The sequence below is a fragment of the Cibotium barometz genome, chromosome 55 (assembly GCF_041138505.1).
Source record: "Cibotium barometz isolate CiBa-2024 chromosome 55, ASM4113850v1, whole genome shotgun sequence".
Lineage (NCBI taxonomy): Eukaryota > Viridiplantae > Streptophyta > Polypodiopsida > Cyatheales > Cibotiaceae > Cibotium > Cibotium barometz.
Window position 1 is genome coordinate 19,292,091 of NC_141100.1, and position 120,804 is coordinate 19,412,894.

General features: G+C 43.3%; 2 protein-coding genes and 1 pseudogene across 3 annotated transcripts; all 3 read right to left on the bottom strand.

Annotated features, from left to right (window-relative positions):
* Window positions 1-33,729: 33,729 nt before the first annotated feature.
* Window positions 33,730-88,447, bottom strand: LOC147607472 (uncharacterized). Of its 2 annotated transcripts, XR_015264744.1 has the most exons (3): window positions 87,928-88,447; window positions 34,753-34,814; window positions 33,730-34,406 (listed from the first exon to the last, which is right to left on the bottom strand). XR_015264744.1 is itself a non-coding variant. In XM_086790653.1 (2 exons), exons 1-2 carry the CDS (start codon window positions 88,022-88,024, stop codon window positions 34,201-34,203), a joined length of 303 nt encoding a protein of 100 aa, XP_086646779.1. In that variant the 5' UTR covers window positions 88,025-88,447; the 3' UTR covers window positions 33,730-34,200. The 2 variants fall into 2 exon arrangements, 1 of the variants encoding a protein (XP_086646779.1); XM_086790653.1 differs by lacking the exon at window positions 34,753-34,814.
* LOC147607473 (uncharacterized) lies at window positions 51,307-82,605 on the bottom strand (annotated as a pseudogene).
* A 699-nt stretch (window positions 88,448-89,146) lies between the features above and the next one.
* Window positions 89,147-90,169, bottom strand: LOC147607474 (uncharacterized). Its single transcript, XM_086790900.1, has 2 exons — window positions 89,986-90,169; window positions 89,147-89,893 (listed from the first exon to the last, which is right to left on the bottom strand). Exons 1-2 carry the CDS (start codon window positions 90,142-90,144, stop codon window positions 89,240-89,242), a joined length of 813 nt encoding a protein of 270 aa, XP_086647026.1. The 5' UTR covers window positions 90,145-90,169; the 3' UTR covers window positions 89,147-89,239.
* Between the last annotated feature and the right edge of the window lie 30,635 nt (window positions 90,170-120,804).

Consider the following 120,804-nt stretch of genomic DNA (forward strand, 5'->3'; position numbering starts at 1 on the left):
ATCACCTATTTTCCTAGGAATCACCTATTTTCTTAGAGGTGTCTGTCCAAGTGTGGAAAGCTTAAGTTATTTTGCCCTAGGTATAAAAGTGAACTCTTCTAAGAATTAGGGGCTTTTTGGTCATTTCTCAAAAGAGCTCTCCACTTTAGCTCTCCTCTACTCTAAGCCTAGCTTCAAGCTTCCATTGTAATCTATCTCATGATTAATGAAGTGGGCTATGGCTTCTCTGTTCTCATCTCTTCCTCTATTAATGCTAAGTAAACTTGTTGCTTCATTGCTTATGGGTGCTTAAGTAGTTGAAGTGTGTATGTTTACTTGTTGATTAATGTTAGCAAAGCTCTTGATTCTAACAATGTGTGGTGAATGTTTGAATTTGTGGGTTGGCAATGGGGATTATGAAAGCATTGAATAGCATTGTAGAATGATTAAGGGATTGCTTGCTTGCCTATGTGCATTGTAACATTCTCTCTTTGCTTGGATTAAGAGTAGGCTTAACTTGTTTGGCTTAAGCTTTGTGGGTTAATGAGTTTGCATATTGCATTTGTGGGCAACCATTAGTGAAATGTGTAAGCATATATGTGAGTTTGCATTAGGCAATCATAAGCTCATGATCACAAAAGAGATCGACTATGTGGAGCTAGCGGACGGGAGTACAACGGATTGAAGAGTACATGAGTACGTGAAGAGGACGGAAAAAGTGGATGAAGGCTAGAGAAGCCTAGGGGCATAATAAATTTTCAATGTAATTAAGCCTAGGTTGAGCTAAAGCTTCATTTAAGAATTGGGTTGTCCGCCCATGTGTGAAGAGGACATTTGTAAAGAACCCTAAGTATAAAGGACAATAGGTCTAGGGTTCATGCATCTTTTTGGCTTATTTTCTTTGTGAGAGCCTTGGTGAGCAAGGAGCACATCTCTCCATTCTCCCTAGAGCACAAGCTCTCGATTGCTTGCATCTTCTCTATGATGCGATGTAGGATGGAGCTTGCTCTTTTCTCTCTATATTCTCCTATGTATCTACATTAATTTCAGCATTAATTCATTATTACAATGGTTTGGGCTGATTTTTGTGTTTGTTTATGAGACTAATCACTTGTTTTGTTGCTTGTCAATGCATGCTTTCATGGTTGAGTGTTTGTTACAATTGATTTGCTATTTTGTCAAGACTAGAGTAGGATTAAGGGATTAAGTGGTGAATCTTGAATTAAGCATTCCCATATGTGCAAGCAAGGATCGGAGCTAATTCATTAGGTGCATGTTTTGATAAGATTAAGTGCTGATTTGTGACTGTTTTGTGTGATTAATGTTGTCGCATTAGTAGTCAAAACGTGGCCGAATTAGTGCAAGATCTAGTTGATGATTGCATGCTTGTGGTTAGTAGCTAAACTATGATGATTAATGGTGAGATTTGAGAGAAGATTAGCTATATTTTTAGCTATAGGTTGAGAGAGGATTGAATGTATGTGCATGATTGCTTGCATACTTGTCTTGAGAGGTAGCTTGAAGCTCCAATGCGATTGACACCGCATTGATTCCTGCGTGAGCTAGCCGGGTAGAGTGCTCTTCGAATTGACAATCCGTTTGACGCTTGTGTGCATGTGTGTCTGTGAGTGATTGTGAGATCGGAGCACCCACTAGTGCTATGGCAGCCGAACAATGGCGCTGTTGCCGGGGAGCATAGACCTAAGCTAGTGAGCTTTGCTTTATTCGATAAGTGCAAGAGCTCTAGCAAGAAGGCCAAAAGATCATAGATCTATTCATTTTCAGCATTAGCACTAGTTAGATTAGATTCTAGATTAGTGTTAATTAGGAGTTAAGAAGTAGAAGGACTAGTGAATGATTAGAAGGTTAATGGTGGCTGTTTTTATGAGTGACGAAGGAGAGTTGTAGGTCTCCAAAACCCTACTCCAATCCGTTATTGCTGTGAGTATATCCCGCCATTAGTTAGCTTAGATTAGCATTAAATTAGCTTAGTTTAATCTTGTTTATTTGCAGTTTTTTGTGCATTAGTTAATAGAGAAAGTTAGTTTAAGAGTAGAGAAATTAATAGACTAGTTTAGAGCATAGATTAGGAAGAATTAGTTATGTTTTAATTTTTGCACATTTTGATTAATTAGTGAATGATTAGAGTAGATTAATTTAGTGATAAGTTAGAGAATATTTAGTCTAAGCATTAGCATTATTAGTGGCTAAACTAGGGACTGTTTTGTAGTTAGTAGTAGCTAGACTAGTTAACTAGTTAGCTAGTAATGGAGTAGATAAGATTAGAGATTAGTAAAGTAGTTAGTAAACTTTGTTAGTTAGATATTACAGGCTAAGATTAGCTAGTCAGAGTTGAGATTAGCATTAGTATTAGTTAGTAAGAACTAGTGAAAGAGTTAGCATAAGAACTAGCTAGAGAAGTAGACTAGTTTAAGCATAGATTTGCATTAGGTTAATTAGGATTAAAATTTACTAATCTTCTTATGTTAATGCAGCTGCAGGTATGGCAATTAGTGAGCTATAAGCTTGCTTCTCATTTACATTATTGCATTTAATATAAGTTGATTGGGTAGCTTAGATAAGGCTAATTGCATGAGTGAAACACGGCCTCCGTTGGAAGCATTTGTGCATAGCTTGGCTGTTTTTGGGGACCTCGAGACTTTCCGGCTTAAGTGCTGATCTCCCGGGTGTCGCTTGCGAACCCCTTGCTCACACGGTGCCGACGACGCGACCGCACGTGCGTGAACTCAAAAATTGGACCTGCAATTCAGGCGGTCATTATTGCTCAGCTGGCTTAGCCGCTTCAGAAGCACAATCAGTGCTGCATGTGCTGTCAACTCATCAAAATTTGTGGACTTTCAGACTGTCGATATGCCTGGGCCCATATCGACAATTGACTGTCGATATGCCAAACAGAGAACAGAGCTGTGTTTGATCTGAGATACATGGTTTTTACAGGGTGCCAAAAGGTCTTTTATACCTTATATGAAAAGGGCATAGCCCAATTGTGCTCAAAACTCCTTAAAAGGCCGTGGATTTTATATTTCCACTAGCTTGACTAGCAAAGGTCAAGGCATTTGTTCAAGGTATACCCAAGGGTTTCCATCTCTTGAGGGAGCCTTATTCAAATACCTATACAGGGGCATCATAAGTTTTCTAAGCATATCTAAAAAAGGAACAAAGTTGAGCATAACCAATTCCACTTCAAGACATCTAAAAACACACTAAAACACTCAAGCGCATCAAGGAGTAAAGCATTGTCTTACTTGTTCCAAGCTTGTTTTGGTCCAAGCTTGACCCAAACCCTGTTTGAGCTGTAGAAGTTAATTTTTAGTGTTTTTTAGTGCAAATTGACCCTATAGAAAGCTTGAGGCTTGGGGCATAATTTCATTAAATTTTCAAAAGTGGGTACCCTGCCAAGGGTTTACCTACCATCAACCTCATCAAAACTAAGCTAGGAAAGGGGCATTTCACAAGGGCCTATTTGGGGAATCTCTTGGAGTGTGCTATACTCCTAGAGCACCTCATAAGAACCTTACATAGCATAAAGACTTAAAATCTCAACCATATGTTTGACGAAAAGAATCTCATTTGCATTAACCATTGAAGATCAATTCATATCTCAAACCTTTGCAAGGGTTTGGTCCTTGAGCCAGAAAATCCAATGCTTTAAGGTACCAACTAGAGCACATAAAGACAAAAGACGAGTGCATTGGAGAGGATCCTTTTTAATAAAATTGAAGCAAAAAGCTTGATCAAAACATTTTTTTAAAAGGAATCCAACCAAGCACCATTGTCAAACCTCAAAAGAGAGAGCATTTGAATGATGCATTGCACTTAAACGTTGAAAGAAATCATTGCATTCAAGCGGGTAGAAACCTTCATTGCAAAAAGGAAGGATAACTAGGGAGAAATCTCTATTCCCTTATGCACCTTAGGTCAGGATGATCTATAGCTTTTGGAACAACATTGCCGTCGAGAGTTTCTACTCAAGGAAGCGGTACAAGAGCAGCTGTTAACTTCGATCCGATAATAGAATATTATCTTTCATCAGACACGGACAGTAGTGCAACATTAACGGATAGCATGGCATCCTATTCCATGGGTGAACCAAGGAAAAGACCAGGAGTGCATTTTGAAGCACCCACATTTGATATACGACCCATTTATGTGAGGAATAATAGTATGGGAGCAGAACTATATGTAGATCCTTCAAATCATTTAGTCGTAAAGCTTGAAAATGCACTGCAACTGCCAGAACCCTTTGTAATGGTCACTTTTCAAGGGGATCGGTACGTGAGTGCTAGAGGGACCATGTTTTTAATTACGCCGGCATACGAGACCATGAGCTGTCTAGGTATTGTGTCTCATGCAAGGGCTTACTGTGAACCTCCACGAGAAGCATTCGCTGCGGCACGACCAAGTAGGGCAAGGGGAACAAGGAGTGAAGCCTACCAACCAACAGCTCCACCAATGTCAATGCCGATGCCAATGCCAATGCAGGAACCAGAGGTAAGTTCCAAACCTACACCTATAAATGTATCATTGGTACCAGTTGCACAAATCATGATTGATCAAGAGCACATTGTGTTGTATAGAAACAGTTGTATAGAAATAGTATGGGTGTGTTTTATTGCACAATTTTCTCGCCTACACAGTTCTATCCATTTGAAAATGTAATAAATGTGTACCATGATGAAAATGGAAATCCAATTACATTAGAGGATGATCACAGAAACAAATTTAGCATTGTGCACAAGAAAGACTTGGAAACACTCACTTGGGAAGGCATGCCTGTGCAGTTGCATTGTGAAATGGCATCATCAGCACACTCTAAGGAAAGGCAACCATCAAGACCAACTAGAACATCTCCACCTAGACATAGAACTCCTCCTATGATGACATCAGATGAACCATTAGAAGAACACTTTTCAAGGGTACATCTAGGGGATGCAACTAGACCAAGAGAAGAGCCTGGGGGGTTCAACAATGCCTACACCTCTAGTAAGGGAACCTAGAACAGAGCGAACAAGGGGTAGAAGAGATGAAGCAAGTAAGGCATTAAGGCCATCAACACTCCAAAAATTCTGTAGGAAGTTTGATGGGATGGGAGATCCGTATGACCACGTTGCACAATATAGACAACTTTTGTTTGCAGAAGGAGTCACGGATGTGCATACGATGGTTCAAGCATTTGGGTTGACAATGGAAGGACAAGCTTTGGCTTGGTTCCAAACATTAAAAACAAGTGTTTTGTATGATTTTGAGGTGTTAGTAACGCGCTTCATAGAAGCTTATTCAAAAATCAGGATCAAACATAACACGGTGACCCTAATCTTAGACTTCAAACAGAAAGAAAATGAGACTGTAAGGGAAAGTATAGATTGATTGAGGAAGTACATTGTCAGGTGTCTTGTCAAAGAGATGCCTAGTCAAGAGCAATTGATCTCATGCTTCCTTGAGGGATTGCGGGATAGGCAGCTATACATGCATCTATTTGGGAAGGGGCATGTGGACTTTGATGAATGTTGCTATGATGCACAAAAGTTTGATGACAGCTGTGACTTGTTGCACACAAATCGCTCATCATCATCTTCTGTAATATCTAGTGATACGGGTAAAAATGTAGATGCTAACTCTCTTGTCGATGCAATGATTAGAAAAATGAAACAAGAAACAAGAAATCAACCACCCTACAGACAATACCCAATGCAGTAGTAGGCATGTGGAACATGTGCAGGAAATCATCCAACGGAGAGGTGTCCAATGACCAACCCTCTAAAGTGGTGTGATACTTGCCGAAGAATGACCAACCATGAATCTAAGGATTGTTATTATAGGCCAAGAGAGGAAAATGAGGGCAGTGCGGGGCAGCCTTCAAGGGCAAATCTTGCCATTGCGGATAGAGCAAGGCCAGTGCTTGGAACACAGCCTCCTCTACCGAGAACTTCTAATGTGCGTTACGTTGAAGTAGAGGAAAGGGATGCACCTTCTCAAGAATTAGTTCTTGCAAGACCATATTTTGAGAGTGAAGTCTTGGTGGAAGATTATGCCTATAGTGAGGATAATGCACAACCTCTCATGTTGATGGGAGCGGGACGTGGGCGCTCTTTTGATGCTTATGCAAAAAGAGGACCACCACCCAGTGGACAAGTAGGGCCATGATATAGATGCCAAGGTGATCATTGGGTCATAGATTATCCCATGGATCAAGCTGAATGGGGAATGAATAGGGAGGCTCCATGGCCAAGAGTTCCTAGACATTGTGGGGGCTGCGGGTTAGATCATTTAGCCAAAGATTGCCCATTGAAACCTGGTGCAGGAGGAGTGCCACCAAAAACCTCGTTGAATTTAGTGGTAGTAGTTGGAAACTCTTTGGAGTCGAAAACTATTTCACTAAAGGTAGTGACACGGGCTCAAGCTAAGAAGAAAGGAATAGATGAACCGGAGCCTATTGAAACCAAGAGAAAAACTAGAAAAAGGGGCAAACGACAAAGTGTAAAAATTGGATCCAACACAAGTGCATCAATGGAAGAAAACAATGACAAGTCTCCTCAGGAGAACAAGGAAGTATCCAAGACAAGCTCTGGAGGCTCAGTTCTCATGGAAAAAGTCAACAAAAACCTTGAGGCACTACTGAAAGCCTTTGAAGGGAGAATCAAGCCTGATACGGTACTGCCAAAGAATCTACAAGAATATCCTAATCCAATTCAAGAAAAGGAGCGTCTTGCAGACCATTCTAGGTTGATCCATGACACACAAACGCTCGTTGAAGGACCTCCCAGACCAATCATACGACCAAAGCCGCTTATCCCAACCTTAGATCCAATTGATGAGAATGTCTCTATGAGATTTGAATCAGAAGGGGTCGTAGTGCAGGATAGTGAGCTGGAAATAGAGCCTCAAATTGAAAAAAACTTAGAGGGGTTAGATAACCAAGAACTATGGGATGAAGTAAGGGCAAACAAATAGCAGAGGGATAGCTTCTCCAAGAAGTCCGCCCCAATGTCGTTTGTAGGATCTTCAATTTCTGTGATTGAGAGCACTGACAGGGAGCAAAGCTTGGAAAGCTTTGAACAATCTGACCATCCTGCGAGCATCTCAAGAACCCTTGCTACTCTACCATCCTACATAGGAAATCGAGAGGATACTTCAGAGATAGTGCCAATACCAGTTTTATCAGGCATAAGGAAGTCAGGGCCTAATAATGTTACAGTGCAAGAGCTATTGAAGAGCCCCATGACACTTACATTGACGTTGGAAGAAGTGTTGCACTTCAAACCAAAGCTATGGGCACAAATTCAAGAAAGCTTTGGACTTCAAGGAAAAGCAAAGAGCTGGGTTGCACAAACAAGAGAGGTCGAATCTACTATGGTTCCACAAGAATTGTGTAAGCTCAGCCAATATGTGAGAGGTGAGAGCGATAAAGGGAATACCATGCTTCAAATGGTGGTCAATGATGTCAAAACAATGGCAATCCTTGATACCGGAGCGGGGTGAGTATAGTCACAAAAGAAGTTTGGGAAAAGTGGGGAAAACAAGCACTGTTGAAAATGCGCATGGGTTTGCAATTGGCGAATGGAGAAATCCAATATCCGATGGGGTTGCTAGAGGGGTTACATGTGACCATCTGTGGCATTCAATTTGAGCATACCTTTGCCATTGTAGACTTCAAACAAGAAACAAACTATGAAGTGATTCTGGGTAGACCATTTATGCAACAACTGCTTGTGGTTCAATTGGGGTTATAATTGCCTCTATTTGTGCCATAACGGGAGTATTGTAAGGGTTAACCTAGATGAACATTCATATAGGGATGTGACAAAAACCCCAGTTGAAGATTTTGAATCAACAACCTACGATCCAGCTCACCGAAACATGAGTGATACCACGAGTGAAGAATGAGCTTGGTTATGTGAGTTGTTTGAGAAAACTTCTTTTCAAGAGGAGATGGAGCATACAAATAGGTTGAAAGCAGAAGATGAGTATATACCGCACCCATTCTTAGAGATTGAAATTGATGAGCATAGATGGATGCAAGTGCTTGCAACAATTGATGTGAGTGCCATGTCAAGGGGGACAAAGTTTTGCGATGAGTTTGGATACGAGTATGTACCTGTGCATATGATTCAAGTCAAAACAAACTCAGAAGCCGAATTGGAACCTCTTAATTGGGTAAAAGATGAGATAACATTGACAGACATTTCATAGGCTAGCGACGGAGGTTACATAAATGAAAGTGAGGAAAACATGAGCGAGTCTGATGGGGAAGATGACATAGTTTCTGAAGCGGAATTAGAGAAAATTTGAGAGCTTTTGAGCCATAGAAATGAGTGTATGAGAATTCCAAAAGACTCAAAATCCAGATTGAAACATAGAGGAGAGCGAAGAGCAAAACAGTCGAGATCTCGAGGGATTAAACGCCAACCACCTCAACTCAAGGGAAAGAATGATTATCTATGAACTGTAGGTGCCATAGACTGTGTCAAGGGCTATAATGAGTGGAAAACAAGTTTTGGCCTAACACAAGAGTTGAAAGACAAAAAAAATGAGGGCAAACGTGAGATTTGGACAAAGCCTAAGAAGGCAAGGTCCATAGCCAGAAAGATTGATGAAGCAAGGGAGCGAGTCAAGGGTGATGATGAATCGCAAATGACTAAGCTCAAAACGAAGTCATACTATGATGAATGCAAGAAGACGTTGCGTAAGTCATGGGATTCGATTTCGAAAACAGAGAGCGAGGATGATAACGAGGGAATCAGTGTACCTTCTAACTTTAAGAAGTACACTATTCAAGATTGCACAATATCGGTACAACAACCCAAACGAGAGAAACCTACTCAACCAAGGGAATCATATGATGGCCCGGAAGATGCAAAGAAAGTTGATTTGGCTCTTCCAGGGGAGGATCCTCATCCGGTATTCATAGCGACAAATCTTGAGCCAAAAGAGGAGGAGTTGCTACTCAGTACTCTTAAGGCTTATAGAGATGTATTTGCTTGGAGCTATAAGGACCTCAAGGGAGTCGATCCTGAGATTTGCAAGCATACAATTCCTATGCGGGATGATGCAAAACCAAGGAAACTCCGGTCATACACCTATAATGATACGTTCTCTCAAAAAATCAAGGAGGAAATTGATAAACTTATGGATGCTGAGTTCATATATGAGATAGAGCATACCAAATGGGTATCGCCGATCGTGGCAGTTCCAAAAAAGAATGGAAAACTCAGGGTATGTGTCAATCTAAAGCAAGTGAATGCGGGAACAATAAGGGATAACTATCCGTTACTAATTACAGACCATGTCATTGAACGTGTGGTAGGCAAAGCTGCATACAATTTTCTCAATGGATTCTCAGGATACAACCAAGTATCCATAGATCCTAAAGATCAGCATAAAACAGCTTTTGCTACAGAATGGGGAATCTTTGCATACCGTGTCATGCCATTTGGACTGACCAATGCTGCCGCCCTTTCAACGACTGATGTCACATGCTTTCAAGGAGTATCTTCAAGATTTCTTAGAAATTTTCATGGATGATCTGTGCATTCACTTAGTGGATCGCTTAGATCATATTGAGCATTTAGAAAGACCTTTGAGAAATGTCGAGTGTATCGCATTTGCCTTAATCCGAAAAAATGCAAATTCATGGTTAGGCATGGCAAAATACTTGGGCATATTGTCTCAAAGAATGGAATCTCTACTGATATGGATAAGATCAAGATGATTGTCGACTTGCCTTGACCAGTAAATGCCAAGGGAGTTCAATGCTTTATGGGACACTGTAGATATTATCAAAGATTTATCTTCATGTACGCCTCTATAGCAAAACCCCTATATGCCTTATTGGTAGTTTTTGAATGGACAGATGAATGTGAAGCATCATTCCATAAGCTAAAGGATGCTTTGATAACAGCTCCTATATTGTGAGCCCATGTGCATATCAATGCCTCCAATTTTGCAATTGGTTGCATACTTACCAACCAGGGGAGCACAAGATGGACTTTCCAATTTCCTATGCTAGTCGACAACTAAATTCACCCAAGAAAAATTATACAACCACGGAACGTGAAGGCCTTACGATGGTCTATGCGGTCAAGAAGTTTCGTCTCTCTTGGCAAACAAATTTATTTTCTTTGTGGATCATCAAGCATTGCTTTATTTGGTTAATAAGCCTTGCTCCACAGGACGCATTGTACGGTGGTTTGTGATTCTTCTTGAGTTTGATTTTATGGTAGCTGTTTAGAAGGGATCAACACATGTTCGAGCAGATCATGTCTCTTGGATTACTAGTGGTGAGATGCCTATAGGAGTGAACGATGATTTTCCAGATGCTGCGCTATTCCAAGTGGAAATGGTGCCAAAATGGAGTGAGGCTGTGGTTCATTTTTTGACCACCGCTCAAGTCTCTGAACTGGATGGTACAACTGAAGAGCAAGCAAACTTTATTTCCGCATGTTCTCGTTTCCAATTGGTTGCAGGACAACTTTATTACCTTGGAAAAGATGGAGTTCTACGATTAGTTGTTTGTCCTGAAGATTATCATAAGATCTTAGCTCAAGCTCACATATCAACCTCTGGATATCAATGGATCAAAGAAATTGACGGTTCAACGTGTGCTTTGGGAAGGATTTTGGTGGCCTACTCTTCACGAGGATGCTGCCACATACCTAAACAATTGCAAATTTTGTTGGTTGATTAAACCAATGCAGAATGTAACTTTGTATCATATTCAGAAAACACCAAAATGGGCTAAGCATATAGTTAACTACCTCACTAACTCTACGATTAAGGATGATATGCCAAGGCATAGACGTAAAGCGTTGGAAGTTGAGAGTAAGGAATATGAGCTCATTGGCAACCAACTATATAAACGAGGACGAGATGGCAGGTTCCTAATAAACTCGAGAATATGCCAATGCGACCTATTCTAAGCACAAGAGCATTCAGCAAATGGGGCATTGATGTTGTGGGTCAAATCAAACCACCTGCCAAATCAACGCATGCACAATATATAATTGTTGCTACAGACTACTTGACAAAATGGGTTGAAGCCAAGGCAACCGTTAGAAATGATGCTAGGACCACAGCTAAGTTCTTATATGAGTATGTGTTTACACGCTATGGCCTACCCATTGAGATTGTGAGTGACCAAGGGGTGCACTTTGTGAATGATGTAATTGCGCATCTGCTCGATGAGTTTATGGTTGTTCATAGAACATCTGCCCCCTATCATCGACAAGCAAATGGCCAAGCGAAAAGCACAAACAAGACTCTATGCACAGCTTTAACGAAGATAGTAGAAGGAAACCGAATAGATTGGGAGCAAAAACTTCATAGTGTGTTATGGGCATACAGATGTGCCTATAAGACTGTGATTGATACAACACCATTCAATCTCGTCTTTGGCTTGGATGCCATTTTACCGATTGAGTTTTTGATTCCTACGCTTCGAGTTGCACAAACTTTAGAATGGATGGGACATGAGCTGTTGGATCGAGTGGATGAACTAGAGAAGCTGGATGAGACCAGATTGAGAGCGGTTGTAGGCATGTATGCAGAAAAAAGAAGACAAAAACGCTAGCATGACCACAACCTACAAACAAAAGAATTTTACAAGGGAACATAGGTTCTAGTTTACACACTGAAACAACACAAACGTAAACTAAAACTCAAGGGTCTAGGACCATTTGTCATCAATGAGATATCGCCAAGTGGAACAGTTAGATTGGAAACCTTAGATGGGGAACCAATGGCCAATTTCATTAATGGAAGTCGTTTTAAGGGTGTACCATGACCCATTAACTACTGATATGTTGGAAAGGATGCATGTAGCTAAGAACAAGAAGCAGGCATATGAGCAAATGAAGCGCGAGGCGCAACAAGAGGCTTGTGAGCGTGCTGCACGACATCGTCAAAGAAGGCTATACATCAATAAGATCCATTCTAACATTCATCATACAAAACCGCTAACACCAATGCTAACATAGAAAACCCTAATAACTTGCACATGGCATTATTTTACTTAGGGGCAGATACAAATGTGCTACCACTCTCAGTGTTCAATCGCCTTAAGAATAAAACAAAGATGGCAACACAAGATGCCTTGTACAGTTTCCAAAATGTTCCCATTCAAAGTCATGGTGTTGTAGATATTGTCATTCACATTGGGGGAGTGTCGACGCAAGTTCAATTCCAAGTTGTGTATTGTGACGATGATGAGCAGCTGATTCTTGGAAAACCATGGATTTATGAGCATCAATGCATGCTAATTGCAAGTTTGTGCATTAGCTTCATCACCATTGGGGCAAATACGTTCAATTTGCCTATGGCCAAGGATGATAAGTCAAACCCAAATCAGCTAAAACCAACCACAAACACACAAGTCAACCTCGGAACAACCATGGGAAAAAATAGGGCAAGAATCTTTTTCTAAAATTTAAAGCTAAGCAAGGTGTTCAAAGGCAAATTCTACACCAGCGATGGGTTCCCAAATCTACTTTAAAAGCTCAAGGCTTTTAAAATGGGAATACCCACATCTGGATACCAAAAAGCGCAGCCATCCACGCTATCCAGCAAAAAGCCAAAATCTAACTCCAAAATCCATTTGAACCATGCACTACAAAAGCCCAAAGATCAACAAACAAGGCTGAAATAGAAGTGGGTACCAAAGCGCACAATGCCGTCACCGACCATTTCGACCAAATACAAACAGGTGTGGCTTCCAAAAGCTATGGCTTTTGAACCAAAACAAGAAGTGCCTATTCTCAAGGAGAAGCCAGCAACAAAACCACATTCAGCTCTAGTGCCCAAGAGTTTCAATCGAGCGTTAGTGGATTCAAGGCCAACAATCAAGGAGTGATCCCAACTGCTACATCAATTGTTTATCCACACGCTATCACAACAAGCAGTTGTACAATTCATTGATCTCCACAGTCAAGGCTTAATTCCCTTCCCTAGTTATGAAAATGTACAAGCACAAGCACAAGTTCACATTCATTTGGACTGTACAAATCATAACACGGGCACAAATATCCCTTGCAGCTAATTAACTATTTTATAAGCCAAAGTATGCTTTTCCCTTGCACAAAAACAATGACACAAGACAGTTATGGCCATCATCCCTAGAAACTCTCTGGATCTGGGGGTGGACTATCTACTCAAGATGAGTATCCAACTCAAATGGGGAGATACTTTAGCTTATCAGATGGTGCTCATGAGCGTCTTACTTAAAGTTGCATCTCTTTGATGACATCCACTGCTAGATCATGTTGTCTAAAAACAGAGCCACCTCAATCTTGATTCAATTACTTGTTTGGCTTTGTAATATTAATCCCTCCCCTATAAATACCACTTTTAAGTTGCATTTATATATTTTTGTGTTTTTCTTTTTATGCTTGAACTTGGAGAGTTGAGCTATGTACCTGGAAACTTAGTTAGGGCCTGTGCAGGAATGATGGGCATGTGTCAAAGTCTATTAATTTATGGTGATGGAGACGGAGATTCCAAGTCCATTAGATAGGCTTGTCCTCATCAGCAAAAACCACCTATCCAAATGGTGTTTGACACTAATCTACATAGGTACCCAAGGCATCAAGCACAACATGTTTCAATGCATAGACTTTCATTCCTATAGATGCCACATTACATGGCATTGCATTAGCCACGTGATGATTAGATGCCCATGCACATTCAAGACACCTTGATAAAAAACAATGTTAAACAACGATTTTATCAATTGTGAATTGTTTTTTTTTGTAGGAACAACAGGCGGAAAGAACTTCATCGTCAGAAACCCTTCTTAGAGTATTGAAAGCTTTAGGAGCATTCCAATGCTTCTTTTGCTACAATTCCTCTTTGAAGAACCCTTCAAACTCTGTCATGCACAACATATTGAATCATTGCACATCTTTTTAATTGCATATAGGGTGTTCCACTACAAGAACACATGCACTAGGCAACTTATGATTTTCTTACCTAGGCACAAGCACGACTACTTTAAGCTACACTTGTACATACACAATAAGAACTCAACATTGAGCGCACTTTTTTCCCACAGGGTTTTTTCCTCTCAATTAATCTGGCGTCAGCACCAATCTTTTGCTTTTATCTTTTCTTTTCAATCAGATCAATAACAAAGAGCAAGCCTCATCAACTGCATAACAGTACCAAGAAGTCAACCAAGTTCTGTCCCAGCACTCAAAGACCAACAATATTGTTCTAGAGATGCAACTTCACCAACAAAAGGATTTGATTCACTGCTTAACACATGAAGACAAGCCAAAGACAACATAAGCTCTACACAACAAAAGCAAAGGCGTTGTCTCAAGAGCGACAACAATTAGATCTGGGGGGGTTTGGTCATGAGACCAAGCGGATCACAAAAGAGACTATGTGGAGTTAGCGCACGGGACTACAACGGATTGAAGAGTACATGAGTACGTGAAGAGGACGGAAAAAGTGGATGAAGGCTAGAGAAGCCTAGGGGCATAATAAATTTTCAATGTAATTAAGCCTAGGTTGAGCTAAAGCTTCATTTAAGAATTGGGTTGTCCGCCCATGTGTGAAGAGGACATTTGTAAAGAACCCTAAGTATAAAGGACAATAGGTCTAGGGTCCATGCATCTTTTTGGCTTATTTTCTTTGTGAGAGCCTTGGTGAGCAAGGAGCACATCTCTACATTGCATCTTCTCTATGATGCAATGTAGGATGGAGCTTGCTCTTTTCTCTCTATATTCTCCTATGTATCTCCATTAATTTCAGCATTAATTCATTATTACAATGGTTTGGGCTGATTTTAGTGTTTGTTTATGAGACTAATCACTTGTTTTGTTGCTTGTCAATGCATGCTTTCATGGTTGAGTGTTTGTTACAATTGATTTGCTATTTTGTCAAGATTAGATCTGGATTAAGTGGTGAATCTTGTGTTAAACATTCCCATATGTGCAAGCAAGGATTGAAGCTTCATTAGGTGCATGTTTTGATAAGATTAAGTGCTGATTTGTGATTGCTTTGTGTGATTAATGTTGGCGCATTAGTAGTCAAAACGTGGCTGAATTAGTGCAAGATCTAGTATGATTGCATGCTTGTGGTTAGTAGCTAAACTATGATGATTAATGGTGAGATTTGAGAGAATATTAGCTATGTTTTTAGCTATAGGTTGAGAGAGGATTGAATGTGTGTGCATGATTGCTTGCATACTTGTCTTGAGAGGTAGCTTGAAGCTCCAATGCGATTGACACTGCATTGATTCCTCCGTGAGCTAGCCGGGTAGAGTGCTCTTTGGATTGACAATCCGTTTGACGCTTGTGTGCATGTGTGTGTGTGAGTGATCGTGAGATCGGAGCACCCACTAGTGCTATGGTGGCCAAACATTGCTATCATTTGTTAACTTTGCATTTGATTAAGGAAATATTAGAGTTAAGAAGAGTGAGTGGGTTAGCTTCTTCATAGCTAAACCCATTTGATTAGGGTGATTGAGTTAGTGGATGAGTTACCATTAGGCAACCCCAATGCTAAGCTAGAGATTCCCTTGCATTGACAATGCAAGGTACCCTCCATGAGCTAGCCGGGTTAAGCTCTCCGCATTGACCTCTTCTTCTTTCATATAAGGAGAGAGTTGAGTGGAAGCCGCTATGCAAAGGTGACCCCATTCAATGGCGCCATTGTCGGGGAGCGCCGACCTAAGCTAGTGAGTCTCAGAGGCTTGCTAAGGGATTTAGAAAGCTCCATTGGTTGCAAAACTTTTGGATTAGGGAGTTGGCTTGGGTGGGTGATCCCAAGGCCAAAGTAAATTAGATTTATTTTTTGTTTTTGTTTAACATTAAGTTTGGAGTTGTGGGTTCTCCAAAACCCTCACCCTTCTATTGTGGTTGAGTGTCTCCCGCAAGCGGTTGAGTGTCTCCCGCATTGATAGCTCAAAGCTATCCATGGCTTAGATTCAAGTAGATTATTTCAAGCTTTATTATCTTTGTTATCAGGATGTTTTTATTAGATTAGTTTGCATTCATAGTACATTACACATTGCATGAAAAGCATTTTGAAAATAAGAAAAAGAGCAAGCATTTGATTTACTAGTAGCTTCATTGCTAGTTGAATCAAAGGGCTTGATGACTAGTTAGCATTGCATTGTGTTATTGCATTTTTAGTGAATGGTTAAGTGTAGCATTAGTTGCATAGCACATAGAAGCACAAAACATAATTAGCATTTAGAAGTAGTGGTAGTGCGTGAAGGCATTAGCTCAAGTTTGGAGCAAAAGATGTTTTGGTTAAGTTCATCTTAGGACTTTCAAGTGGGACAATCTTTTCCCGTTCTCAACACTTCCTTGTTGCCCATATCGGGTAACATTTGGCTTTGGCTATGATGATCCTAAAGGCAATATGGCAAGCGTAAAGAGACGGTAGAGATAACCCTTGTGAGCTTTAAGTTTTGAGCTTCCAGAGCGCTTTCTGTGACAAAACTAACCTAATAGGGCCTTCAAGTGATACCACTGCATTTCAAGCACCAGTAGGACAATATACAGGACCTGCACTACTCTGGCAAACCACTATCTCCTCTCTATTTACACCATCGACTAGGTCCAGTCGATGGAGTGACCCTGCTGCATGAGAAAATTCCATTTTGAAATTTTGACTTGAGGCAGGTGTGGGGCAACTGCTACGCTACCTGCTGCATGAAAAATAGTTGAAAAAAGCTTGTCGATGGTGTGCCTATTGATGGAGTAATTGGAGGGCAGAATTTGAACTGTACAAGGCCTGTAGGGTGTCTAGAGCAGGGCCAGGGTGCTAAACACTGTGTTGGATTGCAAGTGTGCAGGAAGCAGACAAAGGTCTTAAGTTGAAAACGCTAAGATATTTGGTTTTTTCAGAAACTGTCACGAGGTTGGACAAACATTTCCGACTTTAGGACCACTCTATTTACTGCTTGTGACATTTGGATCCCTTTTCTTGTGGGAAGCTTTGGCATTTGCCTAAGCCCTATGGCCCATGGGACTGAGATGTGTTGCAAATTCGCATTTGAAAGTTGTCGTCAATCGAGTTTTCTTAAACTTGTCGAGGCCTGCAGATGGCTTTAAACTGCATTTGGCACTATGCTTCATACTCTAGAGCCTAGCTTGAGTACATACATCCTTGAGCATAGCTCGGATTGTTTTTTAGCTTTGCCATTGCGCGCTCTCACTCTTGAATAGCACCGAGTTGTGATCGCATTGGGCCTACAGCGTTGTTATGCTGCCAAAATTTTGGTAGCATATGATGTTGAATGCTTAAACTCAAGGGGATAAGGTTAAAAACAACTTGAGAAGAAACCAAAGACTATGGTGTAAAGAAAAGACCACATAACGCATTGCAACCTTGCATCCTTGACTCATAAAAACATTAAAAAAAATAAAAATATAAAAAGTGATAAAAAGACTCAAACAATCATTCAAGTTGAACAAAATCAAAGCCACAAATTGCAAACAACTTGAACCAAGCAAAGCTAAACGCCATAAACAAGTGCAAAAAGAGCACTGTTAGAAGAAGCAAAAACAAACTTAAAAGACCGTTCCAAGGGTGCATGAACCATATGCATCTACGGTCTGGCACAATTCTCCAAACCAATCTATAGCATGCCTCCTTGGAGTGCAGGGTTAGATAGCCCCAGCGTAGCGGGAGCGCCGTCAACACCACCTATGCCAGGAGTGGATTGGACCAAGCAACCTGAGGCGGACAGAGAGGAGGTAAATTCTCATTTCCTGCTGCAAATCCAGATCTGTGTGAAGTTGAACTATATAAAATGCATGTGAAAAAGATTGCCAATGATAGTGAGTTTGTAGCATTGTATGCAACCCAAAAAGGAACAATGTTTAAAACAATGATGGCATATGGTTTTCCATATCTAAATGAACAAGAGTTGCATGTCTATGGGGATGAGGGGACAACGTCCTTGGACATTAGGGATGCATTGGGAAATAAGTATTATAAGGTTGAGGGAGAGGCTTTGCAAGTCTTCACCAGAATGGGGATACCACTATTTCCTTCATGACCTTACGCACCCACGGTAGACCGTAGACCAGCCATAGCTACGGTAGGACCAGATGATTCAGGTTTCCATGCACCCACTCTAAGATTTGGGGAGACATCAGTACCAACCCATGGTAAACCATACAAAAGTATGAACCTTGGGATCAGAGATTCTCCTTGGATGCCAAAACCAAAAGAATCTTCACATGAGGACGGAGTCAAGTCACGAAGGGGAGAAACCGGGGTAGGAATGACAAGAGAGGAGCCAGCCATATCAAAGGGAAAGGGGAAAGTTCCAGAACCTAGAACTAGGGGAAAAAGAGATGAGTCGGGGGCTAAAAACATTCGATACAAGAGTTCTGTAAAAAGTTTGATGGGACAGGAGACCCGTATGAGCATGTGGCTCTATTCAACCAGTTAATTTATGCTGAGGGGGTAACGGACGTGCACACTAAGGTGCATGGATTTGGGTTGACACTGAGCGGAAGTGCCCTCTCTTGGTTTCAAACGCTAAAACCAATGGTGCTATATGACTTTGACATCCTTGTCAAAAGATTCATTGAAGCACATACCAAGATAGGCATTAAGCATAACACAGTAACCCTTATCCTAAACTTAAAACAAGGGGAAAAAGAGACGGTGTGTCAAAGCATAGATAGAATGAAACAATACATTACTAGATGCCCTGAGTTTGAATTATCAAAACAAGAACGTCTTGTCTCTTGTTTTCTTGAGGGATTAGTTGACAAGGATCTCTATACATTGCTGTTTGCGCAAGACCATAAGGATTTTGAGCTTTGTTGTTTTGAATCCCAATACTTAGATGATGACAACTGCAAGGGAAAGGGAAGATCTTTTGTGGAGGAACAGAGATCGGATTCCTCAAGCAATGCTTGCAGAAATGAAGAAGTGTTCTTGCATATGATAGCAGATAGGATTGTCCATTTTCTTAAGCAAGACAATTGGGTAAATCAACCATATCGCCCATACCAACCAACGCCACCATTGAGGGACACCCCTCAGGGAGCTCTCAAATGGTGTGAACCTTGTAGAAGATGGGGCAATCATAGCACAAATGAGTGCTACAGTAGGCAAAGATACATGAGAGAGATAGGAGCAGCGATTCTAGGAGACTTTAAACCTCCTAATGCTCAACCTGCTTCAGGCACGAGTGAAATGGCTAGGCCTGTGTTGGGTGCTCAATCAGCTTCACTGGGAACCACACCTTTCCACTTTGTGAGGGAAGTAGAAGATTTAGGACCATCCATGGAATTGGTACCCTCGGGTCCATACTACGAAGAGAATCTTTAATCTATGCAACTAGCTATATCACAATTGATGGTGACGGTGGACAATTGACGGGGACTTGGCAATAGTTCAAATCCCTGCACAAGCATTGTATTTGCTAACAAATGGAGGTTACCGGCAGAGCAGGGTGGGTTGGGTATGCAAAGAGATTGACGAGCCCAGAATTAGATGCTCCAGTAGGGCCGTGCTATGAGTGTAACGGTCCACATCTAGTCAAAGACTGTCAAGTGCAAAGAAAGGAATTTGGCAGCGAACGCAAATGGTTTCCAAGCTTGGCCTTGCATACTTAGGTATTGCGGAGGCTATGGCAATGACCACTTAGCTAAAGATTGTCCAAATAAGCCGGCTAAATCAAAAACTTCATTTGGATATGTTGAAGTGATTCCTTCACCTTCAACTTCAAAAATGGAAAGCGATAAGTTATCCTTGAGAATGATTTCACTAAGTCCAGCTCATGGTGATCAAAAGCAACCGCTATTGACATCTATAGAAGGAGCTAGTTCTCAACAGGGTAACCCGCAAGAGCAAACTAAACAAAAGCGGTGGAAACATTGCAAAAGTAAGGTTAAAGTGAAAAGCAAAAGCCAAAAAAAGGAAAGTTCTAGTGGATTTGAGTAGTCTAATTCAGGCTCATGGGAATCCATCATTCTGGAAACACTAGATGGGACACGAAGGTGCAAACACCTGCAGACAAGAGACATAGTAAACCAAAAATAGCGCTTGAGACTGAGCAAAAAGACAAAACAAAGGAACCTTTGAGGGTAGTGATGCGTGCTCAAGCAAGAAAAGCATAGGTAAATGCAGAAGAACAGGATTGTTCAAAGGCAAAACAAAAACCCCAGGAGGAAGGCAAACAAGCATGGGAAAGCTCAAATGAGAGATCAGAGGAGTCCTTGCGTGACACACTAGTAGGGGAACAACAAGCACGAGAAGCTGTCACAAAACAAGTTGATCAAACCTCAACTTCAAGAGACACGGATTTGGGAGGTTTAGTGTTGGTAGAAAAGGTCAATGAAACCTTGGAGAGTATTCTCAAGGCTTATGAAAAGTGTCTTACCATTGATGTGACCATACCACCTAAATTGAAGGAATACCCAAGTCCGATCCAGGAGAAGATCAATTTGGTGAAACACCAAGGGCTCATTTGAGACACACAAACAATGTTGGAAGGACCTCCATCCTATTCAATAGAGAAACGTCCAATGCATGTCCCAAATCTAGAGATGATTTTGGACGCTTCAAAACGGGAAACAGAGAGTGACTTGGGAGAGGGAAAACTAGGGGAGCCAAGGATAGAAACCATTCCACCTCTGCAAGAAGACACCGTGAAAGAACTCTAGGAGGAGGTGCATAATCTCAAGGATCAAGAAGAGGGTTCGTTGAACTCAACTCCTTTTTAAGTAATCCATCTCACAAAGTCTATCGACTTGGATCAATTGCCAACGCCAAGGGAAATGATGAGTGATGATGTGGATGTTTGTAGTCAGGCTAATACTTTAGCTACTCTACCTTCATACATAGGAAAGACTGAAGTTGGTTCGGGAATTGTGCCTCTTCCTCTTTTGAAACACATCACTCCTAAGGCTAGGGGCACTTTGAGTCTGCGAGCTATCTTGTCAGCTCTAGTAACAACAACGTTGCCCTTGATGGACTTTCAAAAAGTAAAACCTGAATTGTGGGCACAAGTTTCCAAAATGTTGAGGGATAAGGGATATTGGGGAAATGGGGATTTTAACCTTGCACAACAAGACGTACCAGTGCCAGAACAATCAATACCCAAGGTCTCATTAAACAAGCTGAACAACTTTGGCAAGTACATAGCCGATAAGGGAAATTCAATGCTACCTGTTTGAGTGGATAACGTAAACACTTTAGCAATCTTGGATACTGGAGTGGGGATTTGCATTGCTACCAAAACCATTTGGATAAAATGGGGTAAACTATCTTTGAGAAAAACTCAAATGGAGTTACAATTAGCAGACGGTAATATAGAACAACCCTTAGGTATGTTGGAGAACATGCTTGTACAGTCATGTGGGGTAAAGTATGAGCATACGTTTGCGATCATTGACTTTGGTCGTGATCCAAATTATGACATCATACTAGGAAGACCTTTCATGTGTTAGATGCAAGTTATCCAAGATTGAGGATTTGATTATCTCTATCCAAGGCATGACGACGTTACTACGAGGGTTTACTTGATCGACTACACCTATCGTGATGTGATTAAAACCCCACTAGATGATTTTGATTCCTTCTCTTCCAAATTAGCTCCAAATGAGGCAAGTTCAAGCTGTTATTTGGAAAACGCTTAAATATTCCAGAACCCTACTGAATCGACTCTAGCTGAAAATAGATATCTGACGGACAGAACTCTCCAAGAGGAAATCTACACTCCACATCCTTTTTCCCTGAACATCTTATGGATGATCATGAATGGATACATGTTCTAGCAGCCTTGGATACTTGTACAATTTGCAATGGACTGCAATTTTGTGACAATGATGACCAAGATATAGTTCCTATCCAAATGGTGAATTTGAGGCATTATGTGCCAGACCATGAGGAAGTCAATTTGGTTAGGGAATGTATATCCATCACAAATCTAAGTTCAAGTGAGGACAGCAGCCATTCGCGGATTTGTGATGAATTGGGGTATGTGATAGATGAGTCTTCTTTGGAAGAAGACAATGAGATTGTGCTTGAAACGGAGCAAGAAAAGGTGAGAATTCTCCTAAGGGGACGAGAAGCAATAGAGTTGGGGGTTACACCCCCAGCACTCCATAGCATTCTAAGGAAACAATGAGAGGATCGTAAAAAGAAACAAGCAAAATCAAAAGGAAGGAAACACATGCATGTGTTCTCAAACAAAACGGAGTTTCTGCTTAATGTAGAGGCCAAAGATTGCATCAAGGCACATAAAAAATGGAAGGCCACTCTGCACTCCATTCACACGAAAGAGGCACCAAACCACAGACTCAGGGGTCTATAGGACCTTCACACATGTCACAAATTGAGCGAAAAAAGGCCTTCAAGGATTGCAAACGCATGCTAAATCAATTTCTAAAGTCTTGGAGTGATTCAAGCAGTAGCCTCAGTTTTGACGAGGGTGATGCTATAAGTGTACCTTCAAACTTCAAATGCTATACGATTGAGAATCGCAATATCAAGATACAGACCCCTCAACGAGTTAAGCTGCAACAATTTGGAGAGTTGTATGATGGGCGGCCAGAGGATGGGAAGCTAGTTAACCTAGCGGGTGAGGGTGAAAACCCAAAGCCTGTTTACATTGCAACTGACTTGTTGCCAGAAGAAGAGGAACTTCTTGTCAAAACCCTCAAGCAATATAAGGACATCTTTGCATGGACTTATAAAGACCTCAAGGGAGTAGATCCAACGATCTACCAACACACAATACCTATGAAAGGATGCCAAACTGAGGAAACAATGTCCGTACACTTACAATGAGAATTTTGTAAGAAGATCAAGGAGGAAACTACTTGACGCTAAATTCATTTACAAAATTGAGCACACGGAATGGGTATCCCCTATTGTGGTGGTCCCAAAAAAGAATGAAGACCATATTAGAAAATATGGAAAAAGTTTCGCATTATGGGAATTTCAAAATTGGTGCATTTCATGTAATATGGGAATTTTTCATATATTTTGGGAATCTCTCTCTCTCTCTCTCTCTCTCTCTCTCTCTCTCTCTCTCACACACACACACACACACACACATTAATGTATGCGCAAACAAGAATCTTTCAAAGAGATAGATAGTTCTTTTAAAAAGGCGGTGTTTATAAACACCATTAATAAAGAAAGGAAAAACCAAATTGGAATTTTTATGATTTTTTGGTATTGCATGGATCCTCATGGGGTTGCAGATCCTCTAGCTACATGCAACCCTTTCTGAGCTTTCTTAGCTTCCCTCGTTGTTGGTATCCTTATTCTTGTATATGGTCCTGGCTTTTTAGGTCTCCATGACCAAACAATTACATCAACATCTTCCCAAACACGAGGATCTGCTTTATTCTCCATCCAAAAGCCTTTCCAACAATCAGCATATAGACCTCTGCATCTGTCAAGCCACTTCTTCTTGCACATGGTGCCCAATATTGTATCATTAATCTTTTGTAGTTGTGCGATTTGCTATCCATGTCAATGTCTGACATAACCATCGCAAGCCAAATGGGATACACATCTTGATCTGAAGGGAGTAGAAGAATAAAGTCTCCTTTATGGACATCTACAAATGGGTTGAATTCTTCCCTTGGTTTCTCTCTTTGAGGCGGCCCACAAAAATGATCATTGAATTCTTCATACCCTAGAAATCTTTCAGTATCTAATTGGGTATTCACAGAATCAGCAAAGCTAGGACCTTGAGTTTTGGGCCAAAAATTCCTGTACAATCCCACCTGTGGGAGGATCGGTTTATCAAACTCTTGTAGTATGCCATTCCAATAGTCTATCACAGGTTTGTAATATCGTGGAACAAAAGATCCATTTCCAATGTTCTGCCAAAATTTAATGTAAGCCTTTATTCCTGTGATCACCTCCTCATGGCTCTTCACATATTCTGCCATTGCTAATATAGGAGGATCATCAATTGGTAACATTGGCTTGCCATCATGATCCTTCTTCCAAAGCATAATACCATCGCTGGGCCTCCAATTTGGTGTGGCAACATGTCCTTTGTATTACATTACTGGTGTGTCCCCATTCATGAAGAAGTGAAATTGAAGTGGCCGCCGTGAATGGCCAGTGAGTGCATCCTGTCCATCACAAAGATAGCCATCACAATACTGCTTGAAGTCAGGAACTCGTGTAAGTAAGAAAGATGTTGGAGAAGAGGTTGAGCTAGTCCTCTGTGTATCCATCAAATGCGGCAAAGTGAAGGTCTGGCCAACTCTTAATCTTTCTGAGAACCTTCTAAACATAGCATCTATGTCTTCATGTGTATGTCCAACCATCAAAAAGCCTAATTGAATAGTTTTGAAAACGCCCTTTGCAACCAAAAGAGATAAGTAAGCAAAAAGATATCTATTCTTGTTTTCACTTGGACAGTTATCAAGTTGTAGAAGCAAATTCTCTGCTGGTAGTTTTTGAAAACTACCTTGAACACCCCCCAACATACTGCCAGCTGAAGAACTCGTTGTTGCATTTGTTTTGCTGACCAAGAAGCTCTTTATTATCACTGAGGTAATGATAATCTAAAGCTTCCCTTGAGCTCAACACTTGAAGAAGTGAAACACTACTCCTTGATGCTGCATCTGATGCTAGATCACCAAGAGGATGATTTTCCATACGCTCCAGGTTACATAAACATAGTGCAATTGATCCAATAGTGAGATTAGGATCAGATGGCCACAATCCATTCACAAAGTGACCATAATACCCTTCTCCATGTCCATGCATGATCATCCCTATTAATGCAACTTGGAGTTGCCAAGCCGAATCTATATCTTTTGGCATAATGCGTAGTCGAGGAATTGCTGTCTTCTTTTGATCCATCTTATCATGAATCATACACAAGTATTTGTCTGGTTGTAGCTCTGAAAATGCTCGCCATGCATAATACATGTTTCTACAACTTTGTTGCTGGCACATGTGGATCTTTATTTCCTCCCTTATCTTGGCCCTTTCCTAGACTTGGCTTTGCTGCCAATCTCGCTTAGTGAGCTACATAAGCTGCATTTAGAGAATTCACTAGTCTTAGTTAATGCCACATGTGGGTACTCTTGATTCCAAATCCTTGAAAATGAGGATTTAGACAACTTCTTTTCATATCCCATTTGATCAAGGGTTGAATTGATCTCATCCAATATGTCCACTTGCTTATATGTCTCCGGTATTTTTAGTTGAGTCTCTCTTGACCCATCTAGCATTGTTCTACTTTTATTAGGCATTCACTCGAAGTTAATATTGACAAAATCTTCAAGCAGAGCTGTAGCCATGCCAGTATGCTCTAAGGCTCTTTTAACTTTTCCTGTATTTCCATGCACATGTTGACGTACACCAGCTTCAAACTTCTCCCTATAGCGATTAAAGGATGTCTTAGGGATTCCATGAATTTCATACCATGCTCTGCAACACACAACTATCCCTTCAAGTTTGAATTCATAGTTTATCTTTTGAGTATTTGCATCCATTATCCAAGAGACTGAGAGCACATCATATACATAGTTTGTTCGAGTCTCTTGGGACTGTCCCCAATATTCTCAACGTATATGCAACACCTTGCTACGTTTTGCAAGCTGACAACATTTATTCTTACAACAATCAATTGAGGATACCCTCTGCACTAATTCCATAGACATGTAAAGAAGTGATGCTGGTGGTTGTTTTGTCTTTGGAATTCTATTGATGAAAGTGTAGTCTCTTTGTTATAGTTGGTCAACACTAGTATGGTTTTCATTGGCATCATGCACATCATCAGAATTCACATAGCGCTGTAATGGAGTTTGGTCTAGCAATGTCACTTGCATTATAGGCCACTTAATCAAACTGATACAATCTACCTCAAAGCTATCTTGAGTTAACGTGTTTTCTTGTGACCTTTGGACAACAACACCAACACAATCTTCCCCAAGCTCCTCAAAATTTACATAGTTATTTGGCATGACATATAAGACAACACCCTTATACATGATTTGGGTTTTCTCCTTGTTCCACAAAATCACATCTTTGCTCTTCCAAGACTCTAGTTTTGAGGTCAGATTCTAGAGATGTAATTGGTATAGCATCTATGATTGGAGGCTCTGTTGAACCTATGTCTCTTGTCCTATCTTCCATTTCTTGGCCTTTAACAGGCATTAGCATCACCTTAGGCAGAGATGACATATGTTTTATGACGTGAGTCTTTCAGATAGTGGATTTGACCATGTTTTCAAAGACTTGGAAGGTAGAGAGGATGGAAAAGAAAATTCTTTTTGTGGTGTTAGAGCGAAGTAATTTGGTCAAAACACTTGGAACCAAATGAGTCTAGATCACTAGAACCACAATTAGAAGGTAGATACATTTGTCCTTTTAAAATTTTTCGCATCATATTCTATCAACCGAGCCTTATAAAAGAGAAGTCAATAAAAATTAACTTGATCCGCAACATAAAATTTGTTCATTGTCAAAGGCCAATGTTTTATGCATTGAGTGGAATTTTCTTGTAAGTTTTTATTTCCTTATTGTTACCTATATGTCTCTTTTACACCATGAAATGTTTTGTTTCTTAAGTGCAAGGCCTTGATCTACAAGAGTTAAATGACTTACCCATTAAGATGGGGTACACAAGAGAAGGTTCAACTACATGTACTGAAAATGTGACCACATCAACAACGGCTGGTGAACGGCTCGCAATGTATACATGTGATAAAGGTTAGTGATTAATCTCAAAAAATAACAATTTAGCTAGTTTATTGTTCTATTGTATATTCTCTTTCTATTGACAATAGGTCAGGATGGTCATGGGACCATCCTTCTATGATGGACCTCTTATGCTACTCTCTTGGATATTTTGTGAAAAGCCACTATTATAGGGAAGGTCTTGGGAGCACGCCCTTAGGACAATTCTTACAATGCATATTCATGCAAGGTTCTAGGATCAAACATTGTTAAACAATGTTTGAGATGCATTTGGTCATGCTCAAATTGTGAGTTTATTGTTGTAAAATTAAGTGTCCTAACATGTCATTTAAACAACGCATCATAGCATATCTTGATGGACCAAGCAGATCAAAATAATTCAAGCATAGTTTTTGGACCAAAATTCCAAGAAGGGTAGTCTTAAGACCTATCATTGATGTGTATCCCTTAAATAAACAAGCTAGCAAGTCTTAATGAACAGGCATGGTCTTGGGACCAAGCTTTGAAAAAATAATTAAAATTTTAAGGCTCCTTCTATGAATGTTTGTTATGCTAACAAGTTAGAGCTTTCAAATAGGATACAATGGTCCAAGGACCGTGCTTGGTCCAAGAAAGTCATTAAAACTTAGGAATATGAAGACTTTTTGTAGTTTTAATTTTTATAAAAGAAAAGAAATACCTGAAAGATCTACATATTTATTTTTGGTGGATACTTGAGTATTTTAGATATCTATAGAACCGTCCTTGAAAAAGTTAAAACTAGTCATTGTCCAATGTTTTTTTGGCTCCTAGACAAAATCAAAGCTTTCATTGAATAAGTATTGTTTGTGAGTCCATGCATGGTTGTGTCATTTCTCTATAGGACAGAAGCAAACATGGCCATTTCTCATAACTTTTTTTAGAAAGTTTCTAAGTATTTCTAGGTCAACAAAGATTGCAAGCATGGTCCTCGGACCATGCTTTAAGCACCATACTAGAACAAAGTTTTTCTAGATATGCTTCATTATTGTATTTTCATTTGATTCATAAGTTGAAATACTAGCTCCTAGATCAAAACTTATTGTTAGTTTTCAACATGTTGGTGAAGCATTGTGAATATTTTATTTTCCCAGAAGTTTGCAATATGGAGATGATTGAGGATGTGGCGAAGAACAAGTGTACCACAGAAGTCCCAGAAGATATTATTGTAGATGGGGATAGTAGTTGTACAAACCAACCTGCATCTACAAGATCAATGTTGATCGTGATATTGGAATATTAATGGATTGTTGTTGAAGCATGGCTTCCAACCATCCCCCTTGCATACATCAACTATGTATGCTGAAAATAAGTACTTAATTTTGCGTCCTGGATGCATAAGATTCCTACAAGCTCTTGTTAAAAAATTTAATGTTGGGATTTGGTCAAATGCAATGGATTACAACTTGGAACAAATGGTGACTTGCTTACTAAAGAAAGCAGGAGTAGTTCTTCCCTTTTTTGTCATATGGGGGCAAGAAGGATGTTATACGTATGGCAAGAAGAGATTGTTTAGGCCAGACAATCCAGGCGTGGAGGCAATGTTTAAGCCCTTAGCAAAATTATCTAAATGCTTTGGCTGTGATCCAAGAAGAACGGTGCTAATTGATGACTCTTCTTATAAATGCAGTGTTACTCCCGCCAATAATTGCATCTTTCCACATACATTTGATGTAGACATAAAGGATGATGATGTACTCATGGGACATCTATTACCTTATTTGATGCACCTTGATGATGTTGATGATGTACGCATGATCATTGAGTATGATCGTTTCGATCAACCTCTAGTGATTGAAGGCCATCCTCTTTTTACTCTTGTTGGTGATGCTGTTGACTATTGGAAAGAAGAAAATGAGAAATGGTCACAACAAACTTTCAACATAGGAAAAATTTTAGTGGCAAAAAAGGTAGAAGATATCATTGCCACAATTCTACAGAAAAGAGCATCAACAACAAGAAGTCTAAAGAATGTAGTTTTTGGTCCTTTGGAAGGGAAAGCTTCGATTCAAGAAATTTTGAGGATCAAAGGTCCACATGTACCAAGCATGAAACTTGTACAATTAATTGATCTTGTCAAGAAATTAGGATGTAAGGGAGCTAAGTTGAAGGCCCCTTCTGCAAGGGCATTTATAAACAAGCTTCTGAATGAGCATGGGCTTCTCCATTTTAGAAAGTAAACCAAGGTACTATTTCTTTTTATAGTTTCTATGCATCATTTTATATGGAAATCAAGTGTTCTAAATCAAACATTAATATTTTTTGATGCAGTTTGTGTGCAGATCTTGAGAAACTTACAGGAAAGAAGTTTTCTTGTGGACATGTGAAGCATCTACAGTATCATTTCAGATGATAATATACTATTTGAAGAATAGATATATCAAGATAGTACTATGGATTTATGAAATATGTCAAGAAAGTCCTTCTATGGCTCTTTTTTGTACTTGAAGAATCATCACAAATCATAGCCATTATAGAGAACACGTCTTGTAACTTTCTCTGTACTTAATGAAATACACTTTTTTTTAACATTTTGTGCTATTGTTCAAATGGGTTGTTTCCAAGTGCATCCTACTCTAAGGAGACTTGAAGAGCTTTCAATGATTTGTTTCCAAGTGCATCCTACTCCTAGGAGACTTGAAGAAATTTTGACATTTGGTTTTAAAAAACAAATTGATTCCAAGTGCATCCTATTCTTAGGAGACTTTAATAATGATGCTTTCTTTTTTTTATATAATGGCTTGATTCCAAGTCATCCTACTTAAAGAAGACTTGTAAAAGATTTTTTATTTTTGTGCTTTTATAAATCTTAAGTCCTAGATATTTGTACACATTGGTGCATGCCATTAACACTTTTAGAATTGTGCATAATCTTGTGATTGTGTACATTAAGGGTTTAGTTTGTAGTAAAATCTTCCATTACATCATATAACTAAACTCTTAAGGGAGTTTATGATAATTATATGTGAAAATTTTCCAATAAAGTTAGAGAGGGTAGCATGTTTTATTTGATAAATTAACATGAGAGAGACTCCATGGACACAATGACTAATCATTTTCTAAGTACATTATTGAGAATTTCTTATTTTTTTGTGTATGGCATAGTACAGCTCGAAAACAAGTGAATTGTGCAAGTCATGTGCCATTTGTGTCTACAAATTTTTATTTTTATTTGTTGGTGCTCCTTGTTTAAGATTATCTAATTTGATTGCATCATATTGACTTTGGTCTCTTTTGTATACCAAGCATATGTGTCTTTTCTTACAATGCAATTGTGAGAAGCTTTAGTAACTCAAAAAGATCAACATAAATGGTCTCATCAATGGTCTAGCACAAACATTGATACTTAAAGGCTATCACAATCCTACCTATCTTGCTTATGTATAGAGCCCAATGCCTAAGTACTACAAATTGATTAATAATCATGTTCAACTTAGCTGATACATTATTCTATTCAAGCAAAAATATAGAGGATTTTTTAATTACATGAAGGCTATGATATCTGGCTCCTTCAATGATTAGACCAATCACATTTTTATTCATTCATGTTGCACAAAGTATAAACTTTACTGCAATGAAGTCATATAGAGGCTCCTAATAAAAGAAATAGGTAGAGAGGATGGTTCATGATGTGTATAGCAAGTACCCTACTCTATTTAAGCCAGTGTGGCACTAAACAGGTAGTTTTTTCTAGTGTCTCAATACTATGATGTGTAGCCTCCTTAATGTTTAAAGGAATCAAAATCTACTCATTTCTGTAGACCACATATAAAATTTAGTGCATTAAAACAACTTGTAGAACCTTATAGTAGAATGGTAGGATGGCAAGAATGGTCCCATGACCATCCTCGTGATTGCCACAATCTAAGAAAGAGTTTCATTAATAGCCTCAAGCTTCAAAATCTGGTTCCTTTTAAAATATGTACATTTTTCTTATTCCTTAATGTCATAAAATTTAGAGCTTCATAATATGGAAGTGTCATACAAGGCCTATTAGTATAACAAAATGATGGACGAAATGATTCCATGACCATTGTATTCATCTTTTATTCAACACGATAACGATGATTAAACTTGCTTTGGACACATTATTCATCCAAATTGGACCAACCTGGAAATGGGATAATTTCCACTTTATCTAATATGCTCTTAATGGTAAACTTTGCGTGTGTGTGAACTCAAAGCAAGTGAATGCAATTACGGTACGGGATAATTACCCTCTACCTATCATCAACCATGTGTTGGAACGTGTAGTGGGTAAGGAGGCCTACAATTTTCTCGACGGATTTTTGGGATACAAACAAGTCTCGATAGCTCTTCAAGACCAGCACAAAACAACCTTTACAAAGGAATGGGGCATATTCTCTTATCGTGTCATGCCATTTGGTTTGACCAATGCACCGGCAACATTCCAGTGCTTAATGGCACATGCGTTTAAGGCTTACCTAAGGGATTTCTTGGAAATTTTCATGGATGACCTTTGCGTGCATTTGAAGGTTAGACAAAACCATGTGGATCATCTTATCAAAATATTTGAGCAATGTAGGATTTACCAAATCTATTTAAATCTCGAGAAGTGCAAGTTTATGGTTCGCCAAGGCAAGATTCTAGGGCACATTGTGTCTAGGAATGGCATTTCTACGGATTTAGATAACATCAAGGTTATTGTTGATCTACCACGACCAGTAAATCATAAAGGGGTGCAAGTTTCTATGGGCCATTGTGGCTATTATTGGCGTTTCATTTACATGTACACAACCATTGCACGACCTTTATATGCACTATTGGTAGTTTTCAACTGGACAAAAGAGTGCGACATCTCTTTCAAAAAGTTAAAGAAAGCTTTAGTGAGTGCACCAATTCTTAAAGCTCCTGATTGGAACATCCCATTCCATGTTCATATAGATGCGTCGAGCTTTGCGATAGGGTGTATATTGGCTCAGCCAGGTGAGCATAACATGGGTTTCCATATCTCCTATGCAAGCAGACAACTAAACATAGCTGAGAAACATTACACTACCATGGAGCGTGAAGGACTGAATATGGTGTATGCAGTCAAGAAGTTTTGCCACTATTTGTTGGCAAACCATTTTGTATTTTTTGTCGATCACCAAGCCCTCCTCCACCTCATAAATAAACCGTGCAGTACTGGAAGAATTGTCATATGGTTTGTCATTCTTTTAGAGTTTGACTTCACGGTGGCTGTCAAGAAGGGTTTGACGCACAAACGTGCAGATCACATGAGTAGAATTCCAAATGGAGAAGAACCTACAGGGCGTTATGATGATCTCCCTGACGCTACTCTATTTCATATAGAGTCTATGCCAAAATGGAGTCAAAAGATTGTGGAATTCTTATCCACCACCTCATTCAGTGGATTAATTTAGGACTTGCACATTCAAGAAAAGTTCTTGGAAGAGTGTAGTCACTTTCAGCTAATCTCGCGACAGCTGTATCACTTAATGGATGATGGAGTCTTGCGCCTTGTACCTCATTCAGATGAGTATCCTAGGATAGTACAAGAGGCTCATGTGAGTTTCACTGGCCAGCATAGATCAGGGCAAGGCACCATTACTCATACTGTGCAGTGGATGTTGGTGGCCATCAATAAATTTTCATGTCGCTACTTTTGTTACAAAGGTATGCAATACATGTCAAGTTCAACCACTATATTTGCATGCTACTCTTTACAAGGTCACGCCAACAGCTGACATTGTAGCATGCCTTGAGTCAGGCAAAGTCAATAAGGATATTCCCTTGCATAGGCAAAAACAATTACTGGCTGACTCTCAAGACTATCCAATAGTGGGAGAACAACTTTACCGAAAAGGTGTTGATGGACAGCTACTACGACTGTGTGTGGGAGACAAGGAATACATACCTATTCTTCATCAAGCACACTTGGGAGTAGGCAGTGGTCATTTTAGCGCTCGAACAATGGCTAAGAACATAATGCGGTCAAGAATGTGGTGGCCGACACTCTTCCATGATGCTGAAGCATTGCGATGAGTGTCAACGATCCAAGGTACCTAACATGTTTGATCGCATGCCTCTTAGACCAATGATAAGCACCCGTGCCTTTGCAAAATGGGGCTTAGACTTTGTTGGGCCAATTAAACCACCTGCCAAGGGCACACACGCTGAATACATCCCCGTCGCCATAGATTATCTCACTAAATGGGTTGAAGCTAAGGCAACGATGAAGAATGATGCTCGTACCACGGCAAAATTCTTATATGAAAACATCTTCACCTGTTATGGACTACCTATTGAGCTTGTCAGTGATCAGGGCACGCATTTAATCAATAAAGTGATTGAATATCTCCTACAAGAATTCATGGTCATTCATCATAAATCTGCTCTATATCATCCCCAAGCCAATGGCCAAGCTGAGAGCACAAATAAGGTGTTATGTATGGCTTTAACAAAGGTTGTAGAAGGGTCACATAGCAATTGGGAACTTAAGCTGAACAGTGTCTTATGAGCATATCGTACGGCTTACAAAATTGCCATAAATTGCACACCATACGAGCTTGTTTTTGGCGTGAATGCAATTCTACCAATTGATTTCTTAATCCCTACTTTACGTGTTGCAAAGTCCTTGGAATGGACAGGTCATTAATTGTCAGATAGAGTAGAGGAACTAGAAAGACTTGGAGAACATCGCCGCACGGCTGTAATGGGCATTTATGCAAAAAAAAGAAGCCAAAAACAATGGCACAATTCCAATGTACGCAAGAGAGAGTTCCAAAAAGGTGATTTAGTTTTGGTGTATACTCTTAAGAAGCATAAGCGCAAATTGAAAATGCAAGGCTTAGGCCCTTATGTCATCAATGAGATCACTTCAGGCGGAGTTGTTTGCTTAGAAACTTTGGATGGTGAACCCATGGCTAACTTCATTAATGATAGTTGTTTAAAGCGTTTTCATGAACCACTAACTGATGAAATTCTCAAGAAAATGCATGCAACTAAGACCAAGAAATTAGCGCTGGGCACCATGAAGAAAGAAGCTCAAGAGGAGGCACAACAACGAGTGGCAAAAGCTAAAGCCCGGCGTCTTTAGATTTCCGCAGTGGGCATGAGCAACAAGGAAGATGCCGACAACAAGGAAGATGCCGACTATGTCCAGCCAATGCTCTTACAAATTGGCATAGCCAATTCAAACCACACATGCAAAGCACTTTTGGATTCAGCCGCTGATGTGAACGTCAAGGCGGAACATATTTTCAAGGCATTTGTCAAACAGTCACAACCATTCAGCTGAACATCATTGCAAACCAATCTATCAACTGCACCGGCATGGTTACTGTCTCCATATTGGTGGGTGCACACAAAGAAGACTATCTGTTTTATGTCACAGACGACAAGGCCATCACACATGACATTGTACTTGGGCGTGCATGGATGCACAAACATAGGAGATGTGGGAGGCACGCTTTATCAGTCTTGATTTTGATACAAAGCAAATCAACCTTCCACCAGCAATTGAAGTGACGGCCATACCTGCCAAACCATGTACGCATTCGGCTACTACCACACAACCACCACTATAACCGCAACAGAAAGGAGATATGCCGCACAATGCAAACACTCAACGGCGACATCTCCCAAGAAAACAGTTGCAGGCACAGCATCTCCATGGTAACGGCAACTACATTTGGGTGCCAAAATCCAATACAGAGCCAGTCTAGGCACGTTCGTTCCAACAGGATTCCAAGCACATGAAAGCAGGCGCCCTGCACAAATGATGGTTACCAAAAAAATTGCTGCAGGAACAACACTTCTATCAAGGAAATAACTTCATTTGGGTGCCAAAAGTGATACAACGCCTGCATATGCCACGGCGGGATTCAAGTCAAAACTCGGCTACCCAAATACCTCTGCAACAGACTAGAGCACAATTGGAACCCGACTCAAGTGTCCTACCAATTTCAACACACAACCAAGGGCGAATAGCAGCGGACACAATCAAGCACACCCAAAAGGTCAAAGGCAAACAAACAACAAATGTGCCTTTTTCACAAGTTGAATTGAACCAAATACGCTAGAACATCATCAATCTACCGTCAAGCTCAAGTTTACCTTTGTGCCCGGGTTTGCAAATGCAAGCTCCATCCCTCAACATTCGACAACGGGCTCAACTACTGCAATGCAAACTCTTTGGTCAAAGCTCTTTGCCAATAGAAAGTCAAGTTGCTGTTTGCTAACACAAATAGCATACAAGTCTAGAGTCAAGCGTTTCGGGCCAAAACGTGCTCAAATATCAGTCCCACAGCTTCATGGGGTGTACTTCTGACAACAGTTGTTGCGACCAAGGCCTGATGTCAAAGCCCTAGTGGAGTGTAAGAGTAGGGCAAAGGACAATAATGGAAGCAGGATGTTTATATTGCAATTCAAGGTAACAAATGTGGCAAATCCATACAAATACAACCGACGGAGCAACCAAACAAGGCAAAATTGACAGGTTCCAGCAGTAGTATCGCACAAAATCAGCCATAACTCAAAATCAAAAATCATTTTTGAGATTCTACAAAAGCAAAAGTGTTTAAAATGTTGCTGAGCTACTCTGTCCAAGACCCATTTTTCTTTGGTTACTCCATCGACAGGGCACCCTGTCGATGGAGTGCAATAACTGAAGCATAAAAATTCATATTGAAAATGTGAGCTTGTCAGCATCAAGGGCTTCATGCACACCCAAAATCAGCTAAAAATACCCTATTAATGGGACCCCTGTCGATGGAGTAACGTGGGTAAAAAACAGTGATTTATTGCTACACTAGGTCAAAGAGGCAAAGTGAGCTCAAGCATTCAAGCAAGGAGTGTGCATCTACATCTTACCGCGCCAAACCATCGCTCACACTGCTCTTCACACGTACGGTGGGGGATTTTCATTGCCGGGCATCTGCCCCATGGACTAGGGTTACCACAAGTACAGTGCCGGGACTTGGTCCCAGAGGCTTGTGCATTGCACACCTCATTCTTTGGGGATAGAGAGCGGATTGGCACTCCCTCACATTCCCGACTAGCGCCATAGCAGCGAAGCTCTGCCAAAATTTCTGCAAAAATCACACACTTAGGTTTTGGGCGCTATGGGCAAGAAACGGAAAGACTGCAAGGAGGAGAAGCAGGAAAAAGCTAAACGCAAACAGCTTCCTACACCACCGGAAGCCAAAACAAATGAGAGCAGTGATGAGGCTCCAGCACCAGCAGCAGTTGTGTTCACACTTGACCACTACTCAGCAGACTGCTTTGTGGATGCTGCCCTGATGATTGCAAAACAGGCTTGTGTGGCCAGGGGCACTTTCAGGGATGCAAGGGGAAGAGAGGTACTAATGCCTATACCCATGCAAAGTTTTTTCAACCTCCACACCATTGACCCCAATGCCCCACACATATGGAGTAGTCTATGCTTGAAAGGGTACTTTGCGCTTCCAGCATGGTGACCTGACCTGCAAAGGGCATGGGAAGCACTAAGTACACTCGGACCTAATTTTGAGTGCCAGGTGACCAACTTCATTGGAGAAGAGACTACAATCAGGCTTACTTGGGGGCTGGTAAGAGAAGCATTGCACCTGCAGTTGTTTGATGTGAGCTTCAATGACAAGGCACACAAAGATGTAGATAGGGAACAGTGTTTAGACGCAATGGAGCCGCGATGGGACCAACTCAATTGCCAAGCAATCTGGCTACCCTTGCAACTCCACATGCAGCACCTGCACATTTCCAACCCTCACAGGTGGTCTGTGCCAGAGAAAGTAATTGCGGTTGAATACACCCTGAAGCAAACAACAAAGCCCGAATCCCAAAAAAGACTGTGTGAGCACCTTCCTGCACAAGTTAATGAGGGCGAGCCAAAGCACCTGCAGTCGTTTGATGTGAGCTTCAATGACAAGGCACACAAAGATGCAGATAGGGAACAGTGTTTAGATGCAATGGAGCCGCGATGGGACCAGCTCAATTGCCAAGCAATGCAGCTACCCTTGCAACTCCACATGCAGCACCTGCACATTTCCACCCTCATAGGTGGTCTATGCCAGAGAAAGCAATTGCAATTGAATGCACCCTAAAGCAAACAACAAATCCAGAATCCCAAAAAAGACTATGTGAGCAAACAACAAAGCCCGAATCCCAAAAAGACTATGTGAGCACCTTCCTGCACAAGTTAATGAGGGCCAGCCAAAGCAGCATTACAAAGGGTGAAAGCAAGGCTACGCGCAAGACAAGGCCTTATTTGGGTGTAGTACTTCCACTCACTAGAATAGTGTATCATGCCTTGGGCAGGGAGCAATTGCTCCTCGATCCTTGGGAGAAGCCTGAAGATGCAACCATTGGAAGCAAGACTGCGCCAGGGTCTTGGCCAGTCCAAAAGACCAAGAAGCCTGCAACGCCAAAGAAAGCAAGCATCTACAAGGGGAGACCTACAACAAGAATTGAGATGGCTTGACCTAAAGACAAACCCACTGAAGAGCCAACATAGCAAATTGAGGAGGAGACAGAGGAAGAAATGCTCTTGAAAGCATTGAATTTAAGCCAGTCTCAAGTTGGTACATCATCTCTTCCTACGTCATCAGCATTGAACAAAGATGAAGATGCTCAACTAAGGGAGGCCCTTCGCAGAAGCTTATACAAGACCCACATCAGCCAAGAAGGGCAAGCGGAGAGATTCTTTTCCACTATTGAAGGGGTCGTGTATTCTGAAAAGGATATGGCTACGGTACATCAAGTCCTGATCAATTTAAGCCAAGATCCTGAAGCCATACTAAGCTTACACAAAGCGTTGGCTTTACTGTGCAAAGAACGAGACAAATACATAGAAGAAAAGGAAGCTCAGGAAGCAGAAAAAGAAAGGAAAAGGAAGGCGGACAAATTGGAACGAGCAAAGAAAGATAAGGGAAAGGGAAAGATGGATGAGGGAACACAATCCACTGAAAGAACCCGAAGCCCACAACCACCAAGCCCAAGACCACCATCTCCATTACCAACCCCTCCTGTACCAAGCCAGCCCCAAAGTTTGCTTGCCAGTACTCAAATTCAAGTAAAGATTCTTTCTTGGAACAATAAGATAAAGGAGCAGCTCGGCAAATGGCTTAGCACCGAGGAAAGGGCAAAGTTTGAAGACGACAAGCTAAAGGACCAACAGCAAGCTTTGCAAGCTCAACAACACAATGAAGACCTATCCACAGCCTTAGTAAGACTGCAGGGAGTCCAAAGAGCGGTATCAAAATGCTATCCGCCAAAACATTGAAGAAATTCCAAGAAGGGCGGCTCAACTGCAAGGGCTCAGAGACACCATCCACAGCCAGGCAAATTTGTTGGCCTATCAATGCAAAGAGTACAAGATGTGGATGGAAGTCATTCACAAAATGGGCTTAGAGTACAAAAAGGTGAGCAATGAAAAATGATCACTAGATGAGTTAAACAAGGATCTGCAAGCCCAAAATGAAGAAAAGGACAAGGCCCTTGCTAAAAGCAAAGCGCAAATGAGAGAATATCAGGGCATGAACAAGCAATTGGCGGAGTTCCTTCGCCAGGCCACCAAAAGAGCAACTGCGGCTGAAGAACAAGCACGAGTCCAAGTGGCTCACCTGCATTCAAAGAGTGGCTCCACCAGAATCCTTACGTTGGGCTCGGACATTCTAGACTCTGCCCTTCAGTAAGAATTAAACGCCGTCCGACCTCAACTTCAAGAAGAGAGAGCCAAAAATGCCACATTAATGGAAATAAGGGAGGCAAAGATGAAAGAGATCAATGAGCTGAAGAGGTAACTGGAAGAGCTCAGAAGCGGTCAAAGACCAACTACCCCGCCTCAAGGTTCCCCACCTAAGGACCTATCTCCAGTTTGGGATACGCAGATAGAATAAGAATCACAGCCTCCATTGCAAGGAGAAACAAGTGCAGCCCCCGTTGCAACAGCCATTCAAAGGACCTACACTCCTATACAAGATTATCAGTGGTTGATTACTAAAGAATGTTTTTCAAATTTGGAGGAGAGAGCCAGAAAGATGTACTTGTACAAGCGGGAGATGTATGAGCTCAGGAGGTTAATACCACAAGAGCATTTCCCCAAGGACATCTTGGAAATGGACAAGGCTCGGATAAGAGCAAAGATAGAGAAGGATTGGGTAGATTATGAGTACTTGTACCCTAAAGAGACAAGAGGAGGATACAACAAGCCCGCATCCATGCACGACAAGTCACTTTGGGAGAATCAACCGGCATGGAGAGAAAAGTGGATCAAAAAGCGGCGCAATGCTTTGAAGATTTATTATGATTCTCCCAGGGACATGAGGGTGGACCCCACTTATTGCCCAATAGAACGCAGGTACGCGTGGCCAGAATTTGAGAAGAAGCTTCAATGCAATCCAAACCTCCTCAATTTTTTGAAAGTGGCCAGCCCTACAAGCTATCTGGAAATCAATGACGAATGGATGGCTGAACTCTACGAGACAGTCATCAACTATTATGAGGAGGTGCCGAACTTCACAATTGTAATGTTCTGTAAATTCTTAAGGCTTCTTCATACATTGCTAACATGCTTTCAGATGGAAAAGAAGATTGATCCTTACTACTACAAGTACAACCTGGGTGATCAAGAGCTGGCATGGAACCTCAATCAGTTTCCATTGCCACAACAAGTACATGGGTTATACAAAAGAGTCAGATTCCTCAGGAGCTCATACATAATAGCCTTTGAAGAAATGATGACTACAGGCTTCCTGGAGGACTATATTTCAAGCTGCTTTGGGCCGAATGCAAGGATCGATGACACCTTTGTGCAAAGACGTCTATTAGATGTGGAGCTCACCTATTTACCACCTGACATCACCAATCCTAAAGAATTGAAGAAGTAGCATGACATGTTTACAATTCTCCAGTGGAAGAATGCCCCAACTAGACATGAACGCACAACATTGGATACTCTCCTCCAACGCATAGATACATTGGAGAGTAACATGATATGCACAATACGGGGAAGGAAGATTCCAAGAGGACAACAAAGGCATCCCCAAAGAGGAGATTGGCAAGGGGGATAGCCAGGAGCACCGCAAAGATAGGAACCAACACCTAGTCTACCTAGAGAACGCCAATGTACGCCCATGAGGGATGAACCAATCTATGATAGGACAAGCTCTCTGGGGACGACTGCTGCAGCAGGGTTTCCAATCATACCTCCACGCCAAAGTCAACCCACCTAGACGTCCAAGGATGAAAAGAAAAATGCCCTCTAGTGAAGCTGGAACTTCAAGGTCACATTCACAGCACCAAGAGCCTCCTCCACAAACTTGAACATCAACATGTCTGAGGGCGGACATGAATTAGACAGGGGGGATTGTTTCGGCATATGGTGAAACAAGCAAACAAGGCAGCAAAAGACAAAGCAGAAGAGGTCAAAGAGGAAAAGCAAGAGTGAAAGAAGCAAGTGCACGAGTGGCACTGCGATGGATGCGGGAGCGGAAAAATACTAAATTTTTAATAATTTTAGCTTGTGATTAAAAATCCCGCCAAAGTGCAATGTAATATGTGTCAAGACAAAAAATGGGCTCGTGAAGAGTTCCACATTGTATATTTTCTAGCCTATTTTCTGAGGAATTACCTATTTTCTTAGAGGTGTCCGCCCAAGTGTGGAAAGCTTAAGTTATTTTGCCCTAGGTATAAAAGTGAACTCTTCTAAGAATTAGGGGCTTTTTGGTCATTTCTCAAAAGAGCTCTCCACTTTAGCTCTCCTCTACTCTAAGCCTAGCTTCAACCTTCCATAGCTTAAGCTCCCATTGTAATCTATCTCATGATTAATGAAGTGGGCTATGGCTTCTCTGTTCTCATCTCTTCCTCTATTAATACTAAGTAAACTTGTTGTCAACTCCGTCACATATGGATATGCTAGCTCTGGGGTACTGGTGGCCACTGTCCCCGCATCCATGTGTGACCAACATCAACATGCATATCTCACATATGTCTTGGGTCCATGTTAGAAGCATCATCATGCTCTGACATACAAGCATCAGTCTCTGACATCAGCATCTCAAGAAATGATTGTACCACCGATGCATCATCGGCACCCAAATCAGCCATCTCTGCCATCACACATGATGACTCGCCTTGTGCATCCATAGAGTCAACTTGCTCTACATGTCCATCAATGAACATATCATGCACTGACTCCACATGCTCAACCACTGTCGTAGCATCCTATAGCTCATCGGCAAATGAGACTTGTCTACTCACATGCCTAAATGGCTACATCAACCTCAAAGATACAACACCATCTCTAACATGATCCACTAACAAAGGGTATATATCACCATCGGCGACACCTCTAGCAACAACTAGACAACCTTGATGTATCTGAAAGCAACTGGCTCCAAGAGATACATGGCATCTGCTACGTATCAACTGACCATAAGAGATCAAACTATGTCTTAAATCCGGCACATAACGCACATGATGAAGCATAAGTGATGCACCACTCTCAAATGACAAGCATACATCTCCTGCACCAAGTATCTCATGTGATGAATCATCAGCAAGATGCACACAACCAAGTCTCCCACTAGAAACGCTCATGAACCACTCACGATGTGACATGACATGGAAGGTAGCATCCGCATCTAGTAACCACTGTGAAGACAATGTGCAACCACTGATACTTGAATACAACATAGAGGTAAATGTGACATCACCATCACACACATAACTCACCTCTCTAAGAGCTATCTGCATCACGCATATATCTCCTCGGTTGCCTCATACACCTGAAGCAATGTCGTCTAATGTACCCTCTGTGACCACAATGCCAACAATGCAAGTATCGACAAGAACGAGACCGCCGTCTCTCATGAGTCATCATCATAGACTGAGAACCATCACACATATCAACTGCCATAAGTGAATGCCAAACTGAGAGATCAACTCGACCACTATCTGTCATCAACATTTAATTTTGATGTAATTTAAGCTTTTCCAAGACCTTTCTTCTCTCTAAAAAGTGGCTATTCTAGAGAGAGAAAGTACATGAAAGCATATGTAAAGGATAATAGGACATGGATGGAAATGTATTCATGGCAAATTAAGTGCCAATATATGAATCTCATTTCATTATGTTTTATCAAGGTCTTTCCCGTCTCTTAAAGGGATGAATACTAGAGAGAGAAAGCATAAGAAAGCACATGTCCGGTGGACAAGGAGGCATGCAAGTAAGTGCATTCATGGTCAAGGAAGTGCCAAAAGGTGAATGCCACTTCAAAAGTGCATAGGAAATTCTTCCTAGAACTCAACAGGATTTTACGGGGCTCAAACGGGCACCCGATGGACCTAGAACGGCAATGTATGGCTTACGGTAGAGAGAATGGGGGTGTACATGGGCAAGGGGGGCAGAAGATTTAGGTTATAAAGCCTTCCCCTATTCCAAAGGACCCTTTGAACACATTCAAAGTCCCAAAAATGGGCACCCACACTCCTTAACCCCAAATCTCTCCCCATAATCCTTTTAGTCAAAACTGTTATTTCCACAGAGGGTGGAAAAGTAGGCTTTACTAAAATGGTCAAAACTCGCACAAATCAACTCGGATTTCAGAGATTTTTTTATGGGCAAGAGGTCTTTTCAAGCTCTACAACTTTCTAGAGGTCGTCGGGCTATAATTCATATGATAGAGGGGTCATCTGAGAGAAAAAATAGAGGCTATCCTGTTTAGACAGCTTAAGCTAATATCCCTTAAGTATTAAGCTATGGAGCTTTCTCTACTCATGTTCCTTATAACTGATGATTCTCCCTCTGCAGCATATGATCCCTCTTCTTGTCCACTGAAAAGACCTCTTATCTTCTTTAGCTTACCTGCAGAAGATTTAATTTTAACAAGTTTAAAAGGATTAGCCACAGGGCTCTCCATGTCCATTGTACAGAAAGCATCTGGCTTGACAGGATCTTCTATAACAAAAGCACTTGGTGTTTTGTACTGTGCATAATCCTCTGTCTCCTCTAATTGACTCTGCAGTTTAGACTTCTCTGCTACCAGCTGCATCACCTCTAACAGCTCCCTTGAGAGTCTGGTATGGCTTGAAAACAAATTGACCAATCCTCTCTCTGATCTCTTTCATACCACAAAACCCTATTGAACCATTTCTGACTCGATCCTCTGAACATCTGCTTCAGAGACTAACACTCCACCTACTGTCAATTCCTCTTGCTCACTGAGCACTTGCTGTTTCATCTGCTCCAAAGGCCCCAGTTTGTTATGCAACATCTTATTTTCTGCTTCTAGCTCTGCTAGCTTCCCTGAAAGTCTCTGCATCTCTGAATCAACACTGGACTTCAAAGATGTAGTCCATCCTTCAAATAATTTCAGAGATAACCTGTTCCTCACTGACTGACTAGTTTGCTCAGAGATTTCTTTAGTTGTGGAAACCTTCAAATCAACCATCATTGCATTCAGAACTTTGACTTGACTCTGCAAGCTCTCCACCTCCTGAGTCTTCTCTGCAAGCAACACTTTGGCTTGCTCATTAGCCCTCTGAGCCTGTTCTGCAGCATAGGCTCTACTCTGATACTCTCTGAGCATAGAGACTAGCTCCATACAGAACTTCCCCAAAGACACAATGGTTTCTCCCACATTCTCTGCAGACACAACCCATGACTGCTCTGAACCAGACTTGGCTCCCAAAGAAGACACTTTCGAAGACATTCCCTCCATCTTGAATAAGCCATGAGTCTTACTTGCTTCTGCTCCCTGTTCCCTTTCTAGCAATTGCATCCTTTTCCCTAACTTAAGGTTACAGAGAGTCAGAGCTTGCCCCAACGCAGAGACCTTTGTCCCTAAAAATGGCTCATCCTCCTCATCCATTCCTAATTGCAATACAGCAGTTGTAGCCTCCTCCATAGTGTAGCCTGATTCCAAAAGAAGTCCCACTGTTTTCCTCTCCTCCTCGGTCAACTGTCTGTCCCCATACTTCCTCTTCAGAGTCAAAGCAGTTGTATGTTGAAGAGGGTTGAAGTCCAAAGGCTTTGCAGGGATAGCTGTCTGACAAGAATCATAGTCAAATAAAGCCTTAAGGAAAGGCCCAAGCTTACTCTTGGTCACAGCCCTTCTCTTATCCTTCTCTGCCACTTCAATCATAATCCACTGATGCACCATAGTGCCCCAATCCACATCAGCCCCTGCCTCTGCGGCAGCCAAAGGAGTGTAGGACTCTTTTGACATATAATCAATCTTCTCGAGCAGGAGCACACGCTCCATAAACCATCTCAACTGCTGCTTCCTGACTGGCTCCACTGCCTTCAACTAGAAGTAATGCCTAGACCCCACAGGGCTTCCAAATTCCTTCTGCATGTCTTCATCAGAAACAATACTCAAGGCTTCCATATCTGAGTGAAAAGGTAGATTAAATACCTGCGAAATCAGAGCTGGGGTTATCTTCGTTCCTCCCTTCAACACACCTTCTGTCTTCCTTAACAATGCCAACTGTGTGGGAGCATAAATATTATCCTGCCACTCTGCCCACTCCAGTTGTGCATATTCCATCAACCCGATTGCCTTCAGCCATTTAACATTTGCATTGTTCTCCAAATCCATACTGTACTTGAAGGGTGAGAAATAATCCATCAGGCTACCCACAGCTAGAGAAATATCCTTTGTCGAAGCCGCCTCCTGTTGCTCAAACCCTTCAAAATCCGAGCTCAGAGTTTGTTCCACCTCTTTAATTGGTACCGAGTGTTCTCGCAATGACCTCCTGCCTATTGTGCTCTCCCCTTTTGGTTGGCTTTGCTGCACTATCTGCTTGCCCTTCACCATAGCTAACCTCTGCCTAATGGTATTCAGAGCTACAAGGTCTGTCCTGTTGGTTGAATCACGGCGCATTGTTGGAAATAAGTGCACACTAGGTGTACTATTTCTCTAGTCTAGTTTCAGTTGAGTCTTTATGTCTTGAGTCTAGTGCCATGTGGCACCTCTATAATTGTCCCATAAGTCAGTCTACTCTATCTTGTACTTCTCACCTATATATTGAGGGTGTCACATCAATGAAAGTATCAATCTTGTGTCTTGTCTACACTCATCTCAAGGTAACTCTTTGTCTTTCATTTGTGTTCTTGTTTCATTTCTAGTCTGCTCTTGCTTTCATATTTTCTACATGGTATCAGAGCAGGTTTATCCTGGCTCCCCTCATCTTTGCCCCTGTTTCCTGTGAGCGACTGCCCCTCTTCTTGCTGCAGTCACTTGGTTCAGAACAGGCCGCCGCCTTTGCTGTTGGCCGCCGCTTAGCTGGGTGCTGCCCCTGCTCTTGGTAGTCGACCTGCTGCTGTAGCAGCCCAACAACTAGCTTCTGTCCTCTAGTATTGCACATGCAGCTCGTCGTATCAGTAAGCAACCCGCCGGCCTGAATTTTCTATCCGCCCACTTTCTTGCTGTCCACCCTGTTCAGGCTCATACAGCCCGCTGTACTGTTGCTGCTCTCTTGGCTGCCTTCTTCATCGACTCAAGGGTGCGCATCATCTAGAAGCAGCTGCAGATCGACTTTCCTCCTAACGAGCTATTTGCTGCATTCAGTTCTGCCATCGCTTCCTCTTGAAGAGTCTACAAGGTACTGTGCATTGTCTCCTTCAGTTTGCTGGTCAGTCCTTTTCTTATCCTCATATCTGCAAACTGCTAGTTCCTCATGCTTCGATGGGCTGTCACATGCTATGGCCTTGACAAGTGGTGAGAGAGCCGGCTTCTAAAAACAATTTGGATCTCTTCTTTCATTCATTTCTGCAATCTTGTAAGGGAATAGACACTGCCCTTGCATTTCAGCAAGAGGTAAGACCTTCCCACATGGCCTCTTCTACTCATTCTCTCATGTCTATCGACAAATTCAATGGGTCCAACTTTCATACTTGGCAAATCAAAATCAAGTGCCATCTTATGAAAGAAAGTCTTTGGGACGTTGTTCACCATGCTGCTCCCGAAGATTCCGACATTGAGCAAGTTATCACTTATGCTCCCACTGCCAAGAATGACAAAGCCTATGCTATCATCTTGCTCGGTCTTGGAGATGATTACATTCATCACATCTCCGACATACAGTCTGCTTCTCGAGCATGGATCACTTTGGATACCCTTTTTGGACCCCGCTCTAAAAACTCTAAGATTGCACTTATGATCTCATTCTTTGATCTATATATGCAGGAGGGAGCTACTATAGCCTCTCATGTCAATTATTTTCGCAGTCTTATGGTTTAGCTTGCATCAGTGAAGTCCCCCATCTCCGAAGATATTGCTATTGCGGTGCTTCTCAAAAGCTTACTTGACACTTATGCTACTCTTGTCACTACCTTCAAGTATCACAATAATCCTACTCTTGAAGGTATCATCAATGCTCTCCAAGAAGAGGAAAGAACAAAACAACAAAAGGTAATTGACACTGCATTTTTAGCAAAGAAAGGAGGTTCTAAGGTAAGAAAGCCTTGCACCCATTGTGGAAAAACTAATCATATGGAGAAGGACTGCTTCAAGGCTCATCCATGCACCATTTGCGGCCGTGATAATCACCGGGAGAAGGACTGCTACTCTAAAACCTCTACATCAGCCCCTGCATCTACCTCAGCCCATGTTGCTGCAGCATCTTCATCAGCAGATCTTGCTGTTCATTCTTCCAATGATGAGGAGTGGGCTTTCTGATTACTTCACCTTTCTTGTCTACCACTTTGACCACCGATGATGTAGGTCAAGGGGTTCTAGTGTCTTACTCATTATGCTTTCTGACCTCTCTCTTGTCCCTACCCAAGAGGCAGAGATTGCCCTTGAGGAGGGGATGTCTTCAAGGTCCATCTGTTTGTCTACAGGAGGTCTACAGTTAGTCTTCTGTCTATCTAGTCTTGTCTGTCTGTCTGTCTATTTGTCTATCAATCTGACCGTGTCTTGTTTTAGATCCATCTTGTCCCTATCCTTGTGAACCCATATGAGGATATCACTTGAGGAGGGGTGTCTCAGGATCTTTGTCTGTCATGTCTTCTGTCTTGTCTCTCAGTCTATCAGTCTTTATGTCTGTCTTCTAGTCTTGTCCATCTTGTCTTCTAGCTTGTCTCTCAATCCTTGTCTAATCTCTTTGTCTTGGTCTTATCTTTTGTCATGTCATAGTCTTGTCTTTTTGTCTTCCTCCTAGTGTCCACTTAAGGAGGGTGTTGGAAATAAGTGCACACTAGGTGTACTATTTCTCTAGTCTAGTTTCAGTTGAGTCTTTATGTCTTGAGTCTAGTGCCATGTGGCACCTCTATAATTGTCCCATAAGTCAGTCTACTCTATCTTGTACTTCTCACCTATATATTGAGGGTGTCACATCAATGAAAGTATCAATCTTGTGTCTTGTCTACAGCCGCCAATCCTTCTCAGAGGAGAATCTCTAGCTCCTTGCTACGACAATTGCATCTCTAGAGGCCTCCACTCTGAGGTGCAAGATTGTTGGTAGCCGCCCGACACGTGGACAACTCAAAGATCTTCTACAAGCTAGCCTCCTTGGAGTGCTTGAAAAGATCACAGACATTCATCCTTTGGGACGCAGCTACTACCAGGTTGAGTTTGACTCACTAGCAGCGTCAAATAGAGTCATCTCAAGGTAACTCTTTGTCTTTCATTTGTGTTCTTGTTTCATTTCTAGTCTGCTCTTGCTTTCATATTTTCCACACGCATATGGGTAGGCTCCAAACACATGCCACACCTCGGCTGAGCAGGAGGAAGGTGAGGAGAGCAAAAAGAAGGGGAATGGGGCACACAGCAGGAAGGTGGTGGTTTGAGAAACGCACACCTCTGAAATGCAGACGTCTCCCTGCGAATTCTCCTCTCTCTTTCACTTCTTGATCGTACGGGGTGAGATCATGCCTGCTGTCCCTTCGACGTTGAAGCTTTATACCCCTTACCATGCATAGCGTCGGCCATGACTGCAAATAATGTCGGGCAATCGGCCAAATCCCCTTGATTGACAGCTGACCCGTGCGACATATTCCTCCAACCGTTTAAATTCAAATAACTAAGTGGACTCTGATCCATACAAAAGCTCTATATTTCCACCGCTCTCTAATCTTTTAACTTGCTCTGATCTGACAATGTGCTCTGAACCATAGGGGGAGTCCCTACAAATGGCTTAAGTCGAAACATAGGATGTCTAATCCTAGAATATGGTAGGAAGTCCTCTTTTAGCATTCTCCATAAAAATAAGATATGTATTATAATTCTCAATTTTTTCTAAAAGAGTAAAAGCTTGTAAATGAAAATATGATAGTAGTTCCTCTTTTATGCTTAAAATCAAACTCTGAATTTAAATCATAATTTTAACCATAATTATAAACATAACTATGATTATCCCACTAGATTTAGCCCTTTGGTACTAATGTTCCAAATATGTCTGAAAGCATAAAGGTACCCTGGCCCAAATCCTTTTCAATTTTGTAGGGCCCAATGTACCTAAGTTTTAGCTTTCTTGGGTGGAGTCCTAGCTTGTAATTGTACAGCATAACCCAATCTCCCACTTTTAAAACCTTAAACTTGATGTTCCTATTTACCCAAGCTTGCCTTCTATTTTGAATAACCTCTGAAACATAAGCACTCATTGCCTTGTCCTCCTCTAATTGGTTCAGATGGTGCTGCCTGTAAATCAGAGATTCTCTGAGTGGTAGTCTTTGGTCAGCAGTAACTCTCAAACTAGGCACTACAAACTCCATAGGTACTACTGCTTCTAACCCATAAACAAGCCTGAAAGGAGTCATCCCAGTTGTTACCTTAAAGGCTGTCCTAAAAGACCATAGGGCTGAATCCAATTTCATATCCCAGTCAGATTTATAGTCCTGAACAATCTTCTTGATGATTTTAACCAAGATTTTGTTTGAACTCTCAGCTTGACCATTTGCCTGAGGGTGATAAGGAGTGGACTTTTTATGCAAAATCATGTGGGTTTGAGTGAGCTCTCTGATAACCTCATTCAGAAAATGTGTTCCCTGATCACTTACAAGCTCAATGGGACACCCAAATCTTGTCATGATGTTGCTGTACAAAAACTTGGCTACACTAGCTACTTTGTTATCTCTCAGAGCTACTGCCTCCACCCATTTTGTGCAGTAGTCTGTGGCCACCAAAATGCAGCTCTTCCCCCTTCTGCTCTTTGGCTTGATTGGACCCACAAAGTCCAATTCCCATTTCTGAAATGGGTCCAAGGGTAATACAGGGTGATTTGACATCCTATCCTTAGAATTAAAATCCTGACTGTAATATCTTCTTGCCTGTAATCTCCCCTGAAAAATGGCCTCCAGACAACCCTGCACGTGCTTCTTGTAGTATTGCTGTTTGCTCAAAATCAAGAACAAACCTTCTGATTATCTGATCTATACCCTTCCTATACAATGCTCCAGCAATGACTAGGAATGGCTTGCTCTTCAACACAAATTTTCTTTTCTGGTCCACACATCTCCTCTCGCAACAACCCATCTGTTAAAAACAAAAGCATTTGATCATAAAAGGAGTCAGAGCTCCAGCTCTGAATTGCCAACAGGTCAGAGTCAGGTAATTGATCATTAACCCCTGCAACATTTTCTCCATTTTCAAGCCTACTCAAATAATCAGCCACAGCATGCTGATTTCCTGGAGTGTGTACAATGACAAAATCAAATTCTTGCAATAACAACATCCATCTTGCTAACCTTCCTGTCGACTGAGGCTTCTTCACAAGGAACAACAATGCTTGATGATCAACATGGAAAAAGACTTTATTAGCCAACAAATAATGCCTGAATTTTTGTAAAGCAAAAACCATGCCCAAAGCTTCCCTCTCTGTTACTGAATAGTTCTTCTCAGCTGAGGTTAGCATCCTACTAGCATAATAGACAGGTCTGAACCAATTGATCTTTGCTTGCATAAGAACAGCTCCTACTGCAATGTCTGAAGCATCCACAAAAACGTGGAATGGCAAAGACCAATCAGGTGGCTGCAAAATTGGAGCTACCACCATCATCTTCTTCAAAATCTGAAATGCCTTCTCCTGGGCCTCTGACCACCTAAAATCTATTCCCTTCTTGGTCAAATGTGACAAAGGTGCACATACATCTGACAAATATCTCAAATGCCTACTCTGCCACTTGATTTGGCCCACAAACCTAGATGTTTCTTTCAGATTTACTGGGCTCTTTGACTTTATAATACTCTAAATTTTCCTTGGATCCACCTATATACCTTCCTCTGAAAGCTCTCAAAGCATTTTCTCAAGTGATCCAAGCGCGTCTCCTTTGATCCAAACACACTAAAATCATCCATGAACACCCTCATAAAAGTAGACAAATAGGGTTCAAACACTTTATTTGCCACATCTGAAAAAGCTGGTGGTCCATTCTTTAATCCAAAACTCATCACTGTGTACACAAATGCTCCCTACTCTGTAATGAAGGCTGTTTTGTACTCATCATCAGGGCATCTTAATTTGATTATACCCTGAAAACCCATCCAAAAAGCTATACATTTGATGTCCTGCAACAGAATCCAGCATGGTATCTGCAAAAGGCAATGGAAAAGGATCTGTAATGGTGGCTGCATTGAGCTTCCTATAATCCACATAAACTCTGATTTTTCCATTCTTCTTTGGAACAACTACAATTGGTGATAGCCATGTTGCTTCATGCACAGGTTTGATAAACCCCACTTGGAGCAATTTATCAATCTCATCCTTAACTTGCTTTGCATAGTTAGGATTCATTCTATACCTCTGTTGAATAACAGGCTTGGCATCTTGCTTCAAATTGATCCTATGAGAATAAAATGCACGATCAATCCCCTTCATGTTTGAGTAGATTATCTTTAAACTCTCCTTCCACATGTACACTAACTTTGACAATCTTGGAATCATCCTCTGTTCCCGAATTCCACTCATTCAAATCATCCTCCAGAACTCTAGCTGACTTCTTCATACTATTCTCATACCTTTGCTCTGCTATGGCAATAGCTTGGTCAGTTGGTAAACCATCCTGTATCTCCTCTGACTGTGATTGCTCTCTTTCCTGCAAAACTCTGAACTGCTCCTTAGTCATCTCAGTGCCTGTCTGAATATCCTGTGATTGCTCATCTATCACAACCTCTGCAGTCAATGCAATCAACGCATTCGAAGAGATGGCATCCCGCAGCGAAAGTGCTCCACACTTGGCATACATGTCAACCTTGCACAGAGAGAGAGACAGAGATGACCATGGTCGGCTTGCCTTCAGAAAACAGCGCAGAGCTCCCCACTTGGCATACATGTACTTTCTCCAACTGCACAGGTTGCTTGGCAGTAGCTGCTGCAGATCAAGCATCGTTTCCCAGCCTCTGAACCAAATGATGGAGCTGCTGCAGATCACGCCTCAACCAAAACATGGAGCTCTCGGTTTGCACAACAACCCGCAACCTCCTGTGTCCAAGCGCACTGCTGCCGCGTGCGAAATACAGAGAGAGAGAGAGAGAGAGAGAGAGAGAGAGAGAGGGACGCGGCGGCCTGACCTGAACCCCATGGGCTTGCGTACCTGGCATGAACCCCTACCCAAAACAGGGATGAAATAGAGAGAGAGAGAGAGAGAGAGAGAGAGAGAGAGAGAGAGAGAGAGAGAGAGAGAGAGAGAGAGAGAGAGAGAGAGACAAGACCGTTCATAATTTCAAATTTTCACTCTCTCGCATTAACTCCCTCCAAGAGCGACACGTGGCATCCACCAAAACAGGCTACGCATCCGGTGAAAACAGCCCACGGCTTCCTGGCCATGCCCCTGGAAGGGTGTCGAAAGCCTCTACTTTCAAAAGTAGGCCACTTGGCATACATGTCCACCAAAGCATTGCCAAGAACAACATCTTTCTTCAAGAGCCCATAACTAACAATATCATCGTGAATTTGTTTTCCCAGACCAACTTCTTGCACGATGCCACATGCCTTCAAAACGCAAGCATAGGTGAATGCATTTGGGAAAAAACACTGGCTCTACATCCGATGAAAACAGCCCAGAGCTTCCTGGCCCTGCCCCTGTTGGGCATATCCGGCAATCAATGCAGCCCAAGAGATGGCATCCCACACTGGAAGGGTGTCGAAAACCTGACGTGCTTTCGAAAGTGCACCACACTTGGCATACATGTCCACCAAAGCATTGCCAAGCATGATGTTTTTCTTCAAAAGCCCCTCACTAACAATGTCATCGTGAATTTGTGATCCCAAGCCAACTTCTTACACAATGCCACGTGCCTTCAAAGCTCAAGCATAGGTGACTGCATTTGGGGAGAAACCCTGGCTTTGCATCCGATGAAAACAGCCCAGAGCTTCCTGGCCCTGCCCCTGTTGGGCATATCCGGCAATCAATGCAGCCCAAGAGATGGCATCCCACAAGAAGGGTGTCGAAAACCTAACGTGCTTTCGAAAGTGCACCACACTTGGCATACACGTCCACCAAAGCATTGCCAAGCATGACGTTTTTCTTCAAAAGCTCCTAACTAACAATGTCATCGTGAATTTGTGATCCCAGGCCAATTTATTGCACAATGCCACATGCCTTCAAAGCGCAAGCATAGGTGACTGCATTTGGGGAGAAACCCTGGCTCTGCATCAGATGAAAACAGCCCAGGGCTTCCTGGCCGTGCCCCTGTTGGGCATATCCGGCAATCAATGCAGCCCAAGAGATGGCATCCCGCACTGGAAGGGTGTCGAAAACCTGACGTGCTTTCGAAAGTGCACCCCACTTGGCATACATTTCCACCAAAGCATTGCCAAGCATGACGTTCTCCTTCAAAAGCCCCTGACTAACAATGTCATCGTAAATTTGTGATCCCAAGCCAACTTCTTGCACAATGCCACATGCCTTCAAAGCGCAAGCTGTCACAAACAACTATATTCTAGGGACATGCGGATGCATGTCAGGCCTAGAAACATGCGGATGCATGTATGTATTATACCTGGGCATGTGTATGGATCATATGAGTGGATGCATATGAGTCCAAGGATATGGCAAGACATTTGTGGATCTTCGGGCGGTGCCCGTGTGGATTCCGGCCATGCACACATGGTGTGTTATGATGGCAGGCAGAATATTTTCAAATACAAGAATGATGATAGGTGGTTAATGTCACAAACCCCTATATTCTAGGGACGTGCGGATGCGTGTCAGGCCTAGAAACATGCGGATGCATGTATGTATTATACCTGGGCATGTGTATGGATCATATGAGTGGATGCATATGAGTCCAAGGAAATGGCAGGACATTTGTGGACCTTCGGGCGGGTGCCCGGGGGACTAGGGCCTTTGACACACTTGTTGATACCATCGATGCATATTAAAACATTTAAACATGGCCACAGCCTTAACACATATCCATCATCACTTTGCATAAAACATAAAAGCTGGACAAAACATCCACAAATGCTGAAAATGGAGCTTGCACACGTGACACCGCATAGAGGCCAGAATGGGGCGACCCCCCCCTTGGAGTATTTTATTACCCAAGGAGAATAATATCATGTACAAGCTTTGAGGGCCTTACTCTCCCCACAGGAGATGCTGGATTATCCCTATACAAATGCCATAACACAGCCCAACACAAGGCTACCAAGCCGGAACATAGGCTGTAGAAATGCCGAGCCAACAATATAATCCATATACCTCCGTGTGGGTACTGATTCTTTCCCAAAACCACGGGTCTTCATGCAATAGAGTTGGTACAGCAAGTACAACTCTCCATTCAGCCGGTACAGTAGGTACAATGGCTAGTACAGTCGGTACAGTGGCTGGAACAATAGGTACGATGGCTGGTACAGCATGTACAACAAGTACAAAAGCTGGTATAGCCGGTACAATGGGTGGTACAACAAGTACAGAAACTGGTACAGCCAGTACAAGGGCTGGTACAGCAGGTATAGTGGCTGGTACAGCTGGTACGGTGGCTAGTACAGCAAGTATAGTAAGTACAAAAGTTGGTACAGCTGATACAATGGGTGGTATAGCAAGTACAGAAGCTGGTACAGCCAGTACAAGGGTTGGTACAGCAGGTACAACAAGTACAAATGCTGGTACAACAAGTACAATGGCTAGAAATCATAATAAATGATTAAATACCCTTGCCTTCATGTATTTCTTCGCGACGATGGAAGCCTCCAAAACAGTCCCCAACAGCCGGTATTCTTCATGGGCAGCCTTCAAGTGAGAGAGAAAGAGAGTAACCATCATTAGGGCAACCTGTAACGGTGGTAGAGGCTAGTGTGGAGCAAGAGAGCCTCTATTAATGAAGAGAGAGGGCTCCAATTTATAGATTTGGGCCTCCCATGAACTAAAATGGCAAGAGAAGGCTACAATGACAAGTGGAGAGCCACACAATAGCTGAAGTGACAAGTGTGAGGCCACTTGTCTCACTTTGATCCTTTTTCTAACAAGTGTCAAGCCACTTGTCTCACTTTGGTCCACTTTGTTGCCACATGTCCCAATCTAAGAGATCGGTCCTTCCATAATCTTTACCTCTAAAAATATCCCAATTGGTTGACATTCTGTCATAGGCACTTTGCCAACTCTTGGTATCTGCTCAATTCCAGATGTAATGACGCGAGCAGAATTTCCATTAGAGTCGGGCCAAAAATAGCAACTCTCCTAAATTTTGGGAGTGTGGTCCTTTGTATTCTAGGATAATCCCCCATTCCCAAAGCTTGTACTTTCCAAATATTTAAACATCCTGGAGTCCACCAGACCCCTTTCAGACTAGGAAATGTCTAGGCTAGTGACATCCTCCCCAGCTTCTTAAAAGCTGTCCGCAACTTTAAGCTTCAAGCCATATATGCAAGATATAATCATGTCCCATCGATTGGGCGAGACGAGACAGTCTCAAAAATCCAATATAACTGAAGAATCCATGTCCCAAAGAAATGGGCGAGATTAAATAACTCTCCATAATACCAATATCAAAATCATGTCCCAAGATAAATGGGTGAGACAAAAACAGCCCCATAAGTCCAGATATCATAATCATGTCCCAAGATAAATGAGCGAGACAAATTAGTCCCATAAGTCCAGATATCATAATCCATGTCCCAAGTAAATGGGCGAGACAAAACAGTCCCATAAGTCCAGATATCATAATCCATGTCCCAAGTAAATGGGCGAGACAAAATAAGTCTCCTGCCAACAAGACATCGGTCCACATGACCCTTGGCATAGACATAAGTCCCGTCATGTCCACTTTACCGTGTTGGTACTCTGACCACACACCTTGGATGAGAGGTGGGCTTAAGTAAGATAAAACAATCACTCGCAGGCATAGATAACCTGGTGTTCCATAAGCATTTCTGCTACACATAGTTTATAGGCATTTCGGCCCACCAATAGTTTGTAGGCATTTCGGCCACCAATTCACACTACCCTCTCAAGTGCCCATGTTCCCTTCCATCTGCTCTCTATTGTTCCACCCACACATGGTAGAAACAATCTTCAAGAGAGCACGTAGGACAAGAGAACACTACACAGGGTATGTTGTGCTTGTCACTACCCTTTGAAGTGCCCATATTCCCTTCCATCTGCTCTCTATTGTTCCACCCTCACATGGTAGAAACAATCTTCAAGAGAGCACGTAGGACAAGAGAACACTACACAAGGTAAGTGAACCATGAGTTCCATAAGTCCAATGCATCCCAAATAAAGGGAGCCAAAAAGAATAATCCATAAACCACCTATCATCATTCTTGTACTTGAAAATATTCCGCCTGCCATCATAACAAACCATGTGTGCATGGCCGGAATCCACACGGGCACCACCCGAAGGTCCACAAATGTCCTGCCATATCCTTGGACTCATATGCATCCACTGATATGATCCATACACATGCCCAGGTATAATACATACATGCATCCGCATGTTTCTAGGCCTGACACGCATCCGCATGTCCCTAGAATATAGGGGTTTGTGACATTAACCACCTATCATCATTCTTGTATTTGAAAATATTCTGCCTGCCATCATAACACACCATGTGTGCATGGCCGGAATCCACACGGGCACCGCCCGAAGGTCCACAAATGTCCTGCCATATCCTTGGACTCATATGCATCCACTCATATGATCCATACACATGCCCAGGTATAATATATACATGCATCCGCATGTCTCTAGAATATAGGAGTTTGTGACACAAGCATAGGTGACTGCATCAGATGAAAACAGCCCAGGGCTTCCTGGCCGTGCCCCTGTTGGGCATATCCAGCAATCAGTCATCGTTTCCCAGCCTCTAAACCAAATGATGGAGATACTGCAGATCACGCCTCAACCAAAACATGGAGTTCTCGGTCTGCACAACAACCCGCGACCTCCTGTGTTCAAGCATACTGCTGGCGCGCGCGAAATACACAGAGAGAGAGAGAGAGAGGAACACGGCGGCCTGACCTGAACCCCGTGGGCCTGCGTACCTGGCATGAACCCCTACCGAAAACAAGGGCGAAATACAAAGAGAGAGAGAGAGAGAGAGAGAAGACCATTCAGAATTTCAAATTTTCTCTCTCTCGCATTAACTCCCTCTAGGAGCCCTCAAATGGCGACACGTGGCATCCACCAAAACAGGCTCCGCATCCGGTGACATTAGCCCAGGGCTTCATGGCCAAGCCCCTAGAAGGGTGTCGAAAGCCTGTGCTTTCAAAAGTAGGCCACTTGGCATACATGTCCACCAGAGCATTGCCAAGCACAACATCTTTCTTCAAGAGCCCGTGACTAACAATGTCATCGTGAATTTGTTTTCCCAGGCCAACTTCTTGCACGATGCCACATGCCTTCAAAACGCAAGCATAGGTGAATGCATTTGGGGAGAAACACTGGCTCTGCATCCCGATGAAAACAGCCCAGAGCTTCCTGGCCCTGCCCCTATTGGGCATATCCGGCAATCAATGCAGCCCAAGAGATGGCATCCCCCACTGGAAGGGTGTCGTTAACCTGACGTGCTTTCGAAAGTGCACCACACTTGGCATACATGTCCACCAAAGCATTGCCAAGCATGACGTTTTTCTTCAAAAGCCCCTGACTAACAATGTCATCGTGAATTTGTGATCCCAAGCCAACTTCTTGCACAATGCCACTGTCACCAATTGGCCGACCATTTGGTCCATCTCCAGATTTTGTGTCTCCTTCACTTGAGGCCAGGTCGGTGTCTCATGTGAAGAGGCCAGTATTTTGCTGACATGGACTGGAGCAAGACTGGTGCCACCCGTGTGTTAGCAGGATGGTGTCGTATGGACGGGAGCCAGACTAGTGCCACCCGTGTATGACCTGGACTGTGTTCGTGTCATGTGCACAGTGGGTATCTACCGTGTGCTATACGCATGCAAGACTAGTTTCGAGGCTTGGGGAAGCTTGGAACTAGGCAGGCTGATTGACGAGCTGAGTTAGGGAAATACTAACGGGTGGGTACCCAAGTATGGACGGGCGGGCGGCCAAGTGTGGACGCCCGATGATCGGCCATGAGCCTATAAAAGGGTGGCCAAGGTTAGTTATTGTATATAGAGAGTCTCGCAAGTTTGTGAGAGCTCTATGGTCTTGGAGCCTGGATCTAGTGCAGACGTGCACCTGCTTTATGCAGCCAAGGCCGGCAGCAATCTCGAGGCCCGCGAGGGCAGCTTCGTGGCGGTATGGGACGTCGCGAGGAGGAGATTGGTCGGTACGTCAACCTAGTTAGCTCAGCTCGTGGCTCGGTGGGGACAGCCAAGACTGTGGGCTCGCCCACGGCTGTCATGGTTGGGAGGTGAGTTAGGCCTGCACCCCCTTGCTTGTTTGTTGTTCGTTTGTTTGCAGGATTCGAGTTTCGAACCAAGATCGATCACGAGGGGATCCGTGGGGATTTGACAGTGGTATCAGAGCATACCTCGTGAACAAGCAAGTCGGTAGGTAGAGAAGATGAGGTCGAAGAACGGTATGTGTTAAAAAACTTGCTGTTTTTTTCTGTGCATACTGTAGTTTTCAGATTTGGTATGTGTTTTTTCTCATCAAAGAAGCCCATGTTGATGGGAGATGGTAGTGTAATAGGGTTGATTGCTTTTGCAAAGAAGAGGCATGTTTGTTGTGCAGTTGTATAACCTGTAGGGAGAGAAACAGAAAAAAAATAACGCATGTTGCTTTTCGTTGTTTTTTGGGCGCATGAGAGAGAGAGCGAGAGAAGAGCTGGCGAGTGGGTTTGCTGGCCGAGATTTGTTGACGTGGCAGGCGGGCTGGTACGTTGCAGGCAGGCGCATGGGTCTAAGTGGCCAGGCGGCGCCCATGACCAGGCGGGCAGGCTAACGCAGCAAGCCCAGGCGGCGCCCAGACCTACGCCAGGCGGCCAGGCTAGCGCAGCCAGCCCAGGCGGCACCTAGGCCAAGCAGGCAGCGCCCACGCCAGCCCAGGTCTACGCAAGAGTTCCAGCCAGGCAAGCGGCCGTAGGCGGCCCAGTGCAGGTAGCGGCTGGCATAGGCGCATCCTGCCGTGAAGGCGCCGGCAGCCCATCAGCTAGATGTCAGCATCCGCCGGCGGACAAGCATGCGCCGGCAGCTTCAGTCGCTTGCAACCAGCCGGCGGGTTAATTCTGGAGGAGAAGGAAAAAAAAAAAACAAGGAAAGCTTACGTTTACGTTTTTAGCTTTCGTTTTTTTAAGAGTTTAAATTTTTTTTAAGTTTAAAAGACCCTCCTCCAAAGTTTAAAGGTGTTTATTTTTTTTTAAAGAAAAAAGAATATATATATCCATATATATATATATATATATATATTTCAAAAAAAAACACAAAAGCTAAAGCAAAAGCTAAGCCTAGCTTTTGGAGATTTTTGGCTTTTGGGAAACCTTTATTAACCCCCTCACGTGGGCTTTTTGCCACACATCTCTCGAGTTCTCAAGTTCTCAAGTTTTCAAGCTCTCAAGCTCTCGAGTTCACTCGCACTTTCATTGTGCAAAGATCGAATTTTCTCTCCACGTACCCTCTTCACGATGTCGACCCAAGAATCAGAGTTGGAGCCCCTCGTGGAACGCGAAGGCTTGCCGGCTACGGAAGGCACTGATGCCGATCTTTTTGACGAGTTTGTGTCAAAATCAGATTTCCAAGAGTTCAAAGTAGCTCTCGAAGCTTCTTCGACGGAACGTCAGGCACAAATCGCAGCCCAGATGCAGGCTTTGCAGAACTCCATCGCTCTATTGACCACTACCCTCTCTACTTTCTCGGGAATGGATACCTTGGCTTCAGCTTTAGGCTCCAATATTACTCCGGAACCGTTCGGGGGCGAGCAAAAGCAGAGAACCAAGGAGATCGTGGACACTTGGCTACATAAGTGGCAAGTTCACTTTCAGTTTCATCCATACGATGATGGAAAGAAGATACAGTTAGCAGCAGGTTTCCTGTCCGGCAAAGCTTTGCTTTGGTGGAAGGAACTGAACCCAAAGCCAACGACTTGGGCACAATTTGAAGATATTTTCAAGAAAGAATTCCTCAAGAAAGAGGATGATTATGATGTTGTTGCCCGGTTTTCAGCTTTGACCATGACGACCTCACTTATGAGGTCTACCTCCAGAAGTTTCGTGACTTGCAGATGAAAGCTACAAAGATGGATCCCACTACTCTTTTGGGGTTTTTCGTAGCTGGTTTACCAGACTCGTACCGATTACAGGTTAAAAATAACAAATGTAAAACTTTGGACGAGGCCATTCATTCAGCTCGTATCTATGATGATACGATGGTCTCTTCCAAGTCGAAACCCGTTACCGAGCAGGGGAACAAACATAAAAGAAAGTTCTCCGCACCTATGGCTAACACGAATGAAGGCAAGTCTTCAGACCAACCTTCGAAGAATACAAGTTCGACACCAGCGAAGAAGAAACGACTCCTTAGGGCTTTGAAGCTCAAGAAGGAAGGACGTTGTTTTATCTGCGAAGAAAAAGGACACATGCGTAATGAGTGCCCAAAGCAAAAGGGTACCAAGTCAAACGCAGGACCCAAGCCAAAGGCAGCTAACCAGTTGTCTTTGACAGGTACGTCAATTACTGTACTTTCTCGCCCTAGTACTTGTTCTGATTGTCTGTTCAATTCTAAGGTATTTGGCATGCATGATCTTCTCCGAGTTTATGGAGAAGTGAATGGCCATAAAATTCACATTCTTTTAGACCCTGGCAGTTTGCATAACTTTGTTAACTACAAACTTGTGCAGAAATTGAGTCTTGATACGACACTCAGCGACCATACCTATGAGGTACGTCTACCTGCGGGCAGACAAGTTTGGGATCGCAAGGTCGAGATGCTTCCAATCCAGATTCAGGACTACAAAGACACTCTGGAATGCTATGTTATGCATCTGGAAAATGTAGACTTGTTATTAGGGATTGAGTGGTTTAAGGCTCTTGATGTCCAGATAGATTGGTCTAGTCATATTTTTTCTTTTCAGCATAGGGACACCAAGTATAGTATTTTAGGTGATTGTATTCATCCCTCTCAGGGACCTCTTGTAAATACAATTGATTTTGGAAATATAATGGATTCTTCTTTGTATACCGCTTTCCATTGTGTCTTGATTCCACTTTCTTCTTTTCTCATCCCTTCCTTGGATGTGAATGAATTAAGTGTGTTTGAAAGCAAAGAATTACAGAAGATACTTGATTCATTTCAAGATGTATTTCCTAAGGAATTGCCATCAAGTTTACCACCTGAACGGGCAGTAGATCATCGTATTGACTTGATCCCTGGTGCTCATCCTGTGAGTATTCCACCTTATAGGATGAGCCAAGCTGAGGAAGATGAGTTGGCTAAACAACTCGAAGATTATTTGAGGATGGGCCAGATCCGTCCAAGTAAATCACCTTGGGGTGCACCTGTGTTGCTTAGGACAAAGAAGGACAATACTTGGAGAATGTGTATAGATTACAAAAGATTGAACAAGCTGACTATTAAGAACCGTTATCCTCTCCCTAGATCAGATGACCTGATTGACCGGTTAGCAAGAGCGAAATATTTCACGAAGATAGATTTACGTACTGGCTATCACCAGATACGTATTCATGAAAGGCATGTCGAAAGAACCGCCTTTCGGACTAGGTATGGCCATTACGAGTTTCTCGTATTACCTTTTGGGTTAACCAATGCTCCAGCTACTTTCCAGCAAATGATGAACGATCTTTTTCGTGAACATTTGGGGAAATTTGTGGTGGTGTTCCTGGATGATATTTTGATATATAGCCGTACTCTTGAGGATCATGTCAGACACCTCACGATTGTCTTATCTATTTTAAGACAGAATCGACTATATGCTAAATTGAGTAAATGTGAGTTCTTTATGACCGACATCATTTACTTGGGACACAAGATCACTAGAGATGGATTGAGCATTGACTTTGACCGAGTTCAGAAGGTTTTGGACTGGCCTATACCGCGAACAGTGAAACAACTTCGTTCTTTTCTCGGTTTTGTTGTTTTTCTTCGGAAATCTGTACGGGAGTACTCTCAGCTCACACTACCGATGACCGACTTATTGAAAGGTCGTGGACGTAAGTCCAATCAGCCTATCACTTGGAATAACGATTTGGATATGGCCTTCAGACTTTTGAAAGATAAAGTCAAGGAAGCACCTATCTTAGCATTGCCTGATCCTAGTCGGCCTTATGTTCTTGAAACTGATGCCAGTGACTATGCTATCGGGGCTGCTTTATTTCAAGATGGTAGACCGGTTGCTTTTGAAAGTAAAAAGCTAGACGACACTCAATCTCATTGGCCAACCCTTGAGAAGGAGCTTTATGCTGTGATTCATGCTCTCAAGGTTTGGAGACATTACTTATATGGCTCCAAGTTTGTGGTATTGACTGATCATCAGTCAATCAAGTATGTGTGTGATGCGGATGATTTGAGAGGCAGGAAAGCTCGTTGGGTAGAGTTAATGCAAGATTTTGATTTTGAGATCCGTTATCGGAAAGGGTCCATGAATAATATTGCAGATGCGCTTAGTCGGATTAGAGAGATGAATACTTTGTCGTTCACCGAGATTTCTACTGACTTATTTCAGTCATTGAGAGGGCTTTGCAGGACTGATAGTTATTTTGGTCCATTTTGGCAGAAGATCCAGGACGGGAGCTCATTGATTGACCAAGACTCGATGACTGAGCAGTCTACTATACAAGCTGCAGGAGGTCAGTGGATGATTCGGAATGGTTTGCTGTTCCGTAATAACAAAATTTGTGTACCACAGATCCCGGACATTAGGTCCAAGATTCTGAGGGAGTGTCACGACGCCCCTTCTGCTGGACACCCTGGGGTACACAGGACACTATCATTAGTGAAACACACTTTTTATTGGCCGAAGATGAAAGTATATGTAGAAGATTATGTTCTCAAGTGTCAGATTTGTCAGGCAAATAAAGCTGAACGCTTTAGACAGGCTGGGTTGTTGCATCCTTTGCAAATCCCAGGTAATAAATGGGAAAGTATTTCCATGGATTTTATTACCGGATTGCCAAGAACACATCAAGGCCACGATTCTATTTGGGTTGTGGTAGATCGCTTGACAAAAATGGCTAGATTTTTACCGACCCGGAAGACTATTACAGCTACGCAATTAGCTCGGCAGTTTATCGAGCAATTATTTAGACTGCACGGGTTACCGCAGGACATAGTCAGTGATAGGGACTCTAAGTTTACGAGTGATTTTTAAAAACTTGTTTTCGAGAAGTTGGAAACAACTTTGAATTTGAGTTCCTCAGATCATCCTCAATCTGATGGCCAGACTGAAAGAGTGAATCAGATTTTGGAAGATATGCTTCAAGCATATGTATCCAAAAGACAAAGTTCATGGGAGGATTATCTTCCTATGTTAGAATTTGCATATAACAGTACTAAGCATACGAGTACAGGGTTTAGTCCTTTCATGCTTATGTATGGTTTTCAACCAAGATCACTTGTTACAATAGGATTCTCAAGACTTCAGCATGATGCAGCACGTAATTTTTTGCAAGATATACAGGAAATGTTACAAGTTGCGAAGGAATCTATTAGAAGTGCTCAAGATCGAGACAGGTTTTATTCTAATAGACATCGTTCACCTAGAGAGTTCTCTGAAGGAACGATGGTGTATTTGCGAGTTCCGAAAGATTCCGAGACTTTACGAACAGGTAGATCTCCGAAATTATCCCCTAGATACTGTGGACCATTTCGTGTTACACGACGGATTGGTTCAGTTGCATATGAATTGGATTTGCCTTCTCATGTGAAAGTTCATCCTGTATTTCATGTCAGTAGACTTAAGGAAGTACTGGGTGGAGCAGATCAGTTAGTTACTCCTCAAGAAATCATAGATATCCAGGACATGACATTTATTCCGCACGAACCTGAAAAGATTCTTGGATTTCGTGAACGAAGATTGCGTCATACGCTTATCACGGAATACAAGATCAAGTGGAAGGATCTTGTTGAGGAGGACGCTACATGGGAGACATTGACTTCTCTTCATAGAGATTACCCTGGCTTTTTAGTGAGCTCAGGAGTGAGCTCTTAGAGGAAGGGGAGTATGTCATGTGCACAGTGGGTATCTACCGTGTGCTATACGCATGCAAGACTAGTTTCGAGGCTTGGGGAAGCTTGGAACTAGGCAGGCTGATTGACGAGCTGAGTTAGGGAAATACTAACGGGCGGGCACCCAAGTATGGACGGGCAGGCGGCCAAGTGTGGACGCCCGATGACCGGCCATGAGCCTATAAAAGGGTGGCCAAGGTTAGTTATTGTATATAGAGAGTCTCGCGAGTTTGTGAGAGCTCTATGGTCTTGGAGCCTGGATCTAGTGCAGACGTGCACCTGCTTTATGCAGCCAAGGCTGGCAGCAATCTCAAGGCCCGCGAGGGCAGCTTCGTGGTGGCGGTATGGGACGTCGCGAGGAGGAGATTGGTCGGTACGTCAACCTAGTTAGCTCAGCTCGTGGCTCGGTGGGGACAGCCAAGACTGTGGGCTCGCCCACGGCTGTCATGGTTGGGAGGTGAGTCAGGCCTGCACCCCCTTGCTTGTTTGTTGTTCGTTTGTTTGCACGATTCGAGTTTCGAACCAAGATCGATCACGAGGGGATCCGTGGGGATTTGACAGTTCGACCCATGGGATTGTCACGCCATGAAAGAGCCAGTATTCGTGCCGTGTTTTGCCTATGGGACTGTCACACCATAGGGAGACTCGTGCCAAGAACTGTGTCTTACCTATGGGACTGTCACTCCATAGGAAGACCAGGTTTTTATGTTTTTATGTCGTGCCAGTTTTGTGCCGACAGATATTTTGTACTTGTTCCATGAACGGGAGATATGTCCATGTTACTATTTGCACATGCACACATGATTTGCATGTTTGAAACTGTTTTTGCATGACTTGTATTTTTGTGTTTGCCTACTTGACGTGTTACTTACTGAGCGGGGACGCCTGCCAGTGAGTCGTGAAGTCTGCTCTGTATTCTGACGAGTTTTAGTGCATGTGAACAGGTGGTAAGTATATGGTACATGTTGTTTTTATTATTTTATTTCTAACCTTTAGTTTTATAAGGTTAAGTGTTCACATTCACTTAAATGTGGACACCCCCTTTGGGCACCCACTTAGGGGCCAAGGTGGGGAGCCCCACTTAAGTGAGTGTGGGGGTGGGCATGGTCACCTATCCACACTCCTTATCCACATGCAAGCGTAGAGAAAACTACACTCTAATTTTTATAAAAGAAAACCTTCCCTTTCAAGCGTGGGCATGATTCGCTTCCACCCTTTTACGTAAGATCACCCGGCGACCATCTTCCTTGCGCTTGCTTTTCCCGGCGGCTGGCTGCTCTACGACTGCACACGCTTCAGGCTGCCCACCATCTACTGGCGGCTTCGCCTGTATGCTGTCCAGGCTGCGCTTCTGTACCATCTGTGGCGACTGTACCCTCTACCCGTTCTCTTTCTCAGCAGGCTGTGTGAGCTCTCCTGGGCGGCTGCTTCTACTCCCCACAGGCGGATGCAACCAAGTATCCCTTCTCCATACAAGGTGATTGCACTTGCTCTCCAGCAGGCTGCCCCTTTTTCTCTAGCTGGCAGCTGTGTGTGTGCCCACTTCCTTCAAAACAGGCTGCTCATCCAAGCCATCTTCTCCTCCACACAGCAGCCAGGTATCTTCTCCTTGCAAGTGGGTACTCCTCCTTTCACAGCAGGTGGCTGTGGTCTCTTGCGGTGGTACTTGTCTTGGTGGTTCACCACGAGGTGACTATTTCTTCAACAAGGTGTCTTTTTCCTACTTTGAAAGAGGTTGCTCATCTTCTCCACCGGCGACTACAAGAAGACTTCACATCCCCTGGGTGGCCTCATCTTCTACACAAACACCACGAGTATTGGTTTTCTATCAGCCATCCACAAGTAAGTGAATTTCAGATTTAAGTAAAGTATTTTGTGTTTAAATCTGATAAGGGATTCCCGACTCCCTCTACGGCCACACCCGTTCGGTGCCGTGTCCAACGGAGTCTTTCCCACTTGACGGGATTGGTTTCATTGGTATCAGAGCACGGTTGTTTCCCTCTTCCTAGTGGGGAAACGAACCTGTGTACTGGACATCCCGCTTTTAGCAAACTTAAAACACAATGGACAGCCAAGGCAACCCTTTGGAAGTGCCAAATTCGAGGGCTCCATCTAGTTCCTCTCGTGGGTCTGATGCCCTGCGAGGTAGACACAAGCCCCTTGAAAGGGTTATTGATAGTGAATCAAAGGGTCAACTGTCTCCAGGAAAGACAGTTATGCTTGAACAAGAGCCTGATGCTATGAGGGCTGAAATGAAACATATGAGAAAACTTTTGCAGGCTCAAGAGCAAGAGTTAAAGTTTTTGCATGAAGATCCCATCTGCAAAGTGTTATTGAAGCCAGGAAGGCTGATGCAATGGTAGATGTAACTTTTGAATCAATGGCTCGTGAAGTGGGCAAGAAACCAAGGGAATTGGCACTTGCCTACCTCCTCCGCAAAGGTGATATCAAAGAGGGGGATGTCGGAGAGCTGAAATTCATAAATCCACCTCGTTTGAAGCATGGAGATCCCGCATCCCAAAGGCTGAAATCTTTTATGCAAAAGGAAGAGGTGACAGTCACCTCTCGACATGCATCTTCTCCACAAGGCACAAAGCCTGACAGATATATGTATGCCAGTGCTCATGGAGGGCATGAAAGTCACATGCATGCAAGACATGTCTCTCATGGTGACAGGTCTGCTTCTAGAAAAATTTTGCCTTCTGAGTTGTCTCATGAAGAGACAATGCCATATGCAGGTAAGTCACATGCATCCGAATTTCGAGTTTGTGGAGCACATGCCACCGTGCCCCATGAAACTTCTATGACGGCCCATGGAGCCCATGCAGATAGGGCTACCCCGTTGGATAAGGGAAAAAGAAAAAGAGAAGACCATGAGCCTCATGCCAGAAAGCTCAAGGAATTCAAAGCAGGTGACAAATCTGTTAAATTTGATGTCTTTCATGGTGAACATGATGCCTCTAAGGTGTTAGCATTTGTGGCACAGTTCGACGTTGCTTTTAGCGATGAGGATTTCACAGAAAAGTCAAAGGTGCGCCATGCTAGCATGTTTTTGAAAGGGACTACTGCTCATTGGTGGATCACTGAAAAGATCACCAAGGATCCCATCTCCACTTGGAAGGAATTTAAAGACAGATTTTATGCTCAGTTTTTGCCACCAAATGCGGAGCAAACTCTCAATCAAAAGTGGGACAGGTTGGAGCAAAGAGATAATGAAAGCGTGCAACAGTATGTTAACAAATTCTGGAAAGTGTTGCTGGAAGTGACTCCCTTTATGCAAATCACAGAGGATGAAAGAAAGAGGAAGTTTCGTTCTGGACTGCAACCAGCATATCGTTCGGGCATAGAATTGCACCCGAAACATACGTTGCAACAGCTCACAGCTTCTGCTCTTGCTACGGAGCAATTGGTGCTCAAGATTAAGCAGGATCAAGGAGGTTCCAAGGGGAAAGATAAGGCTGTCCCAAATCTGCACAAGGGTGGACAGCCACCTAAAAAGAACTTCTGAGAGTCCTACAAGGGTGGTAAAGCTGAAAATAGCACACCTAAAGATCAGGGCCCAAGGAAGAACAAATTCGCAAAAACCCCGGAGCAAGGAGAGCAATATGCCAAGGATGGAAAGTGCTTTTCTTGTGGTAGCAAAGACCACATGTTTCGACAATGCCCAGATCGCAAATCAAAGCACGAGGACAAGCACACCAAAGCTAATGTACATGCAGTTCCTGATGTGCAAGGAAATACAGGTCATGACGCAAAAGAGCGTATGGTTTGCAAGGCTTGGGGGCAAATCAAGGATCAGCCCGCACTCTTCATGTTTGATGACAGTGCAACTGACAATTTCATCTCTATGCAAATGGCAGCTGCATTGAGAATTGAGGTTGAAAACATGGGACCTCAGATTGAAGCCGAAGCTGCATTTATTGGTAAAGAGGTGCAAGTTACCCCTTTGATAGGGAAGTTGCGCATCCATATTCAGGGCTACCTTGATAATGAGCATTTCTTAGTTGCTCCACTGAATGGATGTGATGAATTGTTGGGCAAGCCGTGGCACCATAGGCTTGAGCCCCGCAAAGACTACAAGTCCAATATGATTTCTTTTATGCATAAAGGCCGCATGCATTTTATTGATGCGGGCAAAGAAGAGAATTCCATCCCACTTGTATCATACATCCAAATTAATAAAGCAATGAAAAAGAGTCTTTCAGCGTACTTGGTTTTTGTTCGTGATAGCATTGTGCCAAATCATCAAAATGTGGATGCTATGTCTAATGATAGGCTGAATTTTCTTAATGCATTCAACGATTGTTTTGCTGACTCGTTGCCAGGTGAATTACCTCCCCAAAGGCCCGAAGATCACCACATAGATCTTGTGCCAGGTAATTCTCCACCTAACAAACCCGCATACCGAGTGAGTGCTGCACAACAAGAAGAAATCATGAAGCAGGTAAACGAGCTTTTAGAAAAAGGTTTGGTTCAGCCCAGTTCCTCACCTTACTGCTCTCCTGTGCTTCTTGTTCAAAAGAAGGACAGATCATTCCGTACGTATGTGTGTGGACTATAGAGCTTTGAACAAGCTTACCATCAACAACAGATTCCCAATTCCACGTATTGATGATATCTTGGATAAGCTTGATGGCTCAGCTTGCTTTAGCAGACTTGATTTGAAGAGTGGTTATCACCAGATACGCGTGGTGCCACAAGATGTCCATAAGACTGCATTCAAGACAGCCTTCGGATTATATGAATTCTTGGTAATGCCTTTTGGTCTAACCAATGCTCCTGCTACTTTTAATCGAATGATGGATAGGATATTCCGACCCCATCACAAGTTTACAGGAGTCTTCTTTGATGATATCTTGGTTTTCTCCAAGAATGAGCAGGAACACAGAACTCATTTGGTCACAGTGTTCGAAGAGTTGCGGAAGCATAAACTTTTCGTCAATGCCAAGAAAAGTGAGTTTTTTCTTTCAGAGATTCATTATCTGGGTCATATTGTATCCAAAGATGGAGTTACAATGGATCCTGTAAAGATAGAGACCATTCGGAATTGGCCCGAATTGCAAAACGTACATCAAGTACGTAGTTTTCTGGGATTATGTTCGTACTACAGGCGTTTCATAAGGCATTTTGCTATGATTGCCACTCCACTACATGATCTCACGAAGAAGAAAACTGCTTTCAAATGGACTTCGAAGGAACAGGATGTATTCCCTCGCAACCTTGGGAAAGTATCACTATGGATTTTATTATGGACTTGCCTAGATCCCAGCATGGGAATGATGCTATTTGGACTATTGTGGACAGGTTTAGCAAGCAAGCTCATTTCTTGCCCGTCAAGAAAACCATTAAAGCTGATCATATGGTAAAGCTTTTTCTTGCTAATATTTTCAAGCATCATGGTATGCCTAAATCCATTGTTGGGGATCGAGATCCCAAGACTACAAGCCTATTTTGGAGGGCTTTGTTTGATAATATGGGTACTAAACTTGAGTTTTCATCAGCTTATCATCCCCAAACGGATGGTCAAAGTGAAGCTGCAAATTCAGCCGTGTTGGATTTGTTGAAATGTTATGTGGCAGATCAAAAGAGTGCATGGGAGAAGTATCTTCCACTTGTTGAGTTTGCCTACAACAATACGATCCATGCTTCCACGGGAAAGGCTCCGTTTGAGATTATCTATGGCAGAGTGGTATTGCCACCCATCCTTCGTACCAAGGATGAGATATTTGCAGCTGATGAATATGTTCGTGACTTGGATGTTGCCTTTGGTCAGGTGCAGACAGCCATTGCAAGAAGCTTCGAAAGAGGCCAGGACGAGAAGGATCATATCCTAAACTTTCTTCTCGCTATTATGGACCCTTCAAGGTGATTCAGAAGATCAATGAAGTGTCCTACAGGCTTGCTTTACCTAGTCATTGGAAGATTCACAATGCTTTTCATGTGAGTCTATTTCGGAAATATGTGGGGCCAGATCCTGATGAGCCTGTCACAGAAGATCCGCTAGAAATTGAAGAGCTTGAGGAGATCCTTCAGCCAAAACAGATTGTTTTTCACAAGGAGCGAAAGCTACCTGCAGGAAAGCTTTCCAGGAGATACCTTGTGAAGTTTAAGAATTATTTGCCTATTGATGCCAAGTGGGTAAATGAGGATTATTTTGTTGATTACCCACAGTTGTTGCAGGCATATCTTGAGGCTTTTCAGTTGAGGTCAACTCTTTAGAAGCCCGGGGGGATGTCACCAATTGGCCGACCATTTGGTCCATCTCCAGATTTTGTGGCTCGTTCACTTGAGGCCAGGCCGGTGTCTCATGTGAAGAGGCCAGTATTTTGCTGACATGGACGGGAGCCAAACGGGTGCCACCCGTGTGTTAGCAGGATGGTGTCGTATGGACGGGAGCCAGACTAGTGCCACCCGTGTATGACCTGGACTGTGTTCGACCCATGGGATTGTCACGCCATGGAAGAGCCAGTATTCGTGCCGTGTTTTGCCTATGGGACTGTCACACCATAGGGAGACTCGTGCCTAGAACTGTGTCTTATCTATGGGACTGTCACTCCATAGGAAGACCAGGTTTTTATGTTTTTATGTCGTGCCAGTTTTGTGCCGACAGATATTTTGTACTTGTTCCATGAACGGGAGATATGTCCATGTTACTATTTGCATATGCACACATGATTTGCATGTTTGAAACTGTTTTTGCATGACTTGTATTTTTGTGTTTGCCTACTTGACGTGTTACTTACTGAGCGGGGACGCCTGCCAGTGAGTCGTGAAGTCTGCTCTGTATTCTGACGAGTTTTAGTGCATGTGAACAGGTGGTAAGTATATGGTACATGTTGTTTTTATTATTTTATTTCTAACCTTTAGTTTTATAAGGTTAAGTGTTCACATTCACTTAAATGTGGACACCCCCTTTGGGCACCCACTTAGGGGCCAAGGTGGGGAGCCCCACTTAAGTGAGTGTGGGAGTGGGCATGGTCACCTACCCACACTCCTTACCCACATGCAAGCGTAGAGAAAACTCCACTCTAATTTTTATAAAAGAAAACCTTCCCTTTCAAGCGTGGGCATGATTCGCTTCCACCCTTTTACGTAAGATCACCCGGCGACCATCTTCCTTGCGCTTGCTTTTCCCAGGCGGCTGGCTGCTCTACGACTGCACACGCTTCAGGCTGCCCACCATCTACTGGCGGCTTCGCCTGTATGCTGTCCAGGTTGCGCTTCTGTACCATCTGTGGCGGCTGTACCCTCTACCCGTTCTCTTTCTCAGCAGGCTGCGTGAGCTCTCCTACAGGCGGCTGCTTCTACTCCCCACAGGCGGCTGCAGCCAAGTATCCCTTCTCCATACAAGGTGATTGCACTTGCTCTCCAGCAGGCTGCCCCTTTTTCTCTAGCTGGCAGCTGTGTGTGTGCCCACTTCCTTCAAAACAGGCTGCTCATCCAAGCCATCTTCTCCTCCACACAGCAGCCAGGTATCTTCTCCTTGCAAGTGGGTACTCCTCCTTTCACAGCAGGCGGCTGTGGTCTCTTGCGGTGGTACTTGTCTTGGTGGTTCACCACGAGGTGACTATTTCTTCAACAAGGTGTCTTTTTCCTACTTTGAAAGAGGTTGCTCATCTTCTCCACCGGCGACTACAAGAAGATTTCCCATCCCCTGGGTGGCCTCATCTTCTACACAAACACCACGAGTATTGGTTTTCTATCAGCCATCCACAAGTAAGTGAATTTCAGATTTAAGTAAAGTATTTTGTGTTTAAATCTGATAAGGGATTCCCGACTCCCTCTACGGCCACACCCGTTCGGTGCCGGGTTGTCCAAGCTCTATTGGGGAACCTCGGTCGAAAGGTGCTGAGATCGGGAGAGCCAGGTGTTAGTACGAGAGCGCCTGCTTGTGCGTGGTCTCGGAACACCAGTGAGGCGCTCTCCGCGGAGTCCAGTGAAAGCACAGGACCGTAGAGATTGGACCACATTAGTGGTCGTTCTGCTTCGAGCTTCTACCTCGAAATTCGACTTCGAGCCTATTTGTTTGGTACTGTTTTCATATGTACAAGGACATCATCTGGTTCTTGGAACCCATGGAGCATTGTATTCATTAAATACTCCCAATAAATATATCATATATTGAGGGGGGGGTCGGCCCGTTCCGGCCCCAGTACTGGTGTCCATCTTTCCATTTCATTTCATTTCAATTTCAAGTTGTATTAAGTTGTCCATTTCAAATTTGTGGTTTTAAAGTTGTGCTATTAAGCGTGTGGGTGTCCAACAGAGTCTTTCCCACTTGACGGGATCGGTTTCAGCCACATGCCTTCAAAGCGCAAGCATAGGTGACTGCATTTGGGGAGAAACCCTGGCTCTGCATCCGATGAAAACAGTCCAGAGATTCTTGGCCCTGCCCCTGTTGGGCATATCCGGCAATCAATGCAACCCAAGAGATGGCATCCCGCACTGGAAGGGTGTCGAAAACCTCACGTGCTTTCGAAAGTGCACCACACTTGGCATACATGTCAACCAAAGCATTGCTAAGCATGACGTTTTTCTTCAAAAGCCCCTGACTAACAATGTCATCGTGAATTTGTGATCCCAGGCCAACTTCTTGCACAATGCCACATGCCTTCAAAGCGCAAGCATAGGTGACTGCATTTGGGGAGAAACCCTGGCTCTACATCAGATGAAAACAGCCCAGGGCTTCCTGGCCGTGCCCCTGTTGGGCATATCCGGCAATCAATGCAGCCCAAGAGATGGCATCCCGCACTGGAAGGGTGTCAAAAACCTGACGTGCTTTCGAAACTGCACCACACTTGGCATACATGTCCACCAAAGCATTGCCAAGCATGACGTTCTCCTTCAAAAGCCCCTGACTAACAATGTCATCCTGAATTGGTGATCCCAAGCCAACTTCTTGGACAATGCCGCATGCCTTCACAGCGCAAGCATAGGTGACTGCATCAGATGAAAACAACCCAGGGCTTCCTGGCCGTGCCCCACAGAGTCTTTCCCACTTGACGGGATCGGTTTCAGCCACATGCCTTCAAAGCGCAAGCATAGGTGACTGCATTTGGGGAGAAACCCTGGCTCTGCATCCGATGAAAACAACCCAGAGATTCTTGGCCCTGCCCCTGTTGGGCATATCCGGCAATCAATGCAACCCAAGAGATGGCATCCCGCACTGGAAGGGTGTCGAAAACCTCACGTGCTTTCGAAAGTGCACCACACTTGGCATACATGTCAACCAAAGCATTGCTAAGCATGACGTTTTTCTTCAAAAGCCCCTGACTAACAATGTCATCGTGAATTTGTGATCCCAGGCCAACTTCTTGCACAATGCCACATGCCTTCAAAGCGCAAGCATAGGTGACTGGATTTGGGGAGAAACCCTGGCTCTACATCAGATGAAAACAGCCCAGGGCTTCCTGGCCGTGCCCCTGTTGGGCATATCCGGCAATCAATGCAGCCCAAGAGATGGCATCCCGCACTGGAAGGGTGTCAAAAACCTGACGTGCTTTCGAAACTGCACCACACTTGGCATACATGTCCACCAAAGCATTGCCAAGCATGATGTTCTCCTTCAAAAGCCCCTGACTAACAATGTCATCCTGAATTGGTGATCCCAAGCCAACTTCTTGGACAATGCCGCATGCCTTCACAGCGCAAGCATAGGTGACTGCATCAGATGAAAACAACCCAGGGCTTCCTGGCCGTGCCCCTGTTGGGCATATCCAGCAATTAGGCATCGTTTCCCAGCCTCTGAACCAAATGATGGAGCTGCTGCAGATCACGCCTCAACCAACACATGGAGCTCTCGGTCTGCACAACAACCCGCGACCTCCTGTGTCCAAGCAGACTGCTGCCACGCGCGAAAGAGAGAGAGAGAGAGAGAGAGAGAGAGAGAGAGAGAGAGAGACGCAGCGGCCTGACCTGAACCCCGTGGGCTTGCGTACCTCGCATGAACCCCTACCCAAAATAGGGGCGAAATACAAAGAGAGAGAGAGAGAGAGAGAGAGAGAGAGAGAGAGAGAGGACCGTTCAGAATTTCAAATTTTCACTCTCTCGCATTAACTCCCTTCAGGAGCCCTCAAATGGCGACACGTGGCATCCACCAAAACAGGCTCCGCATCCGGTGAAAACAGCCCAGGGCTTCCTGGCCATGCCCCTGGAAGGGTGTCGAAAGCCTGTGCTTTCAAAAGTAGGCCACTTGGCATACATGTCCACCAGAGCATTGCCAAGCACAACATCTTTCTTCAAGAGCCCCTGACTAACAATGTTATCGTGAATTTGTTTTCCCAGGCCAACTTCTTGCACGATGCCACATGCCTTCAAAACGCAAGCATAGGTGAATCCATTTTGGGAGAAACACTGGCTCTGCATCCAATGAAAACAGCCCAGAGCTTCCTAGCCCTGCCCCTGTTGGGCATATCCGGCAATCAATGCAGCCCAAGAGATGGCATCCTGCACTGGAAGGGTGTCGAAAACCTGACGTGCTTTCGAAAGTGCACCACACTTGGCATACATGTCCACCAAAGCATTGCCAAGCATGACGTTTTTCTTCAAAAGCCCCTGACTAACAATGTCATCGTGAATTTGTGATCCCAAGCCAACTTCTTGCACAATGCCACATGCCTTCAAAGCACAAGCATAGGTGACTGCATTTGGGGAGAAACCCTGGCTCTGCATCCGATGAAAACAGCCCAGAGCTTCCTGGCCCTGCCCCTGTTGGGCATATCTGGCAATCAATGCAGCCCAAGAGATGGCATCCCGCACTGGAAGGGTGTCGAAAACCTGACGTGCTTTCGAAAGTGCACCACACTTGGCATACATGTCCACCAAAGCATTGCCAAGCATGACGTTTTTCTTCAAAACCCCTTGACTAACAATGTCATCGTGAATTTGTGATCCCACGCCAACTTCTTGCACAATGCCACATGCCTTCAAAGCACAAGCATTGGTGACTGCATTTGGGGAGAAACCCTGGCTCTGCATCAGATGAAAACAGCCCAGGGCTTCCTAGCCGTGCCCCTGTTGGGCATATCCGGCAATCAATGCAGCCCAAGAGATGGCATCCCGCACTAGAAGGGTGTCGAAAACATAACGTGCTTTCGAAAGTGCACCAGACTTGGCATACATGTCCACCAAAGCATTGCCAAGCATGACGTTCTCCTTCAAAAGCCTCTGACTAACAATGTCATCGTGAATTTGTGATCCCAAGCCAACTTCTTGCACAATGCCACATGCCTTCAAAGCGCAAGCATAGGTGACTGCATCAGATGAAAACAGCCCAGGGCTTCCTGGCCGTGACCCTGTTGGGCATATCCAGCAATTAGCCATCGTTTTCGAGCCTCTGAACCAAATGATGGAGCTGCTGCAGATCACGCCTCAACCAAAACATGGAGCTCTCGGTCACGCGACCTCCTGTGTCCAAGCAGACTGCTACCGCACGAAACACACAGAGAGAGAGAGAGAGAGAGAGAGAGAGAGAGAGAGAGAGAAGGAAAGAAAGAAAGTTATATTAACGTCCACGGGAGGCCGAATCCGACCTATGGGACAGATCAGGTACATCCATTTACATTCCACTCTGGGTATCGATGCCAAAGAGGCATAAAATTGAAAAAAAATAACTCAAAATGAACTCTTAAGACTCTTAAGAGTTTAAATTACAATGGGTTCTATTGCATCTAGTTCGAAATTGAGGTTCAAAATAAAAATAGCTATATTTCATCCATGGATGGATTTGCTCTTGAGGGGGGTGGGGTACGGAATTCTTTAATGATTGCTTGTCCTCCTCTATATATTGCCCATTTGCCATTCTTTCTTGCTTCTTTAACTTTACTCAGCTCTGCCGATCTGTTCTTGAGTTGTAGGGGGGTGAGTTCATCAGCTATCCATACCTTTGTCCCTTGGAGAGACCTTGTTTGCTTTATCACTGCTATTTTCTCATTGTTGTCCATATAGGAGACTTTTGCCTGTGTATCCTTTACTATAATAGAGATAGGGTCTCCTAAGTCCACGAAGGGGACTACTTTGCTCAGTTGTGCTGTAAGTATATCTGTATCTAATATGTAGTCTTCTCGAAGCTCTTGAGCTATGTCTGCCCTATCCCAGCCTTGAGGAAGACCACTGACTCTGATTACCTTTTTGTTACTTTCCATTCGTTCCTTTTCTTTGACTGCTGATATGACTTCTTTAACAAAATCTTGTGAGTTAACTGAATTTACCTTTGAAACATGGTTTGTCGTTTCTGTTTGTAGTGTTGTAGGTATGGGTCCTTCTCGTGCTTCCTCTTGCTTCGTCTTCATGGCTTGCACTTGCACTTTCAGTTCGTTGATTTGTTCATCTTTCTTGATAGTCTCATATTTCAGTGCTGCTAATTCTCCCTGGAGTTTCTTCAGTTCTTGCATGAGGTGGGCTTCCCATGGTGTCGGCTTGCTCACGGGTGGAGGAATGGGCGGTAATCGTGAAGCGGTGACTGAGGCAAAAGACTTCTTACTTCCCATATGTTGCTGTTGATAAAGGAGAGGGCTGTTGGTGGAACGAGTCTCCCCTCAAGGGTACCCTCTCCCCTTTGGGGGAGACTCGGAAAATGCGACCTACAAGATGCTCAGCTATACAGGTTCAGGGGAGAGAGAGAGAGACATAGAGAGAGAGAGAGAGAGAGAGAGAGAGAGAGAGAGAAAGGAATGCGGCGGCCTGACCTGAACCCCGTGGGCTTGCGTACCTGGCATGAATCCCTACCCAAAACAGGAACGAAATAGAGAGAGAGAGAGAGAGAGAGAGAGAAGACCGTTCAGAATTTCAAATTTTCACTCTCTCGCATTAACTCCCTCCAGGAGCCCTCAAATGGCGACACGAGGCATCCACCAAATCAGCCTCCGCATCCGGTGAAAACAGCCCAGGGCTTCCTGGCCATGCCCCTGGAAGGGTGTCGAAAGCCTGTGCTTTCAAAAGTAGGCCACTTGGCATACATGTCCACCAGAGCATTGCCAAGCACAACATCTTTCTTCAAGAGCCCCTGACTAACAATGTCATCGTGAATTTGTTTTCCCAGGCCAACTTCTTGCACGATGCCACATGCCTTCAAAACGCAAGCATAGGTGAATGCATTTGGGGAGAAACACTGGCTCTGCATCCAATGAAAACAGCCCAGAGCTTCCTGGCCTTGCCCCTATTGGGCATATCCGGCAATCATTGCAGCCGGAAGGGTGTCGAAAACCTGACGTGCTTTCGAAAGTGCACCCACTTGGCATACATGTCCACCAAAGCATTGCCAAGCATGACGTTTTTCTTCAGAAGCCCCTGACTAACAATGTCATCGTGAATTTGTGATCCTAAGCCAACTTCTTGCACAATGCCACATGCCTTCAAAGCACAATGATAGGTGACTGCATTTGGGGAGAAACCCTGGCTCTGCATCGGATGAAAACAGCCCAAAGCTTCCTGGCCCTGCCCTTGTTGGGCATATCCGGCAATCAATGCAGCCCAAGAGATGGCATCCCGCACTGGAAGGGTGTCGAAAACCTGACGTGCTTTCGAAAGTGCACCACACTTGGCATACATGTCCACCAAAGCATTGCCAAGCATGACATTTTTCTTCAAAAGCCCCTGACTAACAATGTCATCGTGAATTTGTGATCCTAGGCCAACTTCTTACACAATGCCACATGCCTTCAAAGCGCAAGCATAGGTGACTGCATTTGGGGAGAAACCATGGCTCTGCATCAGATGAAAACAGCCCAGGGCTTCCTGGGCCGTTCCCCTGTTGGGCATATCCGGCAATCAATGCAGCCCAAGAGATGGCATCCCGCACTGGAAGGGTGTCCGAAAACCTGACGTGCTTTCGAAAGTGCACCACACTTGGCATACATGTACACCAAAGCATTGCCAAGCATGACGTTCTCCTTCAAAACCCCTTGACTAACAATGTCATCGTGAATTTGTGATCCCAAGCCAACTTCTTGCACAATGCCACATGCCTTCCAAGCGCAAGCATAGGTGACTGCATCAGATGAAAACAACCCAGGGCTTCCTGGCCGTGCCCCTGTTGGGCATATCCAGCAATCAGGCATCGTTTCCCAGCCTCTAAACCAAATGATGGAGCTGCTGCAGATCACGCCTCAACCAAAACATGGAGCTCTCGGTCTGCAGAACAACCTGCAACCTCCTGTGTCCAAGCAGACTGCTGCCGCTCGCGAAATAGAGAGAGAGAGAGAGAGAGAGAGAGAGAAAGAAAGAAAGAAAGAAAGATTTTATTAACGTCTTCCAAAAGACCGAACTCGGCCTATGAGACAAATCGGAGTACCTGTATGGGGTATCCTCTGTCATCCCAACAAAATGAAAAAGTACTGAATAAAAAAGCTGAATCTGGGTATGCAAGGGATGGAGCTCTATTACTAGGAGAATGCAAAGCTATATGCATGGAGTATACAATCATGATATGCAACCTAGCTAGCTCCATCCTGTACCATACTGGGGGTATAAAATGGTATACATCAGTGAAGGGGGTGTCCACAGCTCCCTGAAGAACATGCCTGGGTGTGCTCTGAAGCGAGCCAATCGCTCCGCACCCTCTCTGTGAAACTGAGCTCTGATCTCTGTCATCTCTCTCTGGTATAGGCGTGGTGTCTGAAAGCCAGGTGTCCTCTGTCTCCTGCGGGCTCTAAGTGTCTCTGCTCTCTGGAGAGTAATTCCCTGCCGTGTAGGGGCTGGGAGGGGTATGGATCTCTGAAAAAATGTAGTAATCTGTGTCTGTCGCCCCCCCTCTGGAGCTGTCTGAGCCTGTAATAATGTCTCTCTGTGGCGCTGTATGTCTAGAATGTATCTCCCCAGTATGCGCTGGTCTGCTGTCTCAAAGATCTGGCGTAGGGAATGTGGCTCTCTGAATAAAATGGGATATCTCTCTCTGATGGCTGTATATGCTCTGCATCTGCATACATAATGCTCCTCACTCTCCACATCCTCTCTGCACAATCTGCATACCCTCTCCTCTCGGGGGATCCGTGCTGCTCTGCCAGTCTCAATCTCCAATCGGTGTGATGAAACTCTGAGCTGACCAATAGCCACTCGGGAGGGAGAGAGAGAGAGAGAGAGAGAGAGAGAGAGAGGAACGCGGCGGGCTGACCTGAACCCCGTGGGCTTGCGTACCTCGCATGAATCCCTACCCAAAACAGGGGCGAAACAGAGAGAGAGAGAGAGAGAGAGAGAGAGAGAGAGAGAGAGAGAGAGAGAGAGAGAGAGAGAGGAGCGTTCAGAATTTCAAATTTTCACTCTCTCGCATTAACTCCCTCCAAGAGCCCTCAAATGGCGACACGTGACATCCACCAAAACAGGCTCCGCATCCGGTGAAAACAGCCCAGGGCTTCCTGGCCATGCCCCTGAAAGGGTGTCAAAAGCCTGTGCTTTCAAAAGTAGGCCACTTGGCATACATGTCCACGAGAGCATTGCCAAGCACAACATCTTTCTTCAACAGTCCCTCACTAACAATGTCCTCGTGAATTTGTTTTCCCCAGCCAACTTCTTGCACGATGCCACATGCCTTCTAAACGCAAGCATAGGTGAATGCATTTGGGGAGAAACACTGGCTCTGCTGCATAGGATGAAAACAGCCCAGAGCTTCCTGGCCCTACCTCTGTTGGGCATATCCGGCAATCACTGCAACCCAAGAGATGGCATCCCGCACTGGAAGGGTATCGTAAACCTGACGTGCTTTCGAAAGTGCACCACACTTGGCATACATGTCCACCAAAGCATTGCCAAGCATGACGTTTTATTTCAAAAGCCCCTGACTAACAATGTCATCGTGAATTTGTGATCCGAAGCCAACTTCTTGCACAATGCCACATGCCTTCAAAGCGCAAGCATAGGTGACTGCATTTGCGGAGAAACCCTGGCTCTGCATCTGATGAAAACAGCCCAGAGCTTCCTGACCCTGCCCCTGTTGGGCATATCCAGCAATCAATGCAGCCCAAGAGATGGCATCCCGCACTGGAAGGGTGTCGAAAACCTGACGTGCTTTCGAAAGTGCACCACACTTGGCATACATGTCCACCAAAGCATTGCCAAGCGGCAATCAATGCACTGCTGCAGCCCAAGAGATGGCATCCCGCACTGGAAGGGTGTCGAAAACCTGACGTGCTTTCGAAAGTGCACCACACTTGGCATACATGTCCACCAAAGCATTGCCAAGCATGACGTTCTCCTTCAAAAGCCCCTGACTAACAATGTCATCGTGAATTTGTGATCCCAAGCCAACATTGTCATCGTGAATTTGTTTTCCCAGGCCAACTTCTTGCACGATGCCACATGCCTTCAAAGCGTAAGCATAGGTGACTACATTTGGGGAGAAACCCTATCTCTGCATCCGATGAAAACATCCCAAAGCTTCCTGGCCGTGCCCCTGTTGGGCATATCCGGCAATCAATGCAGCCCAAGAGATGGCATCCCGCACTGGAAGGGTGTCCAAAACCTGACGTGCTTTCGAAAGTGCACCACACTTGGCATACATGTCCACCAAAGCATTGCCAAGCATGACGTTTTTCTTCAAAAGCCCCTAACTAACAATGTCATCGTGAATGATCCCAGGCCAACTTCTTGCACAATGCCACATGCTTTCGAAGCGCAAGCATAGGTGACTGCATTTGGGGAGAAACGCTGGCTCTGCATCAGATGAAAACAGCCCAGGACTTCCTAGCCGTGCCCCTGTTGGGCATATCCGGCAATCAATGCATCCCAAGAGATGGCATCCCGCACTGGTAGGGTGTCGAAAACCTGGCGTGCTTTCGAAAGTGCACCACACTTGGCATACATGTCCACCAAAGCATTGCCAAGCATGACGTTTTTCTTCAAAAGCCCCTAACTATCCCAAGCCAACTTCTTGCACAATGCCACATGCCTTCAAAGCGCAATCATAGGTGATTGCATCAGATGAAAACAGCGCGCAGGGCTTCCTGGCCGTGCCCCTGTTGGGCATATCCAACAATCAGGCATCGTTTCCCAGCCTCTGAACCAAATGATGGAGCTGCTGCAGATCACGCCTCAACCAAAACATGGAGCTCTCGGTCTGCACAACAACCCACGACCTCCTGTGTCCAAGCAGACTGTTGCTGTGCGCGAAATATATATATATATATATAGAGAGAGAGAGAGAGAGAGAGAGAGAGAGAGAGAGAGAGAGAGAGAGGAACGCGGCGGCCTGACCTGAACCCCGTGGGCTTGCGTACCTGGCATGAACCCCTACCCAAAACAGGGGCAAAATACATTGAGAGAGAGAGAGAGAGAGAGAGAGAGAGAGAGAGAGAGAGAGAAGACCGTTCGAATTTCAAATTTTCACGCTCTCGCATTAACTCCCTCCAAGAGCCCTCAAATGGCGACACGTGGCATCCACCAAAACAAGCTCCGTATCCGGTGAAAACAGCCCAGGGCTTCCTGGCCATGCCCTGGAAGGGTGTCGAAAGCCTGTGCTTTCAAAAGTAGGCCTTTTGGCATACATGTCCACCAAAGCATTGACAACCACAACATCTTTCTTCAAGAGCCCCTGACTAACAATGTCATCGTGAATTTGTGATCCCAAAACAACTTCTTGCACTATGCCACATGCCATCAAAACGCAAGCATAGGTGAATGCAGTTGGGGAGAAACACTCGCTCTGCATTCGATGAAAACAGCCCAGAGCTTCCTGGCCCTGCCCCTGTTGGGCATATCCGGCAATCAATGCAGCCCAAGAGATGGCATCCCGCACTGGAAGGGTGTCGTAAACCTGACGTGCTGCACCACACTTGGCATACATGTCCACCAAAGCATTGCCAAGCATGACGTTTTTCTTCAAAAGCCCCTGACTAACAATGTCATCGTGAATTTGTGATCCCAAGTCAACTCTTGCACAATGCCACATGCATTCAAAGCGCAAGCATAGGTGACTACATTTGGGGAGAAACCCTGGCTCTGCATCCGATGAAAACAGCCCAGAGCTTCCTGGCCCTGCCCCTGTTGGGCATATCCGGCAATCAATGCAGCCCAAGAGATGGCATCCCGCACTGCTGGAAGGGTGTCGAAAACCTGACGTGCTTTCGAAAGTGCACCACACTTGGCATACATGTCCACCAAAGCATTGCCAAGCATGACGTTTTTCTTCAAAAGCCCCTGACTAACAATGTCATCGTGAATTTGTGATCCCAAGCCAACTTCTTGCACAATGTTTCAAGCCTTCAAAGCGCAAGCATAGGTGACTGCATTTGTGGAGAAACCCTGGCTCTACATCCGATTAAAACAGACCAGAGCTTCCTGGCCCTACCCCTGTTGGGCATATCCGGCAATCAATGCAGCCCAAGAGATGGCATCCCGCGCTGGAAGGGTGTCGAAAACCTGACGTGCTTTCGAAAGTGCACCACACTTGGCATACATGTCCACCAAAGCATTGCCAAGCATGACATTTTTCTTCAAAAGCCCCTGACTAACAATGTCATCGTGAATGATCCCAGGCCAACTTCTTGCACAATGCCACATGCCTTCAAAGCGCAAGCATAGGTGACTACATTTGGGGAGAAACCCTGGCTCTGCATCAGATGAAAACAGCCCAAGGCTTCCTGGTCGTGCCCCTGTTGGGCATATCCGGCAATCAATGCAGCCCAAGAGATGGCATCCCGCACTGGAAGGGTGTCGAAAACCTACGTGCTTTCGAAAGTGCACCACACTTGGTATACATGTCCACCAAAGCATTGCCAAGCATGACGTTTTTCTTCAAAAGCCCCTAACTAACAATGTCATCGTGAATTTGTGATCCCAAGCCAACTTCTTGCAAAATGCCACATGCCTTCAAAGCACAAGCATAGGTGACTGCATCAGATGAAAATAGCCCAGGGCTTCCTGGAATCATTTATTTCTTCAAACATATCATACATACCTGGCCCCTTTCGGTGTGGGATATCATACTGGGACAAATAGCGGGGGTTTCGCATGGGAAGAATGCGTGCAAGGAAAGGGTTGTTCACGTGCGAGCAAGCAAACATTGGCTCCGCATACGATGCGAAAAGCCACGATCTTCCTCGCCCTGCAAATGCTCAGCATGTCCGGCAATCAATGCATTCCCAGGTTTTCGACCTAAAGGACGTCGAAAACCTGCATTCCTCTCGAAAGTGCACCGCACTTGGCATACATGTCCAGCGAAACTCCACCACGCACGAAATGCTTCTTCACGATGCCACATGCATTCAAAAACCTTGGCCTGCCCTTGCTGCGCTTATCCGGCAACCAAAGCATTCCAAGAGGTGGTATCCCACGCCGAAAGGGTGTCGAAAAACTACACGAAGACCCTGCCCATGCCGAGAGCTTCCTTGCCCCGACCCTCCTGGGCAGATCTGGCAATCAATGCATTCCAAGAGATGACATCCCACACCGAAAGGGGCCCACCCAAGCCTCCAGCTTGCACAAAGCTATATGCCTTCGACCGATGAAAACAGCCCCGAACTTCCAAGCCCCGCCCATGCTGAGTATATCCGGCAATCAATGCATTTCAAGAGATCGCAACCCGCATGAAAGGGGGTCGAGAACCTCCTGTGCTCTCGAATGTGCACCACACTTGGCATAGATGTCCACCAAAGCTCCCTAGCTTCCTTGCCCTGCGCATCCTGAGCATATCCTAGAGCCAGACGAAAAGTGCACCACACTTGGCATACATGTCCAGCAAAGCACTGGCATGCTGATCAGATCCGGCAATCAATGCATTCCACTGTCGAAAGTGTACTTGGCATACATGTGAGCCAAGCACGTCGTCTTCCTTCAACCAGACATGCGAGGGAGTATGCACAGAGGAGACAGAGGCGGCCTGCACCACAGGGGAGAGAGAGAGAGAGAGAGAGAGAGAGAGACAGAGAGAGAGAGAGAGAGAGAGAGAGAGAGAGAGAGAGCGAATCCTGCAACCCTGGCTCCACAACCGTGCACCACACTCGGCATACATGCGTCGTCCTTCAAAAGCCCCTGACCACCATCTTGTGCGACGCCACATGCCTTCAAACCCTACGCTCTGCAAGTCGCACACCTGCTGTGTGTGCACCACACTTGGCATACATGTCGCCCCAAACGACTCAAAATTCAAAATTTTCAACGAAAACGTCGTGTATCTTTCTCCCTCCCTCCCTCTCTCCCTCCAGGAAGCATGAAATGCTCACACGTGGCACCCCCGTTATTTCATCATAATAGATATAGAGATAGAGATGAGCCAAAACTTGAAAGTGTAACACTCTTTAATGTTCTATTTTTGTATGCTTTGTAGTCTGCGTAAAAATAATTCAATAATGTGCATATTCTATATGTCATCCCCACCCCCCGTCCCCGTTCCCTCCCTTTTTCTGTTCCCCGTCTCCAACCCCATTCCCGACACCATCCCCGTTACCCATCCCATGTGACTATGGCTGCCACAAATTATTTCACCAATTGGCAAGAGGCTAAGACATTGAGGAGGAATACTACAACAAACATGGCTAAGTTCTTATACCAAAATGTCAAGACAAGATTTAGATGTCCAATGGAACTTGCCAGTGATCAGGGAAAGCACTTCCTCGACTATGTCATGAAGGAGCTAGCCAACAAGACTCTTATTATTCACAAGAAATCAACAGTATATCATCCCCAATGCGATGGAAAGCTAAATCAACTAATAAGACTTTTTTTAAAAGCTAAAACTCTCAAAAAGATCGCAGAGGCCAACAAAAATGATTGGAACCACAAGTTAGATAGTGTTGTTTGGGCATTACGGACCTCCTACAAAGTGTCTACAGGCATATGAATTGGAAGCAATCAAGTCAACGGAATTCATAGTCCCCTCATTAAGACTTGTGGTGGAACACCAATTACCAACGGAGGAATCCCGGGAAGAGAGAATACAACAGCTATCGACATTAAAGGAAGAAAAACAAAGTAGTGTCTCATGGCAGAGACCATTCAAAAAGAGGAAGGCATGAGCTAATCGTATAGCAAGCACAAGATCCAAGGGAAATCAAGTCCTAGTCTATATCTCTAAGACACAAAAGCACCCAAGAAAGCTTACACTCCTATGGGTGGGTCCATGCATTGTACAAGAGGAGGTTGTTAGAAGTCATCTCCTGTCTAGATTTATACACCAGGGCCTTTGTTGTGGGTGTGCCCGCCCTTATGAGGTGTTTTCCCATTTTTCCCCACTCTTCGCATTTTTCCCCTATTTTTTCCATTTTTTCTGAGGCTTGGGAGGACTGCCAGAGGGTGCCAAGAGCAGTACAGTGCTGGCCGACTGGGTCTTTATCAGTCGTGGGCACTCTTGCTGCTGGCCGACTGTTTTTGATCAGTCGTGGGCACCAGTTTGCTGGCCGACTGCATTTATGCAGTCGTGGGACCTCTTTTCTCAGTCGTGGGCACTTTAGTGCTGGCCGACTGCCCTTCCAGGGAGGTATATATAGGTCCTCAGCCCCATACCTCATTTGTATCATTCCTCGGGATCTTCTTGTGTATATAGAGCAGAGTTACACGCCTACATCTGTCTCTCTCTTGTGCTGTTTTTCTGCCTGCGTTTTTGCTCTTGTGTTCCCAGTTTTGGTCATCATCTCCGCTGCGTATTCTGACATGGTATCAGAGCCTAGGCTCTAGATAGGTCTTGGGATTTGTGTGAGCAAGAGGGGGACTGTTTTGTGGCTGATTGGTGGACTGTTTTGGGCTGATCGGGAAGAGGAGAAGCAAGAGAAAGGCGGGCTGATTTGCTGGACAGCCACTTGCAAGTTTTAGTTCTTCTTTGTTCCCATCCACCCACCCTTTTCAGAGTACATCCCCGCTATGGCAGATCTGTTTGAGATGGCCGAGAGACATGTGAAGATCCCGACGCTCCCCACGTTCCCGGTGGACCGTCAGTTGGACGGGAGCAACTACGGCATATGGAAGGTGATGATGGAATCCGTTTTGGAGTCTTAACGACCTCGCCGATTTCGTCGTTGTTGGTGTTCCACGGCCGGAAGTAGAGGAAGGGGAGTTACCGTCGATCCGGAAGGACCAGGAGGCCCAGACACAGATGTGGGATCATGTCAACGCTAGGGTCCGTTCGTTTATTTTCCTCAACTGCACACCACAGGTAATCAATCATGTAAAGCATATGACGCTGGCCAGAGGTATATGGCAGCATTTGGCCTCACTTTACAACAGGGTATCACCCATGAAGAGGATTTCCTTGGAAGTACAGATGCGGGTTATGAGCCCTGCAAAGTCGTCGACGATGCGGGAGCATATTAACAAGCTGCAGGCTCTTCAGCAGGAAGTTCTTCAGGCTGGGAAGGAGATATCGTCAGAGGACATGGCCTCAAGTGTGGATACGCTGCAGGTGCGGTCTTTCCAAGACCAGGTGGTGGATAGCTTGCCAGTAGATGGCAGCAGTTGGCAGGAACTTTCCAGTACTGATGTTGGTAGTTCTTGTGTTCGTGAGTCAGAGGAAGCTGAACAGGTCACTTATGCTCTGATGTCTCGTCGTGTTCGGGACATAGAACCTCCAATAGATGAGGATGTTCTTTCCACGGGGACCTTTCGGAAAGCCAGGCAGGTGACAGGTGATTACTTGCTGAAGGAGGTGGTTTTTCCAGGCTTTGTGGTTCCGGATTCAGAGGGGGTGGTTGACAGGTTTCATCAGGTTTCCAGGACTTGCTTGTGCACCGTAACAGGTGTTGATCCTTGTGAGCAGTGTGATGTCTCTTTGACTCAGAAGCTGTATGGTTCATTGATTTGGTTGATGGACACCAGATTGGACGGGAGCTTCCTGATGAGGCGGTTGAGCTCATGGTTGCAGATGTCTCTTTGTGAGGAAGGATTGCGTTTCCTGTGGTTTTTGCGGCATGCGAAGGATCATGGACTCTTGTACACAAGAGGGGGATTGTTGGATGGAGTCCGACTCCACGGTTGGAGTGACTCGGTTTGGGGAGGAGATTCGGACACGAGAGGATCTACTTATGACCCAGGAGCAGTTTTTTGGAGCAGGAGGAGGTTACATTGCAGGTCTGGGCTTCCACTAGAGGAACCCATGGTCATCCACAGGCACTTTGTTCGTGAACAGATCGTTACTGATGACATCTTGCTAGAGTTCTGTTCGACAGAGGACAGTACGGTGGACCTCTTCACGAAGTCGCTCTCTCAGGATTTGCTCAGGCAGCACCCCAGCTCCCAGTGGTTGGTCACACAGCCAGGAGCTGAGAGGGGGTGTTAGAAGTCATCTCCTGTCTAGATTTATACACCAGGGCCTTTGTTGTGGGTGTGCCCGCCCTTATGAGGTGTTTTCCCATTTTTCCCCACTCTCTGCATTTTTTTCCTATTTTTCCCGAAGTCGCTCTCTCAGGATTTGCTCAGGCGGCACCCCAGCTCCCAGTGGTTGGTGTGGACCTCTTCACGAAATCGCTCTCTCAGGATTTGCTCAGGCGGCACCCCAGCTCCCAGTGGTTGGTCACACAGCCAGGAGCTGAGAGGGGGTGTTAGAAGTCATCTCCTGTCTAGATTTATACACCAGGGCCTTTGTTGTGGGTGTGCCCGCCCTTATGAGGTGTTTTCCCATTTTTCCCCACTCTCCGCATTTTTTCCCTATTTTTCCCATTTTTTCTGAGGCTTGGGAGGGCTGCCAGAGGGTGCCAAGAGCAGTACAGTGCTGGCCGACTGGGTCTTTATCAGTCGTGGGCACTCTTGCTGCTGGCCGACTGTTTTTGATCAGTCGTGGTGGGCACCAGTTTGCTGGCCGACTGCATTTATGCAATCGTGGGACCTCTTTTCTCAGTCGTGGGCACTTTAGTGCTGGCCAACTGCCCTTCCAGGGAGGTATATATAGGTCCTCAGCCCCCATACCTCATTTGTATCATTCCTCAGGATCTTCTTGTGTATATAGAGCAAAGTTACACGCCTACATCTGTCTCTCTCTTGTGCTGTTTTGCTCGTGTTCCCAGTTTTGGTCATCATCTCCGCTACGTATTCTGACAGAGGTTGCTCCAAGAACATTCACTTTGATGAACCAGGATGGAACCATGCATTTACAAAAGGTTAATGGGTGTAGGAATGAAGCCATACTTTGGAAAAGGTTGGCGAACAAATGCAGCAGTTGAAGTTTGCGCCCAAAGAAATTTAGTGCAATACTCAATGTGTGCCCAAAGAAATGGAAAATCCGGGAGACCTGCAGCAACGTGAGCATAAGCAACCTCAATGTGGGAGATCTCACCATAACAGAAAGGTAAGCAAGTACAATTATAATAGGAAAAGGAAATCATGCAAAATCAAATAATTAATGGTGCTAATGGCAAGCTCAAAACTCAAGAAGATTGCAACGATCATGACATGCAATTAAAAGACCTCAAGAGTAGAGAACCCCCATGATCGACCCAAAACCAAGAGAATAGGAAGTGTATAGTGTCTCAACGCAAAAATCCACTGCATATTTCGAATAAACACAACCTGTTCAGCAAAGTGAGTTCTCAACTGCATCCGGCTAAAGCAAACAAGAAAAGCAAGGAGGATACCAAAAAGCATCACTTCAACATGGTAAAACCTCTACTAGCAATCAAACCTGTCACCATACCCAGCCTGAGAAGAGCTAGTAGGATGCCTACGACACAAATAAACAATTTGTGGACACAGAGTCACACACACATTAATCGTCCCTGGAAAGCAGCTTGTGGCAGTAGATAGAATCTCTATGAAGGCGGCTTTAGGGCTGCATGAAGTAGGGCCCACAGAGCCATAAAAGACTTACGTGATGAGCTCTAAGGTTCCAAGAAAAGGAAGCATGAACCAGTTGATTTCTTTACCTTCAGGCTTCTTCTGTGGCTCGTACGCGACTGTAGTTCTTGGCGAAATGTCTTCTGTATTGGTCACCAGGACCACATTCTGCAAGTAAAAGGTCATCTGCACCCTTCTCAACTACATCCTCCACTTAGGTTGCAGTATCCCTGAAAAACCTGAGAAAAAGGTCAGTGACCGCTTTAGAGGCAGGGAGACAAACTATGCTGCATAGAGGACTAGCTCAAGTGGCACCTTAGGACCCTGAACCTGAAAAGTTAAGGCCAAAAATAACCATGCCTAGCACTGGGGAAACTTCCAACAGACTGAAGCAAACAGCCAAGAGACCTATGGGGTTGAAACTTTTTGGTGCAGAAGATGATGCAAGTGATTCCGATGATGAACCACCTATAGGTCAACTCAGGAAGTGGCGCACGTAGAAGGCCCATCACCAACAAGAGGAAGAAAGAGCTCAGGACAAGGCCAACACCAACACCCAAGGCTCTGAGGGTGAACAGGAACAAGCAGCTCACACAAGCCAACACGCAAGGAAGGTCGTGTGGTGTCTGTGATAAGAAAAACATCTAAACAAATTCAGTCCTGACAAGCTCTAAGTGACCCCTTCAAGCAAAAACAGAAGACTGAATGAATTGAAAATCCTATGATCTGCCTGCTTTCTTGCACCACAAAGAGTATGCCAGGAGCTTCCCAAGTCCCAGCACATCCAAGAAAATATTCCAGCTAAGCGACACCTCCCCCTGTCAAGTTCCAAAGTGTTCACAAAAAACTAATCTCTGAGACCATAGAACAACCTGAAAACCAAAAAGCCCATATTCATCCTACATACTCACAAAGAGGCCTGCGAACACCAAAACAATTCTACTTACCATCAGCTTCAACATTGATTCAGCCCTTGAAGCAACCACTTCAAGTGATCCTAGAGTACAAATCCCCAGCAAACAACCTACCTTAGAAAAAGCCCAATCTACAACTCCCCATCAGCATCCCACTAAAGCTTTGAAGTTGTACTCTACTAAAAGATTGTTTAGAATTGACAATAGACACTCCAAGTCTTTGGAGTCTGAGCAAAAGGCCACAAAGCAATTGAAAAACATCCTCCACAATAACCATTCACAAAACATAATATCAAATGCAATTTACATTAACATGCTACTGAGCTTCAGACCACATTCAATAGTCAATACATTTTAATTGAGCAAATAGAGTCCAACAATCATTATTGCCAGATAAACACAAAAAATATCCATGGAGAGTGCAAGAAAAAGTAACCATGGAGAGGGGATCTGACAAAAGCTCTGAAACTTGTATTGCTACTCTGTCTTAAAACTTGTATGGATCCAAAGCCTCATCCATTGACTCAATGAAGGTGTCGATATCCAAATTTTCACCCGATGTGCCACAAAAAAAGACATGAGGGGGTGGGTGCAAATCAAACACGGGATTCTGGTGGCCTGGATTAATCATGTTGCTTGTTTGTACCGGACTCGAGCTGTAGTAAGTAGGGCCGCCTCCTTGCATGATAAAATCTTTGCCTAACACATGAAACAAAAACCATGCCGGCACTGCATTGCCCTCAGGGCTGTTCCTCATCCGCAGACATTGTTCATCAGTGATATTTGGATGGAGCCTTGAGACTGTAACAATGATGCCCAAAAGTGACCCAGTGGTAGCGCTAAACAAAGGACCTCCTGAATCTCCAGGGACGCAGCCTCCCGAAACAGCAACAGTCATCTGTGGCGTCGTGTCCGTAGAGAAGTGCCCCGGTGTCATCCTCCACGTAAGAAGCCACACCTTTGTCGCTGGGTCCAATATTTTGCACGTGGAATATCCAAACATACAATATGGCTTTCCAATTGCTAAAGACACTAGATCTATGTCTATGTGAGCAGTTTTTCTCCCTTGGATGTCTGTCAAAACCCTGAAAGCTATGATATCATATCGATCATCCAAAGCAGCTACTTCCAGTTCAATGCCCTGTCAAAGCAAATTGACACTTTGAAAACAAGGGAGAGAATACCCCCCACACACACACACACAAAGAGAGAGAGAGAGAGAGAGAGAGAGACCTGGTCAGGAGATTGGAGAGATGCTTTCAGACATTGTCCAGGAGATGCTTCTCCACGTGACACAAAGCAATGAAGCGCTGAAAGAACAACAGGATAGTCCTTCCCTTGCACAAGTACTCCAGCAGACGGATAGTCGTCATTATGATCGAAAACAGACATGTCCTTCACAAGGAAAGAGAGATCCATGCCAACCACGCGACTGTAAAGGGTTTGGGGTTTTGCTCTGGAAAAAGCACAAGTAGGCAGCCTCGGGAAAAGGTAGCTTATACCGATTGTTGATTTTTGTCCTTTTTAAAGAGTTTCCAAAACAATTCTGGCTTATTTAGGGGCGGGGGGGCCGGGGGGCGCCGGAAAAAAAATCTGCCACCATAGCGCTCAAGAGCAAAAGAAAAAAAAAACATTGGTGGTGGAAAAATAAAAAAAAATTAATAGCTAGTATGTATTAAAAAAATTATGCTAGACATTTGATGTGTCGATATTATCACCAACTTTTCAATGAATCCAAAATGACTTCATTTCGACTTTGTTTGATGGTAAAAAGAGTAAAAATACCATTCTTAAATTTGTTTGTTTCACACTTATTTAATGTCTTGTTCAAGACTTCCCCAAACACTCCCCCTTTCTAATCTAGCGACCATCCTTAGGCGTCAAATTTGAAGAGTCGAAGATGATGCAAATGTGGAGTTGTTGAACTTGTTGTTGAAGTCATGAAGTTCATTGCTTGTTGAGTAGTGATAACTTTTGTTGAGGATAGTTGTATTAGCCATTCTTCTTGATTGAAGAATCATTATAGTCATTGCAAAGAAGTTAAGAAAAATGTGGTGCTAACACCGGATTTGGCCAAGAGGAATTAAATTGTGTGGGAGAAAATGTGTCCTTGACTTTTCAATCTTATTGCTTATGTACAACTACTGGAGTTACTTGTGAGTACAAGCCATGTGCTAGTGCATGGGTTGAAGCAAAAAAAAAAAAGATTAATGTATGTGTTCAATGGTGGAACACCCTATATAAATAGAAAAAATGTGTAAGTAAAAAGTAATAGAGGATTCTTCGAAGAGTGATTGTAGCACCTAGAACCATTGTGAGAGCTTCTAATACTCTAAGAAGGACATTGATGTTGAGGTCACCCTTTTGACACCTACAAAGAAATTTTGAAAATTTTGACAACATTGTTTGTATTCCATAGTTGGACGGAGTTCTTTTTCTTATTTTATGTAGTGTATAGGTAATCTAGTAAAGTGTGCTTAATGCAAATGTCCAATTGTGGGACATCCTTTATGATTTTTGAGAATAATGCATTAGAAAAAAATTGTGATGGAAGTAAATTTTAACTTCTAAGGGTACTTAAGGAATGAGTTATAGCAACTTAAATGCATATAGTATCAAAGTGAGTACCAACCATTAGCTATGACACTTAGTGGTGGCAAAGTTAATAAAACATGAAGCACTACTACCAATGCTAAAACACGTTTTGGCTTTTGGATGCCCACTAAAGTTCTTTTTTTTTAGTTAGAAGCCACTTGAATTTCCTGTTTGTGTCTTGTTATACACTCATAGAAACTTGATTACTCTTAAAGGCCATTCTCTATTCATCCTTGAGCTTGATGATGTTAAAGATAAGAGTAAAGACACTATAAAATTGCAAAAGGTCCTCTATTTGAAGTTCAAATATGTCAACCTAGCTTGGGAACCATTACATGGGGAACCTAGTTTTGGGATGTCTTGGTTGGTGTTGTCATGCTTTTGGAGATGGTTATTTGGGTTGATACACCTTGTTTTTCCTTTGACTCTATAGCTTTCCTTTATTAAAGTTGTCCACAATGATGCTTGAATAGGCAATGGACTCCCTGGTGAGTTCATTGGGTGAGATTGATGCCTTGCTGTGTTGGGGTGATATTGGTGGTCTTCAACAACCTTGATATTGCTTTTGTCCTTGTGAGTCACCTAAATTGCTGGCACCTTGGGAATTTCCTGTAGACTAGGAGAGGGTTGTTGAGAGGTTTTTTGAGTTTTTCAGTATTGGGGAAGAAAAATGAGAAGGTTGAGATTCCCTCTTTCCTTGTCCTTATTGTGAGATTAAAGTCCTTTAATCTTTATTGAATCTTTGAGCCATTTCTCAATGGGTACTGAGTTTCATTGGCTCTTGTAGTGAAGATTGTTTCTTTGTGGTTGGACAGCTAGGGGAGTATTTTGTTGAGGAGGATATGCTACTAAGGTTGTATTGTATTTCTATGCAGTCCTTGGTCTTGTAAGGCTTAGAGAGTTTATTAGAAATAAGGAGCACTTCTGTGTTTGTCGTTCAAAGAGAGGTTGATTTTTGGACATTCACCTTTTTCCAAGAATTGCCTCCTTTTCTAACTTGCTCTTGTTAACCGTCCTAAATTGATAATATATTGGTTGCTCTTAGATTCTTTTTAAAATAAATAATCTTATGGACATTATTCCTATCATGATTGAGTTGGTGAAGCACTTTTCCAAGGGACTTAACTTTAGTTTATGCAATGCTTCCCAAACTTCATAGTACAATATGCTTTGCTCTAGTCTAGAACCCATTGTAAACAAGGATAGAGTTTGCTTCTCAAATAAGACAATTATTTCAATGCGAAATTTTTCTATACGCCTAATATTCTTGTGATGTGTTTTCTCAACATTTGGTTGTGGCAATACTTGGTTCATTGGGGCTTTGTAGAAGGAACAATCCTTAATGACATGCTTTATTCCATAGCCTTCACACGTTGGGTTCCATTTAGGCAACACTTGAGAGTGTTTGCTAACAGTCTCACTTCTAGGAATGGTCTTTAACGGCATGAGTATCTTGCTCTCAAGAGAGAGCTATCACCCAAGAAGGTCTAGACATAAAGACTCGTCGATGTGCCATAAGTGGCAATATAGATCGGAGTGCTAGGCAATGAAATAGCTGTAAGGAACAAGCCGATGGAGAGGATTAAGGTTGGAAGACAAAAGTTTGGATGCTTTTTATAAAAGCCAATTTATTGCATCTCTCTAGAGACCTTGACATAAGGATTAAGGCTTCAATGCAAGAATCACGATTATTTTTGTGTATTCTAAAGATTCTCTATGCCAAATAGTAACTCACAAAAGATAACAAGTAGGGTCCAAAAAGCCAATTACTCTTGACTACACGCAAGTCAACCCATTATGCTCCACTAGCCAATAGACTAATTACACTCCTGCAAAAAATTCAATAGTGTCTCCTTTGTTTATGCAATAACTTTCCAACAATAAAAAAAGAATCTAGTATTACTTCACCTCTTAGAGGCCCTCACATGAGGTTCTTCTGTTAGCAATGACAATAGGAAAAATAAAGATAATTAATGCGTCAAACGTTAGTAGCTTATGGATGTTGTAAGCATATTAAATCATTATGTTCCCATTGACTTCAAGCAACTCAAGCCCATATTTTTTTTCCTTGTAGACAAGTCAATTACACCCTGCACAACCTTACACAAAATCTCCTTTATTGATGCGTAATTTATACACATTCAATCTAACTTTTCATGCTGCTCTCCTATATGCATGTTATCTCTAGCAAGACTCCTTCCCATTTGTACCTTTTTCACCTTCTATACAAAGTTTTGCTTCCATCAGCAGTATTTTGTGACCATTTTTTTGTGAAGTTCTTTCTCTTTGACAAATTTTTTTGACAAACCCTTTCTCTTTGACAAATTTTTTTGTTGAATGTCTACTAGATTTTAGATTATACATAATTAAAAGTACAAAATACATCCGGTTGGACCTAGGTCTCTTCAGCATGGAGGTCTACTTTATCTTTTCACAAACCAATTCAAAACAATCTACAAATGTTATGTGGAGCAACCATTGCATGGGAACATGTTACCCATCCTCTTGGCAAAAAGGGACTATATGACATCTCAATATGCTACATGCAACATAACTCCTTTTTGTCATGCATAGACCAAAGATTTACCATGAGCCTAAGGTATTACACAACCATACATAAGTTCCAAGACTATATCCAACTACATAGTGTCCTACGTATCAAAACTTGATATGTACTTTGAATATAGCAAAGTCACAAGATAGAATCAATGATACACATTTTTTACTAACCTTTTTCCTTCAAAACTTGATATGTGACACAAGTTTGATTAGATATTCATTTTTAACATTGGCAAGCATTTCTTAGCCTTGAAGGGAAGGATGATTTACTCAATAAAATTCTCATGATTATAAAATTACTTGGCCTTAAAAGCCTTAATCCTCTTGTGATAGCATGGACTAGAATTTGTTGAACATTACTTTTCATGAACAAACAAAAGGCTATTGGACTTTTGGTAGGGTAGCTTATATTGTTCTTTGCTTTTTTATATTTAATGTCTAGATGGCTAGATACCTCTTGTTCTAAAAGGAAAAAATACTTCATTTTGAAATATAGTTGATAAAAATTTATTGAAAAAATTCTTACACACGTTTGATAACCGAATAACTCAAAAACTTGTATATTAGGAGTAAATGTGCAAAGACATTTGATTCCAAAGCTCATGAAAAAATTGTGTGCAGTAACATAATTCTAGGAGACCTTTGTGATTAAGGTGTCACACTGACACCTCTTCAAGTGTGTCAAGAAGTTCTTAGCAACATGAGGATGAAGGATTTTTCCTTTATAGCTCAATTGTGTCGCATAGTATATTGTAACTTGACCATTGAGCTTAGAGGTAGGTGGGATCTTTTTTAGAATCTTTATTTGCTTTTTCAAGAGCTCAACTAATGGCTTGCTCTTGTAAGACACATCTTGATGATGAGATTGAGTTGTTTGCAACAAAAACAGTGTTCTCTCCACTTTCCTCCTAATAAGTAGAATTATGCCCATGTAGTTGCACTATCCAAAGGTTGCTTCCCACAAAGCTAGCAATGATAGAATCTTCAACCTGCACATACCACAGGTCTTGAGCATCAAGTGGGCATTTTCCATATCAATTTATCCTCACCAATGTGTGAATATCTACCTCAAGATCCACTTCTATTAAGGGAAAAAGTCTTACATTAGTACATTTTCCTCCTTTGATGTCTCAAAAGTTGATGGATATATGCATTTATCTTGAGGTTTTATGCAACAATTTTTAGGTGAATTATCAATTAGCAACGTACTTCTAGGATCCAAGTTAAACACATTGCCAGCTTCTGAACATGGCCTCAATAACTCCACTGCTTAAATGACTTTGCAAGGCAATGTAAAACCTTTTCCCAAGTTTAGATTAAAAATTAAGCACCCCAATCTTAACACAATCCAACTCTTTTTGTATTTGATGCTTGTATGCCTATATGATTTTGTAACATAACACTCCAAAAAGGAGTCCATTGAGAAGGATAATACTCAATTTTTGTGGTTCATAGGTAGAGTTTGACATTATGTCCACAGGTGGCCCATTTGAAGATTTTGAAAAAAAAAGTATGTATTAACCACATTTACAATGCAAGAGAGGTATAGATAGACAAAAAAAGAGCTCAATAGAGTGCTATTTAAGTCTCCATTACCATGCATAAATGCAGGCCCCTTTAGGCTTGTGAAAGAGAGGAGGGAGAAGAATGAGAGACAGAGAGAGAGAGTGAGGAAGAGAGAGTCATTTTAATATCCTTCACCATGCATAATAGGTTCTTTGTATTTGTGATTTGGATACTATAAAAATTTCAATTATAATCTTGGACCACAAAGTATCCAACATGTATTCAATAAATTCATACTAGTCCATGTGATTGAAAAAATCAAACTAGTCCATGTAACTAACTGAGTCCCTTTATATTTGTGAAGGAGAGGAGGAGGGAGAATGAGAGAGGAGTGAGTGAGTGAAAGAGATTCATTTAAGTTGTCTTTACCATTCATACTAGGCTCTTTGTATTTATGATTTGTATACTTTACAAACTTCAATTAAAACCTTGGAACACTGCTCAAAGAAGCAGCCTTAGTAGCCTGAACACCAAAATGACAAGCTTGAATTTGGATAGCTGACCAAATCTCTATCACATACTCTCTCCTTGTTTTCATCATTTAGGCTTACATCTATCACTAGGCGTTTCTTTCATTTTTGATTGAATCCCAATCACTATTTGCGTGTTCATGCATTCACAGTTCAAGACTTTCAAAATGTATTTAAATAAAAATGTATTCTTAATTGAAGCCTTTAAAAATGTATTTAATGTGTATTAAAAAAACTTATTCTAGTCCATGTGATTGATAAATTCATATTATTCTATGTAATTGACTAGGTGTAGGTATGTGTGTGAGAGAGTGAGAAACACACACACACACACAAAACCCTAATTTTGAACTTCAATTCTTCATCTCAAGAACATTTCATGGAAGCTTAGGCACTTCATTAGACAAGCCCAAATGCTTTTTTGAAGAGATAAAACCCTAATTGGTGGCCTCACAGGCTTGAACATGAGGTAGAAACAGCACAGGACTGCACTAGCACCCCTACTTTGATCAACTGTAAAATGATGAAGGAGACAGCCAAAAGTGATGCTTTTTGGCTCAATAAGTACCCCCTAGCTTGAGCAATGATGGCACCAATTATTGATGTGGCATTTTAAGCCATTACTTACCATTTTTGGGTCAATTTTGACCATTTCTTTCCATTTTTAGCCCAAAAATTACCCTTTTGCTGTAAAACCCCAAAGGAGCTGGGAAAAATCCCTAAAATTGTGGAAAATTTCCCTTGAGCTCAAATTTCATGCTGAACCTCAATTTCACACTTATGAAGAACTCTAGATACATCTTTTATTGCTACGCATGCCACTTGCAAATTTTGGACAGTATTGCCCGCATTGGACTTTCAAGTCAAGATGAGTGTGCCACCTTGAAACACTTGGCATTTGTACATTCCTAAACCAAGTGAAGCATGTTTTAACAAGGAAAAACACTGGCATTTGTACATTCCTAAACCAAGTGAAGCATGTTTTAACAAGGAAAAACACGCAACAATACCACGTCTAGGTTTACAACACTCTAGTAAGGTATATACACGATAGCAATCGCAGCATTCGTTTTTGCATATATCACATTATGTACATCGTACCACTTGCTCCCACATATCAAAGAACATAGAAAGTGAGGTGAATAATTTGATTTCCAATAATGCATGTGCCATAGAAGTACATCCACCCCCTCTAAACCTACACATTCTCTGGCATGTGCCATACTTATATCTTTGTAGGTTTAGTCTTCATGGAGGTCACATATATGTCAATCACATTCTCATCTTCAAGAAATTATAATGCATCATCCTCTCTTTCTTCATACTTATCCATAACATTTTCATTGGAATCTTCATTTTGACCTCCTTGTGAGTCAAAAGGATCCATGTTACCTCTTCTCTTGAACATTTTGATCCTTTTTCTTGCAACTGGAATCTTTAACACTGTCCCATCAAGCTTAGTTAAAGTATATGTGGCATTTCCATGTACATGATTTACAACATATGGGCCAAACCACCTCTTTTTGCAAGCTTCCTATGTTGATGTTCAAGGCTACAGTCATACATCAACACCCAATCACCCTCTTTAATAGGCTTTGGTCGAAGCCGATGCTTTTTATCAAACAAGTCCTAGTTTTGAACTTTGCCTCTTTCAAGTGCTTAACTGCAATTTCAATATCTTCACGTCTTCTTTTTCCAATTGCCGTATGTGCAGTGCAAGAAGCTCCTATCTGTCAATTCCCTCCTCCCAAGGCAATACATTCCATGTAGGAATCACATTTTCAATTGGCATCATAGGCTTTTAACCATACATTAATTTAGCAGGCATGTAACCAGTGACTATATTTTGCATTATACGGTCATTACATAAAGCATAAGGTAACAATTTTGGCCACTCATGCATTTTACCCTTGCATGCCATAGCCAAAGCTTTAACTCTAGGAGGATGTCCTTGTTCACTCTTTCCATTACCTTTTGGGTTGTAAGTTGTAGTTAATGCAAGCTTAATACCCATCCTAGAAAAGAATTGCGTTGCTTCCTCTGCATTCAATTCACCTCTATCTATAGTTATGCTACCAACACAGCCATAGCGGCATATCACATCCTCCAAGAGAAACTTGCATACCATTTCAGTGCTTTTTGTCTGCAATGCATGGCCTTCCATTTTGTTAGTTAAGTCTTCTTGTGTGTGCAATATGTATCTCATTTGTCGCCCCCAAAGGCATTGTAACCAGATCTACTACCCACTTATAGTGCATGGCCAATGGGTAAGTAGTAGGATGCAACCCATCATGATGATGTACATTTGAATACATCTGACAAATTGTACAAGACTCCACAAACTGTGATATATCTTTATACATTCCTTTCCACCAAAATCTCTCTTTTATTTTGGAAAATGTTTCCCAAATACCACGATGTCAAGCCCATAATCTCTTGTGAAACTCCTTGATAAGCTCCACTTGAGTCTCATTATCGCAAACAACCCTCAATGGTGTCCCATCCCTATGCTTTGGATGCTTCCACAAGTAACCACCTTTCAAGAAATACCCAAAAGCTTTCTTGCATATCCTCTTGAATTCTTGCTTAGACCAGTCATCCTATTTTGTAAGAGTACTCAAATGAATTTCAATGCATAAAATAAATTTGTTACAAGTGTGTTTTAAGTTTCAAGCACATTTTATATGGCTCCTTTTTGCTTAATTGAAAGTCAATTTGGCCTTTATGTATATAAAGAAGTATATTCCAAGGCCATAAGTAGGATATCCACTCACTATCCATTCATGGAAGGCATAATACAAAAGCACTCTAATCATGGCTGTATGGCCATGCTTCATGCATAGAATACTAAATTCAACATGAGTATTAAACGTTCAAAAAGTAGTTGTTCAAATTTACGAAAGAAATCAACAAGGATTTTGTGTATATACATTAATGCAATAGTATAATGTGTCATTATCCTTATGGTAGTGATTTGGATATTAAAGATCTTCCTTTATCAACCATTGAGAATATTTTTATGCATCCTAATAATAAAGTTTCTTTTTTTTGCAGTCTCAAAAAGACATAAGCATCTATTGAACTCATGCATTTCATGCTACATCAGAGAGAATGATCCTCTTAGTGCTCCCAAATATCCTATTCCAATCAATGAGCAATTTGAGATAAACAACATAGTATTCTGTGTGCGTGCATCCACAATACAAAATGTAGGTCTTGGCTTATTTGTGCATAACTTTATCGAGCAAGATACAACCATCTTGCACTATGGAGGAGCTAAGTATAGTCATAAAATCTGGAAGATTTTGTGCAAGATCTATCCAAGGATTTTGAAGTACTCACTTTTAGAGGATCCCAAAGTAGAACGAAGACATGGCGTACATTGTTGGTGATGTTAAAGATGGAAACCTAGCTGGATATATTAATAGCTTCCACAACACAAATATTTCTCCTAATGTATGCTTTACTATGATCCCCAAGCTACCACCTTGGTGTTCTCCCAAAAAAACTTACAGTCCTGAAGAATTTGGTTTTATTTGTGTAGAGTCCTTTTTGTGACATTCATGCAAATGAGGAGTTGTTTGCTCAATATGAGTTTTAGTGTATTTTGTACAATAGTTTGAAATCAGTAATTACAATTTTTACGTGTTGTCCTCAACAATTTGTACTTGCTTTGTATTTTTTATCTGATTTTACCTATTTATTTCTTTCATTCTTTTCTATTTTATCAACAAGCTCTCATTGCTTGTGCATTGTCTCTTCTGGAAACACACTAGTCATTGTAAGTCTTAAAGTGATCAATGAAGCCATTCCTAAATAAGGCAAAGATTTACAATTATTTTTTTCAGCTGGTTGAATCTAGAGAGTTCAATGTATGATTTTGTCATGGAACTGCTTATTTATGAGAATATTATTATGGTTAAGATGTTCCAGATTTTAAGAAAAACACACACAAACGGCATGGTCCTAGGACCATGCTTTATCGATAAAAGTTCTCAAAAGGAATAGTTGTTGATCATTTAGAACAAATCAAATTGCTTGTTGAAATTGTTTGGAGTAAAGAATATATCAAATTATTTGAAAAAATCAAACCATTCCAAAGCTAAGGTTTGAATTTTTGGTAAAAAAAATATAGAGTATCGAACCAAAAATGTCAAGAGATGACATATGTTTTATGACGTGAGTCTTTCAGATAGTGGATTTGACCATGTTTTCAAAGACTTGGAAGAGGTAGAGAGGATGGAAAAGCAAATTCTTTTTGTGGTGTTAGAGCGAAGTAATTTGGTCAAAACACTTGGAACCAAATGAGTCTAGATCGCTAGAACCACAATTAGAAGGTAGATACATTTGTCCTTTTAAAATTTTTCGCATCATATTCTATCAACCGAGCCTTATAAAAGAGAAGTCAATAAAAATTAACTTGATCTGCAACATAAAATTTGTTCATTGTCAAAGGCCAATGTTTTATGCATTGAGTGGAATTTTCTTGTAAGTTTTTATTTCCTTATTGTTACCTCTATGTCTCTTTTACACATCATGAAATGTTTTGTTTCTTAAGTGCAAGGCCTTGATCTACAAGAGTCAAATGACTTACCCATTAAGATGGGGTACACAAGAGAAGGTTCAACTACATGTACTGAAAATGTGACCACATCAACAACGGCTGGTGAACGGCTCGCAATGTATACATGTGATAAAGGTTAGTGATTAATCTCAAAAAATAACAATTTAGCTAGTTTATTGTTCTATTGTATATTCTCTTTCTATTGACAATAGGTCAGGATGGTCATGGGACCATCCTTCTATGATGGACAATAGGTCAGGATGGTCATGGGACCATCCTTCTATGATGGACCTCTTATGCTACTCTCTTGGATATTTTGTGAAAAGCCACTATTATAGGGAAGGTCTTGGGAGCACGCCCTTAGGACAATTCTTACAATGCATATTCATGCAAGGTTCTAGGATCAAACATTGTTAAACAATGTTTGAGATGCATTTGGTCATGCTCAAATTGTGAGTTTATTGTTGTAAAATTAAGTGTCCTAACATGTCATTTAAACAACGCATCATAGCATATCTTGATGGACCAAGCAGGGTGGAGACCGGAAAAAATGAGGCTTTGGCAGCACATTATTCATCCAAATTGGACCAACCTGGGAATGGGATAATTTCCACTTTATCTAATATGCTCTTAATGGTAAACTTTGCGTGTGTGAAAACTCAAAGCAAGTGAATGCAGCTACGGTACGGGATAATTACCCTCTACCTATCATCGACCATGTGTTGGAAGGTGTAGTGGGTAAGGAGGCCTACAATTTTCTCGACGGATTTTTGGGATACAAACAAGTCTCGATAGCTCTTCAAGACCAGCACAAAACAACCTTTGCAATGGAATGGGGCATATTTTCTTATCGTGTCATGCCATTTGGTTTGACCAATGCACCAGCAACATTCCAGTGCTTAATGGCACATGCGTTTAAGGCTTACCTAAGGGATTTCTTGGAAATTTTCATGGATGACCTTTGCGTACATTTGAAGGCTAGACAAAACCATGTGGATCATCTTATCAAAATATTTGAGCAATGTAGGATTTACCAAATCTATTTAAATCAAAAGAAGTGCAAGTTTATGGTTCGCCAGGGCAAGATTCTAGGGCACATTGTGTCTAGGAATGGCATTTCTACGGATTTAGATAACATCAAGGTTATTGTTGATCTACCACGACCACTAAATCATAAAGGGGTGCAAGTTTTTATGGGCCATTGCGGCTATTATTGGCGTTTCATTTACATGTACGCAACCATTGCACGACCTTTATATGCACTATTGGTAGTTTTCAACTTCACAAAAGAGTGCGACATCTCTTTCAAAAAGTTAAAGAAAGCTTTAGTGAGTGCACCAATTCTTAAAGCTCCTGATTGGAACATCCCATTCCATGTTCATATAGATGCGTCAAGCTTTGCGATAGGGTGTATATTGGCTTAGCCAGGTGAGCATAACATGGGTTTCCATATCTCCTATGCGAGCAGACAACTAAACATAGCTGAGAAAAATTACACTACCACGGAGCGTGAAGGACTGAATATGGTGTATGCAGTCAAGAAGTTTTGCCACTATTTGTTGGCAAACCATTTTGTATTTTTTGTCGATCACCAAGCCCTCCTTTACCTCATAAATAAACCCTGCAGTACTGGAAGAATTGTCATATGGTTTGTCATTCTTTTAGAGTTTGACTTCATAGTGGCTGTCAAGAAGGGTTCGACGCACAAACGTGCAGATCACGAGTAGAATTCCAAATGGAGAAGAACCTACAGGGCTTTATGATGATCTCCCTGACACTACTCTATTTCATATAGAGTCTATGCCAAAATGGAGTCAAAAGATTGTGGAATTCTTATCCACCACCTCATTCAGTGGATTAATTCAGGACTTGCACATTCAAGAAAAGTTCTTGGAAGAGTGTAGTCACTTTCAGCTAATCTCGGGACAGCTGTATCACTTAATGGACGATGGAGTCTTGCGCCTTGTACCTCATTCAGATGAGTATCCTAGGATAGTACAAGAGGCTCATGTGAGTTTCACTGGCCAGCATAGATCAAGGCAAGGGACCATTACTCAAATACTGTGCAGTGGATGTTGGTGACCATCAATAAATTTTCATGTCGCTACTTTTGTTACAACGGTATGCGATACATGTCAAGTTCAACCACTATATTTGCATGCTACTCTTTACAAGGTCACGCCCAACAGCTAACATTGTAGCATGCCTTGAGTTAGGCAAAGTCAATAAGGATATTCCCTTGCATAGGCAAAAACAATTACTGGCTGACTCTCAAGACTATCCAATAGTGGGAGAACAACTTTACCGAAAAGGTGTTGATGGTGGACAGCTACGACTGTGTGTGGGAGACAAGGAATACATACCTATTCTTCATCAAGCGGGAGTAGGCATTTTAGCGCTCGAGCAATGGCTAAGAACATAATGCGGTCAAGAATGTGGTGGCCGACACTCTTCCATGATGCTGAAGCATTACAGGTCCTAATGGCTCAGATTTGAGCACAATTGGCAACATTGGGTGACATTGGTCACATTCCGGGTCAATTTGCAAGAAATTGGGTGTTAACATTTGGGGCTTTTGATGTAATTGTGCCATTGGGCATTCATACATGCTGTATGATGTGAGCAATTTCACATTCGAGGCTAAATTGCAGGAAATTGGAGTGCAAATCAAAGGGCTTTTGTGTCAATTGGGTTGATTTGCATGCAGGCACTGGCATTTGATGCTTTGGACAATGTGTTGATGCTTGTCAAGCACTCAATGTGCCAGTAAATCAAGGGGCTTTTATGTATTGGATGTATATGTGGCCAGGGAGAAGCATTGTGAAGACTCTTGATGCCTTTCATGTGCATTAATGTACCATTCATGATCAGAAATTGATCTTGAATCGAGGGGCTTTTCAAGATTTTGTGCTTGTTGAGCTTGGCAAAGCAGCAGAGAAGACTTTTATGCCTTGAACCCTCAGAAATCCACTTGCAGCAGTCAAGGGGCTTTTGCTCAATTTCTATCCGGGACTATTGTATGCAGTGGTGAGGACTGTCAAGGTCTGATTTTCACTCATTTGGACAGCCAAGAGAGCATTTATTGCTACTGTACTTGCTGGTACAAATTTGGTACAACTTTGTACAAGTTTTGGCATGGCTGTACATTGATTTGAGTGAGGAAAAGGCTCATTTTCAGCTACTGTACTTGCCGGTACAGATTTGGTACATCATTGGTGAGCACTTCGTACTGTTGTACAGTATTTTGGAAGGGGAACAGATCACATCTAAGGTGTTGTCATAAATCTGCAGCAACCAGATTTTAGTGATTTTATCACATTCAGTGGGAGGAGAGTTGCATTCGTGCTTCCGCAATGGGAGATAAATTTTGGGAGAACAACTGTGAGCACTTTGTGTGCTTTTGGTGCAGTGTTTGCACATCTTGCAGGGAGTCAGGCATTGAATGTTTCAAAGGTTGCATATTGCTATGGCAACCATAGGTGAGAGCTCTTCATTGCTTCACATCAAGAAGCTTGAAGGCTCACATAATTATGACATTTGGCAAACCCAGTGCTATAATGTGTTGCTCCAAAAGAAGCAGCACAAGCCCATCAAAGAAAGGGTGTAATGCCCGCTTCTCTTACTGCTAAAGAATGGGAAGATATGGATGAGCTGGCAAGATCCACCATCATGTTGTCTGTGTCAGACTCTTTACTTTTCAGCATATGTGAAGAGAAGACAACTTGGGGAATATGGCAAAGATTGCAAGACTTGTATGCCCAGCAAAGTGTCTCAAGCAAAGTGTATTGGTTGAAGAAACTCATAGGTCTTCAAATGAAGGAAGGGGTGTCTATGACAGCCCATCTAAATGAGTTCAATGGTGTTGTCAGCCAAGTCATCAATCAAAAGTTGGCAATCGACGATGAGTTCAAAGCCACCTTTCTCTTATGCACTTTGCCAGAGAGTTGGGACACATTCAGGACAGCCACTAGCAATTCAAATGCTATGCTGTCATATGCAGATGTGGAGGGTGCTCTCCTTCAACAGGAGATGAACAGGAAGAACAACTCTGTTGGAAAGTCCAATGCAATGAATGCACGTGGGAGATCCCAGCAAAGGGCTAGCAAAGGGGTAAAAGCCAAGAACGGGGAAGGAGCAAGTCCCACTCCAAAAAGGACTTGGAATGCCATTATTGTGGCAAGATGACATTTCAAAAAGCAATGCTACAAATGGAAGAATGATCAAAAGGAAAAGGGCAAAGGAAAAAACAAAGACAAAGATGAAGCCAAAGATGCAAAGCCAAAGGGCAAAAGTGGAGTCAAGATTGAAGAAGTCAATGTGTCACATGCAGGTGACAGTGAGGATGAAGTCCTATTCATGTCTTCACTTGATGCCCATTCACTCCATGCAGGAGATAGTCATGGTATGCACTCATGGATCATTGATTCAGGTGCCTTCTTTCATGTCACAGGTTGTAGAGACTTGTTTGTCAGGTATACTGCTGGCAATGAAGGAGTAGTTTATTTGGGTGACAACCATGCATGCCAGATTCTTGGCAGAGGTGATGTGAGGCTTGTGTTTTCAGATGGCTCACAGCTTATGCTCCATGATGTCAGGCATGTGCCTGAGATCAAGAAAAACCTGTTTTCTACTGGACAGCTTGATGATGCTGGTTATGTTACCACATTTGGTAGTGGAAAGTGGAAGATTAGTAATGCAACCGAGTTGCCTGCCGGAAATCTCTATGGGACACATGAGTGTCAAAGGAATGGAGCAATTGTCTCCTTTTTGTTACTTGCCTTCTCTAAAGTTCTCAAGTTTTCAGTTTTGTGAGCATTGTATATATGGCAGGCAACTCCAGTGCCCCCACAAGAAAGCTCTTGGACAGAAAGATGCTCAATTAGAGCTTGTGCATACAGATGTATGTGAGATGCCTCAGCTTTCTTTGGGAGGGGCAAAATATTTTGTCTTTTATTGATGATGCCACACGCAAGGTGTGGGTTTATCCTCTTCGTTTGAAGAGTGATACATTCTCAGTGTTTGAGAAGTTTGTTGCTCATGTTGAGAATCAAACTGGCAAAACACTGAAGGCTTTGCGTTCCGACAATGGTGGAGAGTATACGTCCAAACAGTTTCAGGACTTTTGTGATGCTAAAGGCATCAAGAGGGAGCTCTCTTCTCTTTATGATCCTCCACAAAACGGGACAGCAGAGAGGATGAACAGGACCATTCAGGAGAAGGTCCGTTCTATGTTGTCATATGCTGCGTTACCTCATGGTTTTTGGGCTGAAGCTGTTATGACAGCCGTTCATCTTATAAACAGGTCACCTAACACGAGGCTTGGTGGGAAAGTGCCAGAGGAAGTATGGACAGGGAAGCCTCCGTCCTACAAGCACTTGAGAGTGTTTGGTTGCGTTGCGTATGTGCACATACGCAGGGAAATACGCACCAAACTTGATCCTAAGTCTCACAAATGCATATTCCTAGGATATGGTGACAGAGGTGAAATGGGGTATAGACTTTGGGATCCAGTGAATAGAAAGATTATACACAGCAATGATGTCATTTTTGATGAAACATGCATGTATAAGGAGCCTGCAAGGCAACAGGAGCCTGGCAGAGTCATCTTTGATGATGATGGACATCATGGACAACAACCAAGGGCTGTAAATCAGCCATTACAGCAACAAAACCAGTCCTTAAATGGTGCTGAAAATGGTCCAAATGGACAGCCAGAGATGGCAGAAGATATCCCTATGGATATCCCACAGTTAGAGGAGATACCGGGCATGATCTTTCAACCTTATGGCATGGAACAGGAGCCACCAATAGGTGATATGCAGGCTGGACAGCAACCTGCAAATGATGGTCATTGGGTACGGAGGTCCACAAGACCCTCAAGACCCCCTGACAGGTTTGTTCCAGGGGTTGACTACTTGATGCTCACTGACTGTGGAGAGCCCCCTTGTTATAAGGAGGCTTTACAGAGGACAGACAAGGCTCTTTGGGAGCATGCTATGAAGTCAGAGATGGATTCTCTGCACAAAAATGGAACATGGAAGTTGGTGCATTTGCCTACAGGCAAGAAGGTTTTGCCATGCAAGTGGGTTTACAGGCTCAAAGTTGCACCTGATGCAAAGCCAAGATATAAAGCCAGGTTAGTGGCTAAGGGCTTCAAGCAGGAATATGGTGTGGACTTTGATGAGATCTTCTCTCCAGTGGTCAAAATGACCACACTTGTATTAGCTCTTGTTACTCATCATGATGATCTGGATTTGATTCAGATGGATGTGAAGACTGCTTTTCTTCACGGTGATCTCCATGAGGAGATATATATGCAACAGCCAGAGGGTTATGCAGTGAATGGAAAGGAGAAGCTTATATACAAGATGAAAAAGAGTCTTTATGGGCTCAAACAGGCACCAAGGGAATGGTATCATAAATTTGATACATTCATGAAATCCCAGGATTTCAGGAGGAGTGACATAGATCATTGCTTATACACCAAGAAAGCTTTGGATGGCAGTCTATTGATCCTCATCTTGTATGTTGATGATATGTTGATTGCCGGGAAATCTCGTAAAGAGATGGATGCCTTGAAGAAGCGGGTGCATCAGACCTTTGATATGATGCAAATCACATTTTGGGTATGCGAATACTTCGGGACAGAAATCAGCATGTGTTGTATTTGTCTCAGAAGGAATACATTGGCAAAGTTTTGCAGAGGTTCAATATGGAGGGGGGGAAGAAGACTAGTACTCCTTTGCCTCCATATGTGAAACTCAGTGCTATGGACAGCCCACAGTCGGGATAGTGATAGGGCTGATATGGCCAAGATTCCGTATGCTTCAGCTTGTGGCAGTCTCATGTATGCCATGGTTGCTACCAGGCCGGTTGCATTTTGCAGTGGGAGTGGTTACTAGATACATGGCCAACCCTGGCAAGAAGCATTGGGAAGCAGTGAAAGGTGTCATGAGATACCTGAAGGGCACACAGGATATGCGCATCTGCTTTGGCAAACAGGATGCAATAGTGCATGGTTACACGGATTCGGATTATGCCGGTCATCCAGATAACCGGAAGTCTACTACCGGTTATGTGTTTACATTCACAGGAGGTGCTGTGTCATGGATATCCAGGATGCAGAAGTGCACTGCCTTATCTACTACAGAGGCCGAGTATATTGCAACCACAGAGGCTTGCAAGGAGGCGTTATGGCTATCTCGGTTAGAGGTTGATTTGGGTTATACAGGGGATATTCCATTGTTGCATTGTGACAGTTAGAGTGCCATCCAGTTGGCAAAGAACCCTGTCTTTCATGTAAAGACGAAGCATGTGGATGTGAAGTATCACTTCATCAGAGAGGTGATAGAAAACAAGCTGATTCAGCTTGTCAAGATTCATACGGATGACAACCCGGCTGATCTGTTGACAAAGAGTTTGCCTCCAGAGCGTTTTGCTCATTGCAGACACTTGATGGGCATTGGATGAGGCCAGTGTCAGCCTTGATATGGCCTTGTATATTATCATGTACATGCTGATTTTTTCTTTTCCTTCATTTAAGGGCACTTTGCCTTTAAGTGGGAGGTTGTTGGGGTAAAGGCATTATGCCCACCCTTGTAGTGTGTACAAGCCCATAAGTTTTTCAGTACATAGTACACTTAGTACTTTTAATGTACTAAGTGCACTATGTGTACTAGAGCAAATATACATGTGTGATAGGGGAGTCACACACTCATACTTTGTGAGTTGACTTATCCCCACACGTCTCTCTCTCTCTCCCTTCTTCTCTGTGTGTGTCTCCCACATGAAACCCTAACTGTTTCAGCTGAGCTTCTTTAGCTCCCTTCACAAGCTGCCCACAATCTTTCGATACATAGTGACATTCTCGAGTGCATTGCCATCATGTGTACTCAACTTCCCTCCATCAAACCTTAGCATCTTGATCTGTTTACCTGTTTCTTTTTCAACAGCGGCTTTGAACTTCTTAAAGTGCCCAAACACTTCACTTTTCTGTTTTATGAAGTACACCTAGACTTTCCTTGTGTGGTCATCAATGAACGATGATACATAGTACCTGCAACCATGAATACTAGTAGTATTCGTTGGGCCCCATACATCTGTGTGTACCACCTCAAGTGGCATCTTACATACATTGCGTTCATGCGGAAAAGCACTACGAGACTGCTTGCCAAAATGACATGCTTCACATACCTTATGCATGCCATCAACTCTGAACTTTGGCAAACCTGCAACAATCTGATTTGATTGCATAGACCGCAATCGCTGCTCATTTACATGGCCAATGCGCTTATGCCACATGTCTACATCAGCCACAACTCTCGCACCTTATGCAAACATAGCAGCTTTTACCTCAAGCATATTTACATCCAAAGTAAACATCCGGCCTACATTGATGTTTTTAAAACATTAAAATTTCACTCGAGCCGACCTGTTTCAGATGTGTGTCATGCTCTCCAATTGACTTAGCTTGATGAGATAATATATTATATCAGTAAATGTCCTCAAATATCTCGACGAGATATTTTGGCTTCCATGCAAGATTCTCCCTTGGCATTTTCATTTCTGATCAAGAGAAGTAAATATATCTCGTCGAGATATCTGGCAAGATGCTCCCTTGGCATTTTCATTTCTAATTGTTAAGCACTCTCCCGCCTCTCTCCCCTTACGCAGGTAGAGAAAGTGTAGGAGAGCTGTTTAACCTTTTTCTTCTCTTCTCACCTCCTTATGCAGGAAGATGAAATAGAGAAGAAAGGAGATCGTGGGGAACTTAGGCTATGGTAATGCAAGTGTATGAACCACACATACACTCACACCACATAATCATAGTTTAGCTATGCAACAAAGAGAAGGCAAAGAAGTGTGTCACTCACTTTCCTTCTTGTAGATAGAGCCGCCAATTCGGGATAGCACCTACACATGGGCGAGAGTGTCCGGCCTTGATGGGCATCCTTTGTAAGTGTCTATATAAGTCAGTGTGTATGGACATGAAAGTGGGACTTTTTGACCATTCTAGCAAGTGAAGAGACAAGCTCTTGAGCTCTCAAGCTCTCTCCCACTATATGCTATTGAGCTAATGCTCCATTAATCAAAGAGCAAGACTCCCTTCTCTCTTCTCTACTCTCTATTTACTTGAATGATTGAAGTACTTGTGGTTTTCTCCTATTGTGTGCATGCTTAGTGAGTGTGTATGTGTAATCTCCATTGAAGATTGCTCTTGCCCTCATCAATGGCATTGAGCTATTCTTGGATAGACTCCTCATATGAGCTTGTGGGTCCACCGGTTACAAACACTATATGAAACATTTTCTACATGGGTTTCTAGCATTTCTAAAAACCCCAAAGCACAGCCCCCACTGCCTTGGTCATGTTTGGAATAGAACCATTTGTGTTTTGAAGAAACTTTGTTTAGCCTGTTGCATAGCTCTTCACCATGAACTTTTACCTCCTGAAGACAGATAATCTTCGGGTTGATATTGGACTCTTACAGCCAGTTTTTGATGATGTCAGACCTAAGGGGGTCTGTTAATCCTTTCACATTGTAAGATATAATCTTCATGGTATTATCTGGGTTTTTTACCATTCTTTCCCTTCCCTTTAGGAGAGGGGTAGGCTAAGTTCAACTGAGGTTTGTTTGTACAAAACCCTTTGTTCGTATAGTTGACCCCTCCAACATGTAGTTTAAGAATTTTCAGGAAGTCTTTGCAGATGTCTATCTCTACCAGGGCTTGAGGGTGCCATCTATTATTGTACTCAGCCAGGGGTCTTTGTCCCAAAAATTTACCCAGGGGTTCTACAATATTTTAAAAAAGAGGATAGAGATAAAAAGGCAGATTAGGAAGTGGATTTGGGGCCTTCCGGGGAGAATTCAACGGACCATCTAAATAAATAGAGAGGGGAGTTTCTAAACATCCATTGCCTTGCACCTAGGGCATTCAAAGCCATTTCTTCCGATTTAAAAAGGAAAATGAAGTAGTTATTAGGTAGAGACTGTGTGATACACTTCAATACCCCTTGACCCCCACTCTTCCTCTCTCTCTCTCTCAGCTTTATCTCTCTCTCTCTCATTAAAAAAAAAACCTTCATTTGTTCTCAAACTCTCACTAATTAATTGAAAAAATCCATTTTCATCATTTGGGTGTTTTGACACCAAATATATTGTTGCTTTGTGGATTTCCGCAAGGCATTTGATACTGTGCCCAGAGAGCACCTCTTTCAGCGACTACAGACACTAGGCATACCTTCAGACATGATGTGGGGCATATACAGGCTATATGAGCAGGTCTTTGGGAGAGTCCGATGCCTAGGAGGCTTGTCCGACACAATTGCTAGCACCATTGGTGTGAAGCAGGAGTGCCCGCTCTCCCCCACGCTCTTTGGGCTCTATATTGATGAGGTGGTCGATTACATCACACAGGGAGGAGGCTCTGGGGTTGAGCTATCAAGTATTACTGTCCATGTTATGCTTTATGCTGATGACATAGTCTTGGTATCCGACACGCAGGTTGGGCTTCAAAGACACCTTGTGGCTCTTGATGACTTCTGCGCACAGCAGGGGCTCACAGTGAACCTAGGAAAACCAAGGTTATGATCTTCCACACTTCACCCGCAGTCAGGAGCCACACTACTCTCACATTAGCAGGAGGGCAGGTCGAGGTGGTGAGCTCTTATGTTTACCTTGGCATCACATTTACTAGCTCAGCTGGACGCTTCTCCATGGCTCAGGCAGTCCGAGACAGAGTGACCCAGGGGTATGCAGCTCTTGCTGGCCTTGAGCGTCAGTGTCATCAGGCACATTTTCAGGAGCCCCGCACGAAGGGGTGGCTCTTTGATACATTAGTGACACCAGCCTTGATGTATGCAGCAGTGGTTTGGGCACTAGGGCTTGCAGCCTCCACATGGGTATAGCTGGAGAGACCACAGATCTTGATGCTCTCGAGGATGATACGCAGCAAACCATCCGTCCCGCACGACATTGTTCGAGCTGAGTTTGCTGCACCACCTATGGCAGTGGAGGCATTGTTCCAGACGATCTCCTTTATATACAGGATGATGGAGATGCCCACGGAGAGATTATCCCGCCAAGCTTTTGAGGCATCCAGACAATTGGCCGAGGCTGGACACACTGGATCTTGGTATGCACAGATGCTACAGTGGTTCTCACATCATGGGATAGACATTGAGCGGTTCCCACCTTTTCAGTATGATCAGTCTGCTCCACGGGGTTACCTCTCTCTCAATGAGAGGAACAGAGTGATGAGACAGGACATATGGCAGCACTACATACAAGAGACATGGACAGCACCAGAGAGCCCACTACCACCAAAGATGCTGTATTACAGAGACCACTCTATAAGCATCTCAGGGGATGGGTTTATACATCGACCGCGGTACATGGATGTATACATGCCACACAGCTCTCGCGTTGCTATTGGACAGCTACGAGTCTCATCACATGAGCTAGAGATAGAGGCTGGGAGAGCGGCACGGGTTCCCAGAGTTGAGCGGATATGCAGATTGTACCGCGAGGAGGTGGAGACTGAGGATCACTTTGTATGTAGATGTAGAGCCCACCAGGGGGTCAGAGATAGATATGCAAGATTGTTTGAGGAGCACTCTTCACTACATCAGTTGATGGAGGCCTCAGACCAGCGACAGCTTAACAGACTACTACTAGAGCTTCATAGTTCTTGAGAGAGACTCCTCTAGACACCCGCTCCCACTAGGGGTGGGAGACAGTCCCAACTCACAGATTTCTTCCAGAGAGCTATGCCAGTGCCAGCTGATATACCACGTGGGGGTGAACGCACAGAGAGCAGAGGAATTGAGAGCCAGGAGGAGACCTAGACAAACTGGACATAGAGCATCCCGACTCCATCACCGAGAGATAGCAGCTATCCGAATGAGACACCATATGGAGACACAGGAGAGGCTAGCTCGCTTTCATTCAGACTCAAGGTACATGTTCACGCCATTCACAGCCTCAACATCGGCGATGTATGATATCTTATATCCCTCTTATGGCACTGGATGAAGCTAGACATAGATCTGCATAGCATGCTTGTACTACCCCTTCAGCATATAGAGATGCATCTTGCCTTAGCACTCCATCCACATCCCCACCCCCCCTTATATTGTTTGTATATGCGCTCCACCGATCCATGATGATTCACAGTTGTATCCAGACACATGCACACTTTTTCTTTTCTTTCTTTTCATTCGATGACCGGAAGAACACTGTTGTATTATTTTTTGTCTCATAGGCCGACTTTGGCCTCTCGTAGACGCTAATATATCTTTCTTCTTTCTTTCTTTCTCTCTCTCTCCCCCGTTACCTGCACTCTCTCTCTCTCTCTCTCTCTCTCTCTCTCTCTCCCTCCCTCCCGTTACTTGCGCACCTCCTCTCTCTCTCTCTTTAGTTAGGGCAGGTAGCCTAGCATGTCCACATATTTTTTTAATTTTAGTTTCTCTCTCTCAACATTTCATTTCTCTCTCATCACTCAAATTCAAAGCATCACTTTCTCTCTCACCATTTCATTTCTTTCGGTGAAGGCCTCTCCTCTAGAACGTGCTGCTGCTCATTCCTCTGATAGAACGCAGAAAGAGTAGAAGCGTGTTACGTTTGCCGCTACATCGCTTGACTGCTGCATTCTCCAGCACCAGCAGAGGTATGGCCTCTTCTCCCTCCCTTTTGTTTTCTCCCATCATGCATTGGCGTAGTACCGTATAGAGTTTGAGAGGCAAATAGTCCACCATGCATGCACACGCGCGCACACACACACACAACACTATTACACACACACACACACACACACACACACACACACACCACGCAGACATACACACACATACACTATTACACACACACACATAATATATTACACACACGCACACACACACACACACACACTCACGCACACACTAGTTCCCTGCCCGCATACTAGTTCTCTCTCTCTCTCAGACACACACTCACACATTCTTATTACATAGACAAGAAAATGGGCAGACCTAAGGGATATGTCAACTTTTGTCAAATTTTGGGAGATGATGATCCGCAAGTCCTTTTAGACAAACGCTTCCAACACATGGTGATCAGTGAGAACATGCTGTTTGTGTATGAATCAAGTTGCCTATCAAGATCCAGTTGGCCCCTCGGTGGCAAATCCTACGCACGTTTTTTGGTGTCCAGGTGAGGTCTCTTCCCCCATGCCTAGGGTTTTTTTGGAGCAGTTGGTCTATGTCATGCAAAGCTCTAGACCGGCAGTAGCAGCCACGCCTATAATAGAAGATCTCAAGGCTAAATTTGAGGCTGCTCAATTAGAGGCCGACAAAGCCTTGGAGGAGGCACTGAGAGGAGGAAATTATCAAGAAGGAAGAGGAGGAGAAGGCGACAACAAAAGGAGAAGAAGAAGAAGAAGAAGAAGAAAAGCGAGGAGGAGAAGGCGACAACAGAAGGAGAGGCTAGTAAAGAGGAGGAGGAGGCAAGTAAGAAGCAGAAGGCGGTGGCAAAGCATGAGCAGGATGAGGAGGCAAAAAATGAGCAGGGCGAGGAGGCAAAAAATGAGAAAGAGGAGGTGGCAAAGAATGAGCAGGAGAAAGAGGAGGCGGCAAAGAATGAGCAGGAGAAAGAGGAGGAGGAGATAGTAGTTTTCCATGATGATGTGTCAAAGAATGAGCAGGAGAAAGAGGAGGCGGCAAAGAATGAGCAAGAGAAAGAGGAGGAGGAGATAGTAGTTTTCCATGATGATGTGGCAAAGAATGAGTAGGAGAAAGAGGAGGAGGAGATAGTAGTTATCCATGGTACATCATCAGCCAGTGCAAATGTGCAAAATGCATTACCTCCAGGCTCAGATGTTAGTAGCAAGCTAGACTTTCTACTAACCAAGTTTGAAGAACTTAATACAAACATGGACAACAAGTTTAAAGAGCTTAATGCAAAGATGACCACCGTGGATAGAGAAATCAATGCAAACATGACCAGCATGGATAGAGAAATCAATGCAAACATGGACAACAAGTTTAAAGAACTTAATGCAAAGATGACCACCATAGATAGAGAAATCAATGCAAAGATTGATCAATTGCATCTTGACATTTCTTCCATCTCGGAGAGAGCCTCTCGAACAGCCATGGTGAATTTTATTAATCAAGAATTTCCCAAGAGTGCTACAACCTGTGTTTTCCAAGCACCTCAAGTACAAGTGGCGGCCTAGCTTGGAAGCACTCGCTTTTCGATGCGGCAAGCTCAATGCAACAAAAAACATCAGCAAGTGGCAAATTCCAACAAAAGCAGAGATAGATATATTACTGAAGCTTAGGCAGACTAGCTTCGCTCATACGCCTAGTCATGGATCACCAGGAAAGAAGAAAGATTTTGACATTCTGATTGTCACAGAAGTGTGTAGAGGAACAACCATCTGCTCGCATGCCTCGTCATATAAGCATCCTCCAGCGAATTCCCTCACCATTTCTTATAGCACCAAGCTTTTGTACAAGCTAATCCAACTCGAGAGGGACATTATTGCGGTGGCAGACCACTACAGTCTTCTTGGTCAGGTTCCTGAGATTGGTGGCGGCGCCATTCTCTCTCTAGCCTTCAAAGGGATTGCCGATGGAGCGGGATTAGTGACCACCGTCCTTAATGAATGCAAACATAGCGAGTTGCACCATGTCAGTCAATTGCATATGAAGGGCAGAATATGGCTTTTCGACATTTGACTATAGCTAGCTTTGCCACTTGACTTACCTGTCTAAATACCAACGATTGTACTCTATGGCGGTTTTTGGGTCTTCAACTCCAGAATGCTAGTGTTTTCATCTTTCAGAATTTTGGCCTTGGGTTGACAATCCTCACCCCACAAATGGAATGGGGTGTCTCTATATATAGAGTCTCTTCAACTATTGCCTACCATTAATCTATTGAAGACCTACAAAGCAGCAGGTATGCCTTCTTATTGCGTGTTTTCAAGAATCTGGAAAGAAGGGCCCTTTATTGCAGAATTAAGTGGGGGCCATTTGGTGTTCAGTTGCATATACATAAAGACTGAAGTTAGGAAACTATTGCCTGCCATTAATATATTGAAGACCTACAAAGCAGCAAGTATGCCTTCTTATTGCGTGTTTTCAAGAATCTGGAAAGAAGGGCCCTTTATTGCAGAATTAAGTGGGGGCCATCTGGTGTTCAGTTGCATATACATAAAGACTGAAGTTAGGAAAGTTTGATATGGTGGACTGTGAGGTAAAGCTTGATTTCAATGGAAGATCTTTGTGTTGGTGGTTTTGAGTGATTGGTGATATTATCAACCTTCTCCATAACCTTCTCTGAGGGCAGCCATGCAGAGGAGAGGGAGGTAACCAGTTTTGCAAAGGAACAAGAGGTGGGCAGCCTTTCACAGGATAGAAGTGGGACCGTTGCTTTTCATGCGCCTTGCTTTTTGGTGCTTTTTTTTGGACCTTTGCTTTTCAGGTCCTTTCGCTTCCGGACAGCTCAACTTTTCCAATTTTTCTAGGCGCCTCTGCTTCTGAGTTCCTTTATTCTTTTCGATCTTCGGCTTCAACACATCCAAAAGATTACATTAGCTTTATTTATATTCTCATTCTTTTTATCCGTCCTTGCTTTTTTTTTCTGGGTGCCCCTATTTTGGGATCAATGCTTTTTTTGTGTGAAGCAAGTTTGTAAAAAGGCCTATCAAAAGGTCAGAGCAGTTATTACTTGATCACTTTGGAGCTAAATATAACAAGCCTAAGTTCTGGCCTGCAAGCTTTGTTCTACAAGGTTGCCTGGGAATGCATTTAATACGAGTTCCTTCGAGGGGGGTCGGCCATGGTTATTTTGACCTCGAGTGTTTTGTGTTGTCGTTGTTCTCTATTATCTACTCTCTTTTCTCTTCTCTATTATTTTACTTGATCATGTAAGCATCTCGAGTGTATTGGTATCAAAACTGAGATAGGTTTTTATGGAGAAGCTCAATCAAAAAGACTTCATCATGTCCACAGTTTAAGAAAACAATGCCATGAATTACAGTTGCAAATTTGTCTCAAGAGGATTTCTGTTCTAGGGCTCTGCCCTTGCCATGCCTCGTTGGTTTCTTGCATATTGAACCGAAGTGGGTTGTCAGTTTTGTTATTCAGAAGCTCCAACAAGAGAGCCATCCCGTGATTAGTTCGCTATGTATACACACGTTTTGATAGACTGCCCTCTTTCCATTCTTCCTGGCTTCTGCTACCTTGGCTAGTGCGTTCTTTCTTTCCTTTAATTGTGGGGAGTGAGCTCATCAGCTTCCACAGATTTGTACCCTTGAGTGATTTGGATTGTTTCATCACTTTGACCTTCTCCTCTCTTGTATTGTACCACATCACTCATGTTTACCTTTCACTTCAACTTTAAAGGGTTCACCAATATCCACAAAAGGAAGTTCTTTTGTTACTTTCCTTGCCATAATTTCCGAGTTGAGAGGAAGATGTCTTGTTCTATTCGTGTGACTCTTATCACGTCTTTAGTCTCCCATCCCTCTGGCAATCCTCCTACTCGGATGGATGTTGCCAAGGAGAGAGAGAGAGAGAGAGATTCTGTTAACGTCTATTGAAGGCCAAATTGGCCTATGGGACAACTCAATATATCTGATGTCCATGTCTCTGTGTCATGGATAGAAAAATGAAAATACAAAACTGAAAATCTAGTGTGCGATGTGATCCGTATATCTATACCCCGTGGCCATGTGATCCTATCTCTAGTATGCTATAGGTGTATATGAAAGATATATAAACGTCTTCTGAAGGCCAGAATGGCGCGTGAGACCAGAACGAGTTACAACTGGTGATGATGATGTCTCATAAAAAATGCCATAGATAAAATCCTAAGAGCTAACATTTGAAGAGCTAAATGCTACACCATGAGGCTGTATGTGTAGCTAACATGCTGTAGGTAATATCTCTGCTCAGCTCAATATGTCCATCATATAATGCTCGAGAAAGGAGAGGTCGCTTAGACGCTGTGGTATTCTCCTTCTGTGGTGGCAATGATGGCGCTAATCTGCTGATGGTGAAGAGGTTGTAGGCGTGGTCCTCGTGGTCGCGGACCTTTGCCTTTGCAGATGGCAATGGCTCTATCCAGTGTGACTCCTCTAGAGGGTGGTCTGTTTTGCAGGGCAGGCATGTGGTGGAGGAGGCACAGGCTGGTGGGATGGTAGTGCTAGTAGTTAAAAAATCTGTGAGGGTTCTCTGTGTTCATAGAAAACTGCGGCCCTTTGAGGTCACCCCCAAATAAACATAGGATCTCACATACTCAATTGGCTCTCCTCTAAAGGTAAACTCATGCTCTGATCTAGTCACCCATGCTTGTGTGGTGTTAAACATCATAACCTTGGTTTTACCAAGGTTCACTATGAGATCTCTATCCACACAAAAGACTAGTGTGCATCCAAGTGTTGCTGTAAACCCTTTGGAGAGTCTCCAATAAAGCAAGCGTTGCTTATCCCCGTGTCAAGCGTGCCTGGGCTGCCACTGAGACTAGTGAAGGTAATCCCAAGATAACATACTATGAGACTATCTCCACCTCACTACCTGCATACATAATATGTGTCCGGCGTCTCATCTGGTCAGATGTGTGGAAGATCATTACCTTGGTTTTACCCAAGGTTAACTGTCAGCCCTCTCTCTCAAGAGAACTCTTCCAAGGCTATCATATGCCTCTGAAGCCCCTCCTGTGTATCAGCAATCAAAAGTATATTGTCAGCATAAAGGAGTAAGGACACCAGAATACTAGAAAACGCTCCTCCGCCTCCTCAGTCAATGAAGTCTTCTATCTCATCTATGTACACACCAAACAAAGTGGGGGAAAGCGGACACCCTTGCTTAACCCCCACAGTGCTCGTGATCTCCTCGGACCATCGTCCGCGGGTATCTAACTTCGCCAATGACCTTGCTCGTATAGAGCAATAATCTCCCCAATCATCTTTGATGGAATCCCCAATGTTTGTAGTGTCTGTAGTAATATTTCCCAAGGTACTGTGTCAAATGCTTTGCGGAAATCCACAAAGTAGCAATAGAGCCTCCTCCTCTTTGCCCGTGCTTGCTCCACCAAGGTCCTCAATGTGAAAATGTGGTCGAAGGTAGAGTACCTGTCACAAGAAGCATGCTTGATCTCTCGCTCTCAGGCCTTGTCCCTCTCTCCAAAAGGGTGGCATAGTCCGGAGGTCCCTCCAAGCGGGAGAGGCTAGGTGTACCCCCTCTAGCTGCGTGTGTAGGAAAGGAAGGAGGAGAGTGATGGGAGTCGTAAGTGTGGTGGAAGTGATGGATATCTCCAAGGTGAATAGCCTCTGGTCGATAGAACAATGTAGGTAAGGGAACAGATCCGTAACTTCGAGAAAAGGATTGGCTCTGAGGGTTGGGTCTAGGGGTCTGCGGTTTGACACCGGAGGCTGTCGAGGGTCTGCCCGAGTTGCCCTAGCGGCGAGGGCGGGCCTCCGCGTGCCCACTGGGCGACGACCGTAGAACGTTGCTCCGCATGCCTGTGTCTATAGCGAGGAACAATATGGGTCCTTGACATCGTACAAGTGCCAGATACTACAACTCGGTACAGTATACCATCAACTCATTATCATCATCCTCTTCTCTACTGTCATTTGTTTTCACCATTCCATCAGTACAAAATGGCTGCAAAATTTCAAACGCAAGATCAGAAGAGAAGTATAGTACCACATGGGCCTTACCATAAGGATGTGCAGGATACCCAAACTTATGTAAAGGGGAGAGCTGCATTACACAAGAGGTGGCTGCGAAGGAGAGTAGCTTGTAAACTGAGGATGGTACTAGACTAGAAGTGGATAAGAGTGGACAATTGGAGGAGAGTATCCTAAAGAATGCTTGCGTGCTTGTCAATTCATACTTGCTGTGTGTGTTGTCATGCATGTCCCTTGATTGTGCCGTCATGCATAGCCCTTAAGCCACATGATGTTTGATGCTTCTCATTGACTCCATCCTGGCAACTCATCTTTCTCTCACCACCCCATTTCCGGTAGCATTTGGAAATGCTACTTCAAATAGGGTGGTGAGAGATACACAACACCACCCCACTTCAAGTAGCATTTCCAAATGCTACTTGAAGTGGGGTGGTGCCTTGTCTTCTTCATCACAAATACAACATCCACATGTCTCTCTCTCACCATCCCATTTGTAATAGCGTTTGGAAACGCTTCCTAAAAGCGTGTGGTGAGAGAGCCCCTCCTCTTCAACCTGGCCCTCTCATCTTTCGTTTCAAATGCTAGCCGATATGAAGATAAGGTCCACTCAAAGTCCATGACTTACAACCCAATCTCTCTCTCTCTCTCTCTCTCTCTCTCTCTCTCTCTCACCACCCTATTTGAAGTAGCGTTTGGAAACGCTTCGTAAAGGGGTATGGTGAGAGATCGATCCACCTGCCAACAACTAACGATGAAGCGACCCCTGCATGGCACACACACAACTCAAATTTGGAGTGCAATCCTCGCCGGTGTCAATGCAATACAGACGGTGTATGACCACCATCGTAACATTGATATCAATTCCATCATACAAGAACAGCTTGCCTTGATAGAGCAGCAGCTCGTGCACCTACAAGAATAGCACAGTGCACGCCTAGACGATCCTTCAGCCTAAAAGACAAGAGACATGCCGAAAGTAGCCGCCAAGCCAAGGAACGCCAGTTCGTACGGCATGTGCTGGACCAATTGCAATAAGCCAATATAGCTGCGCAAGACTGCCATAGCTGGAGTGATGTTGTTTAACAAGCTAGAGGAATCGAGCGAGGGAGTAAAAGCAAGCGTGGAAAAACAAGCAGGACATTTGAATCATTAAACAACATTGACTTGGTTTGTGAAACCTTCCAAGTAGATTACATGAATCATCTTGTTTGTATGGTTTAGACGATTATATGACCTTGAGCATTATCTTAAAAGGTAGCTTATTTTTTTAATGAAAGAGTACCTTTCACCATGGCTTTTTGCGATGCGTTTGGAAATGCTAGTCTAAAGGGCTAGGTGAGAAGACAAATGCATTTTGAAAATTGAGTGAGCCATACCTCTCACCATGGTATTTTGAAAAAAGATGGAGAGGGGGAATGGGAAACACACCCAGAACACAACAACAATGCCTCTCTATAGCCCAGGATTCTCACAACACCCCAATCCACTAGCAAGAATACAGAAAACTACACAATCTGCAAAACAATCTTTGTACAGGCAGACACACACACACACACACACACACAGATCTCCTTCCTGTTCTCTCTCTCACACACACTCTTTCTCTCTTTCTCTGCTA

What these genes read in the sequence shown, in the direction of transcription:
- LOC147607472 (XM_086790653.1), bottom strand. Translation starts at nt 88,024, where the DNA reads ATGACCTTTTACTTGCAGAATGTGGTCCTGGTGACCAATACAGAAGAC. An exon ending in GCCACAGAAGAAGCCTGAAG is followed by an intron (nt 34,407 to 87,927) that starts GTAAAGAAATCA and finishes TCATTTGTGCAG; the next exon opens with GGCGCCTGCTTTCATGTGCT.
- LOC147607474 (XM_086790900.1), bottom strand. Translation starts at nt 90,144, where the DNA reads ATGTCTGTTTTCGATCATAATGACGACTATCCGTCTGCTGGAGTACTT. An exon ending in CTCTCCAATCTCCTGACCAG is followed by an intron (nt 89,894 to 89,985) that starts GTCTCTCTCTCT and finishes TTGCTTTGACAG; the next exon opens with GGCATTGAACTGGAAGTAGC.